Source organism: Anoplolepis gracilipes, chromosome 8 (assembly GCF_047496725.1).
Source record: "Anoplolepis gracilipes chromosome 8, ASM4749672v1, whole genome shotgun sequence".
NCBI lineage: Eukaryota > Metazoa > Arthropoda > Insecta > Hymenoptera > Formicidae > Anoplolepis > Anoplolepis gracilipes.
The window spans coordinates 11021863-11166041 of NC_132977.1; the positions used below are offsets into that span (position 1 = coordinate 11021863).

General features: G+C 36.5%; 1 protein-coding gene and 1 long non-coding RNA gene across 4 annotated transcripts; both read left to right on the forward strand.

The window, feature by feature from the left end:
• The first annotated feature begins 12421 nt into the window (after nucleotides 1-12421).
• On the forward strand, nucleotides 12422-97313 carry LOC140668336 (uncharacterized). Of its 3 annotated transcripts, none has more exons than XR_012047163.1 (4): nucleotides 12422-12533; nucleotides 95409-95563; nucleotides 96061-96219; nucleotides 96355-97313. It is a non-coding gene; the product is annotated as an uncharacterized lncRNA (long non-coding RNA). The 3 variants fall into 3 exon arrangements; XR_012047164.1 differs by having other exon boundaries at nucleotides 96061-96496; nucleotides 96803-97312; XR_012047162.1 differs by having other exon boundaries at nucleotides 96061-97312.
• A 17850-nt stretch (nucleotides 97314-115163) lies between these two features.
• On the forward strand, nucleotides 115164-118332 carry LOC140668329 (uncharacterized). Its single transcript, XM_072897249.1, has 2 exons — nucleotides 115164-115341; nucleotides 115738-118332. Exons 1-2 carry the CDS (start codon nucleotides 115219-115221, stop codon nucleotides 118153-118155), a joined length of 2541 nt encoding a protein of 846 aa, XP_072753350.1. The 5' UTR covers nucleotides 115164-115218; the 3' UTR covers nucleotides 118156-118332.
• The last annotated feature ends 25847 nt before the right edge of the window (nucleotides 118333-144179 follow it).

The following is a 144179-nucleotide window of genomic DNA, read 5'->3' on the forward strand; positions in this document are numbered from 1 at the left end:
CGATCGACGCGTAGCAATTTTTTACTTTCGATTCGATCGTTGCAATTCAGATCAATTCTGAGAATGGCGCGCTCTTTTTGCTAGAACCGCGCGTCCCTACACCGAATTCCGACTGTCTACTTTGCTCGGTCGTACATTCGTCCGATTCAAATCGATTCCTTTCGTGCGATGCAGCTCGTTTGAATTTTCTTTCCCCCGATGAAAACAAATTGCAGAGACTCGGCGCGTATTCCACGCTAATTAAAGCGCGATCTTTGTCGAATTTACGTACGTCGTTCCTCTCCCTCTGGTTGTATGTTAAAAAAAAATTTGACATTTCAAGTTTGCGACAAAACGCTTTTCAAAATTTACAAAGGAAAATGATTATATATTCACCAAATATTCTTTACAAAATCCCATTTTGCATAAAAATAATTGTATAAAACTATAAGTGTAAATTTAAAAAATCATATTAAAATATAAAAATAATAAAATGAATTCAAATATAAATATAAATTTATATTAATATATACATACAATATAAATTTAAAATATTAAAAAAAAAATAAATAAATAAAATAAAATATAATTATAAGTTTATATTACAATAATAAATTTCGATGTCGGAGAAATGCCTGTAAATATACATATATATATATGTACACAATATATTGAATATTTGAACTAATTAAAATAATAGTTTCAATTTTTAATCTCAACAGAACTGAGGAAGAATCTAAAAATAGTATCGATTCTTTCAATATCTTGATATTACAAGATTTAAGAATTGTATGTAAAAGCGGAGGATTTGTGTGTGAGACATGTAGACAGTTTTCTATAGACAGTTTACGGTTAAGAGAGACTGCATTGCGTCTCTTGCTTGAGGAAACTGGTAACGTTCCTTCACCCAATCTCTCTTTAACGATTCGGAGATTGCGCAGCGATGCGCGCTGATCGACGAGAAAAGGCGAACTCTGTCGAAACACAAGCTTATCTTTTCTTTTCTATCTCTCTCTTTTTTTCTCCCTCGCCGCCGCACTCATTCTAGATCGTTAATTTGATGTATAGAGCACGACGACGACGACGACGACGACGCAAGTAGGTACAGACCGACCGCGTGTACGTGGCTCGGTTTCAATGCGCTCCAAGTCTCTTTCAAGCTGCACCGGCAAAACCTGAACGACATTTAACCGGAAACCTGATATCGGTGGACATTCGCTGGTTACGAGCTCTCTTTTCAATTGATCGTACCCGGGCACGACAATAAGGATCAGCGACATCGCGGAGTGTGGCGGAGGATCGGTAAACGCTATATAAACACGAGAAAACGAAGCTCGTCCGCGCTCTTTGTGTACAATCGTGTCATACATTGTGTCGCGCATACACATGTCCGAATATTCCGACCTGACGGTGCGGAAGTCGATAATAAAATCGAAAGCGCCGCACCGTGCCGTGTCGTGTCGCGGATTATGTGAAAAGAAAAGAGGAGAAAAAAAAAAAGGAAGTGCACAGGGTTATAAAGTTCTCCTCTTAATCTATCGTCGAGAAGAAGAGGATGCGGTAAAACCGCCAATTTCACCGATGACTCCGGCTTTTAACTATCGCTACCGCTAGGATTCGCGTGTCAGTCGAACGTGTTCGGCTTGAATATTCAAATCGCTTTTCAATTCTGTTTAACGTTGACTGAACGATGGCTGCGCATCCCGCCTCCCAGCAGGATGTGTGAATCAATGAGCTTCCATTATTATTTACTTGGGAAGATTGATCATCTCCAGTTTTTAACCTTCTTATCGACGTCCACGGGGTGGGCGGCGAATATCGAAAGCTGCCGAATTGAGGCAATTACCTGCGTGATTTATTACGTGTCGCGACCGAGGCATCGTGTGCATACGAAGATATGCTCTCGTGTATAACCAGTACTATAAATATTCAAACGGTTCTATTATGCAGACAGGACTTTAAATATTTCGAATAACATTGTACACGGAATATTTAAAAATAATCTACTAACACATCTCGATACGATAATATAAAATTAATGATTCTGTATTCATACTGATTAATATATATTTCATTAAAATATTTCATTAATATATATTTCATTAAAAATATTTTACAAACTAAAATAATCAATTTATTTTATATTTATATTGCAGGTTTTTTGTCAATTCAATCTTTCTACAAAAAATTTTTTTCACAAATTCTTATGAATCGATGTTTTATAAAAACACGTGAGTTTTTTGTAAAAAAATACAAAAAAATTTACAAAAAAAATTATAGGAATATATATATATATACATACAAAAGAATGAAACGAGAAATCATGAAATATGAATGCTTAAAGGTCAATTTACTTGATGCTGATTTTAAAAATAAACTTTTGCCTTCTATAATATTGAAAAAAGTGGATAATCACGATATTATAATAAATTTGAACATTTTGTGTAAAAATTTTCGCAAATATATAAATCGTGAAATAGAAAGTAAAATATGTGTACACATAACTGACTAAAAACAATTTTCATGCATAAAGTGTAATTCTTTTGCATATACAAAAATTGTCATACCACTTTCATAGAACCACTTTTTACAATCTCCATAAAATTACACTCAATTTCTGTCCATTCACATCGTCATAATAAAAACGTAATAGTTTGATCTGTGTTTTTTTTCATTTCACAACTAAATAAACCATAAAAGTCGAGATCTCTCTTACATGTTGAAAGGTTACATAACGACATAGAAATAATATAAAAGTTAGTTTCAAATTCTAATCATTCGTATATCTATATTTTACAATTAAATTGTAGCAATATCTCAATATTGTAATGCATTATATATTTACAAAAATTAAATTCTGAATCAAGAAAGATATTTCTTTATACATAACATTACTGTGATAATATAAAGCAGTGTCAAATGTATACAACATTTTTAAACAACTGAGATTTCAACTACGCGTGTTGCACGTTGGAGCGATAACGTTACTGACAACTAAACACTTACATGTCAATACTAGTCACTTATAATGAGGTTTACAGGTAGCAGCGTGACTTATCGCGCAACTATTTTAAAATCTTTCGGTATCAACGTTACTCACGAATTTCAAAGTAAAAAAAAAAAAAAAAAAAAAAGTGCTTACCACGCACAAGAGAGTTGTTTCGTCATTTTTTTTTTTTTTTTTTTTTTTTTTTTGCGACGAAAATTTTTTTTGCCAAGATCTACTGAAAATTGCAATTATCGTCGGCGATAAATCGATACTCTTATACACTCGGCGCAAGCACTCGTTTAAATAAAAATAAATACGGACGGTGCGCGCGGCGCACGTAGCGGAGTTTCATTAAGTTTTCGAAAAGCTCGCTTAATGTTTGTCTTTGAAAGAACTACTTGGCGAGACAAACAAACCGTCCCGCCGGGATAAAATGAGCTGCGCGTGCAGCACGATGGAGGCAAGTTTTGAAAATGTAGGAAAGAAGTCTTCTCCGACAGAGCGACAATAGCGCTTAAGGGAAAAAACGAATGGCATTCTCTCGAAAAAGCTCGCGGGGGCATTAAAGGTGGAAAGTAGTTAAACTATACGAGATATACACGACATGTAAATGCGTACGTACCATGTTCACGAAGAAGTACGCGCGTTGCATTTTAAAACACGCTGTTACGTCGTATATTAATTTACGTGATTTGACGCTCGCTATCGCATATTCCCGAGAATTATGTTAAATGCACATTTTCGCGTTGTTAAATACAAGTGTGTTGCGGATACTAAAAAACATAATTACACGCCAGATCCATTTGGCGAAACAGATTTTGCGAGGAGTGAAAAATGCCTTTGTAACGTGACAATGTTAACTAAAGTAATCGAGTAATTCTCGCGTACACAGAACAATACTATAATATTTCCAATGATAAAATCAATATTGTCATTATTTAATCTCTTTTCCTTTAATAACAATCAAACAAATGCTTTCACCATTCTTTTATAAATCACACACACACACACACAAACACAATGGCTATTAAACTTGTCATTAAAAAAGATCATTGTTTTATTTATTCGATAAATTTGTGTAAACATTTCTTTTTTTATGTTATTCCGATCAGATAAAAGCAAGAGATCGAAAAGAAAAAAACATAAGAACTACAATCTCTAGTTATCTCTAGTTCTTATCGTGCATTTATATGATGGCATGTTTTGTTTTCTTCTTCATGAGTTTAACCGCGAATTTCGTGCTGGAAAACCTAACCCATCGAAAAAAAAAAATTCCGTTCGCTGAAATATGTGATTATCGTTTATCAAAATGCCGAAATATCGCGTGATCGTCTGGCTTCGATGAGAAACCACGTCGTTCCCTGATGACCGATGTCCACGGGACCAATGCAGCGTAAAAGTCGGCCGCCACAAATTGTGCGGATTTACAGCGCCGTGACGCGTCAATAGCCGAAAAAAGATATATGGATTTACGGTAGAGATTGTTCCCACAATATTATTATTATTATTATTCTATTACTGGCCTTCTTTCTATTTGCGACTTACATTATCGATTTTAACACAAAAGACTGTAATAAGATAAAAATTATTCTTTAATTGATTTACAGATTTTATCACAAAAAAAAAAAGAATTTTAATTTGTTATATAATTATCCAAATATTTAAAATGAGAAAATAAATATAAGAAAAATGGTATCTCTCTTTGATAAAGTTTTGCAGTAATGAGTAAATTATTTAATAACGAATCACATTAATATATGATAAGACACTGTAAAATGGAATATCCTTATAATGTGTTAAAAATTGAAAATGTCCAGAGATATAAAACAAATATACGATTTAATTTTAATAAGAAGAAATTGATCTCTAAAATCGCAATGAAATTTATAACTAAATACGTAGAAACATTCGAGTTTTCACGCAATCTACATTTTTTGTCCTTCATGATCCTATCGCTAAAATATTACCAAAGCATGAAAAATAATATCTCGATGAAAATAACGCGCGCGCGTACGATTTATTTGCGTCTGTCCTATTTTTCAAAATGATCTCTTTTTTATTTATGAAATGATATAGAGTACCTCGCGAGAGACACGCGTACAAAATTCACAGGGCTCGCAATTAAACCATTCCCAGCAAAACGTGTATTCGTATATACATATAATCGCGGTGTTAATATATACGTACATTTGTACACATCGTATACATACACATACACGGAAGCTCCATCGGCGCCTCGCGTGCATTCCGACGAACCAGTTTTCCGCGACGGATATAATGAACCGCGCGTGCAATAAAAACACGCTCGTCTCCGAAAGTCAACGTTTTCTCCCGACGAGAGCGGAGGTGCGGTGTGAGATTGGCATTACAACGGAATCCAGGGAAAAAGGTAAAGAGAACGCCGCGGTAATGTCAGTGGCGAGTATCAGAGGCAAAGTGAGAGACACGCGAAAAGACAGAGAGAAAAAGAAAGAAGGAAGGAGACAGAGAGAGAGAGAGAGAGAGAAAAAGAGAGCACTTTACATTGCGAGGCGAGCGAGACGAGCCGGGGCCGTGGCTCTTGACTCCGGTGCCGCGACTAAACACCAGTAATTAAAACGTCGAGGTTTCACGCAGCCGTCTCATTTATTTGATATTTGCTCGGTCGCCGGCACCGAAGAAATTCCGTGCGCGCTCCGGCTCGCCGCGACTGCGACTCGCGAGCGTAATAAGGATCACGGGGGAAAAGAAACGAGAACGAAGAGGGACCATTGAAGTGAGATAGAGACGGAGAAAGCGAGAGGAAGCGAGAGATGAGCGCAGGTTCTCTCGTAGTAGCATGGCTCGACGACGAAAAGAACTAAACTCGAAAGAGAGATAGAAAAAGAGAGAAGAACGATGATCCTCGCGCTGGCTGCGAGAAAGGGAAACGTGCCCGAACGCAAATGCGGGGTCGTGGCGAAAGGGGAGAGAAAGAGAGAAGGAAAGAGGGGAAAGAAAGACGAGGAAGAAGGGAGAGAAAACCGCGAGGCCGAGACTACAGCGGGTGCTTCGTGCTTCGTCCCGCAGCTGTCGCCAAGCCGGTGTTACGACTGCACAGTTTGTTCATTCGGCGTGCTGCAGCACGGCGGGGCGGCTCTAATGAAAGGAGTTTATTAGGACGCGCGCCGAAGGACGAGAGAGCGAGAGAGCGAGAGAGAGAGAGAGAGAGAGAGAGAGAGAGAGAAAGGACGGGCTCGCTCGTCTCTCCGGAGGGGAACGGAGAAAAGGGGACCGCCGGGATTTGCATCCTTTATGCGTAATTTCGCTTCGATATTAGATTAGTCGCTCTACCGCGTTATCTGGGCGACACGTCGCTCATTAGTCTGCGCGGCGAAAATACACCGAGGTTCCGCCGACCGCCGATGTTGCTGCTTTCATTCTCTTTTCTTTTTCTCTATCTTTCGACGGAACAAAGCTTCCCCCGATGGGCCATTGTATCGAAATTAGCACAGCCCATACCGTAACATCGACGTTGTCGTCGTTGTCATCGTCGTCGTTGTCATCGTCGTCGTCGTCGTTGTATCGGTAAAATCGATTGCGATCACCGTGGCACAGAGGTCTCCGGCTGCACCGGAAGCTCCGCGGAATCATTTATCGCGTAATTAGAAGCGATCCGCGAGAAATTCGAGCCAATTAGCGCGAATAATATTTAGATGGGAGGGAGTGTGAATTTGTAACTGTATGCTCGTTGCCTGTGAAACTCTATATCGAGGTCGGATTATGGCGAGTGAAAGACGAGTAGGGTTAAGCTTATTAATAAAAAAAAGAGGAGGGGTAGTAATTGCTGAAATAGCGCTCGCGGATCGTTTTATCGAGAAACGTTCATATCTTTATTTTTGAGCAAACTGACAGAATTGGGGTCTTAAATTCAATGCGACAGCGCTGAAAATAATACGGACATATGGACGTTTCAATTTAATGATCCGCTCCGCTTTATCGACGTACGTGCGGAGAAAACTTTTTTTTTTTTTTTTTTTTTTTTACATTTGTACGACACCTCGTTACGTTGCGATTTTTTTATGCAGACATTTCTTGTGTTTTTCTCGTTCTTTAAGAGCGCGCTTCTCTTGTGACGATACGCAACTTTTCGAATTTCAGTTTCGAAGAAAGCTTCCGATAGACATCGACAGCTTTGCATACAATATCTGGAATACGTCTAGACTGCGAGTAAACCGCGCGAAGGTACGAGAGAAACTTCTTCTTTGTGCTCGCTGCTGAATCGTCACCTGCTGACTTCGATTTGTCGCGGTTGCGAAACAGCATTTAGAAAGTAAGAAAAAAAAAGAAGAGAAAATTCTGAAAACGACGAAAGTACAGTTCTGCAAGTTGTCGGGAGTGTCAAAGATTTCTGTGAGATGAAAATACAGAAGAAGCTCGCGGGTAAGTACAAGTTTGCTCGAAGAGCGACGGCGACGACGTGTAATAAAATTCCGTGACGCTAATTGCAATGATAAAAACATAATGATCAAGCACACGAAATTAGAAGGGTCGTTCGCTTCCATGTCGTATGCCTCGCGCAAAAGTCACTTTCCTTCTTCCGCAAGTATCGATCGCTCGAAGAAGGAAAGAATGTTGAGGGAGGAGAGTCGCTTTATAAATTCTAGAGATGAAAATGATGGCAGAACATATTCACGACGAACGTAATTTTCGAGTACCAATCACGGATCACAGTTTTCGCATTTGTTTTTTTAATATAATAAAATATGCGCGTCGCATGTGATTAACGTCAAGAGTACCGTACAAAGTATACGTGCGATCGTCGTATTCTGCTGATTAATATATATATATATAGTGATTGTAATTAACCGAGGTCTCGCGAGTGAATATCATATGCGTGCCATGAAATGACAATAAAAGATGAACAAGAAAAAAAGACTCGGTTAGAACCGTGACTTGAGCAATATATAACTTATTTCATTTATTATTTATTTTTTACCTATTAATTTTCGTTTTTCTTCGCAATAAATATAAATTATTTTGGACATTTTATTTATAATTTGAATATATTTTATAGATTACGACATTGATCTATTGCGCAGCGCGTATCGGTAACTGTTAAAGTATTTTTAAAAATTATTTTTACTTTATCTAGAAATAATAGACGAGAATTGTGCTATATATATAACATAATTCTCGTCCATTATTTTTATATCCAGGTCGGGTTTCTATATATATATATATATCACGTATAAAATGTTTCAAAACAATTAAAATCGATGCGATATGATAAACTTTCTTTTCTAAATACATTATTAAGAAACTACATGATTTATTTCACATCAAGCGTTCTTAACGATCTATAATCCGTGATTGTAAATTTGCATACTGTTTGCTCGTATTACAATCTTCCCAGCACGTTATCGGGATATTTTATTTATAACACGTTATTTAACCGGTTTCTCGAGAGAGAGAGAGAGAGAGAGAGAGAGAGAGAGAGAGAGAGAGAGAGAAAAAGAAAGAAAAAAGAACGAGAGCTCGGGCATACCTGCCGATCTTCAATTTCAATTTGCAAGAACGCACACTTATCAGAGACGTGTCGGCGGGGCGGGTGACGTTTGACGGAATAGAGGTACTTTCGAGATTAATTCCCGCACCTCTCAGCATTTTGATCGGCGAGATACGACGGTGAAATAACTTCCAGCGCCTTCACCTTTCTCCAATCACGGTGAGCCGGAGGTGGTCGGGCAAAAGAAGGGTGAGAAAAGCTGTGTGGAGAAGATGGGGAAAGAGCGTGGGCAGCGTGTCGTTTGTATCAATTTACCCCAGCCATCCCGGCGCGTCCATCGACTTTGCTTCGGATTTAATCTAATGCCACGTCGAGATGGGTAATTCATTAAACAAAGATCCACGGGTTCCGGAGTCTGCATCGCCGCCATTACGGCTTGGCGGCTGAGAGTAAATAATTAAATTCGGTCTGGTCGAATTTCGGCCAGGTTCGATAAGGATTACGATTAATCCGAAATAACGTTACACATCTTATATATACATATATATATGTGTGTGTGTGTGTGTGTGTGTTTATGTGTATCGTGCGGCCATGCAAAATATGTATTTATGCTTGACGATATGAAAGGGACGATCACGTTTGCTACGAAACTCATAAGGATTATACGAGAGCGTGCTTTTTGAGGATTATTCCATTCGACGGCTTCGGGTGTGCAAATTAAGACATATCTCAATTTCGACACCGCCATCCCCGGTCGTAATCACGGGGATATTACTCGTAAAGGCTCGCCGGCGCGATATGAAAACTTAATTTGATACGCGCGCGATAATCCGCGGTGCACGCTGCTAAGGTTACTTAATCATTTCGGTCTCGTATAACATGATATAAGCTTAACGCCCAAGGAAAAATGCCGAGCTGTGAATCACAAATATGTCACTAATGTGAAACGATGCGGGAGAAATGGAACATTCCATCTCTGGGAAAGACGCGAACGTCATTTTCTAAAATCGCGGCACGATTTATTACAGACCGTTTGCTCTTTTCGATTATTTATACGACCGTGACGCCGGTCGCGGATCATTGAGATCAATTTCATTACCCGGCAACAAATTCGAAAGGAGGAGAGGAAGAGAGAGAGAGAGAGAGAGAGAGAGCCAAACGCGGCCGTGCATTACTCCCGTACGAGAACAAAATATTCATTCCGAGTGGCTCGTTAAATTCCGTCGGCGCTTCAGCGCTACGAAAACTCAGCCAATAGATCACGCTAAACTTCCGTGCACGTCCGTGCTAGCAATTCCCTCATCCCGAGCCAAGAGTCATGGATAGCCACAGGAGAGAGAGAACGTGCGCGAATAGGGGAGAGGCTCTTGGTTCCCCACCGCAAAAATGTTTTAGACTTCCAACTGTACCACTAGTTTCTCCGACCGTCGTATTTCATTCGATGTTGCTCGATGGCACACCGCAAGAAACCTGTTATCTTTATTACTTACTACCCGTTTTTTTTGTTTTTTTTTTTTTCCACAAAATCTTCTTAGCTAAGACTCTTACGAAACTAAGATCTAAGGGTATTATGAGTACCTTATTTTTGCAGAAATTCAACGGGTACGATTAACGGGAAGCTTAACTGTGCTATATTATTAATATCGCGTATTGAGCTTTATCGAGACGACGAGGTTGTCACCCTCCCCGTTCTACTACCACTATATACAGTCTGTAAGTTTTAATGTTATACCTATTATATGAATTTTTGTCATAATAAATGTATTAAGGAAACAAAATTATTAGAAACTTTATTGGATATCTATTACGTTTGTATATTTAAAAAATTTTAAAATATTCAATTCAAAATTATCTATTCTCTCTCGATAGAATTAAAAAAAAAAACGTCGGTATCTCAAAGAATATTTTAGGCTTTTATTGTCTCGTTCACACGAAACGCTGTCGTAATGCATCCGCATCGCCGGCATTATGCTCCGACTTATATTTTTGCGATTTAGCCAATCACAATAAAGCGCGCGAGTGCGGGCAGTCGTTATCTCACAATCTTAAATTCGTATTTGCTTTAATTTTAAGCCCTCGGCGGTCCTTTACGTTCGCTACTCTGAAAGCGACCAGAGCCCCGGGCAATTATGATAATATCTTGATCCGATAATGGGACACGCTCTTATTCTTACGAATTGTCGCGGGCTTCTCGATGAGAAACGCGGGCTGGGCGCGACGCGGCGCCGATTTCACGCTCGAGAAGTCCGGGAATGGAGCTGGCAAAGAGGAATTAAGATCTCGCCGAAGGCTCTCGTTCTGACAATGCAAAGAAGCTGCCCAAAAGGGGCGAGAAAGACGGAGACGGAGGCGGAGAAGGAAGAAGAAAGACGGAGAACGCGGAAGGGACGGGAAGGTTGAAAGTACGGGTTGGAGAAAAGCGAAATTCCCGGAGATGGAGGAAGACGATGGTAGCTCGATACGGTGGTGGATCGCGTAGAATAAGAAACGCCGTAAATCGCGAGCAGAAGGAGGGATGGTAGATTGGAGGAGGGACATTGTACTTGCTTCTCTTCAGCTTCTCTCCGCGTAGCCGGCTCTTTGTTTATATTCTGAGAGAACGGTGGGGACAGAGAGATCGCTTGACATGTCGTCGGTTCGCAAAGACGTCGAGGGACAAAAGGGATATGGTCTCTGTGTACCCCATGGATCTCTCTCGTTCCCTCCCTCTGTTCCGCAATCCAGCCGATTCGTGTCTATTGAAAGGGCCATAGAAGCGACGGTCGCAAGCTGCCGTTAGTTGCGTCGCACGCAATGTAAGTACCATATCATTATGCGGCCGGATAATAAACGCTTGCCAAGTGGTGGTGGGTTAAGTAGCTTCCTATATTGCACGAGCCGATTTACGGGGTGTCGGCGCGTTCGTTCGTTCGTTTGTACAGGGACGAGGAAGTGCGTGTCTCGAGAGAAGCAGCGTCTACGATTATCGAGCACGCAAGCGAGATTATCAAGCAGATGTACGATGTGAACACATGTTTCGAAGCAAACGATATATCAAAATCAAGAACCTGCCTTACTAAATTGAATACAACCTTGTCAAGTGCTCTCTACCTCTTTTAATCTTCCAACGTCCCGCATTTTTTATGGCTTGCACGTTAAGCCGTATAATATATATATTGTCGTAGTCGTCGTTTGACCTTCCTCGGTCCTTGCTGAATCGTATTTGGAGAAATATGATACGACGTACGGAGCGGTTCTGCTTATCTTCCTTCTCGTACGAGTGTCTCTGCAAAACTGACGACAAGGTGACCGTGCGTAAACACCAAGCCGAGCGCCGAGCGCCGAGCTCCGACTTACATGACGTATAGCTCTACGTCGTCACTATTGTTTTGACACACTATTAACAAACCGAGATATATATATGTATGTGTATGTGTGTGTGTGTGTGTGTTTTCATCATAAATATTTTAAATATCTCGAAAAATTAAATTTAGAATATTTTATAATATTTTATAATATATTATGTTAATGCGTTGTATTACAAATAATTAAAAATTAATCACTACCTCGAAAATAAGCGCGCAATTAATTTTACAAGTGGAAAATAATAAATGAAATAAGTTATAAATTGCTCAGTCTACGGATGCTCGTTGTCCTCTTTCTGGATCTCTCTTTCTCTATTGTTTATCTTTATGGGTTCATGGCATTCATATTCAACATTCACAATTCCCTCGCGGAAAGATAGTTAATTATGATCGCGTACGCACTAACCAACAGAATACGATGACAGCCGCACGGCACTTTACGCGACAGTCCGATGTTAATAAAAAAATCATTAGAACTCAATATTATAAGCGTACATCGAACCGTAGTATGTCGCGTCAATATTTGTTCGGTTTGTTAATAGTGTGTCAAAACAATAGTGACGTAAAGCTATACGTCATATAAGTCGGAGCTCGGCGCTCGGCTTGGTGTTTACGCACGGTCACCTTGTCGTCATTTTTGCAGAGACACTCGTACGAGAAGGAAGATGAGCAGAACCGCTCCGTACGTCGTATCATATTTCTCCAAATACGATTCAGCAAGGACCGAGGAAGGTCAAACGACGAGTACGACAAGGTAAGTTCACAGACAAAATCCATAATTAAAGCCAACTTGCTATTACGCGGTTTCGCGTATAAGTATAGATCTATGGCGAGAACTAAAACGATATATATATATATATATATATGTACATATGCAATATAACGTTTATTCGGATAATCTATTATCTATTATATCGCGACGGCGACAATTAGAAATATCTCTTGATTCGTGACATTTTGATAGAGCTCCACTTATGAAATAGCCTCGAATAATTTCGTTAAACAATGTCACCTCCCACCTTCTACCCACGTCTTTCCCTTGACACTTCATTACCCTGAAATAATTAATTCCTATTCCGATACGCGCCGTTAAAGTCCGTGACATTCGTAATACGCTCGGTTAATGATATCTATATCGCATGACCCATCCGGCATATTCGTATATGTATTATAAGCTGACGTGAGATGTACAGCTTCTCTCTAAATATTTCATTTTCTGGTTTCACTCCCGCCGCGGTCGGGACTGATGTCCGATTAAAAATGGATTGGCATCGTTCGATATTATTGCGCGCTTGGTATGCAAGAAAAGAGGGTGACGAAGATAGAGGTAAAGAAGAAAAGAGAAAGGAAAGGAGAAAGAAAGATTAATTTAATATTCTGGGGACAAGATAGGTATAAAAACGAAAAGAAAAGAAAAGAAAACACAAATCAAGTGTCAAGTGATTTGTAAGGATAGTAACGTTCATCATAATGTTTGAAAATGTCAGTCTTTTGTATTCATACACGTGACATTCTTAAATTCCAAGATTTACTTTGTGTCAGATTGAAAAAAATTAGACAGGTAACATTATTATTATAGAACATAATATATAATACGTTTCAGAAAATTTCAATGATGTTACAGTATTTGAATTTTTAGACGACATTTCGTCGCTTTTTAATTTTAGATATAATCAAATCTAAGATTTAAGCTGTTAATATAAAATTCACCTGAGAATATGGATTCGTTAATTATATATTAACTAATTTCACACGATCTCTTATTTATAATAAATGATAATGAATGATTTTTTCATTAGTTCCATAAATATTTCATGTAATAACACCGTCGACTGATGTAATAGTGTCTTGTTGTCGAATATCGTAGAATGAAACACCTTGACAGATAACTTGCAACAGATTGCACATAACTATGGGAAATAATAGAAAACATAACTCTGTTCAACTTTAGCTGTCAACTACTCCATGTTGATAAATATACGAAGTTATGTACCGGTACATACGCGCCGGATGCGAAATGAACACAGATGTTGGGTGTTACAATTGTTACAATTCTGCGATTAATTCCACGTGTAATGTCAGAATAAGCACAATAATCAACATGTAATACCGAGCTTGAGCTTAGCCGTTTGCTTTACTATCGTCGTAGAAAGAAAATTGAAATGAAACACAAAACTTGTCTCGTAACGCCGATTGGCCGGCTGTGATTTATCGATCCACCGCGGCGCACGAAATTGCACTCAACCTCGAGAAATTTAACGTACTTACTCTACAATCCTCGTCTGTTCGAATCGCGAGCAACGGGACTATTGGATCCTTTAAGAGGAAACGAATCGCTAACGACCGTTGCAGTCGATGCTGAAATATTTCGTATCGGCCCGATAAAAGTTAAATTATAGGTCCCGCTGTGCGACCTGCTCCCGACTCCCGACTCACGACTCCCGACTCAATCCAGCAGCCCTGCTTACATTTTTCAACAAGACGTTTCATTCTCGCGACGTTCAAATCCCTGTTCATTCTGTCTTCGATGTCGATCGTAAAATGCGTTACGTGATTTCACAATTTTCTTTCTCTCTCTTCCTTTTTCTGCCATACTTTCAGAATTGACGAAATCACAGGTTGATCATTATTATTTAATGCCTAATTGTCACGTTTCTTTTCTCCAATATCGTTGCAATCACATGTTTTATTTTTCAAGGATATGTTTCGGGGACATCTTTTTACAAATTTTTCTTTCTTTGAATTTATTGTAGATGATTATAAATACTTTGTATAACATAGAAATCCCCAGATTTCGTTTTTTTGTTACTTGAAATAAATAGAATAGGTACAAATTTGTTCAAATAATATTTTAATACTTAATCGCGCATATGATAAAAGAAATAATTATCTTAGTTGATTGCAGAAAATCTGTAACAATATTTATAATATAGACATATCGAAAATATCTTTTTTTTTTTTTAATCTTTAATTTAAAATTAGCTAAAAAGACATTGTAAATAGATTTGTATATTAATCAATATACAAATTAATTATTATTTTAAATTAATACAATTCAGTAAGAAAAAAATAGCTCACATAAAAATATTTTTCTTTTTATTTTAATTAATATTTATATGTTCACACTTGACGTATAATATATATATATATATATATAGGTTTATAATAATTGAAAGATTGTCTGCATAAAAAATTAAAATGTTATCGTATTTTTTATAAATATTTACATCTAAAATTTTTTTTCTATAAATTACACAATCTTTTTGTTAAATATATCTTAAGAACAAATAGAAAATTTAATTATGAGAGCAATAATTATTATTTGAAATATTAATATACATTGTGTATATATCACAGATAGCATACATATATGTATACTAATTATATATGTATATTAATACATATATACATATAATTATAATATATATATATATATATATATATATATATATATATATATATATATATATGTGTGTATATTAAGCATAAAAATCATTAATATATTATATATGATCAATGCTTTATGTAAAATGTAGCTAATATTTTTATTGTACAGATAAAATATAAATCAACTCTGTGCTAATTTGTATCGTGCACTGATAAACATCAAATTATTTTTTATTTTATAATCCCGAACTAATTGATGTATATTAGAACATCTAAACATCCTATAATTTGATAATTTTATCTACATAATACTGTATTCACAATATTTATAATATTCCATATGCGATTCCATCTCAATTTTCTTGATAATTATAGAGTTAGGTTTTTAATGAAATGAAACAAATTAAATATATAATGACGAAATATTATTAAAATTTATATTAGTTCAGATACATGCAGGAATAAAAAGTTTAATAAAAAGGTGACGAGTCAGTTGCTATTTTCTTTTTTTATAGCGTTTCGTTCGATTAGAATTTATCCGAGTCGTGCAGGACGGATGCGTCGCTTTGAGGTTCTTTCCTCTTCTGTTCGCGAACGGTAGGTTTCATGGGATCGATTTATCACGCGCCAATGCATCCGGGAGTCTATCACGGCGACGGTGGCGGGAAAACTCGTGGAGCTCGGTTTTTTCGGCGATTCAAAATACCTAATATAAAGTTTTCACGATTTACGCCGATCGACTTGTTTTTCAGTGCTGTTTATCGCGGAAAACTCCCGACTGCCGGCTCCCGGCCGAGTGACGTGCATTTTTCCTCGCGCTCATCCTTTTTCTTTGCCACGCTCGCGGCGGTTGGCGGTTGTTGCATCGACGGCAGTCGACGCCGGCACTTATTTATTCGCTTCGCGGCTCGTTGGCTTTCGTCTATTTTGCCGCGGCAGCAGGTAAATTAATTTTAGACAGCGGGGCCAACAAATTTCTTCCGACAGCCAATGAGACGCGGCGAATTACGAACTGGCGGAAAGAGAGAGAGAGAGAGAAGAGTGAGTAAGAAAGAAAGATAGTGAGAAAGCCCGGCGGGGGTCACCTAAGAGATTATCCTAAGAAAACTTTCACGAGAGTTCCTCGTATCCGGCGTTACCTGGGGTTAAACAATCTACAAAATTGAAATAATATGCAGATGTAATTTCGAGTAACTTTATATTGCCCGTCGTGCTGCCCCGGGTCATATACCCCTTTCGAGAGTGTCCCAGGGCGGCGCAACTTCAGCAACGATACCTCTTTCTCTTTCCCTCTCTCCCTGGCTTCGGGTCGCAATTCGACGAGCAATTGCGACTGCGAATGCACTTGGCGCACCGTCACGACGGAGACAAATATTTTTTCAGCGCTCCAGACTTTGGTTATTATATCCCGTCTTCTAGCAAATTAAACTCCCGGTTCCTCCATCAATTCAAACACCTTTGCGGATAAACAAGTTTACCTTCCAGCCCCCGTCCTCGGGGTGCGGTAGAGAAGGAACAAGCAAGCTATGATATTCGCAAGAGAAATCGAGAAACGTTTTCGCAAAACAACATCAATCCATAATATATCAAGGTAGCACTAATGGGAGTAAAAAGCAAAGACAAATTTTCTCGTGCGCTCAAATATTTGCGGAAACCCGAGACCAAAATAACCGACATCGGAGAGTCATGTTCAACCAGTCGAATGCTCGCGCGGATTCCCCAGCCATAGATCTGCCAATGTCACGAAATGTCCAACGTGGGCGCGGTTCGCCACTATCGACCATCGATCGGCTGACCCGCGTGAATTTCAGATCGCCCTCTTTACTTTAGGGTTCATCGTCACCCATAAATCTCGGTCGTTTCTTCGCGCAGGGTAAAACGGCGACGTCCGCAGCGTGGAGCGGCGCGACGGGAATTATCGCGAGCAACCGTCGCTGACAATTTCTTATCCCGGAGGAATTCCATTGCACGACGACGACGACGACGACGACGACGACGACGACGACGACGATTGTTATCCGCGCAAATCGTACTTGTACGCGCCACGAGTTCGGCTCCCAAAAGTCCTCGACTTGCAGTTTCTCTCTCTCTCTCTCTCTCTCTCTTGCCACGAATTCTCGCTCGATGTCCCGCGCGCGTAGACAAATTCGCGTAATAACGCAATAAGACAAGGGGGACGAGAAAGGAAGAGAAGGGACCGCGCGTGTGCGCATACGCTGCCGAAAATGTCCGGTATGCGGAACCGTATATCGTGCATGGTCTACCGAAATGCCACGAATACTCGAGCACGTGGTTTAGTATCAGACAGATACTCGGACCGCGTAAAGTAGAAGGAAGAGGAAGAGGAAGAAAAAGAAAATGACGATGACGACGAAGAAAGAGTAATATCGATCCAACGTCATTCATCATCGCTCAGTCTATTAAATCGCCCATATACTCTGATCCCCTTTTCGCAATCACTTTACTCGTCTTCCTCGCCTTTCTATTCCCTCTATCTTTTCCCCCTGCGGGCCCAATACGCGGGGAGCACCCCTTGGAGCTCTTTGGCGGTTTTGCTTCTTCTCTGTCGCTTCCACCCGACCTAGACATATCTTTCTTCAGCAGCTGCTGCTGCTGTCGGTCTTTATCCTTCGACCGACATCACGTGCATCTCTCCTTTCTCTCTCTCTCTCTCTCTCTCTCTCTCTCTCTCTCTCTCTCTCTCTCTCTCTCTATCTCTCTGTTTCGCTTTCTCCCTGTTACGAACGTCTCTCGATTTGCTCGGCTCCGAGGTTTTCGTCAGCAACACCCAACCGAGGCAGCTCTGACGGATGCGAGACGAACTGACGCCCTGCCAGAGTTTACACCCGAGCTAATTACGATCCTCTGCCTTGAAGGGTACGAGGAAAGGGCGTCGCGCCTGCCTGGCCTGGCCTGACCTGCCCGCAGTTGCTTCACGACGACGGAGACGAGGCTCCGGATTCGCGGCGCGCCAAGTGGTTGGTTGACTGGCTCGTTCGCTCGCTCGTTCGTTCGTTCGTGTGTTAGACAGAAATAAGGTTTCAGTGTGTAACACGATTTAACGTCGCTCTTCGAGAAGCTTTGCAACGTAAGGCTTTATGTATTTGTCGTGCGTCGTGACCCGCTTCTCTCGCAAACGATATAATATAAAGCGACTGCCGGTTTAAACGCGACATGAGTACATGTATTATACTTTCTCTCTCTCTCTCTCTCTCTCTCTCTCTCTCGGGCTATATTTAGTTAAAGTCAATTTTAAATTTAAAGTAGTTCTAACAATAAGTTTTCCGGGGGTGAAACCGGAACCCTTTAATCACATCGTTCACACGTACCCGCGTCAATTCGGTATATTCAATGACGGTATATACCCGTGCTGGTTCCAAGCGGAATGTCAAATAGCGCGTTAAAAAATCTTTGTCTGATGTGTACGTATAATATGTAAATGTAAAAGCTCTTGTTAATTGTAGTGACAACAGCTTTTTCGTTAATTAAGAGAACAGAATTACATTTTAAAAAAAACTGTTCTTTATTTTCTGTTTAATATGTACTTAAAAATTTTTTATTTAAATTATTATTTAATTTAAAGTGAAACTTTTTCGAAATATTTTATTTAAAAAATAAATAAAAAGCTTTATTTATAATAAATTAAAATCAAAGTTTTATTAAAAAGATTAGCAATATACAACAATGAAATATAAACATAGCTACGTGATAAACGTGAAAATGTTTATACGTGACAGATGTAAAACAAAAAAAAAAAAAGTTTACACATTCAAGAGGAAAATAATAACAAAACACCGAATATGTTACTTCTAGAAGCCTTATATCATGTTAACCGTATTTGGCGACAATAATTACGCACGGTATTGAATGTAATTAGATTATTGCTGCCTTAGTCAGTTGAAGTTACCTGTGTAATAGCAACGGCAGGCGAGAGAGCACCGGACTTTATCTAACTTCCTCTCTCTCTACCTTCTAAATTGACTGCTAAAGATTAACCCTTTAAGTCCGCCTAACTCTATTCATGTCGTGTTAGATGAACTTCGGAAAATCAATAATGCGTCTGCATCTTCCCCCTTTCCGCTCCCTTTTCTCCTGTCAGTTTTGCAAGATTGAGAGCAACGCTCAATGCGACTAATCTATAACGCGATATATTTTCGAGAATTCCATTACATAAAAATCTTCCACTTTTCTTCTATTTTCCCGAACACAAGAGACAAAAAATAAACAGTGCTTATGTCACTGATTAGAAATTCAACATAGTTATTTCCAAGATTATTCAAGCACGTACCGGTACTAAATGATGAGAGCAACACGATCGCTCTAAAGACAAGAAGGGAAAATAGCGATAGCAAAACGCAATCCCGAGTAATCGGCTTCGAGCTTTGTCTTGGGTTCTTTGATCGCAAGAACAAATACGAAGCGTCGTGACTTCGATAAATTCCCGTCAGTACTTTTGTTCAATGAGAAATTGATTAGCTCTCGATAATCCCGACAGAGAAAACGATCATCTCGTTTCTGCTAATTGCATTTACTTGTGGAACTTTTTGACGAGGAAACTTGCAAATATAACACCAGCGTATTTAGAGTTCCAAGAGTCTCAGAAAAATGAGATTTAAATACCCTATGGTAGTCGAGATAATTTTAATTATGAAAATATTTTCCATGCTGCTGCAAATAAAAAGAGCATTTCAATTTAATGTTGTGATATTCTTATTTGCCAAATATAACTTGTTTACTCGAAATTTAAGCGGTTACTGAGAAAATAATCAGATTTTTTGCGAGATTTCAAATTGAAATTTTTATATTATATTTCAATGTTTAATTTAGCATCCACTTTGACATTTTAAGCAGTTAGATCACCTTTTTTTGAAACTATTTCATCTATAATTTTATCGAAATCTTCCTTTGAATCTCTTAATGAAAATCTGTTCGATTATTGTCTATTTGACGTACAAAATAGGAACTTAATCCCTATATAAATTAAACCTATCGAAATCCTCTAGAATCCATAAACGTAAAGAAAATTGAGTTTGTAGGTAGAAGCAAAATTTCGACTCGAGTAAACAATACCGAAATGGCAATCTCGTCCAGTACATATTGCATTAAATCAGGCCAAACTCGATCGTTGCAAATACATCATACGGTATAAAGTATTTCACCGTCTGCGCTGTTCTCCTTCTCGTGCGCGTTCAAAAACAAGAAACCGATTGCCGGTGTTTGTGGAAAATATTTTCCGTAAAAATCATATACATTTACGTACATAAATATATATGTATATATGCCGACTAAAAGAATAAGAAGGAGAAAAAGAGGAGAATAGCTAGACATTTGTAATACCGCGATTTGTCCATAGACGAAAAGTGCGAGCTGGTATCTCGAGTTACGCGATAAATCGATTTCCTATTATCAAGAACTATTCTTCGTTATAAAAGAGTCGAGTAGATGGATTATCCGACATATTATCAGTCCATTTTTTTTTTTTTTTTTTTTTTTTTTTTTTGCGAAATGACCACAATATGGATCAGCGGAGAGCCGATGGCATGCTCCATTCCAGAACTCGCAACAGGATGACTCGGCGCTATCTGCAAAAGCCGAGAATACACGTTTGCGTGTAACGTAGGCGTAAACATGGGAAAGAGAGAGAGAGAGAGAGAGAGAGAGAGAGAGAGAGAGAGAGAGAGAGAGAGAGAGAGAGAGAAGCAAGGGTATACGGAATTATTGATTTCCCTTTGGGGAAAAGGAGCTTCTCTCCTTCGCGAAGAAATGTAATACGAAGCGAGCGAAACGTGAGACCAAGGGGAAAACCCGATTGCGCGAATTCCGATAATATCGACGAATGCAAATAAATCCATCTCGATCCGAGGAAGACGCCTCTCGCCGCTTGCGAGGAAAAACAAAGGACACTTAAAATGGATCCGAATTCGCAAAATGAGAAATTGCCTCTAATGTATAAATATATTTTACAGCATATATGTCCCTTTTTAAATCGCAAACATATTTTTCTTTGCAATCGTACGAGACGTTGGTTCACAAATATATGAACAAAAATATTTACCTATATTCTCTTGCACATATATCTAATTTTCTAGAATTTAGATAAATTTTTTTAAGATAGTTGAGAGAATATTTACAACAAAAAAATGTTGGTTTTGGAAAATTTTACATGTATAATTACAAGCAAAAAGAGTTTCTTTAACGTCATAAAATTTTAATTTTCACGCAACATATTTAATTTTTGTAGCACTGATCGATATAGAATCAATCAATAACCGAGTTTCGAAAAGCTCGTTTTAATTTTTATATTTGTAATATATTTTTTATTTTAAACTATTTTATGACAATTCATTTTAGATCTTAGATTCGCTGATTCCCTGCGAGCATTTTGTGAATTTTTTCCTTGTTCTTTCTTGTGCCGCATTTTGTTCTTTAAAATACGAATTTTTAACACCTTGACAGTGGATTTCCTGTGATTATCCCTTTTCTTAAGTCTGGTTGTAAAAGGCAACGTTCTTGGACGGAATATTTTGAGAGAAGTGAATGAATGGCAGTAAAGAAACCCGCTAAAAGCTTGTTTAGGGATCTGCTAAGAGCTAGAAAAATATATCAATATACATATACATAAATATCTGCTAAAAGCAAAAAAAAAATATATAAAGTTTTTTCACAGACTTATAAGTCGAGTTTAAAAGAATCTGCTAAAAAAGAACTAGAAAGAAATATAAATAGACAATATTTTTGTATACAAATCTGGAACATAAAAAAGGTTCCCTAAGACTTAAGAACTCTTAAGAATCTTAAGCTGTCTCAAAGTTTAATAACATAGAATGATATGCTTATTTTGAAATATGAATATTTCCTATTCGAAATATTATATAAATCTGATGTAGGTACTGATTGTAAGTTGAATAATCATAATCATGCTTTTCTTTCAATAAATTTTTCTGGCTTCATGCTACAAAATATTGTAAATTCTAAAATAAAATTCTATTTTATTATTTAAAAATTTAATCATTCTTTTTGTGTTAGAACATTCTGATATAATTAATCGTACAATTGCCTGTCACTTTGAGCTAAAATATCGTACTTACAATTAGCAAATCTAAAAAGTACCGAAAGGTATCATTCATGCTAGAAGGAACGAAATAAAGTTAAAGTTATACGCGCAGCATCGTGTTGATATTTCACTTGGGCGAATGTTTTACCGCCTGCGAGATCACAGATACGAGAAAAGAGAGAGAGAGAACAATTTTCTGACCTGCTACCCTTTTTATATTTGCAAGGGTCCCGCAAAAAATGCATTCAGGGACATCGCTGTGGCGCTGCTCCAGCGGTTGGAATCTGGATTGTAGGTCTCGTATCTTTTGTCGCTTACAACGCGTTGGCTCTCTACAGAAAAATGACCGAGCAATAAAGGTGTGCGGCAAAAAAAAGTGTCACACCAGCGAGCAATCATCGTGTACATTTCCCATACTGGAATGTTTCGTATGTTATCGAAAATCGATGACAGTCCATAACAGTTTATTATGATATCTCGCTCTAAAATGGTGAGATAAAACAAAAGTCGCGAGATATAATTTATTTATTTTTGTAAAAGTCAGTATTTTAACATAAGACTACGTAATTTATAATTTTCGCAAATTTTGCATTTATGTGCTGTTCATTTTCGGTCGCGTGTTGCTTATTACTTCTGTAGATGCGAAGAGGATTTGGTGCTTTTTACGCACTTGGCGTGTAATGCAAATTTTTGAGAACACGGTATTATTTAGGTCTTTACATCTCGAGCGCGACAGGTGGAAAAAACATGAAAAATCCTAGTATAAAATTTAAAAAGTTGTCAACGTTTCCTCACGCATTGCGCGACTAAAATCTCCTCTTACGCTCTGCAACAATTTATTTTTTAAAATATTTTGTCTCTCTCTGTCTTTAGAGAAAGAGAGAGAGAGAGAGAGAGAGAGAGAGGAGAGAACTATATTTTTATAATATATAAATAAAAATTAACGTTATAGTATATACATATGTATATTTATACTATAGCGTGTAGACGATAAAATGTGCATACAAAATAAAAACCGCAAAGACACACGTGAGTTTTCTAATTATCCCCACTTCTTCCTCTACTTGAATAAGTCAAAGCTGCAAACATTTTTACAATCTAGATCTAAAAATGTTTATACCGCGAAAATTACATAATTGTCGGAGGAATAGATTAACGCGATACTTTATTTCTTTTGTGTAATTTAAATAATAGCTAGTCCCCTATTTTATAGAAAAAAAGACGCGTCTACGTTGTTCGGAAATACGGATGGTGTAATAACGACATGGCGACATTTCTAACGGGCTCACCTTTCGTCGGCGTATTATTTTTAAGAAATGGCAAACTCAGCGCTTTCCACAAAGGAAATTCATTCCTTAATATGACAATCATTCTCGGGGTCAGCTGACGCGGCTGACAAGTTCTCGACGAGAAAAAGAACAGAGAGGAAAGGAAAAAAAGGCATTTTTCTCATAAGCTCACAGCCACAAATCCCTACGGCGACGCTAAACATTATTTCAAACGACGCGAGGGTCGGTGCACCGTTCCTCCGATTCCGGTGCAGCTTGACGTGCAACATAGCGAGCAGTAAGCCTATCTCTTAAAATGCATGGAGAAGAGCGAGCTTCTACGACTTAAATGGTTCTTTCTCCCTCCGCTGAAAGCATCACGCCAGAACTGATTTCGCGAGCCGTCTCGTTCTTCGCACAACAGAAGTTGGAATCCGCCGAGCCCCCGAATTAGTCCTGACCGTCCTCGGGAGCGTGGCGAGAGGGGAAGGTGACGGAAAACGAAGGGAGGAGGGGGCGACAACAAGTGGTTGCGTCTAGTTAACTCGCGGGGTCGTTGTCGAAGACAGTTCGGGGAGACACACCCGGCTGTCAGTGAAGCAACAACATAGGCGAACGGGCGTGTCGAGCAACAACGGCCGGCAACAAACAGCCCGGGATTTAGGAGAGTATCGGCTCCGGTATCTCGAACCCCGACACGATGTAGCCGCGCATCTCCTCTTCTCTCTCTCTCTCTCTCTCTCTCTCTCTCTCTCTCTCTCTCATTTCCGCGAGATGAAACGTGCGCAGCAATATAAATCTCTCTCTTTCTCTGACACAGAGAGAGAGTTTACGAATTGTAATATCAATATCTGTTCACCTGTTGCCGTGCGCGACCCAATTTTGCCAGCTTACCCGCTTGCCCGCCTGGCGTGTATTCGCTTGGCGCATTTATTCTGACTTAATGGAGCGCGAGCTGCGAGCTGCGAGCTGCTGTGCTTCGCGAGCGTGACGACACGCTGGGGAGTAAGAAAGCAGCCGGAATCGTTCGGTCACGAAAGCCCTTCGGTCGTATTAATGCATAATTGAATCTACTAATCGATATTATATTGCGCATTCTCTTTGCAGAATTGTAAATTAAATTACGGTTGAAGGATTTCGACTGGAATCTGTCGAAATATTCAAATATACATTTCGGATAATGGCAATTTCAATGTCTGATTATTCAGATAGTAATATTTTAATTTCATAGAATTTTATAATCTCTTATCTTATTGTTAATTTAAATAATTAAAAAAAAAAAACGAATTTTATATATCAATTTAAACGAATGCGAATTTTATCTGAAATATTATGATTAAAGTAAATTATTTTAACGCATGCGATATATATCTTTCGGATATATTTAATGTTTAAACCATATATGACATATATATTTCGCATTTTTACATATTAAAAAATTTTCATACACATATATACTCGATTCTTTGATCAATAAATGTAACTAATAATAGAAAACATCTCTCTTATATAATATTATACATATAATACACTATTCTAAAGAGCATTGTAGACTGTATGAAGCCAAAGTATAAGAACTCAACGAATAGCAGAAACGGAAATTACTAGCGACTGAGAAGGAAATCAGCTAGGATTTTGAAAAGAAATAAAATAAGGAATGAACGAAATCATAAAAATAAAAATTGATATAATTTATCAAATACATAAAAGAAAAACAACAATTGATATCGTTGATATAGCCACATTAAGAGGATATTTAAGACTCGAATATCGAAACAGACTTTAAAATAAAATATAAAAATCAGAAAATCAGAAAAGTAGACTCAAAACCTTGGATTTCAAGGAAGATTTCGAAAAATTTACGAGATTATATACACATATATATATGTATATATTTTATTAGTTAAAACATGTAGATAATTGTTAACAACTTTTGAAATTTTAACGCTTCACGCCATCTTGACGTCACAAGTTAAATTTTTATTGATATAACGTCTATAGGAGTTAATTGGAGACTATGTTTTCGTCCTTTAAATATTTGCCAAAATTATTTAACAGTCGAAATGTTGAAATAGTTCAATAACAAGCAGAGTGTCAAACTATTATATATAACGACCACAATTTTTTTATTTTACTAGCAACTGCCGTTAGAAAGATATCCTGCGGTTCTGGAATATTGATATTTGCTATTTCAATTTACAGCAACGTAACATATTTACGTTACAACATATGACACGGACATTCGTAAGTTAATACTGAATTTTTGTCCATGTTTGTAACAAATACCCTCATCTCTTTTTTCTAGACAGGAAATAATATATGTAAAAAAAAGTGAGAGTAACAAAAAAGTAAAAAAGATATACACCGTGCAAAAAAAAAAGGGGGAAAAAAGAGTAATAAAGATGATAAGCCAATGTAAAAATATTTATTTTCCCTTCTCTGCCTTCTCCCATCACGTCGCGTTCAGGATCAGAGACTTATGATTTCCTAAAAAGAATGACTTGCTTTTACACATGGAACGCTTTATTACGAAGAAGAAGACGACGGCTTGTTGTGCATATATATGTAGACCATGCCGCTTTATCGATCGAACAATATATATATATCTAATGAAATTACATCTTTTATGATAATGTTTTTATTTGCTTAAATCTCTGAATAACTAGTTTGATTTAAAAAAAAAATTATTTTATGTCAGTGAACTTTTTCTTAAATATTCATCGTGTTTCAAGCATCTTTATATCGATGACTTTCCACATATTATTTTTAATCAAAGATTTTATTCATGGTTTATAGTCTATGTTGACTTTACCTCGGCAATAGTTTCCGAATTCTTTTCCATTTTTTTTTCGATCGCCAGTTATAACACATGTTCTTTTTTCGTCACAAGTTTTCATTTTTTCTTCTAGAATATTTTCTTTAGCACGCGTGAGAAGAGAACTACGTCGCGTTGATCAAACGATTCACCGTCGGCATTTATTAGATGTTTTTCGAGGAAATTAAACTCGGGACAGTTTCTTGTCGGTTGAATTTCATTTTCAAAGGTCTGTACGCAATTTTGCAACGGCAGGTAACACACGCCAATGATTTTATGGCATCGCCATAAAGACCTATCTCTACTAGTTTTAAGGCTTTCCATTTCTAGGACTTATCTCTACTTTTTGCCGGTTGACCACCTCAGAATAGCTGAGCGTTGTTTACGATGGAATCTAGCCTACGAAGTACCGTTAAAAAACTTATACATCGAACATATGTATGTATATATATATATATATATATATCTATATATATCTTCCACTGCCGATTGCCCGCCGGCATTTACTCCCCCTCTTTGCCCTCGACTATGCCAGAGGGTTAACAAAAGTACGATAAGCTGTAATGCGGTGACTATAGGCTGCAGGAAGCGAGAGATCTCGTCTGGATGCGGAGCAAAATGTTCGTCGCGAAACCTTGGTGTAATTTTACGGCGGATCGCGAAGATTGCCTCGTTTTAAGGAAAAATTCCTCTCCTCTTTTTAAAAGAGGAGCGCCTAGGAGAGGCGAGGGAATTTTTCACTCGACCGAAAGGAACAATCGGTCCGCGCGTACTTAATGGAGTCCCGAGCGTCGCGGCATCAACGCGCGAGAAAGAGGGGATCTTGGAAATAATATTCTCTCTAGAATTTAACTCTCCTGACAACGACGGTCGATGCGACGCGTTTCTTTGTGAGATGATGGCCCTCGCTCCAACGAGCACCGAGAAATCGAATATTATTTATTGCGCCGATTAGTTTATTAAACGAGGCAATGAATGCGATTCAGGTCGACAAATTGATTTCTTAGCGCGCCCTGATTAACATTGAAGCCATATAGCGAGAATTGCGCGATATTTATGTATTATATCGGTTTCGTGAGTGAACTTCGAGAAACTTCACACGCGCGCGTTCTTCCACATTTCGTATATCTTTACGATGGCAAAACGATGTCGATGCAATCGGCCGGCACGCTCGTGACAAATGTCTTCGATAATTTTACAACACATTACCGGACGAAATTGCTTGCTCGCCTTGTACGCAATTTTAAATTTGTAATTTCTTAATACGTATAAATCAGCCACCAGCGCGAGCAAAACTGTCTCGTAGATTTTCATTCGCGTAAAATTATCAACTTCCTTCCTGACCTTTTCTCTACCGTCACGAGAGCGAGGACAACTTGTATGCGCCACATTTTGAGAGAATTATGCGTGCTCATGTCCGCGAGTTAATGCGGAATACGCGCCGAGGCGGTAAAGCGAAATATGGAGCGTATTTTTCGCTCCGCCACTTTCAACAGGAAATTATAGTGTTTAATAATTGAAGTCCCTCTCCGTCAAATTTCTCCACATGAATTCTCAAATTTTAATATCCTTTATATTTAAAATAACAATTTCTATAACGTTATATATATATATATATATATATTATGGAAATTGTTATACAAAATGTGACATATATGTATATATGTATATATGTATATATATATATACATTAAACTTCTGAAAATCTACAAAATTGATATTCTTTTATAGAAAACACATTCTATATAAAAAATATTTATATACCTTTAAATAACTATTTGAATATAGAATCTTTTACTTCAAAATTGCAAATATTTTCAGATAATTTAATATCCTGTGTTTACACACTAACATGATCACGTCATGCAATATTCCGAAAACTAAAACATTTCACTATTCTCACACTGCTATTTTTGCTGGCGTTAATATATTTTACAAGAGAAATAAAAAAAAAGAATTTGAGAAAAATATTTATATTCTAGAAAATTGAATATACGAGAGAGTAGGCAAATATTTGTAAGACAACGTCTCATATGATTGCCAGAAAAAGTATTTTACACAGTATAACAATTATGCGTTATTTTGACAGTATTAGTCATAAAATTTTTATACGAAATATTTAAATAAGATTAAATTGAAACCAAATTAACGACGAAAATCTTTAGATTTTCGCCACCTTACGAGCACGTGTCAAAAATACATGTCACTTTTTTCCATACAAGACTTACTGATCATGCTTGTTGTTAATACTTTCTTTCTTATCGATAATGTCTCAACCGTACATGTATATACGCTTGCGATAAAACGACGAGTCGTCGTGTATGTACTAATTGCAATTAATGCCGTGGCGATTGCGTCGGGATATCCGGTAATAAATCAAGAATTGCCTTCGTCTGTTTCGTTCTCCCGATAATAAACGTCGATCGAAACGTGTTCAATATTGGCGATCCTCTCTCGAATCGTCGAGTGTTCATCAGATGCAGACGTATTCACCGTGTATGCACGCTTGTACGAGAGCTACAACAGGCACACGTGAGAGGGTGGGAGAGAGGGAGAGGATGACTACTTTGAGCGCGCGGGCGCGCACGCGATACATCACCAGCTGATATTAGCGGGGGATGGAAAAACTCAGAAGGACCCTCCGCTTCCCAACCCCGGAGGCTATGTTTGATCAGTTAGTCACTACCGGGAGGGCGAAGAAGAGGAAGGGGAGACCTGGGATATTGTTACCGATGGCCCCGGTTAATATTCTCGGATTACTCTCCTAGCGGACGGCGGTGGTGAATCGCTGTCGAAACACGACGGCAAAATTCTCGCGATGCTGATGAGAACTCTGGTGACGGTCGCGTCGATTAAACGCGCTGTAATTGGTGCACTTGGCGGTATTCGTTGCGCGATGGAATTTTACTGGTTAAATTAATTGCACGTCGTCAACGTCCATGGTAAGTTTAAACCGCTAGGATGGATTTTGTCAATCAATTCAATTTTTGTTGAAAAAAAAAAAGGAAAAAAAAAAAAAAAAAAAAAAAAAGACATTGCGCTTCGTCATTTTACACCCGTACTCTATGAATATCTATCCGAGTTTTAGTCGACGAGATACACAGTTTCATTTTCGAGTAGTAACACGCGAAGCGTAGGAGACATCGGAGAAATAATAATATGTATGTATTGCTTTATTTCCCGATATTGATTCGTATGAAATTGGAATACAGAGCTTTTATTATATTAATGTTCTCACAAGCGGGATTTCGTGTATTATAATACAATCGACGCAAAACTGTTATTGGCAATATAGATGTTCTCTGCACTTTACATAATTAAAATCATTTTTAAACGTTCGAGACACTTTCGAATAAGCGCGAACGTATGCGAGAAATATGTAATGGTAATTATATCTCCATCTGTGCATATTATTACTATATTTTTTATTCCAACACAATTCTTTTGGTTTATCAAAAGTGTGCTCCTTACGCGTTTTGCATTTTCCCTCTACAAATTACTCGCGAGCCGAGTACAAAAAGAAATTGGATCCCATCTTCCTCCCCTCCTTTCCCATCCCCCTACACACACACACACATACACACAAACACACACATGTGGCCACTTTAATGAAATGAAGAAATGCTCGTTTCTTACACGGCCTTTTGTCACGTACCGCGCCATGTTCCCGCCCCGGTCCGGGAAATACCGATAAGTGCGTGACCAGAGTTTCGAGCGCGCGAACGCTTCGATAACGAGACGATTCTGCGGCGAAGAGGACGATAAAGCTCCGCTTGCGCTCGACGCCGGTAATTAATTGAACGTTAAGGCCGCCGTTTAACGGGCCGGGCGGATCTTCCGTGTGCGGGAAGGATTTTCGAGACAGAGGCGCGTCTACTAGACCGGGCACCCCTCTCGTCCCGAGTTCTGCTGCTAATTGAACGCGTAATTGATGAGGCTGCAGTCTGTACTTACACAATGCTCCAATTGTGCTCAGCCAAGCGCCGGCACGGTACGCCAATATTAGCGATGCACTCGATGTCCCTATAACGGACCCCCTTTCTCTATCTATCTATCCATCTCTCTCTCTCACTCTCTCTCTCTCTCTCTCTCAACGCACAAATAATGCCCCGAGTACCACAAATACTCGACAGCTTCCGCAATATGCCCGATCGCCTGCGCCGTCGCTGCCTTTTCAAAAACTTGAGGACTCCTCGAAGAAAACGAGGACTCATCCTCGTGCATGTCGCGCAACAAATTGTTTTTTCCTGCCTTTTTGCAAACCTCAATTGCTCCCGTAATATCCCATGAAATTGCCTTGCACGCTCGCTTTCATATTGTTCTCATTTTTTGCGATTATTATTGCAACGAAGTAAAGTATGACAGGATAGAAAGCATAAAGATATTATATGACCTCTTTTAGTCATTGTTATCCAAAGAAATATATTTGAAACTATGGAAAATAAAGTAACGATAAATTGATAATCATCTAAGTCTAATAATATGATGTTTGCAACAAAAGAATTTAAAATTTGCAATAGTATAAATTATAATACTACACAGAGATTAATACAGATGAATAAATTATATAAAAAAAAAAAAAAAAAAATGTTATACTTTTCGTAGTTTCAGAGACAAGACGGTTTAAAGAATACACGCAGTCGCTGTCAAATACTTATATAATTTTATATTGATTGACGAAAGTTAATCAATCTGTAAGTCGAAATCTTTGATTAATAAATTTAGCTTTTGTAAAATAGACTGATTTTGCCATTTTATTTTAATCAAATACACGATTGTGATTTATACAGAGAAAATAATTATTTTACAAAAGGTAATATATGAATCTTCCACGCGTAAGCGAATCCGAACGAACTAAATCTCTGCAACAGGGATCATTATATGGATATGAAATATATTCTTTAATATTTCACGAGAAAATATTATTTTCGTTATACAAAGAGAAAACGGTATTTACGATGAACAGAATAAATACGAAACTCAATCGACGTGAATATAATTTAATCTGCAACGTTTACCGTTAACAAATATTCCTATAATTATGTGTATGTATAATTTCCTTACGTATTCGCCAGCGAATAAATGATTTAAATTTGCGTTAAGCTTCTAACTTACAAAGCTTCTCTTATGGAACAAAACACTCGTAGTTCCAAGAGCGATATTCTCTGGTCGGCAAAATATCCATTCGCTTAAAATTTGTTTAACGACATTTTATTTGTCGAGTTAATAAAAAACAGACGTGCTACGTGCGTGCGTATGTGTGTGTATGTTGTGTGTACAAATACACACGGACGACATCTGTGCGTACATACGCGAGTCTATGGCGCGTGTGTGTATGTACGCGTGTGCGTGTGAGTGTGTGTGTGTGTGTGTGTATATATGAACGCCGGAAATACGGAATTAAACCCTCGCGCAAACAGTCGATATCGCGTGGCGAGCTCCACCTCCATCTCTGGATATTTCCATTCCGCGACCGCCATCGTTCGCCGATATTATTTGTAACTGGATAAATAAGTCTGATTTATATGCCGAGCGCATCCCTTCATCGTTCCTTCATGCGGAAAGAAAAATAATGCCGCGTCCCGTAAAAATATCGCGTGGCCGGCGCATAGTTGTACGTTGTATACAGGGTTGACGTTACCCCAGCTTCTTTCGCGAGAGAATGAAAAAAAGTACTTAAAGGAGATACGAGACGCGAATTCGAAAAGACGTTGCGTACGCGCGCGCACGGAACAAATTGTTTTTACAAAGTTTTAATCATCCCCCTTGAAACTCTCTTCAAAATTCGCCGAGGTCGTCCTTGCGAAGTGACACGTGGCCGTGCATATCTTTACGGCAAAGAGAGCTCATTAATTCAGCGATCATAAACTCTCACATTTTTATTGATTGTCTAAATTTTGATTCGATTATTGTTTATTAAAGTTGCCTGGTGCCTGCGATTTGCAATTTTAATTGGGTGAGGAATTCTAATTGTTTTCTCGAAAGCGGATAATTAAAAAAGTTGTTTCGGAAAATTAAATTAATACAGAAAGATACAAGATGAAAGAAAAAAAAAGTGACGGTTTAATCGATAAAACTACTGTTTTTTTCCTCTCGATTGTGAGAAAGTGCGTTTTATTGCGTGTTCAAAAAAAAAAAAAAAAAAAAAAAAAAGACGTATCCGACGAGAGGGACGTGAATTCTTGAATATACTTGACCCGTGTTTCTCGATCTTCCCCGCCAAAAGTTGCAGTCGCGTATGAATACAAAAAGTCCTGTTCAGTTTTATGTCAGCAGTTATCCTTAAAATAAACATCGGAACAAAAATAACTGCGAGTGAACTCTCGACATTGCTTGTATCGTTTATCGGTTATGGAAAAGGACAAGTTTTAATATAATGAAAAATTTACCAGAGAGCTTTACTTGCGTAGAAAAAACTCGTAACTATATTGTATCGCCGAAAAACGTAAATATTGATCTTGTTACGTACATACAAGCATTACCTAGCCCCAAAGAAATTTAACGATCTGTGTGATGTGAATCGTTGCTCGTTCGAGCTGATGACAGACTAGAAAAAAGACGAATGGCAGCGTACATACATGTATATGTATAGGTACGCGCTACCGTTACCGTCCGGACGCGTAAGGGTCTGGGATTTTTTTTAAATTTCCCAAGAGACACAAGAAAAAGAGAGGAAAGTGCGCGCGGAATCGCGATACATTGAATGCCATAAAAACGGTTCTTCCTTTCGGTATTGCTTCCGCGATTGAAGTATTGCCCCGGCTATTGGATGTAACGTCACTCCGCGTACGCGAAGCGCGCGGAGTGATATCGCTGGCTTTTGAAACTATGAGGAAGAAAACGTAAAACGCGCTGTAAATGCGCGGTAATAAAGCCTGGCCTCTGCTTTATGTTAGCCTTACTTAGAGGCCTTGTAAAAGCGCGTCGAGACTCTCACGTTCGCAAGTGGCTTCCGTTAGCGACCTACTCTGGCCGTTGTAAAAACACACGCTTAGATTTACTTATACGCGACGAGGAAGCGACGAAGAATTCCTGGCATTATTAAGCGTTCGGATATCGAGTGGATTTCAATTCGTCTTTTTATCGCGTAAGAAATATACCTTCAATTGCCATTTTCTATCGCTCGCGTCACATTAAGTATTTTAATATCTAAAAATATTTCCGATAAACACCAACTGTTTTAAAAAGATTATAAAAGGCTGAAGAAACAGACGTATATACGTTTAAACTACTTCAGCTTCGTAAATAGCAAATATAAACCAAGTTATTATTTTTCAATCTTCATATACATATTCTAATGACACAAATCAAGTTTTTCTCAAAGATTAAGAGTTTATTTCAATCAGTCAATCGCAATTCTGTGATTATTATACGAGGATTCTATGTATTCGTGAGCCTTTACATCGTTCCTCGAAAAATCGTTTGATCATACAACAGGACACGCAATCGTAACACGAGTACGACGACGCGACGCCCGCATCTCTTTGCGATCGCACGTTTCCTGGGCACGAGAGCCTCGGATGCCGCTGCATCGCCAAAGTGCATTACGCCGTCGCGTCTGGAATACGCGATATCGCCTCTCGTGACTCTCGTACTACACGTACATAAGCATACAGCCGTGCGTGCGTGCGTGCGTGCGTGCGTGCGTGCATGCAGAGCAAATTCGTGCAGTCCGTAAGTAAACCACGGTCGATCGGCACGATACGCGATACGAGTGCCATAATCGTTATGGGAAAGAACTCAAGCATTCCTGGAGATGCAGATGCGGAAATTTGCAGTTTCGTGCCGTTTAATACACGCGGTAAATGCGTGCGCACGTGGAAATAAACACGAGAGTAGAGGAAACTGCCCTCTCTCGCCTTCCCAACACATTCGCGTTCTATGGTGAAAAGCGCGTGCAAAGATACTCTCGCAAGAGAACGTAAACGCACTTGGCAAACTCTCTTCTTTCATCAACAGCCAGTTTCTCATCTCACCGGAATGTGAATGCGAGCGATTCTTTTATTGCCGTCTTTTACGAGACCCTCACCCTTCCCCGACAGACCCGATCGAACGCGCTTTTTACGTAGAAACGATGGCGAATGCAAAGTACTTTCGTTTCTATCGCGTCTCCATTCCCGATGCCCGTGAAATGCCTAGGCAAGCAATAAAAATATGCTAATTTCTTCAAACGAAAAACAATGCGCGGAATAGCCGAGTATATTGGAATCTAAGGCAATCTAATAATACAAACGTGCAAATATCAATACATATTGCGGTTGAACTCACAACTCCTTATATCATCGATTAATTTAGGCTATTTATCATGTCGAATGTCGAGAAAATATCAAAGTTTTGCTCATCTTTGCAATTTGATATATTAATGGAGCATTGATTTTATTATTTATTTCTTCTTTATTCATAGGGCTTGTTGGGACTTGAACGAAAAGTTCAACTCCCAACAAGCTTCGTTCAATTTCTACGTCAAATTCAGTTTTTTTTTCTTTTTTTTTTTAACTGATTTAAATTCTTAAAACTAATACTACAACACATTTTTACAAGTTTCAATATATTATTACTGTATTAACATGGTTTGATTTCTTCTCTGAATATTTAATCACAAGAGATTAATGATAGATACGTATATTTCCTTTTAGAATCGACTTTTTCAACAGCGAAAATTTTAAGAAGAACATTCTTCTTGCAATTTTTTTAATTTTCAATATAAAGTAACTTGCAATATTAAATTTCCGTTAAATAAAGTTCATTCGCGGGACAATATAAAAACTAAAGTTTTACTATGTAAGTCTGTGTGTACTCTTGAAATTAAATTTACTGAAAGTTTGTAATCTTAAATATTAAATATCTCCCGTAAATATTTCGTTATTTCTTCTAGAGAAAAGATAAATTTGCAGATACAATTCAAGAAATACACAACTCGGATGAATAACCTGTACTTAACAATTTTTTTTTTAAATACAAACAAACTTTGCACTCTATTGAAAGAATTGTGTACTCTAATAAGGATTTATTCTTTGTTTGCGAAAATGCAGTGATTTTTAATCCGAACGAAAATTGTTACCGATTTCAGGATTTTTCCATTTCTAAAAATATATAAAATATACGAAAAGAAAAAAAAAACAAACGTGAATGTTTTAAATATACATTTAGTTATTTTTAAATATATATTTAGTTATTTAGTTTATTTTTGGTACAATTTTTTAAAGCATATATTGCTGAAAGTATCGAATGTGGCAGCATTGCAGTAGTAATATCGATAATATCGTATATTTCGAATATTGTATAGAACTTTGTGACGAATGGGTTAATCACTGAGTGAACGCATTATCGTCGCTATCACAACGGCGCAGGGGAGGAATATAAATTCTACGTTATACGAAGGGGCGCAAAATGCACGTAATAAAATTTCGTTACAGTGCATCACGTCACGGACTAAAATTGTCCGAACGAATATATTAATATTTGACGCAATAAGCGGAGCGTAATGTGTATTTTGAATGTAATGTGAAGCGAATTGTAATCGCGCCATGCCGATTACGTCTCGTATCGAGCGACGAAGTCTCCTTCTCCCCGCTTCGTCAATATATTGAAATAAACTTCTCCGCATCGCGTAAACGATTTTTTTAATATCCCGTGCGTTGACGTGTGCGCCACAGCAATCGATTTTACGACGCGCACCGAATGGATTTTAAAATTGTTTATCAAAGCGACCGAATGCACGAGCGTTATGCAGAAATTAAAATCCACGATTCCAAAAAGCGACGTGGTTAATGACTTTCAGCGTCACTCGCCTGCTTGTATTGCGTTATATGAAATCGGTAAAAAGTACACATTATCATTTCTTCTCACAAGTACAGAAAGAGGCAGAAAGAGGAAGAGACTGATGTATTATGTAGCAAATTTCTAGCAAAGAGCTAACAATAAGATTTCCTGGTATATGTGTTGTTTGCATTGTTCTCCTAATATTTGTAGATTATGTACATCGGATATTGCACTCTCAAAATTAAAGGGGACGATAATCGAGATTGGTTTAGACTTCGAGATCCTCTATTCAATTCCGTGAGAGCGTTAAAAAGCTGAATAAAGCGCTAGATGACATGTTGATCAAACCTTTCTACGAATATGCCGCATTCGAAATTTAGTGGACGCAAGAAATTAGATGGTACGTCGATCGAGGAACCCCCATGTGAAAACCGACCGAACGAACCGAAGAGTAGATAAGTAATTATTTTTAAAATGCGGCGGAAGAGGCGGAGGTAGATGCAAGATAGGTAGTCCGAGGGGGGCCTCGGTCGACAAGGGTGAAAACCGAACCACGCCTATTTTGTTTGTCTATATGTGTGTGTATGCAAGTGTGTACACACACGCGTATATCTATTTACGAGCCAGACAAGAGAACACAGCTGGTCATAAAGGCGAAAGAGTACATGAAAGAAACGTTAAATTATCACGTTACGAGCTAATCAGCCGTAAAATTTATCGTAGCATGCTTTCTAATATATATATACGCAAAATATATACAGTTTTGCGAGCGTGAGAGATATGTATAATACACCCGTTTAATTAAGAATTAAATGTATAAAATAGAATCGGATGATCAAAGAACATTATCTCGTTACTTCTGATATTTCTATGCATTTAAATCTCGATTCTCGACGAAAAGATTATTGCAAATCCTCTCTTTTTTGATATAGGTATCTAGATATTCATAGTATGAAATACACGAGGATATATATACACATATATCGCGTAGCGATAAATAAAAGCGAAATCGAGTCAAAAATAGAGGCAAATAAAGGCAAACATCGATTCAAAATACAGTAAAATATAATAGTATACTAAAATAAAGTCTAGAGTATATAGAATGAGGATATAGGATATTATTCAAATACTTAAATGTTTAGAAGTATATTTAGACATATTTAAATATTTTTTAAATTTAGAAATTTTAAGATATTAAAATATTTAAATAATTGAAATAAATTGAAATTCAATTTGAAATACATATTTATTGAAATTGTAAATTCTATTGAAAATATTTATAGAATTAATTCAAGAAATCTTGTTTCAAAGTTTCTCTAAATGATGCGTTGACTAACATACGATAAGTATGATAAGTGCTACCTTCGTTTAATGACCGTTTTAATCACAATTAATCCGAATGCTGAATTCCAAGCGCGTTAATAATATAGTGAGTTTAAGTTTGCACTCGATTCACAAGTGTCGGACGGATTATCAATTTTGCAATGTAACCCACTGTAAAGTTTGAGAATCGCACAATGACCGTAATAAAGGTAGCTTTAATAATGTCGTGTTTGCGCAATCTCATCGCTACTCGAGGTTTACTTCCAGAGACAAGTAATTCCGGTTGCATCTGTTTGACCAATTATTGACCAAAGTAATAACGTGGAAGAAATGGCAGAAACTTTTTATTTGATGCGAGAAAGACTATAATGCGCCATTGTGATTGTGATACAACAAATCGAAACTGAACGAAATCGATAAGCAGAGATTTATTTCAAACTTTTAATTGTTAAATAAAAGATTAATTGAAAGAAAGAAATTCTTCAGTAAGATGAACGTTTTATTTTCAGTTATTGAAACGATAGTTTTGCAATAACGCAAAAATAAATAACTCCAAACCAAGATATATTTATATAAAAATATAATGGTAACGTTTTTAAACAAAATACAAAAAAAGCTATAAAAAAATAAAATATTTTTACGAGAATTGTTTTTTCTATGACAATAGTCAATCAACAGCTTGATAAGATTTTTTATATAATCTTTTTAAGAAAATATTTTTCTATACCAATATATATATATTGGTATATGTATTTGTTGCTTGCGTTATCTGACGGATCTGTGAAATGCCCGTTGAAAAATCTGCTACTACCAGAGAATGGACTGACCGTAAAGCTATATTAAATTGATATAGTGAATTATTTTTTATTTTCCCGGCGAGAAACTTTGCCGCCGAATTAATTCAAATCTATGGTGCTGCAATATATATATGTATTATAAAAGTTTCGCAGGGCAAACTTCCTTCTCTTCCTATCACCATCGTCGTCGCTGTCTCGTTCTATGTATTATATATGTGCTTGTATATATATATATATATATATATATATATATATATGCAGATATTATACGCTGTGCTTTGACGACGATGAAAAATTTCGAATTCTTTTTATGCTGCGAATATACAGATAATAGCGTTTCAACTACATATCCACCGGTGTTATATTGTATGTTCAATATTAATTACGACTCTCAAAGGCTCAAAAATAGTAATTATCAATCTTCACATATATACATGGTTTTTTGATTTACAGCAGAAGATTACGTTAACAAAATACAGAAAAGGAGCTAACAATAGAGCAATCGGTGATACGTGGGCGTCGTTTTATATACGTTTCTTCGTCGCGGACGCTCGTAAACCGTTCGAAATACAAACTTCCGGTAGACAACAAATGTGCCAGTCGTAAAACTTAAGAGGCGAGACGGCGCTACTGCGGTTTGCGGTAGTAATCGCCGAAAGGACAAAGAGAGAGCGGACATGACATCGTCTCACGCGGGCGAGTGTATGTATATTTTGACAGGCAGTGAGTCAAGACCCCGGGAAGTATGGTGTTAAGCTAAATTCGGTCGCGTCATTACTGACAAATGTTGAGACTGGCGGGATGTAAGACAAAAGAGCGTAAGTGAAAGAAACGTCAGCGGCGATTTTGGGCAAACAGATGCATAGATAAAATCTCAATAATCCATAAACATTATTAAATCTGCCGGATATGCAGCCAGATGTGAACGAGATGTGTGCAATTAAATAGTTCAAATATGTATATGATAGCTTTTCATTTTTTACAGACGCAGGATACAAATACACTTTAACGATCGAGATCCACAGTGCCATTTACATAGTGCAGCGACTCACAATTTATCTAATCTCCCTGATAAGCTTAAATTTTTTTATTAATAATCCTTTTTATTAATTATTAAATTCTATTTTAGGGAAAGAAATATATATTTTACTACGTGCCAAAATGACGTAAATTGGAGTAAATGTTATTAAAGAATGTCTAATGCAAACACATAAAGATTCGCGAAAATAAACGGTTTGGAATAATTATTTCCTACGTCGTTTTAGCGACTGTTGCATTGTACTCGCATTCACGTAGAAATTGATTTATCCATTTCGGTTACCGTAACATATTCAAGTACGCATGTAATCGCGTTTATTTGCGCGATACGGCTACAACGCAAAACCGCTAAACGCCATCGTGTACGTGACATACGGTTGGGAATAACGTTCCTAATGACACAGTACATACGTATGTATATGTATGTGCCAACATAATGTTTGCATTTTTCATGCAATTCTCCCGCTGAATCTCTCGAATACCAACGTCCCTTCAATCTTTCACTCTTTATTGCAAAGAGAAATTTGATCCTCAGAAATGTTTATTATCTCGAATTTTCAATGTCTAATATAAAAATAGCGCTTCAATAATTTGTTAAAGACAACGCTTTGTTTCTACACTTTTATCGCTATTTTTTAATTATTTAATTTGTTGAACTTTCCGCCAACTCAATATAATCTTTCTAGTAGCGCATAATCAAAACGCGTAGACGTGCTTATAAAAATATAGATTGTTAAGAAATAATTAAAAACTTAATTGAAAATGTAAGCTTAAAGATTTAATATCTTCAAAGCTTAAAATTGTATTTAATTATTTTATTATTTACATATTTTCTACCTTTCTAAAATATATTTAATATCACAATTTAATTATCAATTTATGTGATTATAATGCAGTACGTTTAGCATGGAAATTTTTTTTTAAATGTCTTTTGAAATAAATTTTTTCGCTGTGAATTGAATATATATATATACATGCTGTTTCAAACAAAATTATGTTTGATAAAAAATGCTTCATCTAATTGTAAGTCATAATATTAAATTTAATGACATTTGATGGCGTTATCGATTTCATATTTTATACACGACATTTCAAATTACTATACGGAAGAAATTTTCATAATTCCCCCCTCTCTATCTTTCTCTTTCTTTGTCAAAGCGATTTATGCTTCTCGATGCACTTACGAGAATAATGCAAAGTAATTAAATTAAACTCAAGATTAAATTAATTTAAGATTAAATTAAATAGAATAAAATACTGTTTAAATAATTGAATTAACCAAAAACATTGAATTAATGCATAAAATTCAACGTGTATTTTTTGTTTAAATGTTTCTCGTTTTTTCTTTCAAAGTTTTTTTTTTAATCGGTTCGAGGAGCAGTGAAACTTAACTTAATAAAGTGAAGTTAATTTCATAACAAAAGCAGCGCTTTATATTCATATACTAGCCATCGATAACGATAATTAAAATTATATAAATGTTCGTTAATCGCGCTATGCCATCATTACTTTTTGCAAAAGAGACTTTCCAGCGAATTCTTTCCGCACTTATGTTAATCGCGCGAAGCGATAATTGCGTGCGATTGTTAACAGCTGCTACCGTCGTCGTCGTCGTCGAAGAAGAACGTCAGGATAAACGCGTAGGTGGAAGCAACGCGATGTTATTTCCTTCGACCAGTCGTAAAACGAACATTTCGGAGTGCGAAACGATTCGATAAACAACGTACTTTCTCGAGCTACTAAAGCGTAGAGAGTCACGATGCAGCGATGTTATGACAGCCGTAAAGAATCGTTCGTGAAACGTAATGAGTACAAACGCGCCGTGTGTGATCCTCGCTATAGTGAGCGACTTTATCAGGAGTATGTAGATTTGCGCATAACGACCGCTGTGATGAAAATGTACGACGAAAATGTTGCCGATCCGCGGCAGTATTGATATTCACGGGGTCATAATTTTCACGGAAGTATCCGAAGCAACTGAACCCTATCGAAGAATAATAATCATAAATAAGGAGAATTCTCTGCACACGTTATACGTATGATGTCGATAATGATATAACATTGTGGCAATTGACACTCTACTTTTAATAAACTGTAGGTAGTTTTGCAGAAAATCACAAATTTTTTTAACAACAATAATTTCGCTGGTAATAAAAAATTTTTTAAATAGGTTAACATTGTTTGTATTAAAAATTTAATTTATTTTTTTAAAAAGTAAAGAGTTAAATTCAAAAGTGACCAAAGCGAAAGGTTAAAAAATCGATCACGTTCAAAAGCAGCAGAGTGTATACTTAAAAAAAAAAAAAAAAACTATATTTTACCTTTTAAAATTAAAACATAACCAATAAAATAAATAAAGATTGTAAATAAAACTTTTTGAATATAATATGTGATATAAATAATATATTTCATATAGAAACTCATTTTAATAATAAATTTCATATAGAAACTTATTTTAATGGTGGAAATAAAATATCATTATTATTATTATGATTATTATTATGATCTTTTTGTGATGGGATCATTGTTATTTTTATTTTAATTAATTCTAATGAAAGAGTAAACTAAAGAGGAAATTTGAACTCGATTGATTTTGATTATTTATTACTCTGGATTATAGCAATCAAAAGCGAATACTCGTCAAAAAGAATAGCGCGAAGATTGTAATGACACACGTTGTATAAATTATAAATTATTCCAATCGGTTTGCCTCACAAATGATGATAAAAGCACATCGATGTTTATTCCACAATTCATTACTGGAACGCAATGGAATCTCGCGAGATTATTGAACAACAATCATAAATAAATGACGCGGTCAACGGTAAATATCAATGTCAGGTTGTAAAAAAGTACGTATCTCCCCTTCCCACGTACAGGCACAAAGTAAATGCGTATTGTATGCGCCTATCGCAATGAAAAAGTGTGTTAGCGATGCATCCAGCGGAAATACGCGCTATAATGGCCCACATAATAACTTATATAGTGATATAGTGATCGGCGGATGGAAAATCGATAACGTCAAATATATGATAACCATACAACGGCAACGTTTTATGTATAAAAAGTAGCGATAAATGTAGAAAAAGCGCAATAAATAGAATAAACATCATGTGGAGATCCGATCCGTAAATTTCAAAACAGTGACGTCGTGATGAAAATAAATAGTTGTCAAAAAACTTCACGAACAAAATGGAAGATATACAGATTTAAATATTACAACACTCAATAGAAAGTTTTTAGCTTTTTTTTTTTTTTTTTTTGTTAAAGTGCAAAAATGCATCACTCTTGATAATAAGCTTTAGTGCACAATAGTATACAAAAACAACAAGAATTAAAATTGGGCTCTAAAAAATGCGTTCCGTTTCTAAAATATATAAAGTTTTGAAACAAAACAATTCTCAAATAAAAATTTTACGTTATAGATATTACAAAAACTTATATTCCTTTTACGTATATTTTTAGACTTAATTAATTATACTAAAATTTTACTTCACATATTCAGCAGCTATTTTCGTGTAAAAAATGACGAGTATCGAAAAGCTGGATAAATAAGATAAATAATGCGTAGATCCGTAAATTTTTAAACTTTTAAGCAGGAACGTTACACACGACGCGAAGAGAAGTTTCAATGAATAGAATAAAAGAATGTATGTACATAGAAATAGATTTGAATAATTTAAATATCGTGCAATAGAACGCGATAGAAAGTTTGCGAACGATTTTTTTTTTTTTTTTTTTTTTTTTTTTTTGCAGAAACGCATCTCTCCTGATGATAAACTATCGGGATGCACGATATTGAAAATAACATGAGTAAAGATTGAAATTGTTCACGTCTATAGAAATGCATTATATTTCTATGTAAAATATAAGTATAAATTCCCCAGCAAAATAGTACTCACACTTTATGTTGTACACGATGTGAAGGAGATGCTCGTTTCGAGTACGCGATACATAATTGTATAATTGCCACAGTCGCCGGCATCATTTAACTCGACATTTATTTCCCGTGCCCGCTTTCTTTCTCCCGTATTGCTCATGCTTAGAATTCGAAAGAGGATTACTCCAATTACGAAAGTGCCTGACGGTAGAAAATGCCACGAGTAGACGTGCAGGAACGTAGATGAGGATCAGGGCTATCAACTCTTTGTTAATTAAAACGCCCGGGAAACGTTTCGTCGGAGGAAATGTAGCGTACGTCAAATATTTCACGTGAAGGTAGAAAGAGCGTTCGAGTACGAAAGTGTTCATTGCCGCGCGAGTTACTTCTTATATACACATGTCCTCTCTCTCTCTCTCTCTCTCTCTCTCTCTCTCTCTCTCTCTTCTCCTTCTTTCGCCATGGATTTTCCGGCATTCGTTCGGCGAAAGCGCGTCTCCTCTTTTCTCTAGAGAGATATTCGCCGCATGTCGCTGCCGACTCTTATCGTTAGCAAGGGAGAAAGGAGAGGGGAGGGAAGATCGACGAGAGAACATCTCGGCTAATTAAGATCTTGTAAAAAGCCACCCTGCCATCGCGAATCCGTGATAACGATAAACACTCGTTTTTCGGCGGAACTCCGAAAGCCAAGACTACGACACTGTTTATCTTATCTCGAAAAATATCCCCGGCCAGATTTTGGGGGAGCTTTCTTGATTCGCAGTGGAAATTTGTATTTATATAATATTTCACATTGAACGCTACATGAAATGATTAATTTTCTTAGTCTACGATGACAAATGTAGAGATGTAATCATCTATATATGAGAAAAATAACGAGTGCAGACACACAGGGACAATATGTTTAGAATTAAACGTGAATTATAAAGATACGGATCTCTATCACCGGGGCTATAAACTGCTAGTCATCTCTACTATTCCCATAAACGCGCTGCTTCGGGCTCTAATAGGCACCATAAAACTCACTCAAGCATCTAGCATGTTTTTCACTTTAAATTAAAAACCTTTTGCTTATTTAGAAAATTCTTGTGTCTCTTTGTTACGAAGCTCATATCCGTCAACATCAACTTTGAAGATGCAGTAAACAAAGTGAGAGTGAGAAAGAGCAAGAGCAAGAGCAAGAGCAAGAGAGAGAGAGAGAGAGAGAGAGAGAGAGAGAGAGAGAGAAAGAAGGAGAGAGAAATAAATTGATTTCCCTTAATAATTTCTTATCCTTATCTTCAGTCACCAAGCAAGAAACTGAAGCAAAAGACCAAACTGTCTTGAAGGAGTTTACCTTTTGCTCCACTAAACTTCTTTCTCAAAGTAAGTATGAAGTTTAGGGCAAAGATTAACTTGAAGGTAATTTTTAAAATGTCTTCCTCCTTCATCTTCATGCTGGACTTAAAACGCGGAGGTAGAAGATGTTTCCGATTCAGCTATATGTTTTCAACTTAAATTTATAAATCTACTCTCTATCAAGGAAGATATTTAAACAATATTAAGTATGCTTGTCTCAATTAGTTAATATATGCTTTAGATTTATTTGCAAGGAATTTAGCGTTTGTACATTCAAATAAAATATTAGTCGAGAAATTTTAACAATACAATTATTATAAAATATTTTCAGCAATAAAAATCAGAGAAAAAAAACGTATAATCGAATGTTTCAATTCACAAGTAAACAATGTTCGAAAAAAAAAAAATGATCTGTTTCTCTTAATAATTTCCTTATTTTTTTCTGTAAACATAAACTACTAAACATCAATTATAATTTCGTAATGTCTGCAAGGTCTCGAAAAGAAAAGCCGTAAAGTCATGTATTAAGTAATGAATAGAGTTATGCGTCACCGGAAAACGAGCGGCCATTGCCTCTGTCTCCCTATTGTTCTCCACCAAATCGGCGGCCTGAATCTGCGCTGTCTACTCCACGAGAGAGTTCCCCACAGATATTGTTTGTCCCCACATTACTTTCGACGCCGGCCCCCGGGGGACAAAAAAGTTTATTATCTCCGCTAACTCTGGCAAATTCGTTCATTTGGCAGAGATAGGGAACGGCCGGAGTCCACTCCCTAACTTTGCGCGTTAAGGTCGCTGATAGCGGCGCGATGGCCGTTTGGCTTTGACACGAGAATTCTTCGCGAACGATATGACGCTCGCAGAGCCAATGAGATAAAAAAAAAAAAAAAAAAAAAAAAAAGAACAAAAAAGAAAGAAAATTCTCATAGAATTTTTCGATCGAAGGTTTCTCTCTAAAAGAACCGTACATTTCAAGAGAGACCGTGCTCTTATCTGGATTACTATTGTTCTCTTTGTTGCACGGCACATTAACCGCCGCATATCGAGAATATTTTGCAAATAAAATAAATAATAAAAATATTAAAGAATTTAAAGAGAAGAAAATTATGGTATTTTCAGATAACTCAATGTAATGTAGTTACTAGGATCGTGTATATTTATATATGGAGGCGACGTATATAAAGTTTAGTAGTTGCATAATGTGGTAATCGTGATCATTCCACGTGGATGACATTTAGGAGTTAAGAAGTTACGTATCTACAGCCATTCAGAAACGATGACTTAGTTTCCGAGTTTCCGGGTCTTTATGTCGAATACGTAAATCGATATCATGTAAAGCTAAATGGTGAAATTCTAGCGAGAATATGAAAATGTCTAGTTATGCAGCAATTCATAAATGCCATAATAAATAAATCCTTGAATGCTTTATACTTTAGAGCCTGACATAAAGATAGAACCTCCGCAAGGAAATCTCCGCAAGAGAAAAAAGATAGAAATTAAAATCAAATATTTTCGTATTTACATCATCCTTTTATACCGCTTTTTGAACGTGGAACAATCCATCAGCCCTCTTTATAAATGCAATTAATGCTACTGTAAATTTTTTCATTGTTCTTATTGTCAGTTGTAACAGTTGTACTGAACGTGACAATGGTTTCTTGCCAAAAATGTAACTTTGTCGCCCGTAAATGTAATATTTGCAATAACCACCTCGTCATATATCTTTGGCATAACGCGCTATTGTAGTTACATATATTATATACATGCGCATCTCGAATCGAGAACACGAAGTAATACATCGAATAAATAATTCAATTCAATTTAAGTAATAAAAAGTGATGTGTCATTTATATAATAATATCTAATATTGTAAGCACCTAAGACAAAGAAACCAATAAAAGAGAAATTGTAAAAAAATCGAAATTACCGACCGACGACGCGTCAAAACAACATATACGAGATTTGCGGGAAAATAGGTCGATGTAAATAGTGGAGGTCGAAATAAGAAGACGGAAGTTTCGAAAAAGACGAACAGTAGGAGGAGATTGTCGAGCTCTCGAAGAAGAAGGTTGAGAGAGTGATAAAGAAAATATAAAGCTCGTGGAGGAGCGTGCGATTAGTGCGGAGTCAAATCAGTGAAATAGAGACAAAAAAAGAACAGAGTGTGCGAACAATAATTGCGAGGCATTGCATTATATATATACAATTGTAAGCTGAATTCATTTAATTCTTGCCATTTGAAACTTTTCATTAAAATTTCATTTTACGTTAAGAAAAATAAAAAGTTACGTGTTTCGATCATTGTGCGATAATTGCCCGAATATCCTGAATATTCTTACAATATATATAATATCTTTATTTCGCGCGATTTATACATATATATGTATATATATTATCTAATTTTGATTGAATATTTTCGAATAATTTAACGCATCTTAATTAATAATTGATATTACTTCACATTTATATATTGTTAATTATTAAGTAAAATAATTTTTAATTGTATAATGCTGCGTACGTAAATTATATAATTTTCCAATTGTTTTGAAAATATAATAAAGTGCGCGTTGCGTGTAATTAACGTGTCGATAGTGTCGTGCAAAGTGTCGCGCAATTGTCGTATTCTATCGATTAGCGCGATAATTAACTATTTTCGAATGAGTAGATGTGAAGAAAAATAAAAAAGCAATAAAAGAGACAAATAAGAAAAGAAGAAAATACGCAAGAAGACATCAAACCTCAGAGTTATAGTAATTTTATATCATTATGTATAACGTAATATATATAAAATATAATAAATGTATATAAAATATTCCAAAGATTTCATTCTGAAGTATATTTAAAATATTAAACGTGGAAGAAATGGCAGAAACTTTTTATTTCATGCGAGAAAGACTATAATGCTCCATTGTGATTGTGATACAACAAATCGAAACTGAACGAAATCGATAAGCAGAGATTTATTTCAAACTTTTAATTGTTAAATAAAAGATTAATTGAAAGAAAGAAATTCTTCAGTAAGATGAACGTTTTATTTTCAGTTATTGAAACGATAGTTTTGCAATAATGCACAAATAAATAACTCCAAACCAAGATATATTTATATAAAAATATAATGGTAACGTTTTTAAACAAAATACAAAAAAGCTATAAAAAAATAAAATAGAATATTTATTAAACAAATCAAATTACCCGAGATGCCAAACATATAAGTAAGACGCTAGTCATATTTCAATAATTCTGTCGACTTTAAATGATATTTCGAATTATTCTAAAAACACCTTTAATTTCTAGCCAGAGTTTTATACGTAAAAATTTTAGAATATTTATTAAACAAATCAAATTACCCGAGATGCCAAACATATAAGTAAGACGCTAGTCATATTTCAATAATTCTGTCGACTTTAAATGATATTTCGAATTATTCTAAAAACACCTTTAATTTCTAGCCAGAGTTTTATACGTAAAAATTTTAGAATATTTATTAAACAAATCAAATTACCCGAGATGCCAAACATATAAGTAAGACGCTAGTCATATTTCAATAATTCTGTCGACTTTAAATGATATTTCGAATTATTCTAAAAACACTTTTAATTTCTAGCCCGAGTTTTATACGAAAAAATTATTAGAATATTTATTAAACAAATCAAATTACCCGAGACGCCAAACATATAAGTAAGACGCTAGTCATATTTCAATAATTCTGTCGACTTTAAATGATATTTCGAATTATTCTAAAAACACTTTTAATTTCTAGCCAGAGTTTTATACGTAAAAATTATTAGAATATTTATTAAACAAATCAAATTACCCGAGACGCCAAACATATAAGTAAGACGCTAGTCATATTTCAATAATTCTGTCGACTTTAAATGATATTTCGAATTATTCTAAAAACACTTTTAATTTCTAGCCAGAGTTTTATACGTAAAAATTATTAGAATATTTATTAAACAAATCAAATTACCCGAGATCGATAACGCCATCAAATGTCATTAAATTTAATATTATGACTTACAATTAGATGAATGCACAATAGTACAATGCAACAGTCGCTAAAACGACGTAGGAAATAATTATTCCAAACCGTTTATTTTCGCGAATCTTTATGTGTTTCCATTAGACATTCTTTAATAACATTTACTCCAATTTACGTCATTTTGGGACGTAGTAAATTATATATTTCTTTCCCTAAAATATAATTTAATAATTAATAAAAAGAATTATTAATAAAAAAATTTAAGCTTATCAGGGAGATTAGACAAATTGTAAGTCGCTGCACTATGTAAATGGCACTGTGGATCTCGATCGTTAAAGTGTATTTATATCCTGCGTCTGTAAAAAATGAAAGGCTATCATATACACGACATTTCAGATTACTATACGGAAGAAATTTTCATCATCCCCCTCTCTATCTTTCTCTTTCTTTGTCAAGGCGATTTATGCTTCTGGATGCACTTACGAGAATAATGCAAAGTAATTAAATTAAACTCAAGATTAAATTAATTTAAGATTAAATTAAATAGAATAAAATACTGTTTAAATAATTAAATTAACCAAAAACATTGGATTAATGCATAAAATTCAACGTGTATTTTTTGTTTAAATGTTTCGCGTTTTTTCTTTCAAAGTTTTTTTTTAATCGGTTCGAAGAGCAGTGAAACTTAACTTAATAGTTTTAAGTTCTTGATAGATTAAATAAATAATTCTGCCCATTAAATAAAAAAGAAATTGCTAGGGACAAACTGAGATGCCAAAACTTGTAAGATTTTTAAGTACTTCAGAATTTTACAGTTCTACAAAAAGTTTTATGCGGAAAAATTATTAAAATATTAATTAAATTGCCAAATTAAATAATCATATTTTGATAGTTCTATCAATTTTAAATGAGATTTTATATTACTCCGCAATCACATACATGTTTTAGCGAGAGTTTTATACGTAAAAATATTAGAATATTTATTAAACAAATCAAGTGAGACGCTGATTATATTTTTATAGTTCAATCGACTTTAAATGAAATTTCGTATTATTCTAAAATTATTTTTAATTTCTAACGAAAATTTTATGCGTAAAATTATTAGAACATTTATTAAAAATGAGACGCTGATTACATTTTTGATCTACCTACTTTAAATGAAATATCATATTATTGCAAAATCACTTTTAATTTCTAGCGAGAATTTTATGCGTAAAAATTATTAGAATATTTATTAAAGGAATTCAATCGCCTGAGACGCCAAATATATAAGTAACGAAGTGTGACGCTGATTATATTTTGATCTACCAACTTTAAGTGAAATTTTGTATTATTGCAAAATCACTTTTAATTTTTGGCGAGAGTTTTATGTGTAAAAATTATTATAATATTTATTAAATAAATCAGGCCGCTCGCGACAAACGTATAAATATCGAGATGAAAAACAGGATCATATTTTGATAGTTTTATGAACTTTAATGAGAATACGTGTTATTTTGCAATCACTTTTAATTTTCAGAGAGAGAGAGTGTTTTATATGTAAAAATTATTTATTTAAATATTTATATTATTAAAATATTTATTAAACAAATTAGATCACCCGAGATGTCGAACGTATAGAAATACGATTTCTTATTTAAAGTCGATAGAACTATCGAAATACGCCTAGTGCTCACCTCGATGCTTACACATAAATCTTGAATGGTCTTGTTTCAAAAATATTTTAACAATTTTTATGCGTAGAACTGTGACAGAACTTATGTAAAACTCTCAAGCGCTTAAAATTTAACAAAAAATGCTAAAAAAATCGTAGAATAAGATGAACAATAACGCAGCGTAAATTTGGCGTCTCAGTCCCGAGCTATTTGTTTTATTTAATAACTTGGTAAAACTATTTATTTAATCTATCTAGAACTATTAAATTTAATATTAATAATTAATTAATAAGAGTTTTCACAAAATAAAATCCAGCTTCATACACCCAAATGGAATTGCGTGAAATATGCTATGCTATTATCGCGACAAAAAAAATTAATTCCACAAAAACGTAGTAAATTACCTCATTATTAAAGCCTGATGTAATCCCAATTTTTATCCTAATCCTTTGTCGGTGTATCTTCGAAAGCACAAAACACTCACAAAACACTTGCACTAAATGACCATGAGTACACTAATTAATCACTTATGACGATCGCGCGATATTTTGCACGACACTCCCGATAATAATCGCACTCTTCGACGTGCATTTTGTTTTAATTACAACGTAGAATAACACGAAAAAACATTAATATTCATTGTGTGAGCAATCGGTAAATATATAACATATTGTCTATTACATATTATACGGATATCTCAAACCGCGATATTTTCCATGCATGGATTAATAGATAGTACACTGAAACGATCGTTCGTCTTTCAACTCGGCACTCCCGACACTTGTCCGAAACCCGCCATTTGCAATAACGCGGTAAATAATCTCAATGTCGACTTACTGAGATACAGAATCGTTCGTGATTCAATTCGACACTCCCGACACTTGTTCGCTCGCGAAATTCCTGGCTTTCGATAAAAAGACGCGAGAGACAGAGGATCAACATCTCTACCGGCAATGATCCCAGAAATTGACCTCTGTAACGCTGCTGCTGCAGGCACGCAGCACCTTCTCCGCAGACCACCAGGCCCGACTGCGCGGTATCACTGCGCGGTAGCCGCGACGGCGCGACTGTCTTGTGTATAGCGTGCGTCGGCTAATTCCGGGAATCAGCCGCAAGGTTTTTTTCCACGTAATACGCTTCGCGCTGCAAGTGTTACTTCTCTGTATTCTGTGTTCCGCGACGAAATAATAGTATAAGAGTATAATATAATTTCTCTCTACACGCAGAAAATATTGTAGGAAAAATTTCAATACGTAATATTTGAATAATTACAATATTCCTTTGTAAAACAATAGTCGTATATATATTATTGAGTAAAGATATCGCGCGTGATATCTTATATATGTATGATGTATATATCATACATATATATAATATATTATACGCAATATCTTTATTCAATAATATTATATATATAACGTCGTCGATATATACATGTATCTTATGCGTAATATCTTCATTCAATAATATTATATATACGAATATTATGTACGAGTATTATGTTTTACGAAGGAATATTGTAATTATTCAAATATTTAGATGCACAAATAATTACATAATCGTAAGACAAATAATAAAACAAATACATAAATTATCATTTTTATCATATGCATAATTAATTTATTATAGACGAATGGAGATACGTGTCTCACTTTGATACGTCTGCCATCTCGAGTGGTCTAATTTGTTTAATTATAATATTCTAATAAATTTTACGTAGAATTTTTTGTAAAATTATTGTAAATCTCTCGTGCTTAAAATCTGGTAAGTAATGCTAAAAAATCGTCAGCGAACAAAGTAAGCAGCGTAAACTTGTGTCTCGGTTTGTTACGAGCTATTTATTTTTTTTTTTTGGTTTAATAGCCAGAACTATTTGTTTAGTCCATCAAAAATTTAGAATTATTAAAAATAGGACCAAAACTCTCTCAACAATTAATGAGTTTCTACAAATTGAGACACCAGTTACACACGCCTTCGCGCACAATTATAATCGTTAATTGTATAATAAAATAATAACTTTCCAAAGTATAATGTGATAAATCAAAGTGACGGAAGATTATATTGTTGATATCTTCTGGCGATAATTATTTCTTTAAATATGTTTAAAGAGTGAGATTCAAATATATTCAAATATTTCGTTTTTCGAGTTTGTAATATATATGATTAAAAACGCATAATAATACACAAAATTGAGCGATTAAAAGAACAAATAGTCAGCATGACATATACATTAACAGTGATATATCAATCGTTAATTAATAATTAATATATTAAAAGAATAGAATATTTTGCATAAATCTATTTTGTAGGGCGTTAAATATTTTCTCGTGGTAAGAAATTAATTGTCACACAGTATTTAACCTTCGCTTTTCGTGGCGTACAAAGCGCTGTTGTTGACATGTTTTGTCCTTGTCATTTGTATCATGAGACTCGAGCGAAGAGATAGTAACGTGAGCCTCCTCGCATGTTCAAGGATTATTTTTCGAAATGTGAGATATTATAACTTTTGCAATTAACACACGATTAAATAATTAATGGCTCATAATCGTATTGGTAGGGATGTAAATATAGTATTTTATTGCGATATTTGTTAATAATTATCTTTTTATATGCTTCGAGTATATCTTGCATCATGCTTTAAACTTTTCATCATTTTAAATATAGTTTGTACTCATGATTATCAACAGATTATCATACGAAATAATATGCATATCACCTAATAGTTTAAATAACAAAAAGCAGGTATATTTACATATCATTGTATTCTGTTAAAATATGTATTTCGCAGAATTTATTTGATCGAAGCCTGTTGTGTGAACGATCAGAAAATCCAATTGTATTTTTGAATCCTGAATACAGTTCGTACAAATATTTTTATTTTAAATTTTAACTTATATATTTATTCATTTATATATGTATATTATGATACGAGATAATAAAATTGTTCCAAAATGCAAACATATGCTTTCTATCAAAAAGAGGTAATATTTCCGTGATATGTATGTCGTATATATACGTGAATTAGATCGTACAATTTTAAACAATCATCGTATTTCTTCCGTCATAATAAGTACGCGTTTTATAATCAAAAGTTGTACAAAGTATCGCGTGAATTGACTGTGTTTTCGTGAGTAAATGTTGAGTGCCATAACAATAAAAACTAATAAGAGAGAAGAAAGATGCCCGGGAGAGGCATCAACGAAAACCCGTGCAATAACCAAATATAATAATTTACTTAATTTAATTGTTATTTATAAAGTTAATTACTTTGCAAGTATAATTAGTTTGCTGTTATAATAAATATACTCTTCTAATAAATACAAAATATGTTAGATTTTATATTTTGAGATATTTAAGTAATTGTTAAATGTAAGAATTAGCTCATGTAGTTTTTTTTAAATATATATATATATATATATATAAACGAATTATAAACCATATAACAATAACAAAACCGTACGTGTAAATTCGCGTTTTTATATGTGTTGCACACGTGTTTTGTCTAATCTAAACTATGACACATTTGCGCAATGTAACAAGCAAAATACATGCGAAATAATCGCGTGACTAAGTTTAGCGGCCTGTCTAATTCATTACTGCCGATTGAATTCTCGCCGAAAGTCGGACAAGTAATTCAATTAACATACTGAACCGGGGCCCGAGGCCAAGAATGCGAAACAATTCATTAGCACGACTTTCTCGGTTGACAGCAAAATAAAACTTTTCGTTTTAATAATGTCTTCTCTAATTGCGAAGTATAGTGACTTGTATCACTGGCAAATGACAACGGACAGCACGTGGATGGCAATGTGGCTAGCAAGAAGTCTACAAAATGAACCCGCCTGAAAAATAATGCGTTGCATTCATTGCAGCCATATTGCTCGCGATACGGACCGACAAATGCTTCTAATATAACCATGTGACGGTTTAATTATGATTATTGCACGATGGTAAACTATTAGACGTAAAGTATTGTTACATCGCTCGTGTGCAAGAAAAATTTATATTCGAATATTACTACACGTTTGAAATGTTTGTCTTGTTGTATTATTAGCAATATTGCTACTAATAATTCTGTAATAGCTCGGTAACTTGAATAAATGTTGCACGAATATAAATTTTGAAATAGAGATTTCTGATATAAGACACATACATATATAATTTTAGTTACTGATTATATTTTCTATATTTAGTATTTAGTTACTGATAATACTTTCTTTTCTTATTTATAAATATATCTCCATGAAGGAATTATAATATTTTTTAAACATGTTAACAAATTCAATTAGAGTGATAGAAAATTTCGATTCAACAAACGGAGTGTAGAAACTATACAGGAAATGTATTTATTATAGTAATTCAAAAGAGACTTGCTATTATTAATTAATTATCAAGTTTGAGACAAAATACATAAAGATAATAGTAGTATTATATGGCAAATAACAAGTACGGTAGATTAAATACAAACGTGCTCTCCTCTTTTCTCGATGACGTCTTTGACGAGATTCATTGATGAAGTTAAATATATAATAATTACTTCTCTAATGGTACATAGTTAAGTAACTTCTTATTAAACCTACATACTCAAACAGCGTCCTGTGACAGAAATATGTTTTATATATTTCAAATCAAGTATAGATATATATTTATATCTTTTTGTCTAAAAAAAGTTTCATGTATACATATATCCTATTTATTCATGAAACTTTTTTGCACGTAAAGTAACGCATAAATAAATTTTCTAAATTTTTTTATACCTCCGCCAGAGTCTCATATTAAATATTTAAAATTTATACAAGTTCTTAGACACACGTTTCAATACTTACAAAATTCGTTCTATAATAATAATAAATTTGACGTTCGCTCAATATCAATTCAAACGAATAGCAGAGGAAGAAGAAGAATGTTCGTCGTCGTACGCCAAGGAATATCAAGATAAATCTACTCTTTTAAAGTCGTTGAAAAATTGTCACGCATTCTTACCTCCAGCTATTCTCGTTTATGAAACAGATAAAACAATAATAATAATAATCAAACCATTATTTCGTATATCGATTATTAAATATTCGTATACGACAAATTTCCCTCTTTCTCTTCCGTGGTATTTAATTAACTTCCTGGTATTCCGAGCGCGTGTCTACCTTTTCGCCGACGTCGTCTTCTCGACGAATATAAGAAAATTTTTTGCACACGCGCGCCTAAATTGGGAAAAAATCCAATTGGAGACGAGACGCGCGCTGAAAAGAGCTCGTCGGGTTCCGTAGGGTCGTATTTCGCAAGGACCGTATAAATATTTGCCTTTCCGTATTTGCCGCTATCGCCTGGCCGAGGATCTAACGTAACGCTGTAAAGTATTATCGCTTTATCGTCTCGTCGAAAAATTTATCGCGGTCTTCACATGGCGCGAAAGAAAGAGCGTATACGCAGCTCGCGCAGAATCGATATCATCCCACGATCTCGGTTACTTCCGGATACTACCGTACCAAAGTAACCGGCGGCGCCATATCATTTCTCGCTGGTGTGCCATCCGGAGCGAAGGGAGCTTCCGAATGTATTCGGGAGCGACGGAATTGTTTTCTTAGCACAGGTCAGGGTCCTCGGTACCGGACGGGGAGGATGGGCGGACGATTTCATCGAATCCTTTTTGGATTTTTCTCTGGCCCCCGAGCGAGCGCGAGCGAGCGACGAAAGCCGGGAAAGCGAACCAATAAGGAAAATGCCTGGTCGATACCGTCGCCATCCTTTAGTAAGGGTGCTACGTTGTACTATATAAGTGTCTGTCCCAAGAGTAGAGGGGCGATCAGGGTACATCAGATAAGAAAACCTGGTCTTGGAATAGAGCTCTATTATATTCTTTACAAGTGGCCAACCTCGAGGAGTGCGACCAGTGCGCGTTAGCACATACATATACATAAATAATTTCTAGATAGACGGCGGAATTATAAAAACATTTATGTATACAAAAAATGTCAGGTTTACAAGAGACTTGAAAATTTTTTTTTTTATTTAACACACCTATAAGTTGCAATTTTGTAGTTAACGACAGTAAGGAAAAAATAGATTTACATCGGATTTTGGAAAAAAAAAAAAAAAAAAAGAAAGAAGAGAGAAAGTACAGCAGTGCACAACTGTTTCTAAAAAATTCGCATACAAATCGATCTCTGACAGATGCATTGGGGAAACCGCGCGCATCGACCAACAGGGCTGTTAAAACAGCGTCGGGGGACAGATCCGTAGCGATACGGGCGGATTTCGACCGTTGTCGATCGGCAGGAACAATAGGACGAACGAGAATGACACGTAGCGTGGTGGCCCCGGGATCCGGGATTCCCATATTGAATCGATTTCATCCATCGCCGTAGGCACGTGGGACCGACGCGACGCGACGTGGTGCGCGACATAGACACGAGATAAGTTAACCGGACGGTCGCGAACGCGCAACGCGCTCTTTTGTGTTTGCTCCTAAGGTCGGCTGACTCTATTGGCAAAGGACAGCAAGGGACGATCCGACAAACGGCTTCTGGTCTCTTTGTTGGATGCCCCGCGCGCGCACGCGGATCGCGAAAGGGTGTTCCCCAGCAGCCCTTTTTCTCCCTTTGTCGGCGATACAGCGTTTAATTACTACGCACGCCTCGGGAAGCAGAACGACGGGGGGAGGGGGAAGAGGCCGAAGGGGGCGGGCGTTATAAAAATGGATAGCGTACTGCTGAATTAGCAAGTTGCCCTGTAAAACATCAAAAGTCGTGCAACCGTGCACACCAACACACACCAACACACACATATACGTTCTCTTTCTTTGTTGTATTTTATTCTTTTTTTTTTAACATCGCGGTGATGCACGAGATAACGTGAGAGACAAAAAGCATGCGAACGAGTTAGCATGTAGATGGTTGTAACGAGGAAAAGTGTGCGCTATAAAAGATCGCTCAGTATCAAAGACAGAGGTGATTGCGTGATACATGACAAAGCGACATTCTCACACGCTGGGTAATAGCGAAGTCGAGCTCGAAATTAAGTAGCTTTATGCGCGATGGCTTTTTCTTATATTACTCGTTAAAACGAACTTGTCAAAGAATAAGCGAATTTGCATAATACTTGATATGTGTGTGTGTATAGGATGAAAACGTATTGATTAATTATCTTGGATGAATTTTTTATTACACGAACGAGTTGTGTAATTTAACAATAGATATTGTCGTGTGGTACGGTTTAGAACAAGTAACATCGTTAATTAACGTAGGATGTACTCGATTAATGGAATAATGAATAATGATATTATAATATATATGGACTTTATGGATGATAATAATTGCATAATTTCCCGACTTGATGATTGAAATTATTAGACCACTCATTAGTGCAAGCCTTTTCATAATTAATGACATGGTGCGGTAAATAACTATTGAATTGAATTTCAGTACTACTAAATACGAGTTTATTGGAGATATTCCTTTTTCCATTACAGAAAATGGATCGGCCATAATCTCACTATAAGACACACGGGATATATATAGTCTTATATTGAACGATGGCTTCAGAGATGCGCTGCAAGATCACGATGATGGTCCAATTATAAGTTATTACTTTCTAGAACGTATGTGCTTTTAGAGGTGCATCAAATTGCATCCCTTTATGCACTGCAGAAAGAAAATTAGTTTTACGTCGATATAAATAAAAGTTCTCCTCATTAAACTATCTGCATTTCATTTTTATCATATTTTATATATCGATTTTTATGTCTGCTTTACGAGTAACGTATACACAAATTCATATCGAAACCGTAAAATGTAATTGTAATCTAGCAGGCAAAGAAAATGAAACATAATAATCCATTTCTACATACATATATAAATAATATATTTATATATATATATATATATATATATATATATATATATATATATTTATTAATTCCAAATTTTTAAAAAATTTAAAAAATAAATTTAAAATATTTGATTATTCATATATTGCTACGTAGCTTTGTATAGTTATCTATAATAATATACAACATAAAAAAATATGCTGAAAATATGAGGCTACTGAACAAGACGAATATCCCTTCAAAGGACTCTAAGCGGATTAGTGCGAATCGGTCCACTTGTAAATTTCGATGAAGGACCGATACACGTCCATCTACGATAGGCGAACAATACACCGAGCCTTCTGATATTCCCGATATTTTTGCAGGTGCTCTTCGCGGCAAGGTAAACACCCCGGCACGGTTCTTAAGAGTACTTAGATCCCGCTTCTCGCAAGAGTTCCCTACCATCCACAGAACGCTATCTCCAGAGCCAATGTGGATCCTGTTTAACTTTCTTAAGTCTGAAATTATATATTGTGGAGGATTTTGTAACTATCTACGGCCGGAGTTTCTCGGCTTTGGCGAACTCTTTCGGATATTTCTTAACTTTTCGTCTTGCGCGCGAGGTGGCAAATAAGTAACCGGCGGAGGAAAAGTGTTTGCCGAGTTGCGGGAAAATTGCAAGCGGAAATGGCGATTTTCGCGAAAACTCGCGTCGAGGTGTACATCGCGCGCCGTAATTTCAAACATATTTGCATTAATTTAACAGCCTTCTCGCTATATGACCGAGTAGTTTATACAGTTACATGACGCGAGAGAGGCATGATTAAATAAAGAGTTTAGAATTTTACAGGTGACTATGCAACAACAGTTTTTCGTTAGCATTCACGACGCGTGCGACGGCATAATATAACTATAAATTCGAAAATTGAGAAACCGGGATAGAAAAAAAAAAAAAAAAAAAAAAAAAAAAAAACATTGTCGTCGTCCGCGAATAACAATGCAGTTAGTTTACATTGTACTGTAATGTATTTTCAACATTCAGCGTGGCATCTACGTGGCTCCGCGATTCGCGACGCGCCCGTTCCGTGCAAACTTCCCCTAACAAAGCGTCGAGAATGAAAATGTCCTGTTATAACTCGCGACAATTATCGACGCAATTTGGTAACGAAAAAAAAAAAAAAATAACTGCGACAACAGCTGGCGCGAACGAAAGCGTCCCACCGTGCGCCTCGTATGCATCCGGAATCTGGAAATATGTGTGATAATCAAAGCGGCGCGAGAGCGCATTTCGCCGACGATGAAAAATCGAAAAAGCGATGATCGGCTCCGATCTCGACCGCCGTTCCGATCGCACATTATTGCCGATCGAAGTGTCGGGCTAACTGGCCAGCCGGGAGGCCCCACGTGTTCCTGAGTACCTCATTTGAACTTGTCGACGTACTCGCGCGCGCGCGATCGCACGTACGTGCGGAGCTTGGATATTCCTAGACCTTAGAAAATCAAATGACTCCATAGAACGTATATGGAATTTCCTGAGGAATTTACCCCCGTGTCGAAATTTTAGAAATATCTCTTACGACATTTATTAATTATTTAATTCCTGATTTTTTTTTATTTCTAATAGCCATAAATATAGATTTAAAATTCCTATAAAACTTGTAAAAACAAATCCGCATATACATTTCAGAATCTTAAAACTCATGAATAGATGGTAGTTCTTATTAAAATATCTTGCTTTTCTCTCTTCGATGTACCTGTACTCTTCGACGCACCATGATTTTCCTTTCAATCCCCTTTGTAGTTACTTCCTCACCCTTCATTCCATTTTAATTAAAAAAGACATTGCCCCCTTGAGAGCCCTTTATTGCTGATCCTGGCTCTCAGTTCGAAGCTTACGTCACTAGTCAGTTACGTAATTCCCCGTAGCCAATTAATCGCGCAATCAACGAATTATCTAAATGGCAGAACAAACATATTTATGTATTTGCGTTTCACATTCCGCGAATGAAGTATCGAATTTCGCTTCGCGGGAAAGCGAATCTTATCTGATATTTTCTACACAACTCTTTGCTTCTTTTTTTTTCAAAAATTTGATATAAAAAATGAAATTATTTTATCGCGAGATACACTGGCGCAGGTAGCTGTTGTTTGTATAAAGCGCATCACCAAAGCAAATCCTCATGCGGCGCGACCAAAAGTGTGTTGGAGTTTAGCCATTTAATATACTCCCTCGTGATAAATTTCGTCGTTTAGCAAAAAGTCCGCGGCGGATACATATATATCCCCTTTGCTCCCTCCGTGCATTAAGTAACGCGAGTTTCTGCTGCGAGTGGGAAGGAGAAATGATAAGCGCGAGCGTTTATCCGTCGCAACTTTGTCCTAACATATGGACGATGCTCGCGGGCACTTTCGTCGCTCGTCCACCGAGAATTACCTCTAGTTTATCCCTCTAATCGCCGGTTATCGGTGGATTCACCGGGCAATGAAATACTTTCATTAATAGCCCATGTGACATAACCGCCTACTGTGCATGTCATGATAAATGTACCTATCCCATTGAGCCCGCTTTGAGTAAGACTGGCCCCAGGGTGGTCCTCGTGGCAGTAAAATCTGTATACTGAATCGTGTACCGAAATGTTATATGCAGGAAATGTACCCACATAAACACGAATATTACGATAAGTATGAGCGTATAAATTTGTAATTTTGAGTCTGATGGATGTAAGTCCATAATAAGGGCAGTCGAGATAACCGATGAAATATGTTACAAATTTGAAGTGTGTACGTAAAAGCAACATAAGCTTGCATAATAGTGCACGAAAGAGTGCGCATATTTCTCGAGGCAATCTTCCCTTTACTCGACCTCGGCGTTAAATCTGACTTGAAGATAATGTTGGTGAGATAAGTGAGTAAGCGGTTACAGAGTGGAATATTTATTGCTGTCTACGACGCACCATCTATGTTTTAATGAACAAACGTTTAATCAGCAGTTCCGCAAACAGTCGTAGGCTGGTCAATCTCTCTCGGCCCTTTGACCAAACTGCACTATCTTCTATCACTTCGCTTAATCGATTTCCCGATGTGTCGCAAATCGCACGTTTACTTACTCACATAGAGATTACATTCGGCAATATTTGATAACATTTTTATGTTGAAATGATTCATTTACATAGTATTATTCAGAGATAGGTAAAATAATTGAAATAGAAAATAAAAATATATATTTTAATTATAATAATTTAATTTTAATTTAAATGAAATGATCTATATTTGCGATTTTTATGGCCTGTAATTCTTTATAAAATTACATTTCTTTACAAAAAGGAGCAATCAAATTATAATTTATTTGTGTCTAAACAGATAAAAAATAAATAAATATGATTTCCAAGAAAAAAAAAGATAAATAAAAAAAACATAATTTTACACAAGTGCATTTCAAAGATTTTAGAGCATTAAATATTTAACATATTTTTGTAGTAGTTGAACATACAGCACTTAAAATTATTTTACATAATTTAAAATGTATTTAGGAAATTATCTACTTTCTTCTTAAAAGTTAAAAAAAATTTTGATATTTTAGTCATTTTCAAGTTCACCCCCGTCTCCTTAAACTAGTACAGCCACTATTTTAACCAAATCGATTGGAGCAACAAACTTCTACGATAGTTCGGTGATCGCGCTCGTAAAAAAAATGGTAGTCTAGCAACCTACGGAGTGGATAAAAAAGTTTTCGTCGAGCCGGCCAAAAGTTTAGAGCCGCCGCCGACGATATATACATATATGTCCGCAATGAGAAAAGAGAAAGAGAGAGACTGCGGGTGGAGCATTACTTTTATTCGATCGCGTCTCTCCTTGGAGAAACCAACTTTATTCGCCCACGCGTTAGAACCGATCGCCGAGAGAAAGTTTGCCACGATTGTTAGGACACGATGGTATCTGGATCAGGAGCTGATGCGCCTTGAAAACAAAAATATATACATATTTTTTCTTTCCTTTTTTTTCTACAAACATATTTTTCATGAAAAACACGAATATTTTTGGAATGTAATATTTTTTTTACGCGACGCTACGCGCTTTTCGAGCAAAAGTTTGCGCAGAATTGCAACCAACATTTTGGAAGCATCATAAATCTGGAATTGTTAAAGATACACGCACTGTTGGCAAAAAATAGCGGAATGTACGGTCAATGCTCTCGTCAGTGTGTGTGTTTTGTGATGCGTATAACTTAATGCCTCCAAAAATTAAACTGATACTTTGCATTTAACATGGAGTTTATTTGTATTCTCAACCTATAATAATATACATTTTTCGTTCATCCAGATGTTTTTAAAGCTCTAAATTCTTTACTGAATATAAAATGTAGATCAGGAATAAAATAATACACGTATGTAATACGCGTATGAAAGAATTCGAATCGCAATTTAAACGAAAAAAAAGGCAGATGAGAAATATAAATTAACAAAGTAATTTGTGAAACGCGAGGAGATAATTAAAAAAAAAATTCGGTGAATCGCAGACAAATGATTTCTGAACAAAAATTATTATTTTTCCAGAAAAGAAATTGGTGAAGTATAACGATCTTTCCAAAAGTAGGAAATATTTTTACAACCCTTATTACTGCAATAATTCCGTCTAGAAAACGAAGCCATTTATTTAGATTCGAGATCTGATTCGTAAAGTTACGTTGTGTCTTTAAAGCGCAATTTTATGTGCGATACGTGACAAAGTTACACATCGCGATTACACTGGAAATTCCACTTTACTTCAATATAGCCCTTTTTCTTGTAAAAGTAATAAAATCATAAGAGATTTTCTTTTTATACCCATCAATAATACTTCGAGTTCTTGAAACTTGATACAGAATATTACTATATACAAGTGCGGTTAACCGCGTAAACAGGGGGGGGGGGGGAAGGGAGCACACTGTTAGATTTGCATTTTTATTTCTCATAACTTTTGCAGGAGCAAAAGAATCCCTTAACATTAAAGAAGTAAGGAAATCTTATCAAATATATGCAATAAAAAGTTGTACTTAACCAATTTTGCCTGCCTTTGAAAATATACAACTTTTGTTTAAAACATTTAAAACAAAAGTTTAGATTAATAATTAACTTGAAGAAAAATGCTCTAAAGAAGGGTCTACTAATGCAAAACTCGTAAAAGTCACCGTACAAGAGAGATAAGAAAATCTGTGACTTGCTCAACGAGAAACTATCAATTCCTTTAAGCTATCCTCCTCTTACAAATTCCGCAGTGGGACGCGGTCGCGTGATCTCATATCCCATCGACGTTTCCCCGTCGCCCAAGAGTACAACTCTATTAAACTTTCAAAACTCCACGCCGGTGTCGCGCACAATGGTGCGAAAGAACGCGTCAGCTGTATCAGCAGGCCACGAAGAATCGGGCTTTCCCTCCTTCTTTCCATTCCTCCATTCTACCGCCCTCGATGCCACATCGTTCCAACCAAACTGTCACGTACTTTCCGCGTATGGGATAAGCTTGAAAAAATAGCAAGAAACTAACGCGCAGAAGCAAAATTGGGGAAGCCCGGCGATGAAACGAATGAGAGTGGGAGGGTGGGAATGGGAAGGAGAGAAAGGGTAACGAGAAATGGGAACGACAAGCAGGAAGAGAAAAGGCTCCAGAATACTGTCCCGGATACCGGGGGACTCGTTGCATGTGAGCGTGTATTTTATTGGTACTGACGTGTCTTGGTGTGTCGAGGCTGCCCTTGGTTTTCGGTCGTTATGGCAGCGCGGATGGAACACGCGAGGGCTCCGCGCCAGCCCTTTTAGCGAAGGGTTGCGCGCCGGTGCAGGGGTTGCGCGATTTTATCTCCGACATTCTTCTGCCAAAAAGGGGTCGGCCGCGACGAAGATCTACCTACGTGGTTTTTTGTGGTGTTTTCCTCGGCGCCGTGCACGCACGCGTACGCGTACGTGTGTAAGTGCACGCACACGTGTGTCGCGCACAATGGCGATTCAACGTCGTCCCATGGCCTTTTAAACAAGCCGAGGAAATCTTGAGACGTATCCCCCGCGCGACACGACAACGTTCCGGCGAGTTAAGCCCTAATCCCACCCCAAGCCCTACCATTCTATCCTTTTCTTCTCTCGCGCGTTTCTTTCTATTTTTTCTTTACTCTTCTTTCCCCCTCGCCGCGCCCTCTCGTCCTGTATCGTCGTCGTCGTCGTCGTCTATTAACCACCCCTTTTCAATTCTGCCGGCGACATTCTCCTTACAGGGCAAATATCGCCCGAGCGGATCAACGATTAGATCTCATCTGATTAGTCCTACATTGAGAGCTTAAGGGATGTGCATACGCGCGTTTCGTTTCCGTGAATTCTCGTCGGTCGAGTCGATGAAGATAGCTTGCCAGGTAGCGTGTGTTTATTGTCGGGGAGCAGTAAACGACAAAAGGGAATGCACCGATGCCTAGGACTGCGCCTTTAATCGCTCAGACGATTGTAAGCGCGAGTATACGTAGTGACAAGATGCTTCAGAGAAACCCTTTAACCTCAACGCGACCCCTTTCTTGTAAAAGAAGGAGACATGGATTTCTATTCTCAAGAGGTATTCCGGAGAAATAAGCCTGTTTTACTCCTTACATTTATTTTCTCTATATTATGAGTAGAAATTAAATTAATTAAATTATTAGAATCGAATAATTAAAGTCAATCAATAATTGACAATGTAGGAAAATAAAGTATTAATTAATTTCATCAACTTAACGTCGTAATAATAACCTTTTCCTGTTTTATAATATATAATATATATTAGAGATTGATTATTATATTAATTAGATATTTATTTGTTATAAAGATGTACTTTAAATTATAATGCAAACTCTATATAAATAAAATGCTATACATTTTCTCTCTAACAAAATATATTTTATAATAATTTTTAAAATATGCAGTCTATATTTTTAGTAGATATATTTTTATACGAAGATATAAAAGAGTAGATAGTATAAAATGTAGAATTATTAATTTTTATCGAATGTTATTAATACACCAACAGACGTTTGGCGCAACTCTAATTTTGCATTCCGCTACCCGAAAAGTTAATATATATTTATTAAAAGATATTTTCACATACGTAAATATGAATATATGTGTGTAATAACATAAAATAAAATAAAATAAAATAAAATAATATAAAAGAGTTCTTTATGTCATTTTACTGTAACTAAATTCTCATACTGTATAAAAAAATTAATTATCGTTAAAATGTTTATCTTTAATATTAAATTATACAGCTCGCGTGCTTTTATTATTAAGTACAAATTGTAATTTAAAAATGTTCGTCTTTTGACATTAAGTATATATTTAAAGAACGTGACATCGGAATATCAACGCCGTTCACGGATAGCCTGTAAAAAAAAAATGAACTTCAACGGCAGATGTTTCTCGCTGCTATCTTTCGGTGACTAAATTTCGGAGGGTGAAATGGGGAAAAGGGTGATAAGAGATAGCTAACACACCGGTGTATCCGAAATGTCCCAAAAGCCAATAGCCGCGGTCATGCATCATCATTTTTGCGATACGTATTTGTCGGGCACGTGCGCGAGAACGAAAACACGATACGACCTTCGTTCGTAAACGATGGAGAGTACACGGCGTTCAATTTGAGCCCGAAACGATGTATTCCAATCTCTCTACTTCCGCGTGCCGTGCATTAACACCAACGGCGGACTAACTAGATTCGCGTATCTCAAAACGCATTGCTTGCATGTGTTGTAATTCGATGTGATTAACAGCGCCATGTGTTGGTAACTGTATGAACAAGTCGGCAATATTATCCACCTGGCCGTTTTAACCCCATTTCGCTCTCTCCGCCCTTCTTCCGTTCGCCGCATCTACCCTCTCCGACGTAGATATCGTAGATACCGCGATAGCATGCATACGAAAATTTAATAACAGTCAGGCTGATTTCCGGAGAGCCTGGCGTTTAAGGCTACACCTCCGGTATTTGCTGGATAATTCGCGCGAATAGAATGTAGTCCAGGAGAGACCGTACCATTCTAAATCGTGTTACCCGCAAGTTTTAGTGTAGCTTGCGAGTAGAAGATAATTACCGTGCGACTACGGACATTTATATAGTAGCAGATCACAGAGAAACAGAAAACCTAAATACAAGCCTCTATTAAACTAGCCTTTTTAACCATCGTCAAATAAAATCGCACTTGTCGAAAAATTTAATGCTACTTATAATCTCTAATTTGTTAATTGTTTAACAAATTTGCATTTAAAGTAAAGGCTAGCTTGGCATTAAGCTGTCCCTTTTTTCCCACATAATCAACGAAATGTACATAATTCTCAATAAATAAAAAAAATTAAGTATATCAAAATGCGTCGTTCGTTACCTTATTGTCTTAAATAGCGTAAAAACATTTCCGAAATATTATGTTATGTTCAAAAAATACCATTACTCATTAAGTATTACATAACATCTTTTATTTGCGCAAGATAAAGTAAAATGATACATTGCTAGCAACTTTTTGTCAACTTTAATGTCAGTTGCTTGCAAAGTCATTGCATTAACGGCTTAAAAAAAACTGCGTAATTAAATGTTTATTTTTAATATCAAATTAATTCGCACATAATTTATTATCAAATAATATAAACTATCAAAGTTGTTTGTTTTAAATTATTAAAAACAATATCTCGTCACGGACTTACGACACAAATTAATAGCGTGTAATGTCAATTAAAAAAATAAATAAATCGTTGCTTTAATTGTTATCAAAATTCTTACAATGTAATTTCAGTTTAATGAAAGACACTCTTGTACGACTCACGTCCTTCGAGAATGGAAAGGCCTCCAAAAGCCGTATTTGGAGTAAAATATATAACGTCAAACAATGACAAGGAAAAAATGAGGGATCCACGGGAACGTTTTAGGTAACGAATTGTCGGAAATTGTCGGAAATTCTAATCTCATTTCGGAGGAATCGCGGCCATTTCACTCGCCGCGACGTACATTCCTGAGCGACAGGTATATCGAGCACGAAACTCTCCTCTCTCTCTACTCCTTTATTAAGCTAATAATCACCGGGACAGATCTGGGCCCGGTGACGGAGTTAACGTCCCGCGGAGCGGGTCCCGCATCCCGCGCTGCTCTACGAGATCTTTATCCGTGAACCATAGAGTAGACTGACAATGAGTCGAGTTCGGAGAGGGCCGTGAGTCCTCTGAGGTCACGGGCGGGGACCGACGGGCGTGGATAATGAGGAAAATCGTAGTACTCGCCGGCGTTAAATCAAGGCGTTTACTCGTCAAGCCCTGGGCTTTAACCAGGTATACGAGTCCGCTACGCTGCAATCTGAGTGCGGCGCGAGCGAGGCCGCGCAAGAGAGGACGTAAAATATTTTATAGCTCGGTAAAACATCGCCGGGGTCGCTGGTTGAACTGTAACTCTTACGATCGACAGTTTAGCGATGGAACGTGTCGACTGAAGATCCATCGTTTCTTACTTCCGTACAGTTGAGAAAATATACGGGTAATCGCTGGGACCGTCCGTTGAATTTATAGACAGGGTGTGTGGGCCGAATTTACTTTATGCCCTAAATGGGGAAGGCTATGTTGAATTTACGCCGCCCTGTCCCGAATAGGTGTTCGCTGTAAATTCATTCCAGACGGGTTATTTTCTACAGTCCATTAGATACGACGAGAGGCGGCCGTGAGTTATATATGCCGCGCATATTCAGGAGATATTTAAAGTACTAATTTACGATAAAATTATTCTTCGGACGTACAGGCAAAGAGATGAAGAGAGAAAAACAGAAAGAGAGAAAATATGCTTCATCGTCAGAGACTTTAATTAGATATCACGATTTTTTTAGAGGCCATTAGATGCGTGGTCGGAAAATACGGTACATTTTAGAATCCATAATAGCTAGAAATCGAAAAAAATGATGCCCTTAAAATAGACCGCAGAGAGCATATATATATATATATATATATATATTTCAGATCAATAAGCGTAAATAAGGATTTAAAATTTATTATTAAAATTTACATAAAGCAACGTAAAGCAATTTCTATTATGCTAATATACGTCATAATTCGTCTATTAAACGAAGCGAAGCGGATAATTATCCGAGTGAGCATTACACAAATTTCACCGCGCGTATCCTTCATTTCTCTCTCCGGAAGAGATACATTTCGTCTCTTACATGTTCATGTTTATACCGCGTATACTTCCCTAGTCCATGTATCCTTCTAGTTGCCTCTCAAGTTATATGTGTAGTGTCTGGGAAATGATGAAGTGTCGCACTACGAATACTACGAAAGTTGCATACAAAGTGCATTATAGGACGCACCTCGTGCCCGACGCGGCTTAGTAAATTCCAGCGCAACAGAATACATCTGGGAGTAAAAGAAGTACTGATTGCGTCGCGACGCAGGCAAACGCAATTATTCTCACGGACGTGAAAATAAAAATGCGATTTGTCGTATAAAGTAAGTATTAAATATCCATCAAGAATCACCTCAATCCGAATAAAAAAAAGGAAAGATTATTTCTCTATTTTGTAAATGCGCATTTAGACTAATTTTTTATTTAACTAAATAGAAAAAATATTTTTATTTATAAAATTCTCTAAAAATAACTCACATCAAAAGATTTTGATCTTTGTTATATAATAATAAACAGAGAAATAACATTTAACCAGAAACTATAACAATAATTCCATGTATTATCAAAGAAACTAATATGCATATTTAAATATAATATAATACAATAAATTATAATATATATATATATATATATATATATATATATTAATAAACAATTATTAATAACATTATTAATAAATATATATTAATAAATTACGTGCAAGGTTAATGAAAAATTAAGGTAAAATTTTGACCGAGACAGTTGGAAAATTAAAGATCCCGATGACGTAAGAGAGATTCGCCGTAAATGTGTCGTGCAGTCACGGTGCTACAGATTACGCTTACAAGATATCCATTATTCAGCACGGATTCTACAAGAAAAGGGGTTTCGCGAATGTAAATAATTTCTGACTGCGAGAAGCGTGCGCGGAGGACAAATCAGTGAAAACCAATCGCATCCTGCACTTTCATCATCACTACTCTTCCACCCTGACCGTATTATTCGTGAATACGAGACATGGCGGTAGCCATGAAAGAGGTAGGAAAGAGGAAAGAGAGGAGCAGAAGGAGCGGCTGGTAAGAGGGTCTGAATAATGCATGAAGTGCGTTTCATTTTTCTATATACCGCGCTCGGCCGATACAAAGTTCTCGTCCCCGAGGACCCAAAACAAGCTGCAATCTCCGGCAGTCGATGCTTTGTAATCCCTGTGATTTATGGCGCGAGATCTCGGCCGGCGTAAAAGAGTAACGTGGGCGAGAGCGCGAGAAGCGGGACGATATCGCGGACGATAAGGATCGAAGGCCCGCGTCGTCGCCGTAATCGCGCCCTGCTATCTGAGAAGAGTCTGCTCTCTTATTCTCTCTCCATCTCTCTCCTCGTCGGCGATTAGTATCAAAAGTATTCGTGCGCAACGGCATACTCGTGCAGCTGCAGCAGGGACGAAGGACCGGAAAGAGACACCGGCTTCGGACCGACACTCGCGACTCCAACAATCCCGGGACGAGTAAATCCTCTTTGGAGAAACAGCGAAACGAATTACAGCGCCGGCCGTAATAATACGGTTACAGATAAACGCTTTCAAGTTAAGCGCATTTAGAATTACGTGACTACTCGGCCCGGTTAGGGTAGGCGCATATATATACGTATATGCACCACCGAAGAGCGTATATATGTACGTAAGGTAACACACACACACACACACACACACACACACACACACACACACACACACATATATACGCGCGCTTCGTGAAATATTGCACGCGGGGGGATGCGAGCATAATTTCGCGCCGTGTTAACAGACGCTCTCGTGTTTTCCTAGAGATCCTCCCCCCGTGCCACCCCTCGTATCCCCTTGTCACGGTTTAATGTTTCGTTAGTCGATGGGTGGCGAACGTGACGCGAATACACGTCGCGCGGCTTCGCGATGAAGCCTATATTTCAAGATTAACCATGTAAATGAGAGGGAAGACGTGTTTTTCTCACGATTCGATTCACGCGACGGCCGCGGCCCCGTGTGCGATTGCGACGATCCCGTTAGATAAACGGGAGGAAGGAGTACACGTTTCCGCAATTTACTTTAAGGAATGTGATAAATTTAGCGCATGCGCGAAATAAAACAACCCCACGTGGATCGCGAGCGCGAGGTGTAACGGTTTACGCAATTTTTATGGAAATTTCAGCCAATTGTGCGTCACCGTCGACGATAAAAGCGAGCAGTAAAATAAATCCGCGTATACATTGATCGATAAATATATGTTGCCGAAAGATTTTTCTATATAAACGCGACAAACGTGCGGGACATTTGGAGGAGAAGGTCGGTGACGCAGTCGGCGACGGCGGCACCAAGGAAACGGCCGGTCATCGACTAATTGTAAGTCGTAATAATTCGAAATTGCAATAACGTGCGCGCGTGCACTCCCAATTACACGGTTCTCCCATCTGGCGCGCCGCACGCGAGTGCAGCGAATTGAAATTACGGGGCGATGACGTTAATTCGGCGTTTAATAAAAGGAAAGTTTCGCTTTAATCCATCCGTGATGAAGGCCACTTTGTACAGAGTAAAGTAAAGCCGATGGTAATAAACGGATTAGAGAGTATTCGTATAATAGCGGTGGGATAAATGGCGGCAATTAAGTGCATGCCGGTGTGGAAGCCATTAAAAACGTATTATTAGAAAAGTGATATAAATGCGCGTGACGTCGCCGCCGAACCAAAGGGAAAAACATTCGCGATTTGTACTTTCATCACAGGCGTTTCGGTTAAATGAGAACGAATGCTGTTCGCTGTTGCTTGGATTTTCATAATAATCGCGGTTATTATCGTGAGATATTATTGCGTCCATAGAGGGACGTTGATAACGTCACTGAGGACGTTAATATACATACAATACAATAACGGTGACTGTGCAATAAATACGATAACGAAATTTGACAAGATAATTATGTTATAACAATTGAGGAAACTTGAAATTGAAGTAAAATCAATTTCAGATTAACATTGCAAAATTAGCGAGGACATCAAAGATTTAACGAATAATGATGCTGCGCAGATGCAACGCATTCCGCGCGCTTTGGCAATAAAACTTGAATCTTCCATCAAAACGCTTTCGACGGTGAGAGATTATTTCGCGCGAACGCGCGTCCTACACCACGTACATATCACGTATATAATGAAGAAATGAAGACGTTGTAATAAGAGGATCGCCGGACGATACGTCATTCCGCGCAGCTCTTTTTCGTCGCTCGATCTTTACTTTTTTATCTTCCCGAGTCGAGTAATAAATTTGGCAACAAATTGCGAGAACACAGCTTGGCCTCTCTCGGAGGGTCTTCCCGACGACCTGCGGTGGGATGAGACGAGGCAATGTTGCCGCGCTTCAACTGGCTCGTATAACCGGGACTTCAGCTTTACCACGATTAATGGCCAAACCCGCACAGGTGACGGCATTAATGGCGGTAAGTGTTCCGTACTTGCTCGATTTTTGTAATTAAATCCGAGACGAGGGAGAGAGACGCGAGATACGTAGCGAAATAAACGGAACGTTCGATGCATTAATTTCGGCGAGCACTGCCAGCGACACACGACGGACCGTGAAATTTCCCCGACGCACATTCGCGCTTGATTTCGCTCGTTCTTTAATCGCACGCTCGTAACAAGCGGCGATATTAATCATATGTAACGCATATATGTATATTTCGCGTCGAGAAAATACCAAACGATACCAAGCGTCCGGGAAGGATGAAGACTGCGAAAAAATATCAATCGACAGCGGATTTTGATTTTCAATTCCGAGCGGATCAAGAAAGATCTAATTCAACATATGCTACAATATTGTACGGGATACTGTAGTTAACATATGAAAATATATGGACTGTGTGTGTGTGTGTGTTTGTGTGTGTGCATCTAAAATAGACGGAGACAAATTTACAGGAGGATTCTATGATCGATTCACGATCCATTTTTCTTTGCTACAAAGAAAAATTAGCCTTAGCCTTAGAAAATACTTGATCATATCGTGTACATTGTATACTTTGAGAAAGTTGAGATTCAAATAATAAACAGAGAGATACTTTTTTTTTTTAAATCAAACGTACAGCATGTATATAAAAGTTTCATTTCGTTCACAAAACCGTTAAATATATATATATATATATTAATCTATATTTACATACAATATTATATATTAATATGTACGATATTGTTAATATATATAATATTGTAAAACTAATATTATACTTATTACATGTACGTTATACAATATAGATAATATTAATAGATGATATTATCACATTCGATTTTTTCAAAAGTAATTTGTGGTAAAAAGCTTTAGGTTAATAAAATACTTTTGTGATAACATTAAATCTGTTACACCGCAAAAAAGTTGTAATTAATTGTCTACTTATAGCCTTTTCGTGGATCTGTCACATCATACTCATCAATTTTAATCGTCAAATTCAATTGAAATTTAATTATTAGAGAAATTCTGTGTACCAATGTGAATAATTTTTGCAAAAAATCCGCAAATTTTATTCGAAGTTGCGTACATTGACTTGCACTTTAAAGGCGCTCGATATTAAATTAAATTAAATGCATTTACCCGGACTTCTCGGCGACGCGCGTACATACACAGTTGGCAGACATTAATCATCAGCACTGTCAAAGTAAACAATGAAACGTACAGTCGCGTCGCTAATTACAACGATACCTAAAAGAACAGAGAGGCGAGAGATACAACGGATAGAGTTTATCGTAATACGACGCGATTTCGGTCTGTAATTTTATGCATCCGAAAGTACGAGGGCATCGGGGAGTTGTGACGGCGAATCTTGACTCTTTAATGCTATTTACGATAAATTGATTGCCGATAATTTAATAAACTCCACGTCAATTAGACAGCGATTCGAATCGCGACAATAAGGGGCTTAATTTCAAAATAGCCGTAAAAGCGTTACCGGTATATATACCGTCGAATGCACGGTTTTAATCCGCGCCGCGGTCAAACGGGAAAAATGAATAGCAGACGCGGCGAGTTGCGTGCGCGACCGCGAATCAGGATCGCGATGTCGAGGATCGGCGCGCGCAATCGCGTTTACGTAATTTGACTCTAAATCCCCGGGGCGGATTAATTGGCGAACGTAATTAATTTCTCCGCCGCCGCCGCCGCCGCCGCCTAAACGCAACTTCGCTCCGCCGCGCCGCTCTTCACCAATCGGTATTACCGATCTACCTGTCACGCACGCCGCATTATTATTTATTGCCAATTAGGTGTAACGTTTGCGCGGCGCTCTCGCTTTCTTGTCTTACGTAATGACCGAAACGCAATATCCATGAAGATTGGATTCCGGAGCGCCACAAAAGAAACGTACGAACGAGATCGATGGTAACACGAGACAGTTCGACAAAATGGAGTATCCTAATATAATCAGCGGCGAGTCATTTAATCACTTAATCCTTAATCAATAAAATCGCCCCTCGCCTTTTATTCTAGACTTGTTTGTGAGTCTTTTTACTAAATAAATCCCATTTGAGATTGACTAGATGTTTTTTTGAATTTATTATTGACGTTTGATCAAAATTAGATAGTAATATCGAAGATTTCTCGGAATTCTCTCTACATTCGTGTGGATAAATTGATTTCATTCATTAAGCAATTATTTTATGATTTATATTTCGTAAAAGCTCTTGCATCGTACAAATCGACGTGTCGTATTTTATCCCTTCGATATTAGAAATTTTGCGCGGTTGCGTCGATATTTAAATTCCTTACCTGTGAAATCGATCGCGCAAAAGTATTAATCATCCACAAAAGTTATCTGCAACAAACACACACAGACACACACACATACGGACATTAATAAATTACGTTCGTAAACAATTATTTAAGATTTCGTATATTACGAAGGAAGAAATTATATAAAGTTAAAAGGTATGTATGATGTCAAGAGAGAGCAAAGAACTTTTATCTTTTGTTTTCTCTCTCTCTCTCTCTCTCTCTCTCTCTCTCTCTCTCTCTCCCTCTCTTTCTCTCGATCTCTCGTCAAGAACTTCGAAAGTCTATAAAATAAACGTAATACGGACGGGATTTACTGTGCGAGATACGCCAGCGTATAATACCTACGCGCGAGATAATGCAACCGAGTGCAAATAAAGCAAACGGGGAATCGAGCGAGTCCTCGGAGGCGTTCTAATTTCACTTCTGATTGGCAGTAACAACGTTTCCTCTCTTGTGAGAGTAAATAGAATGGAGAAGATTGGAAGAAGTTGCGTGATAAGAAAAGTCGCGTGAAATGATGTATCAAGATGTGCCGCGATGTAACGAGACACCCGCACAATCGCGATGTACACGTCACGGGTTACTTTAATCGAACGGATATGAGGTTTTAAGAACCACAAGCGAAAAAAAAACACACACAATTAAAAAAAGGTAAATACAATTTAAATAATTAATTAAAGTAAGTTTTTTTTTCGTGATAAATATAAAAATAATTTCAAAGCGACTTTCAAACACATGTCTTTATTTACGTACCTGTGTTTATATCAATTTTCATAAATTTTTAACTCTTATTTGACTTTTAATCAAATTCCCCGACTTTATCTAATAAAGGAAAAAGTGGGATTAAAGTGAAATTAATTATGAGAATATTTTCCATGTTGTTACTGCATGTAATTCGCGTGGGTTTTCACTTTTTTTAGCACAGCGATAAAAAAAAACATAATTAACATATTCCTGAAAACTTTTCGGCTTACAGATTTTTTTTAACACAGACACTCCACGTTCTTCAATCTCTCCATTTTTGCCAGTTTTATTACTCAACGTTTCAGGCCGCGCCTCGTTGGCAATTAGCAAGCATAATTAATAAATCGGGGAGCGAGACAAGAAAGGCAGGGAGAAAGGAGGAGCGCGGAGTCGTCACCCGCGCAATTTTCTCGTTAGCCGCCAGAGGAGAAGGAACGAGAAGTTACGGCCGAAGGGCAGATCGATCGGCGATTACGATCGCGATCCGCAGACGATAGCTCGTCGGCGTAACGGCGGCATTATGGGCGCGCGTTTCGCAGCTTTACGAGCCCGGGCACTTTGTCATCGGCCGCGCGGCATTGACGTTTCGCGAAACAAGCTCGTAATAATTTATAAGGAAGCACGATGCGCGCGCCGCAATCATCTATGAGAGAAGAGAGAGAGAGAGAGAGAGAGAGAAGGAAGCAGAAACGTTTACCAATGGCATGTTTCACGAGACGGTAATGACACCATGAATATGTATACATATACGCATTGAGTTGAACGAGAGGGAAGGAGAGAGAGAGAGAGAGAGAGAGAGAGAGAGAGAGAGAGAGAGAGAGAGAGAGAGAGAGAGAGAGAGAGAGAGAACAGCTGGCCGTATACGGGGTGTCGAGTTCGCGCGAAGAAAGGCAAATGAAAGAAAAGAACAAGGTGAAAGATGAAAATGTCATGTCACCAAAATACATACATATATTTCGTTGAAAATTCACGACGTGGAAACAGGGCGCAGATATCGTACGAAATCTGTGCTTTAATGAGCGCGTCATTAATCTCATTACGTCATACGAATAATGTAGTATATGGTTGGCGATAACGTCGATTAATCACGATTTCCGTACGCAGCTGCCGTAGAGACGAGAGCGACTTTGTGCTTTCTTTCGTTTTACCATCGATTAACACACGTCGGACGAAACGGGACACCGCTTGTGTGAGGGATCGTCGGCGACGGCGACGGCGACGGCGGCGGCGGCGGCGGCGGCGGCGCGGATCAAGAGATGGGCAGGGGCCGCTCACAGACCTTGGCTCCGAAGGACTTAAGCGGGATGACGAGGAAATGGGCGTGTCCTTTCTACACTGTAAAACAAACAAGACCCGTTAATGATGCGAGCCGCTAGTTAGGGATCAACGTGGTCCCCTCTCCATTTCCCACCCGTCCCCCTCTCCACTAATACCTTCTCTCGTTTTGCATAGGAATTCCTTTCACGTCATTCACGTTGCATTCTTAATACAACGCCGCGGGCGCGGGATGGATTCTCGCCGCCGTCGCCGCATCTCCGTCGCATCGTGGCCATCTTCCTTTTGACGGGGAAGAGGGGAAAAGTCATTTATTACAAGAAGGTATCCGCATTGATCTCCAATATGCTCTTCATCGTATATAGATTGCAGAATGTTGTATTTATTCTTATGTCTTGTCCATTTTTTTTTTCTCTCTCTCTCTCTCTCTCTCTCTCTCTCTCATAATGAAATGTAATACGGCGGCTAGAGTAACTAGCTATATAAATGAACAAATAAACTCCCTGGTTGCACGAGAGATGGAACATCCCGACGAGGATGAGACTCGCATCTCTTGAACGCTCTTCGCTTCTACCTTACCTTATTACGAGAAATCACTCGGCGTCGTAACATCGATACAAACGGGATGCGGCCAAGTCCTTGAAGAAGACGATCGCGATTCTCGGTACCGAGGGTATAAAATGCGTTGTGTATCGCTATTAAATCACGTTTACGGCACCATTGCGCCGCGTCCTTTGCCCTCGGAGCTCATCTCGTGTTACGTTCCGAGGGAAGGCAACGAGGCACCTTACTTTGCTTTTTAGCGGCGTACGTGCCGATTTTAATCTCCATACAAACCGAGACGAAGTAATTCCGCGGCCTCGAAAATCCGCCTGTGGGGACGCCGACGTCGCGTCGCGTCGTCGCGACGAAAAGCCCGGGTTGGTTCGCCTTGGAAATTTGAAATTAGAATACCGAAACGCGTAATAAAAGTAGCAGCGCTCGCTTATACCGGATTCCAGTTTGCGGCGAGGAACGGCAAAGTTTCAGTTTCCGCTTTAGCAGGATTCAAGACGCGACGCGCGTTAACTCGCCTCCTTTTTTCGCCCTCTTCCCGCGGAAACTCGTGCGATAAAAGAGAATCTATTGTGTCATTGATTGCGACGAAGGCTACGCGACGTACGCCGTAGAATGTGCGCCATAAATCAACTGAAATGCACGCGCAGTGACTTTTTATTACTAAGCGTTCCGCTCTTGTTTCTCCCGAGCGTATTTATAGCCTTGCTCGAGTAATTTTACGTAAAGATTTATGTAACGTTCACTCCTAGAGAACGCGACTTTGATTCTTAAAATGTATCTCGAAACTATCGAATATTTTATCGAGTGAAATCTTTTTCAAAAAAAAAAAAAAAAAAAAAAATAAAAATGTGCATCCCGATTTTTTTCCAACGTTAAAAAATTATTATAAATATCAGAGCGGAGATTGTGAAAAATGCCAGCTTATTAATATTTTGTCTGACAACAATAAGACGAAACTTGTGGCGTGCAAACAAACGAAACGAAATATAAAATTCTATCGTTTATTTGTCTTTCTGAAATTTGATTTATCCAGATTATAATTTCAATTATACCGAGATGTAAGTAGGAGTGGGAAAGCTTAACGGAGCTCCTCCTCTATTTAATTAACAGTCAGCGTTACATACAATTGATTCTCAATCGGATACGATTGAGGAACGTTTCGTCGAGAATGGGAATCGGGTTAGCGCGACGATCAAGATTCACGATCGATCAAATTGCAGCGCGTTTCGTGTCGCTGCTCCTCGAGTAACGCTCTCCGGTGCATACAACACATGCACACACACGCACACACACATATATATATATATATATATATATACAACACGTTCATCGATTGCCAGTCGTCTCTCGCGATCCCTCGAGAAACCGATCCGCAAAACGTACGCCCCGCGTACGGAATGCCTCGCTGCCGAGTATCGAGGTGATTTTTTTTTTTTTCCCGCCCTCCCACCTACCTGACACCGAGGGTGAGAGACGCGAAATGCACTCGTGCGGCAACGTGAGCTGCCACTCATGTCGCATGTCGCGTGACAACAAACTTAGCGGCTTATGTATCGGTAGAAAGCAGAGAAGGGGCGGTCTTTCATATGCAAAATACTCGGTGCGCACCGTAAGTCTCGCGGGCTTCCCCAACCAAGACTCGTCCTCGTCCTCCCCCGCCCCCGCCCCCGCCCCACCGCTGATCGTTTCGAATGAAAAATGATCTCGCTGACAATCGACGCGGCGGCGGTTTGCCATTAAGACTGCAGGCAGAGCAGCATCGCGCCCTGCCATTTGCGCCCTTTCCTTGATCGATCGCTTTGTCTTGATCGATCGATAGCTTTGTGTCTGGCGAGTCGGCCTTGTGAGCGAGTGCCGAGGCGAGTCAGGGTAGTGCGAGTGCGTTTAGCAGGTTTAACATCACGTCGGACCGTAAAAAAGAAACTTTGAAAGCGTCTTTTGCGGCATTTAAGGAAGTAATCAACGTGGACTTTATGAAATGCTGAAATCAAAGCTCGCTAATTAAAGCTCTTCTCAGAACAATAATGAAAAAAACTGTTTTATTTTAGTTTTTTGTATCATTAATTATAGGAAAGATATTAATGTAAAAAAAAAAAAAAAAAAATAATAATTATATATAATATTACATATTATTAATATATTGTAGAATAATTATTAAAGCATTCGAGAAACATTTCTTTTATAAATGCTTTAAGATATTAATTTTATACGTCAAGTTTAAAATTATAATAAATATAGCTTGGTGATTAAAAGTTCTTTTGCGAATATATGATATGATTTTAAGGTAGGTGATACCGACGCGACAGCATATCGATCGTGAATCGTGCTGAAAGCGCAAGAACGTAATTTTCGCCAAAACTTTCGCTACTACTTGCTTGTCGCACTTTTGATCGAGAAATAAGGATCCTAACGAAGATAGCTTTATGCTGTGTAATTAACAAGCAGAAACTACCTGGCAGTAATTAATGGACATAGAGCTTGTATTATGGGTAAAGCGAGGATAGGTTGTGGCTTAACGTTGCGAAAGACTTTCCTTTTCGCTATCTCGAGCCGTAATGGTGAGTCGTTATCATCAATCAGTTTCCACATTGTACCAATTCACAGCCCATTAGTAATAGCAAATCAATTTCGATAATAGATTCGTTAATAAATCAGCGCTGCTGCAACCGTGCTCGAAATATTACAATCGTCTATCGTGCTCGAGATGTATAGACTCTACAACGGATTGTTATAAAAAAAAAAAAAAAAAAAAAAAAACAATTTTTTTGGATTAAGCATATATACATAATAAAATTTCCAAGACGATGCTGACAGCACGATCGATTTGATGATATATTGATGTTATATATATATTTATAGTTGCGTAATTAGAAAATTCTCTCGACGTGCACAGAGATTCTCGTGTATACAGAGATCAACGAAGAGATGGAAAAAATCACTAAAATCACGAGCGACGTGATTCATTGTCCCAAAGTGAACACGGGCGAAGCATATTAATCTATTGTAGACCAAATCGCTTCGGAATTTCACGGAAACACGCAGCGCACGCTCGTAGCCTGATTATAATTCTGGAGGCAAATACGTCTGTGGCTTATTAATGGGAGGCAATCTTTCTTAAGGTGCTTCGTTCATCGGCAGGAAATTTCTATAATTATTTTCGTCCTGGAGCCGGAGAGCTCATTAGGTCGGCTGAGCGGCACTTCCTCTCTCTCTCTCTCTCTCTCTCTCTCTCTCTCTCTCCCCCCCCCCTCTACTCGTTTCTCCTTCGATCGCCCCCTTGCTCCATCGATCTTTTTTTTCTCCTTCTTCTTTCCCCTTTACTTGCACCATCATCTCGCCTTTCTAACCACGCACGGCTCTTCGTCCTCCCGTCCTCCATTTCTTTCCGACCCTTTTTTTTTCATCTGACTTCTCTCTCCTTCCCTCTTCTCTCTCCTTTCATTCCCCTTGCATCAGTTTCTCTGTCTCTCGCGCTATTGTTTCGAGAACGGCGTCGCGCTCCCGCGAGAGTCCACGCACGCAGAGTATCAAAACATCTGGGTTGTATATCTCCCGCGCTCATCTCCCTCGTCCGACACTACGGTAATTATCGTTCGGCACCTGTTAGAAGTCGTTCCGTCCTGCGACTGGCGAATCTCTGCATCTCTGCATCTCTGCATCTCCGATGCGACGCTACCTCGTCGAATAAAGCCCGGGGATCGGATCTCGCATTCCGCGACGCACCAGGCCATTTAGCGGTTCATTACGGATATCCCGGGGCACGAAAAGAATAACGTATGGCGAGACACTTCGCCTCGTTACAAGAGTTGCGAAGATTATAAAACGTTGGCGGACGTACAAGTGACGTGGAATTATTAACAATCTCGAATCAGGCAACTCGAGAGAGAAAGAGAATTTAAACTTTAATCGCTTTTTATATGGAGAATAATTAAGTAATATTGAATTTTTTTCTTACTTTAATATTAAATATTTTAAATTTTACCGAGCATCCACTCTACAGGAAGATTGGCAGACAAAGTATTGGTAGGAAAATTTAAGTCTCATATATTGGTAAACAAAATTATTAGATTTTTTTTTATCTATTATCTGTGTTGCGTTTTACTTTACATAGAAAAATAATTTATTTTCAGTGAGAATAAGATTGCGAATCATCACGCGAGATATAAATTTCTGTTTGTTTTAACACTAAAAACAACTTATTATTGCTCGTTCCGTCAATTGTTGTTTTTGCTAAAATTTTGCTTTTGAAATTAAAGAAAAATAATTTTTTTAAACTATATACATATATAATGAATCTGAAAACGATAAACTCTTAATTAATGACTAATTAATTAGTTTTTTACACGTAGCAATTAATTCAACTGTATTCGATTTGCTCCGTTGATTGCGAATTTCGTTAAATATATACCGCGCTCTACAGAAACACGCACGCGGACTCACGTGTTTTATCATGCCATGAAATAATAATCAGCACGCCGCGCGGAAAATCATTATGCGAACAGTGACACGAGGGAACATTGAAAAATTGGCGCTTTAATTAATTAACTCTTTTTAACGTGGATAACTATCGGCCTATATCGGACCGATGAGGCTTTCGCCAGCTGATCACGGATTCCGATATCTATAATTCGACGTATCGATAAAATTCCGATTAAAAGGGAGTAACGCATTTATCACTCATTCTATCTGTATACCCAGAGTTACTTCTTTATTCGCGGAATTTCTACCACGCGCTGTCAAGAGAGCCCGGCTCTCGAAATGAATGCGAGATGGTTACGCGACGGGACGCTTATTACGGAATAGCTCTATTATCCTAATGTCTTTCAAATGAGTGGATTTTCGGTGTCGGATCGTCGGAACCGAGGTACCGTACAGCCAGGCGTTATAACGCCTCGCGCTCTCTCTCTCTCTCTCTCTCTCTCTCTGTCCGACCGAATGCAAAGCGGTGAGTTAATTTCGCAGAATCCGCGGTACGGGAGATAAGAGATAATGCCATCTAAATAATCAGGTGTCGCGCGCTCGCCTAACTTTGGCCTACATATGCGACGGCAATCCCGGTAGCTCACAGCCTCCCAGGAGAATTCGAATCAACGGCGGCGTATGAGGCTCCCGGTTCCCGGCTCCTGGCTCCCGACGTTCGCGGCACGCGTTTGATTACACATTCGAGTCATCCTTCGTCCTTTCAATCAACGCCAGGCGTTTCGACGTCTTCAAACCTCGACCTCGACGGTCGCGTCATTATAGCCTGGCATGAATTATACGCGCAGTGTGTCGTTCTCCTATTCATGTGTTCGCTTAGTGTGCGTCTTCTATATACGAAGCTCGGGTTCGTACAGCCTATTCTATCGTCGCGGACGAATACGAATATGAACGCAATCTAGCGCGTTTCGTGACTTGAAATGATATCGCGGAAAAATATTGTAATATGTTCAAATACATTATCAAAATGTCATTAATCGCTACCATTTTTACGTGCTATTTTTACACTATATTATTTTTAATATTATTTTTATTGTATATTATTCATTTATTATTTTCATTATAGGATTTTACATATATATATATATATATAATACATGTGCTAAATTCTCAAAACATTACAATATATTTTAACATTCTCGCGAATTCTCAATCCTACGAAATACAATTTAAAAAAAAAAAAAAAACAAAAAAAAACAGATGGAATTACAATACAACTGAGAACAAAATATGCCTTCTGCATGATTAAACCGCAGCAGGGTGTGAATGAAAGATTCACAATGAAGAGGAATGATATTGCGCTCCCAGTTCGGTGCGAAACTTCTGCCTAGCCATTTGTAAGCGTGATTCAAACCGATGTGTGCATATAACGCTACGAGGGAATGTCTCGTATTCGATGATCCTTTAAACATAATCAATGATCCGCTCGCAGCGGAACATTTCCTCGTTACATACATGGGATACGTACTTGCACACATCGATATCGATTCTCAAGCTATGCGTTGGAGCGATACTCCGGATACGTAACAAGGAAAAATCGGTTCACTGATTATACACCAGTTTATTAATCGAAGAATGGAAAGCTCGCATTAGCAAACAGAAATTTCTTTTCGCATACGCGTCGATACATTTTAAAAAGGAAAAGTGAAGATATTTAACTCTTACTCCGTATTGTTATTTTTGGCACTTTCCAACCTGTACAGGTGGGTTAGCGTATTTTCGATAAGTTTATTAATATGTTCAAGTGTTTTAAAAAATCTGAAAAAATGTATATACCTTCTTTGAACATTCTAAATAAAGACTAAAATAATAAATTGGAAAAATAATTTACTTGAATATATTATTTTATGATTATTTATTTTCGAGAAATTGACGTTGTTAGAAAAATCACAGACAAAAATGATCCATCAGTACGGAATAAGGGTTAAAAAAACCTACGAAAGGATTAAAAAAGTATTATATAATATATTCAATTTTTATAAGACTTTTTTACATCGAAAATATATAATTTTTTTACATGTTCAATAATATAAATATAAATGTTATCATATATTTTAAAGAAAATAATTTATCCTATCGAGATGTTTCCTGTCCGGCAGTTCCTCTAATGGTCAAAATACATCACGGAAAGCAGGAAATTCAAAAACTTGTGCGGGGACGTCGAGCATACAAATTCCGACAACGTTCGCTTTGGACACTCGGCAGACGGACATTCGAAATTCGACGTGCATCGAATGCGCTTCTTCGCGGCGCGTATCTCACGGATATCGCTTCTGAGAACACGAGTCCGGGCAATTTGTCAGCGTTGACGCGGGTTCTCATAATAATAAAAGAGGCCACGTATAGCGGAGTCAAGACGCAGAGAGGAGGAAAAAAAAATAGGGTGAAAACGGGGGTCGGGAGGGGGAAGGGGGAGAAGGGTGGCGTTCCCTAATCTCGACCTACAGCAGGCCTCATTAAATGAGCCCTAGGTTCTAATCACGAAACGTCGCGGCGACCGAGAGCCTCTGGACCGTACGATAAATTTACAAGACGAGCGGCGGGATTTTTTTTTACGAGCTGGACCACGTGAATTCGTCGATCTGTCGCAGCGTGAGTTTTGCTCGTCAGTTTTTATTTTCGCTGTCGAAAAAAAAATCCGACTAACCTCTGGACGAGATCTCTGGCCGATTAGTCCGCTTGACTCTCCCTGGCCTGCAGCAAACGAGTCTGCATGAATTTGCGAGAAAAGGGAGACTTACAACGCTGATACTGCATTTCAAATATTAACGTCTAGTCTGTACATGCTACTTTCTCAACAACTTTAACGCCTGTTTTATTTACTTGCTCGAAATACCAGCAGCTCCTTCGCCACCGTAACATCTCTGCAGCCAGTTGAATTATAGATAGATCGGACGCAGATTTTCGCGTTGTGAAAAATTGTATAAATACCGAGAAATAGGAAGAATAACCTTGAAAATATAAATTAACTCTAATATAAGATATTATTTTATCAAAGTATTATAACTATAATTTATATATTTAATATTTTGTTTTTGTATTTACAATTAAAAATTCTTTTTCGAAAAAAAAAAAAAAAAAAAAAAATAGAAATTATTATACCAACAATTCTGTTGAATTCTTGTCCTTATTTATTGCTACTAATGTAATTAAAAAGCAGCTTTGCTTAAATCTATATAATCAGTTTTATTGAAAAAAAAAAAAAAAAAAAAACAGCATTTGTTTTCATAAGGAAGAAATGATAATTAACAAAAGATTAAATATAATTTGTAATCTGATTCTATAGGCGTTAGGTTTATTAAAAAAAAATCAAGTCTAGAATTAATTTGAGGCAAAATATTACGGCCTGAGAGAGCATGTGGAAATATTTTTTCGTGCTTTTCCTCTTATCTACTTACACGGAGTCTATTACTACGGTCTGCGTGCGAGTTCGTTCCCGTAATTAGGACCGACGCGAAACGGTGAATTTACAAGACAGGGGCCAATGAAACGCATAGTTTAGATTATTACGATCGCCTCTACGGCCTTTGTTCTGTAAATTTACCAGGAAGGTCAAACCCCAACGTAACACACTTAGGTGCACACGTATACACACCGCATAGGCAATGGAGCGGTGGAACCGGAGATTTCTGCCAAGACAATTAGTCTGCTAATCTAGTTTCGCGAATCTGTAACTAACGAGTTCTGATTCGAGTCATACTCTCCCGTTATATTCCCGTTATAACTCTCGCGCCGCGAGTGCAAAATATCGCAGCCTGGAGAGGGGAGGTTTCACGGTTGCGATAATAATAATTATTACCGCGCGTTCGGCGACCGCGTCTCTTTCGATATTAAAATTTCACACGTGCGAGAATGATGAAAGAATGCCGGCGCTGTAACACTTATCGTTTATCACGTTCGCCAGAAGCAGGTTAATTTGTGCGTCTAATTTTCTATATTTCGTTTACCACACAGCAATCGTTCCACCGCACCGGTATACTCCTTTAGAACGTATCGAACCAAGTGCTAATTACTAATGCGGAACATGGCAGTTTCGCCGCCAGATGTGTAATTACTGAGGAGGATCTAATGGAATAATCGCGTTTGCAAATTAATGCGGCAAATTCGACCGTAGCTCGGACACAAGATGGCTCCTGGAGGCCCAGGGCCGGTCCGATCGAAGGATTTAACCGGACGACGGGGCCATTTCTGACGTAACGATTAATTTGCAAGTTCTATCTCTGTCTCTCTCTCTTGCGTAACAAACAAATAATCCTGATTCGCGCTCGCCGCGTTGATAATTGCGTTTCTACGCCACGGAAGTCTTGATGGACTATACACCACGGGACGTCGACAAATCGGAAAATTGTGCGACCCGTTTAACGAAGATTTTACAGGGAAACTATAGTCTACTATCGGCGCTTGGTAGCATGATAGCTAGCTTGTGCGTCCGAATGTTACAAATAAGATGATTAGTCCGCCGTATTGCGCTTCAATGTAACAGACGAAGCGTGTAATATGCGAATTGTCGTTACTCCGGTTTCCGTTAGTTCGGTATTACCCCAGTTTCCATTATTTCGAAATTGTTAGCCGCTTCCATTAGCTCTCATCGATCTACTTTATCGTTTTTTGTGCGATGTTGCGCGTCGCTGGTTTAATAAGCGTCGAAATGAACGTATCAAACTCGGTAAAAAAAAAAAAAAGCGAAAAAGCAAAAGTATTAGTGGATGAAAAAATTATTAATAAAATCAAAGTCGTCTATTTGAATCGGAATAGCTTGCAAAAAATCATTAAATAATAATCATTAAAAATCGCTCTTCATATTCAATGCAATCATCGAAGATTTTTGTTTTCGATAGAATAAAGTTTTCTCTTAAAGAATAAAACTGTCGCGACTGATTTTAATCAATTCCGGAAAGAAATTTTCCGCGAGAAAAACGAAAGAGAGAGAGAGAGAGAGAGAGAGAGATGAGAGAAAAAGAATCATTCTCGGTAATTTTATTTCCCGGCAGCAATTATCGAAATTTTTACTGCCCGACAGCGATTGCCGGGAATTTTACACTCCTCGGATCTTTTCGAATCTCGAATAAGACTCTGTATATCATGTGCATGTTAATTCATTCTAATTTATGCGGAATATTACTATGTGCGCTCGGTGGCTCGTGGCGTTTGCGGCAATCTCTATAATTCACAACAGACAGTCGTGCACAAACGTCCTAATCGGCGCTATCAGAATTTCAATCATCACGCGGCAGCGCTCCGGGCTTTCGGCACGGTTCTCCGAGGATTGCGGCCTGATAACAACGGCGTACGCGACAGACAGCTATTTCTGGCGAGACGATTAGTTTGCTAGTCTAGTTTCGAAATTCTATACGCGTATAGAGCTAGTGGTAGACATATTATTTATAATTTAAATTTAATTATTTAGAATTTAATAAAAAAAAAAAAGGATTTTATTTTCTGTTTCAGGTCAAATGCCATTTCTTGCTTTGCTCTCTCTCTCTCTCTCTTTTTAGAATTTCAATTTAAAAAAACTTTTATATGATAAAAATTAAAATTACTAAATTCTTTTCTTACATCTAAGATTTGTAACAATTATGCATGTATAAGATCCAATGTGTCATTTTAGATGAGCGAAGTAAATCATCTACATAGAATCAAACCTGGCGGTTTAGCCTGCTTTGTTCGTACATGATGCTTTAGCTGTAGCTAATGCGGTATTCACGCCAAATTTCGCGCATTGAAACTCCTTTGTCCAATCCAATGGCCGACTTCTCACGTGTCCGCTCTTAAATCGCGTTCTAACGGGAACGTCGTCCTCGCGAGACGTTCAACGACCGACGATAAAAAGGACAAAAACTTTAATGAAGACATGAGAATGTAGGAAATCGAGTCGGGAGGAATGGAAATTAAATTTGTTAAATTTTCACTCAATCTACGAATAACAATGTGCGATAAAAAGTATCGCTTGCATTTCGGTTTAGTAAAAAAATTATAACACGTGAACGTTGATACGTGAGTATAAAAAATAAATAAAAGGATCAATATTTGTACATTCTGTCATTCTCGCGCGCACGAGATGACAATTTTTAATCTTCAGTCGCTTCGTCATTTCGCTCGACACGAATCGATAATCGAGTGTCGATATATTTCAAGTCGAGATTTTATGCGTCTATATTATATTAAGCGCAATTAGCCCATTACGTGATACGTTGATACATTAATACGGCACGACCGCGTACACATTATCAATATTTTATTAATCAACGGTCAGTAAAATTTCGCCAATTTTAAGGTAATGCGCATTTCGTGTCCCTAATGGATTTTATAAATTCATAATTCACACTTCGAACGGCTACCGGCGTTGTTATTGACCCGTAATAAAGTTGCAGTTCGTAAAAGTGGCAAGCCCGCGGGCTGTCAGCCGCATGAAATTCCTGCATTATCAAGGTCAAAGCAGTGCGAGCGTGACGTTTCAGCGGGGCTGTTACCCCGTGTCACGCACGAGTGATCGTGATAACCGACGACAATGAACGCTTCTCGGAAGCATCAGTCTCGGTCTGGTCGGCGACTCCCGCTTCCTCCTCCGAATCGGCAAAAAATTATTAAGAATACCTATCGGCATTCCCCGGGACTCGCAAGATGAATGTACGCGGCAGATAATCATTCGATATCGTCAAATAAATTAAACTTGAAAGATATCGACAATATTGGCTTTAGTTCTCTTTCTCTCTCTCTCTCTCTGGTTGGTCGAATCTTTGACACAAGATGTAGACTTTGCTTCGCGTATCGAGCGTAAGAACCGTTTAATTATTTTTTTTTTCGTAATTAAATTTTAACAATAATCTTATTTCGCGCGCAAGTGTATGTATTAAAAATGTAAAATTCAATTTAAACCGTCAAACGTCGTGATACATCCATTTTTGTAGTTATAAATGTATCACGGCTCGCGAAAGAGTTAATTTATTCACACGTGACGTAATATATATTGTATATACACATGTACATGTATGCGTCGCGCGATTACACAATGATTAACTTGCACGCTAGGAAATTGATACTACATAAAGCAACATCTACGTTTTAAATAAAGCGTGAACAATTGGATTGTCGGTGGAGATAAACGACGCGAGACTCCGCTACGAAGCACTATTTCCTGTTTCAAATGAATAGCGCGGAATGGGAGCATATGGTGCGGGGACGGCAGAGATGGAGACATTGTACAAATACGCGTGCGCGACAACAACAAAAAGTCGAGAAACCGAGCAATCGGTATTTATTTATAATCGGTGGTCAGGAAATTGTGAGGGGGAAAAAAAAAGAGCGGTAAACGTGTGGCCGATTTACTCGATACACGCGAAATATACACGGCTTTGGGAAAAGCTCGGTCGTCCAAGAAAGTATATACACGTACCTACGTATATATTGCAAGCGCATGCGCTTTCAGCGGAAATGTATTACGTAATAAAATATGCATTGCGTGCGGTCGCGCGAGTGAGCGCCGGAATTCTGAACGCACGGCCCACGGGAATAAAGTAGATATTGCGCGTAGGTGAGGCAAATTAAAGCCGTAAATCGAAGTCCGGGGGACGCGCCAGGAGAGATAAGTTACCCGCGTTCCCTGGGTTACCGCAGCGAAATCCAAGTTGCGTTTTATTACGTTCATCGCGTCCTTCTGTCGTCCGTCATGTCAGCCGCGCAAAAGCACGTTAAACGCGTATCAATCCTGTTTAGAGCGTACCAGATACGCTTCATCATTCGAATATCGAATTTCGAATCTCGCCCGATAGATAATTATATGAACGTGTTCTGCGAGACACACGAGTGATTATATTCCCGCGCAAACAACATTAGATCTCTGCATTGCGCTTTTTTTTTTTTTTTTTTACGCCGCTAATCAATTATTCCGCGGGTATTCAAGATTAAACAATAGCGGTTTCTGTAGCCCGAAAGCCAAGTGATCTGATAATAATAGATAGTTTGTTTTGTACGTAATCGTTATATAGAGTGAACGTCATATTTGATAGATTATTCTAAATAAAGTGGAATATGAGTAACGTTTGTCTCGATTTTCATTAAACTGGTAATGATATTTTAAAATTATATATTCAGAGTCATAAACTGCAATATTCTCAAGCGTTACGAGTTATGATAACAAAAAAGCTATATATATATATATATATATATATATATGTATGTATAAAGCAATATCATATTTAATAGGACAAAACGTTCACAGATATTTGATCCTACCAGTAATTGAAATTCTGAAACATATGAATGGTACACATAAATATGTATTTATACGAACACGAGGTGACTTAAGAGATTCTTATGTACATGATAAAGAGACCGTAGAATGTTTCGGTGAGGAGAGCGCGAACAAATTACACTACCGTGTAAGAAACGCGAGAAGTGCGTGAGAAATTGCTAGATGCGCTTGCACGCCCCGTAAGACGTATCATAATTCCGCTATTTTCGCGGCTGTTAGCGCGATTATTATTTTTTTTTTTTTTTTCTTTCTTTCTTTTTCTCACTTCTCTTCTCTACCTTCTCGAAATTCTCGCGGATCGTTACGGTCTCCCAGCCGACGGTGATCCGCGCTCGGATCCCTCACAAATATGAATTATTAAATTTGGACAAAGGTTCACGCCTCGGCGATGTACTCGCGCGAGTGCCTACGTGCCCTGCAATAAGACGACCGAATGCAGGCGGACTCCCTGTAATCAAGTGCAATCTCGGCGACTGCTTATTTACACCTCGGGACTCGTGAAAGCCGTGCAATGAGAGGGGGCACCGGCAATGAGGCCCGTCTGCAAAAATCATAAACACCGTGTACGATCCTGCTCATAAGTTCTCGCGCGGCCCTGGAGCTGGCGAGAAATTACCTTGGTCCGATTTATATACCTTGTATATGTCATTGCAAACACGACTCCTGAAATAAACGAACATATCTATCGCGATGTCAAACGTCTTACGAACGATGAGCGCATCCGTCGCATTCGTTATCATTGTCACGAATATACGAATCTGTTTAATCGCACGGAAATATTATTTGTTGATAAGTATAATTGGATTAATAATTTGGAGAAGACAAGTAATTTAATAATGTCATATTAAATTATTTAGAAACAGCCGTGATAAATGTTGTATGTCCCGACTGTACACGGGGATTTTCTTCGCCGTTTATATCTTGAGAACAAAGGAACGATGTTACAACGTGTAAGAATGCAAACTGCAAGCTCGTTATTACTGTAACAATATGCTCATAATACATAATGTCGTCCTATACGAAGAGTTTAAAATAAAACCGAGAAGTACATATTAATCGCTATTTATCATGATGGCGATATTACAATCTCAATTGTGTATGAATTATATATGTGTATCGCAAATATATAAATACATATATTATATGTACATTACAATAATATACGCAAAAGAGAGATAACGGATCGTCAAATACGAAAAGTTTTCCAGTAATTACGCAAAATTAGCATTAATTAATTTTTATCAATTAATTTCTATTGTTTATATATAACGTAATTTAATGAAACAAGCTGCATAGCAAAGCTTCACATGCAAAGCAAGAGATAAATAATGATTTTATAAATACCAATTTGTCATTTCGATCGTTTTCCATTATTAACAATGTGTCGTCAAAATGTGATTTCCGGTATATTTAAAAATTAAGCGAGTTGGAAAAGCGAAACAAGGCAATTGTATCTGTAAACTTTTAAATTATCGGACCGAAACGACATACAATTCGAACTTGTAATCTACTCGGTCTATTGGAAATTGGCTAGTTAGTTGTTGAATGAGAAAGAAAAAAAAATTTGGAAAAAGTTCCTCGATATGTTGAGACCTTTCAAACGAAGTACTCGTATAATTTCATTTAAATGCGTCTTGCATATTTTAATTAAATACTTTTATGGTAATTGATACAAATTTTTATTTATTAAGCTTTATTTATTAATTTACATATTAAAATAGAGAGAGAGAGAGAGAGAGAGAGAGAGAGAGAGAGAGAGAGAGAGAAATAGTTGATGCTTTTCACTTATATTAAATACAAATGATAATATATGAAACAAATTTATTTATAAAAGAAAAATTTGTATGATTTCAATGTTATATGGCTGCAATGACAGGTACGTACACAGAAAAAACGTTTCTTTACATTTAGTATATGTGTATGTTTGATTTATATTTCACTAAAATAACATTATTTTATACAAATCATTATTTTATTGAATAAAAATTTTATTGTTTTGTTGCATTAAATCATATTGTTTGATGGAAAAATAACTATTATTTGAAATAGTGCTTTAAATAAGTTTGATTCAAATAAGAGCGTTGTTTGTTTCAATTAACTTATTGCTTGTTTATTTGAATTCTTTGAAAGAATAATATAATTATTTAAGTAAAAAAAAAAAAAAAAAGTAACGTTCTTTCAAAAAATATTTTATTTAAAGTAAACACATATTTTTTAAACGTCAAGCAATCAATATTTGTTAGTTTAAACATTGGTTTGGTTGGACTATTCCAATGATTAAATTTCTTTGAGTTCAACAAAATTTATTAAATAAATAAAAAAAGAAACATTTTTCTCTGTGTACAAAGCATAAAAAAGATGCATCGGATAAGCAAATATATACAAAAGTACATGAAAAAAAAGTAAGATACTTTATCGAATATTATCACGACCCGAATAAAAAGCTTTTAGCTGGGATGCAAAAGAAATATCGGCGCGCTGCGGAAAAGAGCGGGAGCGCGAAATGTGTCAATTGCGAAGTCATTCTTGAGAAAACTTGATTCTTCCTAGCATGTGGATAGATAGATGAGCGCAATGAACGGTTCCCCGAATGGCGAATTGGAGCCGAGGCCGAGAACCGGATACGACAAGAAGCGACGAGATGCTCCGACATCGTCGCCGTTCCGTTCTGCGCGGAATCGATTTTCAACGCGCAAAGGAACGACGACGAACGTGTTTTGACGATGTGACGCCGACCATTATCCCTCCTACGCGATGGCCGGATCGCTCGGCGGCGAAATCGCGAAAAAACGCGCCGCTTCGTTAATTTCTTCGATACGCCAAGCGTCCGACAAGCGCGCCTTCAAAGTCGCTTCCCCGATTTCACGTTCGAGGACACGCGTTGACACGCAGGTGTGCTCCGAAGAATACTCTTTTACGTAAGAGCTTCTTGTCTGAATACACCTGAATACAGCGATCCTTGGATTATCATGATAAAAGAAGCGAATTACGAATAAATGTACGCGATAATGATAAAGTTATGTCAACGTATACGGAAGTATATTTCCTATGTATATGGAAACAGTTAAAATAAATATATGTATAAATATATGGTTTCGAGACTTATACGCAGCGATTGTCTCATGTATAAATAATATTACAGATTTCATATATAACCGTATATATATATATATATATAAATTTTATTCAGAATTATAATTTCCTTCGTGTGTATAAAGTATTTCGTTTCATGGAAAATCATTAATTATTTAGAGTTCTATCTTTTTTATAATTCTAGAGTTCCTGATAGATTAAACAAATAGTTCTGCTCATTAAATAAAAAAAATTATTCGGGACAAAAAAATTGCTCGAGACAAAAAGATTGCTGAGACGCCAAGCTCACGTCGTGCCTCACTTTGTCCGCCAACATTTTTTTAACATTTCTTGCGAAATTTTAAACGCTCGAGACTTTCATAGCAGTTCTACAAAAAGTTCTATATTAATATTCTAAAAATTATTAGAATATTAATTAAATTAAATTAAACGATAGGCATATGTATTTCGATAGTTTCATCGATTTTAAAAGAGATTTCGTATTATTGTAAAATCAAATTTAATTTTTAGCAAGAATTTTATGTGTGAAAATTATTAAAATATTTGTTAAATGAATTAGATATCGTCTGAGAAGGGACGTATTATTATCAAAGTAAGACGTTGGTCGTATTTCGATAGTTTTATCGACTTTAAATGAGATTTTATGTTATTCCGCAATCACTTTTAACTTCTAGCGAGAGTTCTATGCGCAAAAATAATTAGAATATTTATTAAAAAAAATTGCATCGCCCAAGAAGACGCCGAATATATAATATAAAATCTCATTTAAAGTCGATAGAAATACGATCAGTGTCTCATCTCATTACTTATATGTTTGATGTCGCGGATGATCCAACTTGTTTCATAAATATTCTAATAACTTTTACGCATACAACTGTTTATAGAACTATTGTAGAATATTCAAATCCTTAAAATCTGGCAAGAAAAATGCTAAAAAAATTATCGGAGAATAAAATGAGCAGTAACGCAGCGTGAATTTGGCGACTCAATCCCGAGCCATTTATTAAATTTAATGACCAGAATTATTTGTTTAATCTATATAGGACTATTTAAAATAAAGTCAGTATCAATAATTAATGTGTTTCCACTAATGAGATGCCACCTTCATACACACTGAAATGGAATTACGTGAAATATGTTATATACGATCACCGCAACAAAAAAGAAATTAATTCCGTATAAAATATAATAAATTATCTCATTATTGCTCCGACAAAGCCCGATGCCATCCCAAGCCTGCTCATCCTCTCCTAATCGTTTGTCGATGCATCTGGAAAATACAAAATACTTGCACTTAATTATGATCGTGAATCTACTGATTAATCAAAAAATAACGATCGCGCAACATTTTACACGACACTCCTGATAATAATCGCACTCTTCGGCGCGCACTTTTTTTTAATTGCAACGTAGAATAATGCAAAAAAATATTAGTATTCATTGTGTGAGTAATCGGCAAATGTATAATATTGTTGGATATGACATTACATATACATACATGTCGAACAATGATATTTTCCCGCTTGATCGTCATCGTACGAATAATAAAATTACGCATACAGTGCGTTATATATATATATATACAAAAACTCTATGTGCTTTTGCGTGGATTAATAGATAGTAGCGATCGTTCGTCTTTCAACTCGGCACTCCCGACACTCGCTCAAAAACCGTCATTTGCAATAACGCGATAAATTATTTCAATGTCACCTATGAATATCGAAAGATGTAAATCGCGATCGCATAAATTAATAGACGTACTGACAATGAGATAATCGCCCGTTATTCAATTCGGCACTCCCGACACTTGTTCGCTCGCGAAATTCCTGCTTTCGATCGATAAAAAGACGCGAGAGACAGAGGATCAACCTCTCCGCCGGTAGTCATCCCAGAAACTGACCTCTGTAACGCTGTAGCTGCGGGCATCTCCTTCACGGGATATCGAAGTTGGTTTCTGCGCGAAATCACTGCCCGGTAGGCCCGATAACACGGCTGTGTTTGTGTACAGCGCACGTCGAGCAACTCGAGAATGTCCGCAATGTTTTTTCCCCATAAAAACGCGCTGCACGAATTACTTCTCTATATTCTTTGTTTCTCGCGACGGAATAATATAATAATAATTTCTCTCTACACGGAGAAAATATAATAATCAAAATTAGAATATATAATTTGTAGTCGTGATATATGCTAACATATATATGTATACACACGTGTGATATTTTTATTCAAGGATATACAAATATTGTAAAGTATTCTGTTTTACGAAGCAATATTACAATTATTCAAATATGTTGAGGCACAAATAAAAGCATAATTGTTAATAAACAATACAATAAATATATAATTTATCATCTTTGTAATTATGTATATATATATATATATATATATATATATATATATATATATATATATATATATACAATTAATTTATTATAGACAAGCAGAGTGTCTCATATAAGTACTTATAATTTTATTAAAATATATATTTAGTTTTAATATATTATTTATTTTAAATGTTTCTCGCGCATACTTTTAATGAAAACAAATCTTATAACATATACGTTAAATTCAAAATTATTTATTAATTTTCGTAGCAAAGGCATTACGCGTTTTACGGATTTACCTTAGCAAATCCGACTGGTACCATGCAAAAAAGAACTCATTTATTTCATTCTATATTATAAAAAGAATAAATGTAATTTTTTCCATTTTATAATCCGTTTTAAAGTCAGGCTTGGTAGCCATTTACTTCTTTTGCTTTCTTAATACTTACGACTGCATAATCGACTATACGTTAGAAGTAATTGCTGAAAAAAAAAAAAATAGATTTTTGAAAGAATAATTTTTATTTCTCTTTTGGAAATAATTACAGCTTTTGATGTCTCTTGCATTTTTCATTTCCTCAAGAAATCCATCTGTTGATGGATAAAATTTAAAATAACCGTGATTCTCTCTCCCTCTCTCTCTCTCTCTCTCTCTCTCTTTATTTCGTCGGTAAACAAGTAATAAAAGAGAAATGCAAATAACTCTCGGCAGTTTATTAAAGCGATTGCGAATAACGCAAGTCATGACATGGTCGCGTGCGATTGCAAGTAAATGTCGACGAGTAGATATGACGGTAAAAATAATCTTCTCTTCCTTATTCGATGAGTCGTCGAAACTTGAAATCTGTGCTATTAGATATACGAGAGTACGTCGGATTCCCTCTTATCGCGTTGGTATTTGCAGAGAAATGGATCAACTATACGCCCAGTACCGCGCGTAAACGTCTTCTGCAAATACGCTACCAGGTGGGGAGCAGGCTCCCTGGTTTACTCAGGCACGAACGTCACTTGATAGAGAACTTCGAAAAGCCGGAGATATACAACTTTCTTGGCCTCACGGTGAGACGCGAGACACGACTCTTCCTCGGAGACTCAACTGTTCGACTATCTGAATTATAAACTTGATGTGGATACAAATTTCCGCGCCAAGTAATTACAATATAGAGAAAACAAACGGGTCTCGATGCAAAATACGATGATTCGATCATATAATAAAGCATCGAACAATAAATAACTTATAGATAATTTTCATATTTTTAATATATTATTTATCAATATATTTTTAATATATTATTTTAATTATATTTATTATATTTATTACATTATATTATTATATTATAATTATATTATAATTACATTTATGTTTTGAGTATATTATATTATATTTTAGACTTCATTATTTATTATTATTAATTTATTAATATTTTAAAATTTAGTCTGCTTTGTTATTATCTAATGAGTGAAATAAATCGCACAAAATATAAAAGATTTAATAACTGTTAAAATTGAAAACTGTTAAAATTGAAAAAAATGAATTTTTTTTCTATTATTTTTAGAGACACTTATTGTTAGTAGGAACGATCGATCCGAAATTTTAACGGAAAAACAACGGATTGAAGAGAGAAAAATGGGCTGATTTCTCAATAGACAGACTGACCAACTAAAAACATTTAAATCAAATTATATTGAAGCAACGTATTAGAGAAATGCACCAAGTACGCCAACTTTTATCGAAATTCTAAATTTGTTATGTCGTTACGAATGAATTATATTTGGAGTGCCCCCTCGGGGTGCACTTAATATCGCGTGCAACGTCGAGGTAGAATTTTTCACATAGTCTGCACTTTTAGACAATTACTTGCGTAATGTGAAAACAAGTGGTGCGAGAAAACCATTAGCATTCTTTGTAATATTCTGGTTGCGTTCTAACAACTAACAACATTCATGCGATCTTGAATGCTTCGAGCTGTATAAAACTGCGCATGGATTAAGGTATGCCAAAAGTATATGTGATGAAATGTGATCAAATATATAACATTCGATAAAATAATATTGACATATTCCCTATTAAAATGATTATGTATCATTAACAATTTTTAATTATATATTTAACGTTATTAATCATTAATTAATTTTGTATTTCCACAGTTCAAATATTCTTTATCCAAATATCAGATAGCGTTTCATTACAAAAAAAATCTCATTAAAATCTTAAATTGCGGAATAACATATAATACGATACAAAATGTAAAATTTTGAGTTGAACTTTGCAAAATAATACAGAGCGTTTTATCATAGATGGATAATCAAGATTTTCTCTCCTTAATTATCAGGATCCTTTTAAACATATATTATATTTAAGTAAAAGATTTAGTAAAATTTAATCCGTAAAAAAGCGTCACAAAAACCTGGCCGCGTATGAGCAAAATGCTTTCATAATGCTTTTGCAAACCAAGTTTTGGCAAACAAAAGATGCGAGCACCTGGCAAGATGACAGGTAAATCTGGCAACGTGAAACAGAGAATATCTTGAAGGAATCAAGATTACAATGAAAGAGAATATATAAGATTATATATGAGCAAAATGTATATATAATAAAATATGAAATATATAAAAAATGTAAGAAAGAAATGTAAAAGCTCTAGTGAACAATGTATCGTACAGTTGGTGTATTAAAAATAAATATTTACTGATTTTCCTTACATTTTAGAAGGAATTACAATGATATATAAGCGCTTCTTCATGTGTTGTATATATGTATTGTGAATTTTAAACATGTAGAAAGAGAGATTCAATTACCTATTCTTAATATTTCAATCGCAATTATTTTTGAATACATGAATATTTTATCTAGATGTAAATGTGATTTTAAAATTAAAAAAATTAAATTTTTTTCCGAGTATATGTATTATCTCATTTTATTACAGTAATATCTTTTCATTTCTCATTTTCCTGAGTATATATCTTATTTTTATATTTAATTATATCTTAGCTCTACTTTGTGAGAAGTTATCAAAAACTTGCGTACCGATTTGTAATTAGAAAATATTAATTTTAAATGTATACATAAATCATGTAAAATGCACTCATTGCGCCGTATCGAGTGATCTATCTCCGCAAACTTTCCGTTTGCTCACGATGCAAGAAAAGCAAAGGAAAGGAGAACGGAGAGAACTTGAGCAACAACATCAATCCGAGATCGATTTCACGAAAGTTTAACGAAAAAGTTGGATGACGCTTCGTGAAATGATTTCAAGAGAATAACGTAGGCGTAACGCATTCTCGTTTGAGAGAAGCGATCGAGAATGTAAGCGCGAAGGTACAGGGTATGTACCCTTTCATCCGAAGAACCGTGGTTGGTTTGAAAGGAAATGACGACGACGACGACGACGACGACGACGACGACGACGACGATGAGGGAGAAAGCGACGCAGTAGGGTGGAATGGCGGAGATTCGCAATCATGCGAACGGAATAATTACGCCTAGGAAATTAACGTGCGTTGTCGGGGCCATAGAGAACAAGTCGGCGTAATTGTTGGCGCTAATTAATTAATAGCTTCGAGTCCGGATGATTAAACACACGAGAGGTACCCGAGAGAGAAAGATCGGAAGCGGACAGAAGACCACTCTCGGCGCCGCATTTTTCTTCTTTCGCTTTCAGGTCGAATCATGTGAAATAAGATACGACTAAAAAATTTGTACGCGTCGACAAATTACGACCATAAAATTGTTAACAGAGAATTATTTTCATACACTGTACTTTCCATGAAATACGCTTGATTTCACGCATTTCTAGCGTCGAAAGATTATTATTATTCTTTTTGTCGATAAACAAATTTTCTCATCCCTCAGAAAATGAAAACTTTAAAGTCACTGAAAAACTAACGTACATGAATGCGCGCGATAACAGCAACCCGTTAATTTATATCCGCGAATTCTAAAGTGCACATCGATACTTTATCGCAAATTGCTTTTCACCTCGGCTGTAGAAAAAAAAACCTGTAGCTCGCGAGAAAGAGATTTAATTTGATAAATTCGCACCGATCGACCGATCGAGTACGAATTTATTTTCGCGACCAAAGCGGCAGCGCACGAATCCGAGATGCAGATATTAAATTATAGACGGATATTAGTTAACACTAGAAAGAGAGAGAAAGAGAACCTTTTATTCTTTATCTTCCTGTCGTCGTTTGTTGGGCCGTCATTCTTACGAAAGCGGGCCTTCGCAGTAACAGGCAGGTTCTAGCTTGGCAAATTATTAACAATCAGGCAGGTGTTTGCGCGGTTCACGAGATTTGCTAACAAGGCGGCATTTTCGTCCGAGGTGCGGACTTGAAGCATATAATTATATCCCTGCCTCCTCCTATGCGTATGCATGCTTCGGTACCAGCCTCCTCTATATAGGGTGTGTCAATCGCACTGGATTATCAAAACGCGTTTTTTCAATCTTTATATGTTTGTAGGATATTTTATATGAAACATAGAATATTAAAAAATATATATAAATTTTTTTTTATACATTTTAAACATTTAATAAAATAACAAGCATATATATATATATATATATATATATGAATGCTTGTTATATTATTAAATATAATATATACGCATGCAGAAAACCGAACATTCTATCAATATCTTTAATATACAAGAAAATTGTCATATAATTTTGGTCGAATCATTTTTTACAACATTTTTTACGACATTCTTTACAACATTGTGCTGAATTTTGTCCATTTACATACCTACGATAGTTATTAAAATTTTTGATCCTATTTGTTTTTAATGTTGTCAAATTATAAAAGTATCGAAGTCTTCGATATGTCAAAGTGATCTGAAGCTATTCTAACATGTAATCTATATCTACAGTTGTTCTAATGGACAGAATAATTGACGTGAAGCACATTTACCATTTTCTACGGCATCGAAGATCGGAGATCAATCGAGAGATTATGCCGACTTCAGTTCTGCATTTACAAAGAATCGATCTGGCCGCGGCATATGAAACCGTTGGTTCTCGATTGCAAGGAACAGGGCAAGGAAATGCCTACCACGGCACGGACAAATGGAAGAGAAGGTCCTCGGTGCCTAGGGCGATTCCGCAAATCAATTTGCGATACGTGGAACAGACACGCTCGGTGGCTAGGCGGAGGCTGCGCGGTCCAGGAACATTCATCCCGGCTTCATAAATCGTTACTCGTTACGCCATCGTTACAGTTGTCGTTACGCCTCTGCCCGGCAGAGATTCTATGCTATTGCACGATCGTTCTGGTTTAGCTAAAGTCGTGGCTCGCGCGTATCGAGTTCCGTTAATATCTTGTCAGCGAAACGAGAAACGTGGGATTCCTGAGCGTAGAAGCAAACTACGATCAAAAAAGAACTTGTGAGACGACTTATTTTTGCGCGAAACGCGGAAAGATATGTACATATATATATATATATATATAGAGAGAGAGAGAGAGAAAGAGAGACACGTCCAATTTGGCCACCCCATATATATCGCTTCGTAGCAGCGCCCGGTTGGCTGCGGCGTGAAACCGGTGGGTATGATTACCCACTTTAGTTAACGATCTTCGTAGCCCCATGGCGGTTCCGAAAGGTCAGAAAGAAAAACGCAAGACGAACGGAGCGAAAATGAGAAAGAGAGAGAGAGAGAGAGAAAGAAAAAGAGAGCGACGAGTCGTCGACTCGTCACTGCTTTTATATCCGCCTTTGCTTTTGTCCCGTATAGGTTTTTGCGCGCCTCTCTCTACGACGCGATTAACAATAAGAGCGGAAGTATTCGCTACGAAATCGTCGGCGAAATTGTTTCGCGCGACTGTTATCACGTGCTTTCATAATAATAGAGTTTGCAGTTATAAAGTAGAAAACGGGCGATAAAAGCACTCTAGATGCAGCGGTATTAACTTTGCAAAAAACAAATTACAATTAGAAAATAAATTTTGAAAAATTAACCAAGGCGTAACGTTGCACTCGCAATGTTCGTATTTTTTGATATAAAATATCAATAAATATAAATACTTTCTCACATATCATATTTAAAAAAATAGCAATAAATAATGAAAAGGCTGGTTTAATCTATATCCTTGATAAGAGTCTTATTTTCTTTATAGGAAAAGACTTATTATGTAGAAAAATATAGAGTTATTTAGATGTAATACGAGCAAATATCTCGATCGTTAGCTGCGAAAATATATAAATAATATATTCTCATGTACCGTTAATTCGCTCAACAAGTAAGCCTATCAACATACCGACTCTTCACATTTAACACCCTCGAGACCGTTAGTTTTTACAGTTTACCCTTTCGTTACGACACGTTAAATTGCTTCTTTGAGGTTTGCTTGGTAGCAAGATATATGTAAGTGCGTTGCAATTGCAACGTGAAGTACTTTTCATATTTTTATCCAAGTATGAAGCGTATACGTACCTATATGTGAGATGACAGTATATATTACATATAAAACCGCGAGAGAGAAATCTAGATTCAAGCGTGTTTGAAAATTTTCCTTTGGAAGAAATTAGCAAAACTTACATTTACATTCACATTCACATTCACATTCACATTTTTGCGCCAAAAGTCGCGGAGGATAAATGCACGCAAATGCGTGCAAAGAAATCGCTTTAATGTTGAAAAGAAGGCTCTTTGCTGCATAAATCCCGGCAGGTGGGGCCGGCAACATGATCGCTAGGCAAAACGTAATATTTTACAACGATCCCACGATGACGTATAGCGGACGACGGCGACGCGTAAACATGGAAGTTGATACAATTCGCCCCTCGGTGCGCCACGCACACGCATATATGACATAACTACGGCGTGATCTCGGCCGTATTTCACCGGATGGTGGCGGTGCCGTGTGACAGGCAGTATGCAAAACGCGTGCGTGTTCGCGAGCGTGAAATTACACGCCGTATACATGCAAGTATGACCTAGGTTGTACGACGGGTGTATACGGTAGGTATAACTGCGGGCGATCAACGCGCTCACGGGGGCGAAAACCCTTACCTCGGAATTTCGTAAATGGGACCGCGCCGCGCGCAATTAGTGTAATAAAGTGCTGGATGCGCACCTGCCGGCGCCGCGCCACGCCGCGCCGGTTGGAATTGCGTATTCACGCGCGCTAATTCACGACAACTCTGATGCCGCTACCGTTGACGTTGCAGCCAATACTCATTCGATAAAACGGAGATTCTGAATAACAAATGGAACGTGTCGACGCGCGTTCAATTAGACAAGTTGCGCAACCTGTGACAAAAAACCGATTAATTATATAAATGTAAGATATAATTCCTATCCTAGGGATAGACAAATGGATTTTATGATCAAGCTTCCGTATTATGACGATTGAACGAATGATCGATACTGACGAATGCGTTATTGTGATCGCAAGTATTCCATTAATTCATTTAATTCATTGTCAGGATAAAAGCGCGGACGCGGCATTAATTCCTTCAATGTGCAACGATCATGTTTGCGGCATCTTGCACGTAACGAATTCGCGTTTAAACGAAGGATAATGAGATCGTTTTGTCTCCCTCGCGAGTGTACAATAGAAAGGTCGTACGCGCTGTTTGCACGATCATAATTAACCGGTGCGTGAGTACTCTCTCTCTCTCTCTAACATTCTTTTTCCTTTCGTTCACGCTCTTCTCTACCGGTCAGTAATTAATCGCATGGCGAGTGACGTTTTATTTAATTTCATCATTATATCTGGGATAGGGAGGAGGCCGACGAGAGAATAATAATTAAAATCTTTCGGTTCGACAACTCGTGCATTGAACCGTGCGTCGAGATGGGAACGTATTGTACAAGAGCGCAAAAATCCAACGTGACGGAGGTTTGATTTCATTAATATTTTCCGATCGACCAGAAAGTCACCCGACACTTTTACGCGTCTCCGCGAGAGTAATTGTTAACGGGCAACAGTTTTCGTCGGGGCAACGCCAGTTGTCATATCTGCTGTTATAATTGTTTCTCGAATCATTCAATCGTTTCGCGAAACGTGAAATTAAGTTTAATTCGCGAACTTGATGATATAAATTCCTGTTATATTGCCAACGGCTTCGCGGTATACATATATTTTCGTGCGTAAAGCTGCCGTGTATGACGTAGGCAGTATACGTAGTATACGTAAAATAAGTAGACAGAAAGCTACGAATATTTTTCTCGTGCGTACGCGTCTGTACATTACATCAGGTATATTAGGCGGCATGCGAATAACGCAATTTAATTAAAAACGTAATAATCCGGTAGCTCGTCAACAGAGGCGAGATTAAACAACTGCTATTTTTTAAATTTTTTACAAGATTTTCACGATTGATGTGAATCTGGACATCTACTTTTATAAGAATTATAAAAATTTTAGAAAAATTTAAAAAATTTAATGAACATTTTTAGGATTGTAGAATTTACGAATATAGAATTATGAATTTAGTGTAGACTGTATCTCTCTTTTTTCCTCTCTGCTTCTTAGCACATGTTTATTTAAAAATTCGTTTACAAAGAAATATTAGCGTATGTATGTATAATCGATGCCAAACATATTTATTTTAATGTTTTCGAGAAAAGTCTTTTTTACTAATACTTTTACTAATATTTTTCTCTTTCATTATTTTATAAAAATAGTCTTTAAGCAATAATAAGAATGAACTAACTACGATATATGTAATTAATTATTATTTCAGTATAATTAATTCAAGTCTTACAAAATCTATGATATTTAAAAATTTATAGTCTTTAATTACTGGTTATCTGATCAATTCGGGAAACCTGATAAGTGATATTTAATGAAGCATTAATTATTTGACTGATACGATTCAAATTACGCCACGAGATTTTTTATTTTAATTGCTATTTCATTATAATCTTCATATAATCATGAATATATCATTTATTCGTAAAATAGATTACATCACATAAAATATAATAAATAATTTTAGATCTTTCGCGATTCTGGCCATTGAGAACAATTTTGAGAAGACAAGTTGCAACGCGTCATTAGCTCGTTCAGTAACTAAGTCATGAAATAGCCAATTAAATCAAATGTAAATTAAAATTTAAATTAAATAACTCATTAATTTTACGAATAAGAAAATAAACTCATTATCTACTGATAAATAATAAAGAAACTATACTCTATTCTAATACGACGAAATATCTGGGAATAACACTGGCACAAAATTGCGTTGGAAGGAACACATAAAAGTAAGTACAAGAGCTAAATTTCAATACAAAAGATATAAAAAAGTATACTGGCTGATTGGAAGAAATTTTGAATTATCATTGCATAATAAATTGTTATTGTATAAACAAACGTTAAGAAACTGTGAAACCTAGTTTGAGAAAATTTATGCCAACATATTGATCATACTTTGTAGCGGTATAAATTTATACATATATAAAGTCAATTTGTTTTTATACTATAAGTATAGCTCTTTGTTATAAAGTGATATTGAATTTAAATAATGGTTCTTTTCTTAAATGATTTCTAAACTAATTTTTATAGCTATTTAGACGTAGAGAAATAATATACATATATTACAATTAGTATAATTATATCGTATAATACAGTTTTTATTTTAAACCCTATAATATTGATGATTTATTTTTTTTAGAATTAATTTTGATTCGTAGAATAGTAAAAGAAATAATTTATGTTTATATTTTCTACTTCAAATAACATTTTTTTTTTTTTATAGATCACCTCTAATTAATTAATCCGTTTAATACAAGATTGAAAATAATAATTATTTTTTATGATAGATATTATCCTAAATATGTGTTTTATTAAAAAAAATAAATTATTATAAATCACAAAAAAATTCCTTTCACAAAGTCCTTGTATCTTCATATTACTTTTTAATAATGCCTCTAATATATGTTTATCTTATATCTGTTCGAAAGTCTGTGTACCGTGCATATATATGCAAAAGAAAGATAAGTCAATGATACCCATTCCATTAATTCGTCCTCTTGTTCTCGCTGATGAGATGTCGAGATACGACGTCATTACTTGGGAATAAGGTAAAAAAGATACGGAGAGGGCGATATCTCTCTGAGAGAGGTAGTTCTCGTTCGTGTAACGTGTCTGCAGATACCCGCGCGTCCAGACTGGATATCATCAGATCAGAGATAAACCCGCTTCCGCCGTATAGAAGAATTACAGACCGCGTTGCGTCGGGCGTGAAAAAGATGAATCAAGCCGCGCGCAACACGCCTTCTGTTTGACATACAGTACATCTCAAGTACATCGTTTGTGGAAATAATGCCCACCGTGCGGCATCGGAAATAGAAGTATCACGCCAGGAATATTAATGCTATGAAAAATTGCTTATATATATGTACAATACGTACGATCCAAGAGCGCGTTATACGGTAGACTTAACGTGAGAACAAGTAATAGATACGAATAATGGTACAAAGATGCCGTGAATGTAATGATATTGTTATATCAGATTCGCATATAGAGCTATTGTTTGATATACATGCTGCAAATTTAATATAACAATCAGTGAGAAACTACGTATATATTTATATACTCTCTCTCTCTCTCTCTCTCTCTCTCTCTGCCCGGATAAATCTAGAAAAATCCAACCATCTTGCGAATCTTGTTTACTACCTAATGATTAATGATCGGTTTTTTTTTTGCCCTCGGAGATAAAGAAAGATGTTTAATTTATCGAGAACATCTCCGTCTCTCAACACAAAATCGATACATATTTGATGCGCATCGAAAATCTCTGAATTAATCGCATAATCTTATCCCGTTGCTGTGAGCTTCTCTAATTAGTGCGGCATTAAGCCCGGAGATTCACACCCTTATCTTCGAGTACGTACTAATACGCAACGCATAGTGTACATGTGTGCGTGAACGTTGAGATGTCACGTGTGTGCCTGTATATGTGCGTTTACGCGCACCTGTTTCGATACGCTTGGAGTTTAGGGACGATTATCAGGTGTGTATTTGGAGTAATATACGCAGTCCGGACGCTTGGTCGGTAAACTCTCCAAGCCGTCTCAGATACACTCGCTTCGTTATGACGCACAATGCCAGGTTCTGCAGGTATATGAGTTGCAATCACACCGCTACTTAAGCTTATTACGACGCTTTGTTTAAGGACACGAAGCGTTCGAATACTCTGCTTAGATTATCTGACTCAATTTTTTTTTTTTTTTACCTCTATTCAATTCTTAATATAGCTAATGAATTAACAAAACACCTCAATAAAATATATTGACTACAATAAAAATTGTTTTACATTTTTGTACAAAATGTAACTATCTGTGTTTTCAGGTTTTCATTTATTAATTAAGAAGTATAATTTTGACAAAATATTCAAGCCTGTTACATATCTTGCGCTAAATCAAAGCATAAATTATCTTCTTCTAAATCGTATATAGAAATGTGATGAAATGATTAAGTTGCTTTCTTGTATCGTAACGATCTGATTTTTGTGATATACAGATACATAGGCCAATATTCATAATCGTTCCTTCTTATCTCAAAATTATTTTAAATCTGGTTTTATATCATGTTAAGATTTCATTTAGCCAACGAGATGACCGAACGGTGTCTTAAGATCTTACTGAAAACAATCTTAAATATAAGAACGGGCCACGAATACTGGCTATAGAAAGTTTTTACCGCACGTAAGGTACAAGGATGGAGCTATTCGAGCGACGTTAATTTTTTGAAAACGCGTCAAACACGCCGCCGACGTACACCACCTATCGCAATCGAAGCCATCAAAATTCCGCGGCGCTTCTGCACTCGATACCTTGGTCTGATATCCCAGGCACAACCATCCATACAAATCGGATCTTACTAAATTGGAGTACAATTTTCACGAGCGGAGTTCCACGAGCTCCTCAAACGCCGCGAAGACGGGGTAAGAAAAAAAAGGAAGGAGGGAAGAGAGGTAAGATAAAAGTCTCTATCCCTCTCTAAGCCGGCCGGTGGAAGATGAAGCGAATCAAGTAACAGCGTTGGCTTACGTGCGATGCACCCCTAAACCGTCGCCGAGGGAGCATCACGTGGAAACACGTTACCCGCGGAAAAGGTTTGTGCTTAGAATTCTCAAACCCAGCAAATTATGTTTCATGTGTGTCACGAAGCCGATGATTCCTGAAATACATAAGTCGCGATGATAATCTCGTTTCGTTGAGCAATACTACACGATACATCCTTCACGCCTCCGGAGATCTAAGATAGCATGGAGGGGTGTGAGAATGGATGATACGTGTTTATACGGGTCTTATAAAGGTCTTATCCAGATATTGTTCAAACGAGAAATTACGATGTATTCCTCGTCACAGAAGATCAAGATTATATATATCAACTGAGCGCGCGACCTTGACGTTGCGTGTAGCTAAATTCGATAATTGTAATGTAATTAGCGCTTGGAATATTTAAGAGCTTCTCGCGTCTTACTCGAAATGCGATTTTTAAAGATTTTTATAAGATTTTTTTCCATTGATCGCGCTCGCCGATAACACACGGGTCCTCAACAATGGCGCCTTCTAATGAAATGCAGAATATTTTCGAATTTTCAGATTTATGTACATTAAGAAAAGCGTATTTCAGCTAATTCAGTCTTCGCCATACGTGTTTTGAAACCAACGGAATTGCGTAAGGGCATCGCGATTGCTTATTTCCGGCTTTAAGCACCAATTGGAAATGAAGATGGAAAGAGCACATGTGACATAACGTCTGCTTAGACGGGCACGTTGTTTTTGCAAAAATTGAGTTCCACGATCGTCTTCGTAAGATATTAAGAGTAATCTTTTCTATGTAAAAAGATTGGAAACACATGTAGCTAATGCAGGAAGGTGACAAAAGAGTTCATTGCTCTGATATTTTTGAGTTTTCTAAGAAAATTTCACTATTTTGCGCTCTTATTCTTAGAAAATAATGTTTTAAAATGATTATGTAACTAAAAGCTTCATTTTTTTCAAATATACTTTGCTTTAGTATATTTGTAATACATTAAAAACATAATTTTCGAATATTAAAGAATTTTTAAAAACTTTAGATTATTTTGTTAAACTATTCAATTTATTTTGTATTCTTAAATTATATATAACTTATATATATATATATATATATATATATATATATATATATATACTTTTTTTGTTTAAATATTAGTGCTTAAAAAACTGTTAAAAACTGATTTTTAATAATTGATACAGATAGAATTGAGTATATACATTTACGATTGGGTAGCGCAGCTGCAGTTTTTCAGTTCGCTTCGTTATGTCTCACTGAAAAATATTTCTATCCGATAAAATTGCATTGTTATTGATTACACTTTGGATGTTTTTTTTTTTGCCTAGCATATTTGAAAAGATATCGGCATATTATTTTTTACCATCGACAGATTAAATCATGGTAAACAGCTGAGTTATTTACGGAAAAATTTCTGCTTCCGAAGATTAATATTGATTTCACGCAAAATGTAGAATCCAAATAAAATTTTGCTTTCCCATTTTTATTATTTCATTGTATTGAAGCTGAAATTATCTCCAATCCGCGAAGAATTATATTATAACAATATTGAAATTGTTATGTCAACGGAATGAAACAATAATAATAGAATGCGTTTTTAGCGAGAAAAGAGGTGGAGAGATTTCCGAGTATCGACGTATTATTTCGTCGCCAGTGTGGCGATGGTCAATTGGAATTTCTCGACGAAACTATTGCGTTGCTACGCGTAGATATATTAAGCTTAAGAGTTTCCAAATAACGCCGAGATACTTTCGCATAAAGCCCATAGAAAGGAATTGCATAGCAGACGGACCTCTGATATCAAAGGCGAGGAGATAAAGGTCCGTCCTTCCTTCTTGTCAGAGTGAAGATTGGCACTTGCGATTGATACACGCGTGCTTGATTTTCGCTGTTCTTTGAGGAAGCTATGCCTCGTCCCTTTCGTTGCGAACGAATCATACCCGAGGCTGTCGGGAAATTGCCTTTCGAAATTTTCGGGCCGACACGATACGTCGAGCGTGAGATTTCATCGCGAAAGAATTGACAAGAGCAAGGACGGTACCTCGGAACATTTTCCGAGGAGTCTCCCGGTCGTTGTATTATAATTCACAAAAATATTTGGCCTGGATTATATCTCGCGATAAAATCCTTTTTGTCTCTACGTGTATCGGAAGAAAAGCTTCAACCCAACATTCGCATGCGCATCCGATAATGTGCAATCATCCGTTATTCGATCGCATCCGCATATGACCACGAATGATCGATCTCACTATCTTGCATCTCGACAACGTCGCATAAGCAACGCTCGAAGTCACACCGGGACGAAATGACGTGAATCACCTGGCAAATAAGAATAAAATAAAGCCGACAGATCGCTTACTCTAATGGTCTCATTAATGCCATTTGACAAACGTTCGAACGATAATATTGCAAGACAGTCATCTATTAAAATTATTTTTAGATAAATATTATCTAAAAATAATAATTGAATTGACATAATAATTTCACAATGTGATACCCTTCGTAGTTTTTTCCCCATACTATTTATAGCGATTTATAATCGCTATAGTAATATCGATTCCGCACGTGAACCGATAATTTGTTTCCATTTACATTAAAATTTACAGATTGTTTAATTTTGTATATTATTGTACTACTTTCATATTCTTTTACACAGCGATATTTCAATATTATAATAATAAAATATTAAATGTAGATTGTGGTCTACGAAATTGGATATCACACCACAGTGAAATATACAATTTATTGATATAAAATTTATGTAAATAATTGTGTGTTAAAATATATATATATATATATATATATATATATATATATATATATATATATATCATCGGAATTGTGTATCAATAGATATAATGCAATAATATAAACATTGATATGATAAATATCTTGAAAATACTTTTTAGACTTCATTCTTTATGATCTTTCAAAATTATAAATAAAATATTTAATTTTTAAAAACAAAATCTACACATATAATGCGTTGATAACAAAAAAATTTATATTTATGTCTCCATACATATAACACATATGAATATATGCACAGGCATGTTTGAATTGTTAGAATTATCAAAGAACAGATCTAGCCAAGCAGCGTGCAGTCACATGGACCAGATAGTTCACGAATCATTGATCACAAAATCATTGAACAAGAAACGCTGATACATAATCTATGGTAGTACTCTAACTCGCATGTGTCAATTACAGACAATGAACTACTTTAAAGAAGGAGTGCAATAATGTGCAGATTGTGTTTCTTATTGCAATAATTCAAACGCGAGATCGGGAAAATATGCAATTTAATTTGTATGCCTTGATTATATAAGATTGAAAGACATAATCAAAGTGCTAAAGAAGCATGAAATGGATGACAGACTAATTCATGTTATATGAGAAATAAACATGGAGAATGACACCCAGATTAAAAGCACAGATTGTTTGAGAAGATTAAAATATCAACGGAAATAAGGCGATAGCGGAATAAGGAGATAGCTCGAATCCAACATTATTAAATGTAATAATGGATAAAATTACAAAAGAAATAACCAACAAGAAAATGTTATCGGATGGATAATGGCAATGCAAAGATTGTGTGCTATGCAAATGACGCAGTGTTAATAGTTGAAACGAAAGATGATTTACAAAGGATGCTTTATACTTTCGACGAGGTTCTATAGTAAGAAGAAAACAGTCGGCTTGTTTGTAATTTACAATTACTTATATCCACATTTCCACCGCGTCATGTTGTCAAAAAGGCATATCTTTAAAATTCTTAAAGTAATTTAATAAATGTTAGCATACGTACTAGCTACTAATATACTGAATATTAATATATTTACACATATTTAGGAAATATTTTTGTTTACGGTACGTATTTTGCATCTGCTTATATGTGTATTCTTCAAATCATTTCCTTTAAAAAGCTTCACATGTCAATATTAATCAGAATCCATTAGAATCGTAAATATGCATTTAAAAGAAATTATGCCTCGGAAAATATAATTTCGCGATGATATCTAGCAACCTACCTCTCAAAATTTCATTTAATTATATTTTGTGTTAGTCATTAATGAAGCAATTATAAAATTCAGAGAAAAAAGAAAAAAGTAGCACTGAAGTGTGCTACATATTAGTATTTCTCTTAATTTATTATTTTAATGAGATATATATATATATATATATATATATATATATATGTAATTTTATGCAAGAAAACGCAATTCTCTCGCGACAAATTTTCACAAGATCAGACCGTATTTTACTTCGCACTAAAATGTTGAAATGTCATTTTCTGAGCGATGTTATGTGGAGCGCGAAGCATGATATCTACAATGGTCATTTTATTTTCGTGGAAATCAGGTCACGTAATCCTTCATCATAAGTCGGAAAGTTTTAATTACAATACAGATAATGATGACAAACGATGCGTGATATCAGTGTCACCGCAAGAAGGGAATGTATTCACAGTTGGCCATTTTCAACTTTATTCGGGACAAGAAGTATTGATGGTGATTGATATCTCAGCTAGTTCAATATTTATCGAATTGGTGCCATTGATATCGAGCTTTGGAAATTTACAGTGTAAGGCGGATAAAATAAAATTCTTTATATTTTACTTATTCTTTATTTTTTATCAAGTTTTTACGCGTAGATAAAAAATAGACCCGAGATAATGTCAGTGTGTGTATGTGTGTGTGATAAAATTTATTTTAGTTATGATCAATCGGAAATATTTCCGTAATTCTTGTGGTTCGTAAATCGTCATATTAGAAATATCGAAATGTTTTTAAGGTATTAACAAATAACACTCGTGTAAAACAAAATCAATTGTACAAGATAAGAATAATGAAAGTTATAATCTTTATACTTAAATTTCTAAGTATAAAGATTAAGATATTAATATTATAAGAAGACAGAGAGAATTGTGAAATATTTAAAAACTTGGCTCATTATCTCTCATTGAGGTTTGATTATAACTTACAAAAGTTATTTATTGAATTTTGATTTATATTCTGGAATCCCGAAATCTAGAGACTGAAGGCAAAAATAACGTCTTAGATCGAGAATAAATACGAGAAATCACATGGATGGGATTTGAGCCCGATGGGAATCGTAGAAATACGTACACACACACACACACACACACACACATATATATATATATACGCGACGTGTAAATGGGAACGGTTTCTTTTCACGACGTGTTCGTGATCGCTTGTACTCGCGGGCAGTGATTAGGAGCGATGCGTGAAACGTTCGTAACGTTAATGAAAGAAGAGATCGCCCGCGGTACGTGACGTGCCATTTCCACTCGCGGTCAGATCAAGCGGAGAATTTTATCCTCTGTAGCGCGCGATTGTTCTCGCCCGATCCGGCGCGGCGACGTGACGGCGTTTATTGGATCGATACACCGGTTCTTTTCTCTTCTCTCGACGCTAATAAAAAGCATCGACTCGATATTATCCACTGTATGTGGCGCGGCGGGTTACTGACGGCACTGGTGTTCTGCCATCTCTTGATGATATAAAAAATGGCGTGCGCGAAGCTAGCAACACGGCAACGTGACGTGGAGTAATTATCAACAGCCGAACACGTACATAACGCATCGAGATACGGTGGTGCATTGCGTCTACATTTTCGTGCGTAAAATGTTTCTCAAGACATTCGTTAAGCCTCTATATATACCTTCCCGCTTCTATATTTTCTCTCACTTTTCCCAAGACGCATCTAAAGTTCGAAAATGCGACAATCGTTATGTAAAATTGCGTTTTCAATTTTAGAGAAGAGTTTAAAATCTATTTTTTCAAACACAACCACAAGCTGCTGCAATAGCAGATTATCTAAGATGAGATTAGTTTGGTAATTTAAATTTATATGAAAAATTGAAAATTCTCTAAAAAGAAATTAATTTCGAAAAATTGTCTCGTTTCTGTATTTCGAAACATTTTTATGAATCACTTGATTACGTAATAAGATATGACGCACAGATTTCTATCAGTACATTTGCCATAAGAAGACATTTACAATGTGATTTGATTGTAATTTATTTACATCAAACATGTCAAATGAAATGCAGAAAACACGTATAATTCAGTAGCTATGTTTTTTTTTCGCAAATGTCACGACCTTCATATATAAATTCTGATTCATATCCCGGTTAATTTTAAATCGTTAATCGAACAGAATAATGAATATATTATAACATTCATAAGATTTCAAGGAGATACGATTTTATTGATTCGATGTAGTTTATATGTTGAATCTAATTTGCTATATTCATATTTCTCAAGGTTCCGCGCAGGATATAATCCATTTAAGGAAATTTTAAATTAATAATGGTTTAAACTCGTTCTATATACATATATTGTATGTCATCAATTGAACAGAGATTCCAGATATTTTTAGATACAATTAACAATTTAAATTTATATGAAAAATTATAAATTATCATGTACAATTGTAAGACTATTCGTCAAATTATTTATTTGATAGCAGTTAATTTTGAATTTACTTGTACATTCAGAATAAGCCCCTCGTTAATATCTCATTTTTCAAAATATTTAAATCAAGTACACTCGCTCGTGTATGTGATAACGCACACACTTTTCTCATAAAACAATACCTTTCTAGAAACATGGGTTGCAGTGATTCATAATCGGAAATTAATAAAATTAAACATTTCATATCTCTCTATTTGCGGATGAATTCGTATCCATTCGTGTGCTTTTTTAATGGGAATTAGTGTGTAACAAACTCCAATGAATCGAATTTAAATCCATTGTTGTAATTTTATTACGCGATGTATTAACAAACAAACGTTTTCGATAGGTCCTATCTAAATGTATCTAACTGATATTTATCAACGCATTTATTACTTCATTACTTTCATATTTTATAAATCCGTTACTTCAAATATTAAAGTTATAATCAACGAATTAGATTTTACGCAACGTATCACGTAGTAACTTAAGCGATTATTTAGCGTATATAATATAACCGAAGCACAAGAGCCACTCTTAAATTACATAAGTGTTACAAGGTTAAAATGATCTTTCATCAAATTCTCCTCACTTTTCAAACAGACAGGTCGTAGCGAATACAAATTTCAAATTCGGTATTAGACTAGAATTTTAAAAAAATTTACATATATATATATATATATATTTTTTTTTTAAATGACTCTCGAAAATTATGAGGAGACGAGTAGACCGGAAGCGCTTATCTGACGACAACGTATTTTTTTTTTCTTCCTATTCAACTATTAAACGATCATCGTCGTCTCCGAAATATTTATACATTAGTCAATTTCGTACGATCGATTTGTTCATTTCGGCCGAGTCTTCACTGGCTGGTTCTGCATCCGTAAAAGCCGCGAAGCTACTACCCGTAGCTGCTCACTTAACTAATTCTTACGGTCTCACGTACCATAAGCTGACGCGGCTGAAAATGATGAGCCTGAGATTCGAGATTACACACGTACCGAGGAACACGTTTCGAGTTATGGCACAGAATATGAAACGTTCTCTCGCGTTGAATTTATGAAAAGGAATTAATTTGCGCGATATGGCCGCGCGCGACGGAAAGCGTTTCTCGCGAAAAAGCCGCGACGACATTATCGATGCGAGCGAAAATAAAATGTAAAAATAACGTCGACAGAAATAAACGAAATGTAAGAAACATCGTAATGCGATTAAATGGGCCTTGCAATGGTTATACGCAAAGATATTTTAAAAACGATACTCGTCGTTAAGAGATTTGATAAAAACCATTAATGTTATAATATGCAAGATGTTAAATTATTGTAGTATAAAGGATATATTTTTGGCTTTGGTATCTCTTTTACTTGATACATCTTAGAATGCAACGTAGAACGTGTCTCGGAAGAGATAAAGCCGTTGAAATATTCCATTGTTTAGCAGAAATCACACGCTAACTATATATTGTTTTCCATCTTGTATTATTCGATAACAATTAATCGCACAAAAGCCTGGCACTACTTAATTAATCATAGATGCGGCACGTATTGACGGTATCAACATTAGACCCTCCAACAAACAGTCAATGTTCTCAACAATGACGCAAACTACAGGTGTGTCAACTCTACCGATTAGATAATATTAAGTAAACGCCACGTGAAACAAAAGTGATGTTTTTATTGATTGTCAAATAAAAAAAGTATATTGCTGTGTCATAAGAGTATATATAAAGCCTATTTTGTATAATGAAAACAGAAAATAGACAAGTTTTATATATAAGTAAATTTATAAGTTTTATAAATAATTGTATATTATAATTTGTACACATAGCCAGATTAATTTATAAAAAAATTAGATGCAATAATTTAATAATTAATTAATATAAAATATAAGAAAAAAAAATAGCAAATTAAAAATTATAAAATATGTTTCAAAGAAAATGTATGGGAATATTTAACGTGACCTTCTGTTATTGTTAAATAGGATAAGATAAATGCAACCAAGATATGACAAGTTCCGACAATCGGCAGCAAATGTGTAGAAAAAAATAAGACAATCTTACGTACGTAAGTTATGTCAACCGGTAGAAATCCATGAGTTCATACGATTCTGTGTGGAATTAAGCACGAAAATTGATAACGCGAAGATATAAATTCGTTCGTTTATCATCAGCCGCGCAGTTTGATTTGAATTAACACGCGGGTTCACAGTTAGTCTCGCACGATGCGCATCTTACTTTTCACGATTCTGTGCCTCTTCACGACAGCTACAGTAGCAAAGACTGATTTCGTTAAAGGTCTACGTCAGGAAGGTGATCACGTGATCAAGAATAAAGACATTTTCATAGTAAGTTGTTTTAGAAGTATCGTATTAAATATAAAGGAGAGAAAATTTGTTTTTTTATCTTAAAATGTTCTATTATCTAAAAATGTTTTATTATTTCATATAGAAAATCAATTTATTTATCCGATTTTAAGGAATCTTTTAATTTAGAAATTATGTGTTTTTAATTTATGTAAATGAATTTCATATTACATTTTTGTAGATATTAAGAAAACCTCGTCTCATGTTATTTATCGTAATAACTTTTAATATATATTCAATATATAAAAATTAATAAATTTTAGTGATAATTTATTAACACTTACTTATATTTGTATATTCTTTCTAAAATCAAGTAGTTTAATTTTAATATGACTGTTTTATGATTATTACTACTAATATATTATTTATATATTACAGCCTGCAATTCCCTGGAACTTTATGATAGCAACAATCCGTTTTTCAACTCAATCATTAGATGAAGTTATCAACTATGTTAAAATCAGTAGTGTACAAGGCAAAGAAGTCACATACGTAGTGAAAAAGGGTGACATTGGCAGACCGTATCTAGTATTAAAGGCTATTGGAAAATTCTGGCAGGGATTAAACTTACACGTAGAAGGTTTCGCTATACGTATTCCCACAACATTCAATTACAAAAATAGTAACACATCCAATGATAGTAGCAGCAATATATTCAAAGATAAAAGTAGTAATACATTCAACGATGGAAGCAGCAGCGCATCCGATGATAACAACAATAGCTCATCCGACGATGAAAGCAGTAACACATCTGAAGATAAAAACAGCAACGAATCCGATGATGAAAACAGCAGCACATCTAATGATAAAAGCAGCAGCACATCCGATGATGAAAACAGCAGCACATCTAATGATAAAAGCAGCAACACATCCGATGATGAAAGCAGCAGTACATCTGATAATGACAGCAGTAGCAGCACATCCGATAATGGAAATGGCAGTATATCTAATGATGGAAGCAACACTACTCCCGATAGAGAAAGCAATACTAGTTCAGATAGTGGAAACAACAGCACACCCGGTAATGGAAGCAGCAGCGCATCTGATGGAAGCAACACTACTCCCAATAGAGAAAGCAATACTACTCCAGATAATAGAAGCAGCAGCACACCTGGTAGCAGCAACTCCTCTGATGATGAAAACAACAATATACCTGATAATGGAAGCAGCACCACTCCCGATAGTGGAAGCAACAGCACACCCAATAATACAAGCAGCACGTCATCCGGTGACGGAAACAACAATAGTAAAAGTAGCACTACTCCCGTTAGCGGAAGTAACACCACTCCCGATAGTGAAACGAACACTACTCCTGACAGTGGAAGCAACAACACGCCCAACGATGAAAACAGCAGCACACCTGGTAGTGGAAGTAGCAATCCATCCGATGATGGAAATAACAATAGTGAAAGCAGCACTACTCTCGATAGCGGAAGCAACAGTACTCCTGATGGCGGAAGCAACACTACTCCCGACAGCGGAAGCAACAACACGCCCAACAATGAAAATAGCAGCACACCTGGTAGTGAAAGTAGCAGTCCATCCGATGACGGAAACAACAATAGTAAAAGTAGCACTACTCCCGTTAGCGGAAGTAACACCACTCCCGATAGTGAAACGAACACTACTACTGACAGTGGAAGCAACAACACGCCCAACGATGAAAACAGCAGTACACCTGGTAGTGGAAGTAGCAATCCATCCGATGATGGAAATAACAATAGTGAAAGCAGCACTACTCTCGATAGCGGAAGCAACAGTACTCTTGATGGCGGAAGCAACACTACTCCCGACAGCGGAAGCAACACTACTCCCGACAGCGGAAGCAACAACACGCCCAACGATGAAAACAGCAGCACACCTGGTAGTGAAAGTAGCAGTCCATCCGATGATGGAAACAACAATAGTGAAAGCAGCACTACTCCCGTTAGCGGAAGGAACAGTACTCCTGATGGCGAAAGCAACACTACTCCCGACAGCGGAAGCAACAACACGCCCAACGATGAAAACAGCAGCACACCTGGTAGTGGAAGTAGCAGTCCATCCGATGATGGAAACAACAATAGTGAAAGCAGCACTACTCCCGTTAGCGGAAGGAACAGTACTCCTGATGGCGGAAGCAACACTACTCCCGACAGCGGAAGCAACAACACGCCCAACGATGAAAACAGCAGCACACCTGGTAGTGGAAGTAGCAGTCCATCCGATGATGGAAACAACAATAGTGAAAGCAGCACTACTCTCGATAGCGGAAGGAACAGTACTCCTGATGGCGGAAGCAACACTACTCCCGACAGCGGAAGCAACAACACGCCCAACGATGAAAACAGCAGCACACCTGGTAGTGGAAGTAGCAGTCCATCCGATGATGGAAACAACAATAGTGAAAGCAGCACTACTCTCGATAGCGGAAGCAACAGTACTCCTGATGGCGGAAGCAACACTACTCCCGACAGCGGAAGCAACAACACGCCCAACGATGAAAACAGCAGCACACCTGATAGTGGAAGCAGCAGTCTATCTGATGATGGAAATAACAATAGTGAAAGCAGCACTACTCTCGATAGCGGAAGCAACATCACTTCCAACAGTGAAAGCAATACCACTCTTGACAGTGGACCCAATAATACTTCCAACAGTGCAAGCAGCAGCACACCCGCCGATGAAAGTAGTAACACATCTGACAGTACAAGCAGCAGTACGCCCAACGATAAAAACAGTAGCACATCCAATAATGGAAGCAATACCACTTCCGACAGTGGAAGTAGCAGCACGTTAAACGATACAAACGTCTGAATATATAACAATTAACACATAATTATATTATTGCATGTACATAAAATATATGTATAAAGATCGCGATTATATTATGCAATTATTTAATTGCATTATTTAATTAGTATATAATAATACATATGTATGGACAAATGTGTAATTATATATAAGTAAGAATATATGTTTTAATTTATTTAATACGTTTCATCAATTTTATATACTGTGCATTTTTTTATATTCAGTATACGCCGGTGCGTACCTTGTAATTTTACGACTCTCGTGGGCTACGTAACATCGGGTTTGTATTTTCCCCATAAAGCGCTCTTTCGGACTCTCTTTCTTTCTTTCTCTCATAACACAGTTCGACTAAGGTAAACCTCCAGTCCGTTCGCAGGTAAACGATTATCTTCTCCCATGGCCCCCATCGTCTCTCGCAAAGGAACTTGGTATCTCTCGTTGCAAATCTCAGCAAGACTGCGTCGGTGCTTATTATACCACGTGACGAAATGATAGTGTTCACGACCAAACACAAAGAGACATTCGTCCCGATCGCGTGAATCGTGTAATCGCGTGCAAACTGTTCCACGCCCAGGGAACGCAGAAAATTTTACGCATATATATAGCGAGATGGTTTTTGTAAATTCACATATGCACATATGTTATGTACGTTATTCGAGAATAGAACGGGAGTCGTAATCGCTTATAAACAGTGTATTCCACGCATATCGTTACATTAAATAGGAAGCGCGTTTAACTTATTTTCCGTATAACGAAACGTGCAAAATATCGTAATGGAAAAGAAGCTTATTATGCTTTGTAAGATTAAATCAATTATGCATTTCTCTATTTCTTATTTTCATTTAATATATTATTCCAGTCAAAGTGCGTTTCAAAATTATTGCGAAATAAAAGAACTTTCAAGCTCACTCTTCCATTTCTTTTTTACGCTGAATTCTAATATTTGTTAAATTATCGTGTAACACTAGACTGTAATATTTCTCTCTCTACGGATAAATATAATATTCATTAACTTTTTCTCTCTCTCTCTCTCTCTCTCTTCTTTAGTAATACTTTATTTTATTTTTTTTTTGCTGGTAAAAGAGAAAGGCCTTTCCTTTATGTACGCTGTAAAACTTCAAGCTGCATAAAATTATCGGCATTGCAGCATGCGATGAGTGTACGACCCTTTTTATATTTCTATTTTTTTTTTACGTTGACTGATCAAGCACAAAAGCGTTTTTATTTTTAAACGATAACCACGGCCGGGGCGCGCTTTACCTTTCCTTTATATATGTAAGAAAAAACCCACTGAAAAACTTTTACTCATCTCGCGCACAGTATTACGCGCATAGCACACGCGCGCACACACACACACATGCACAAAAAATATACATACATCCACACAAGATATTGCGCCCTGACGATTAAGAGAACGTTAAGAGGTCGAGCAAGCAGGCTACGAAACTCGTGCACCGATATTTCGGATGATGGATCGATACGGTGCCAACTGCGGTAATTTCTCTCTGACGAGAAGCTAAACGAGATATGAACGACACGATTAATTCCCCCGAACGATCTTTTTCGGCGCTGTTAACGGTTATCTGATTGGCTCACGCAGCACCCGACGTTACAGTGCAACGTAACGAGCTGTAGTGCAATCGCCTTTTTTTACTGGCACGATGGTGGCGGCGGCGGCGTGTATTCTTTTTGCGCGACCGATGCGAGAATCCGGCTGGCAAGACCGGGCCGGCTGGTTATTACCGCGAAAGAAGCGTGTTGAGCGCGAAATAATGTTTGCACGGATCTGCAACACGTACGTTTAATTAATAAACAGCACTCACTCAATATGCGTATGCCAGTGGCCGCCACGTTTTTTAAATAAGCACTACTGAAAATAACCGTTTGAATAGTTTCGTTTAAAAATATAATGTTTTCATTATTAATATATTTTTCTCCAAATACAATGGATACAGCAATAATCACAACTATTAATTATTAAAATATTATAATAATTTTGATAGAAATTATCAAAAATTTCTTATTTAAAATTCTTTTCCAAATTGCATTAACTATTGTATTAACTTGGCTAAAGAATATTATTATTTTTCAATTTTCCAAATATTTCTTCAAATATATATTATTTTGAAAATAACTATTAAGTTTATTTTTAATAATATAAATTGCGAAAAGAAATAATATTATAATAAAGAGATATAAGTAATAAAATATAAACAAAAGCAGATCTAAACACGTAAGTCATAAGAGAGAATACAAGTAAAATAAATTCTTTAAAAAATAACAATGAAATATTTTTCTGCTTATCAAATAAAAAAAATATCAATTATCATTATTTCATATTAATCAGTTATGATCTAACTAGAGAAATAGTTTTCAGATTAATATTTTTATTTTCTATATATACTCAAATATTATTTTTATTCACTTTTGCACGTATATCGATAATATTTCTATAATATTGTCAAATTTAAAGTTTTAAACAAAACTGCCACGCGTAATCTGAACTTTTTACATACGACAAACTTACAGCTCATTGTAATATTATCTTTTTGCAACTCTGGTCATTCACGAATATTTAATAAATAGCGTCAGCTTCGGGCAGATATGCACCTTGTTTGCATTGCAAGCGCACGTGACGTTTGCAGGTTGGGAATGAAATATGTATCACGCGAGCGGTTTTAGCACGTATGTCGCGTTCAAACATTTTACGCATTCATAACGACGTAGGCAATTATCCCCAAGTCGCCAGTGCGATAAGTACCGAGCTAAAAACTATAAATCTCGCAAGTTTCGTGACACGCGCCGCGGCCTTCCAGCGTCACGACTGTGACGCACGTCATGTGGGTACCCATGTAATATCAAAGCGTACGCGCGACCATGACAAATTCCAGATTACCTTTTGGGGATAACAATACGGGCGACAATACGGTATGTAGAAAGCGGAACCGTGATGTTAATTTCCTGTTGCCGGGCCAAACAAGCCAAACAGGGAGAAACAAAGGCTCATGGGGGATCTTTGCTACGCCTGTCTGCTTCCATGTCCCCCTCTTCCCGGATCGTGCCTTCCGTCGTCAAAGATGAAATAGATATTTGCACGAAAAGCAATTGTAGCCGTAGCCTGAAATGTTGTAGCTTATCATAATAACGCGTTAAATTAAATAAAATTTAAACAGAGAGAGAGAAGTGTATGTAACAACATATATTCAGAGGCACCAAAAATTGAATTAGACAGAGAAAAAAATGCGAGCAATGTGAAGCAAAATTGCAGAATGCATGCACGAAAGCTCATTTTAATTAATGAAACATCAACCTTTTCGATTTACAATATCCAATATGTCTTGAAACAGAAATTTGCATTTTACAAAACACGTGTTACAAAAATGACCTACTGTTGCAAATGAATCAATGAATATCGAAGGGAATTGGAAAATTCAAATGTAATGCGAGATACACATAAGCGGAACGATTTGTTTTTCGAAATATAAACATTAGAAAGAAATATAATAAGTTAAATAATAATCTTGGATAAAAAACAGTATTTATAATTCGGTTAATGTTTAAATTTAAGAGAGAGAATCGTAGACCAGATCTTTAATTAAAAAAATGCAACAAACCACTAAAACGGAGACCAATCTCAATGAGATTATGATGCCATTATGTATTTATTTCTAGAAAAGCAGACAATGTGTATATATAGTTGCACTCTTTGTCTTGTTTTCCATAGCCTCAAAGTTTAATTAACCCGTGAGAATTTGCGTAAAGAAAAATTACACCATTGTATAAACAAGATGCTGTTATTCTCTCGAAATATAGTTGAATTTGTAACGTAGCGCGATGCAGCTAAATTTTAGTGCAACTGGAATGTATAGAATTTATATAAACTTTCGACTGCTTCTGGTCCGCATTCTTAATTCATTAACTTCAAACTTCCTTTAAAATTGTTGAAGCATCAATCTCTTTCTCTCTCCTTCTCTGTTTTTATGTCAATTCTGAATTATAAATAATACTTTACTACTTGTTTAAATCAAAATACGCTTTACCTTCTTCTAACTAAAAAAAGAAAAGAAAATAAATGTAAAGATATTTGGCGCGATACATTGCGGTAAAAAAATGTTGTCATAAATAACTGTAACTCCCCTATATACATGTACACTTTTCCTTTGTATTTTGTCTGCGGTAGTGGTACAAGGGTGAGATCCCGGTATTTTCATTTAATACACCAAGAACTTGTTCAAGACAAAACAGAATAGTTTTCATGCGTATTATTATATACTTCTGCGCGGCGCAGAAAGCTATTTCCACAAGCTATAAGCGAAGAAACAAGTTCCCTATTCAAATAAATCGGCTTTATAGAGTCGTAAAAGAGCTCGCGCTTCTACTTCCGCGTAATTTTGGATGCCCCTGTTGTAGGATTAAGAAAACCGCGCTCGGATTTTATTCTTAAAAAACACGATTACCAGACGTATCAAACATTAAATAAATAATTTAAGAATACGTCTATAGACACATATAATAAAAATAATTCTGGATTAACTAATATTTCAATGTATAAATTGAAATAGATACCTTTCATTATATATATGTATAGAAAAATGGAGCTCATAAACATTTAAGAATCTTAATGATAAATATTCGCGAAAAAACTCAAACATTTTGCGTAATGCTAGAATAATATAACATTTTGAAAATACAACTCTTTAAATGAAATAAAAATATAATAAATAAATAGATAGAGATACTTTTAAAAATTATCATATAATTTTCATAAAATCACTTTCAACATTTTTTATGCACCCGATACACTGCTCATTCACATTCGTTATTAGAGTTGCATTCACATTCGGTATTAGAAGTCGCAACAGTTATTAGTATGAGGTTTCAGTTGTTACGCAATACTGCTACAGTATAAAAGTATTGAGATTCTGCATACGTTGAAATATTTTTAAATTACTTACTAGAGAGAAACTAATATTCCTAAATTGCTTAGAGAGAATTTGCTAGAGTAAAATGATAAGACACGTCGACCAGTAAACTGCATAGTGTAGTGTAACACAACAAGAGCATATCTAAACCAGTGCAATACGAAACAAATGCAATTGCAAGAATTGTAAGGATATAAGCACGACGACCACGTTCACGCCGTAAAACCACGTCTAAAGTTGCTATTATTGTTCACGTTGCCACATGGCATAGCCAATATTAATCGAGAGAATAGAGGACATTTCGCACCCTCTTCTCCTTCTTCACGCTTTAATGCCTGGGAAAGTATCAGGAAAGAACGCGAACCGAAAAGTGGAACAGATTTGTACAATGCCAAGAAAGCCAAGAAAGGAAAAATACGGAATGAATTTATATCAGGACACCACAAAGACTGTTCCGCGAAAACAAGGTTTAAAGAGGATAATCACGACACTATACGACCACGAGACAGTCTCTCGTTGCCGGTACTGCTCTCACAACATAGCGAAATGAACATGTACTGTGATTTGAATGGTCGAAATATTTTCCTTTTTCGTAATCCATATGAGACTTTGAGTTTGTGCGAGTATGAGAGATATATAGATATATGTCGTTTGTGTTCTAAAACGAGAAGACGGGAATATTATCTATAAATATTGGTTTGCGTGATATATATACAAACATTGTGATATTTATGCAATAAAACTGTAAGATTCGCTTCTGCAACGCATAAAAAAAAAAAGATAAAAAGTTACTTTGCACTCTACGATCTTTAAGTGTATTTGAACTACAACTTTTTATGTATTATATATATTTCTTTTTATTTTTATTTTAGAGATATCTAGATTATTAAAAAAAGTTCAAAAGACTAAGTACTATAAATAACTATATTAAATATTTAATATAATTAAATTACAATAAAATATTTTCTTTTACTTATTATGCATATTCTACTAATTTTACTCTGCTAAGTTTTTGGTGCCTTTTGAACTTTTAATAATTTAAATATCCCTAAAATAAGAGTAAAAATTTAGCTTCAAAGCCATTGTAAAGATCCCCTTGTCTGCCTTTTGACACGAATTTTACTTCATAATTACATTAAATCCATTAATTTGCTAACAAATATTTAAAAATATTAACCAAATAAGTGTATTAATATTCCTCACAATATAACACATGATATCCAAAACGCTAACTCGATGAGAAACATTGATTTTCCAAAATCTACTCGAAATATACTTAATTAAATGTAACCATATGTAGTCATCCATTGAGCTCTATCTCTCGAGAGAACATAATCTCGGAAAGGGCTACCGATGGACCGATATTCTTCCGTGCCAAGAAAATTCCGGAAGCAGTCGATGTAACAGTCTGAATAATCGAACGTCTAATATCGGTACGTCCGATATCCGTTATCCAGGTTTCTATACGAATCGATATGTAGCGATATTAAAAGTGCAATTTCGCAATTGGGTCTTTATTCCCGGGGAACACGATATCGGTTACTGCAGGGCAGCTATATACGTACTACATATATACATACGACAGATTATTTCGTTGCGCGTATGAGAAAAGTCGATTAAAATTGGAAACAAAAGTTCTGTAGAAAACGCTCGATATAATCGCTTTGCAAGCGCACAGAATGCAGACTAAAGTAAGGTCGTTAGAGATGCAAAAATATCCTTTGAAGGAATTAAAGAACCGAGGAGCGGTATATGCGAAGATAGACGAATTTTAAAAGGATGAAACATCCATAAATCTCCCTTCTTAATCGTAGTAGTTTGTCAAAAAGAAGAGAAAATAAAAAGAAATTATCCAAAATATTACATATATGAATCATCGCACGTATTTCGATCCGTTGTATGTTTGTAAAGGATTGGATAAACAATTTTAGATAAATTTATATTATATATTTTAGATAAATAAAATTTAAGGTGTGTGCTTTAAAAATAACGGATATCTAGTGCCAATCAGAAGATTGACAGATATTTACGTCGTTTTATCAGCGAAAAATGGTAGCCTACGTTTGTATATGTATCAAATCGCGTACGTTGCACGGACGCATGATACAGATCGCAATCGGAAGAAACAAAGTTAACATCTATCACCCATCACTAACTATTAAATTTCATTACGCTTTGTAAGACCATTAATCGTCGGAAACTCCTTTATCGAGTCCTTTGCGCACGAGTGAGTTGTCGCGCGTTCGGAAATCGCCGAAGAAATCCCTTACCCAACTTCTGTCACCGACAAGGGAGAAACGCGCACACGTATACACACATATATACGTCGCACTCTGGCTATTTGTCCACACGCGATGAGAGCAATATTGTCGCGAGGAATCTCCGCGAGAAAAACTTTTTAATCTCTCGGACGGGCAAACGCTTCGCTGAGCGTTGACGAATCTCGACTTGACACGCCGCATTAAAGCACGGAGAGAAAAGCCCTAAAATTTTTGCTATAAAATTCTTTATCAGATCTCGGCGCGGTATTCGCCCACGTGCTCGCGGCTCGCGCGGAGCTGTCACTCGAAACGTCAAATAACAGCGCGCTTCTAACTCGTTTTGCTTACAAAGTCCATATCGCCGTGGAAGAATCACGGCGATTAGTATGACATAAAAATGACGTAAGAAGAGTAACGAGAGATGCAATTGCACTGCACGTTTATCGACCGATCTCCACCAATCTCCAATGTCACATTCGATAAAGACGGACAGGAAATGCGCGCGCATTTTGGTTACGAAGGTCTAAACGAAGGGAGCTTAAAACGCGCTTTGAAAAACGCGGGAATATCGTCCCCCCCCTCCCTCTCTCTCTCTCTCTCTCTCTCTCTCTCTCTCTCGTTCTACGTTGATGCGGCTTTTACTTATCTTTCTCGCGCGCTTCAACGTTTCACGGCTCAACGTTGAAACGATAGGGAACTTTTTTAATCTACAGAGCGCGAACGAGCAGATGCTTTCACCGACGACGGTTTCCCGACTTGACACGCTGTGTTAAGAGCGCGTCGAGGGGATGAGAGAAACGCTCTTTCGTCTCTCGTAAGTTCTCTCGCCCTTGGCGCCGCTTCCCCTTAGGATTCCGGCGGCCCGTGGACGTCGGAATGACGTGTCGGTAAAGATTTCGTTCCGGATGCCGCAGCAGCAGCCCGAGAAGAGAAGGTTGAATAACGGGTGAGGAAGAGGAAAGGGATTTCACGAGGCGCGCATTAGGCGTTCACCAAGTATATAACCCGCAAGATCGTAACTAGGTGTAGGATATTCCGGAGAGCCGCACGTCGAGCGTGAAGATATCACTTTTAATACTCGCGAAGACACGTTTACAACCTTGACGTTAATTTTTCTCTCTTCTCTCTCTCTTTCTTTCTCTTTTCTCAATATTTATTTCTGCTTGGTTGTCAATAATTTAAATTAGCGACATTTGATAATAATATTTAATGAACCGATACTAAAAGCGAACAAAAAGTTGATGCAACTCTATAATAATTGTTTGATAAGAATCGTAAAAATATCTCTGCGAGCTTCGTCATCTATCTTTTTATATAAAATTTCCAAATATAATCAATAAAGTCAAATTAAAACCTCTAATTAAATTGCATCTGATATTTTCTCCTCACAGTATCGAAATAATTTGATCAAAATTATTTTTATCCGAGAATCCGAGAAAAAGATTCAGGTTGATATCAAAATCTTCATTTTTTTTATAAATATGTGTGTGTGTGTGTGTGTGTGTGTGTGTATTTCATAAAAATAAAGATTTTGAATTAAGCTTTGATGCTCTTTTATATATATTTTATATATTTATATACATATGATGTGATACGTTCGCTGTGTCTGCTTAATAGAAACGTAATGTATATTAAAATATATCAAATGAATACAAACCACATGAGATCAAATACGATGTCGTTATTGTATATGTGTACGTATAATTTCTTACATAAATGTAAAATTAATTTAATATATATTAAATTAATTTTGACATATACATATATAATTTGCATCCAGAAACCTTCTTGTTCCTCAGAAACTATGTGTATGTTCTCTTAATGAAATTCATTAAGCGATGGGTACGCGATATTGCGTTACCTAAGCGTAACCTTAAGCGGACGATGAGGCAAAACCGCCTCTTGGTGGTAACGAGAGAAATAATATTAACGACGCAAAATGGCGGCGGTTGCAGGGGATCGCTTTACACAGTTACATCTCAGTGGCGACCTTCCCATGCGGAGATCGCGACCGTCGACGCATAGTAATTCGAGATCATGCGCGACGACGGTACGGTTTTATCGCGTTAACGCGTCCTTTCGTCGGCCTTGTCGCGCGATAATGCATTATATACGAGCGCGAGAAGCTCATCTCCGAGGAAAGCCAGGCTAAACTATAGGCATGGATATGACAGGGATCCAGGGATGACAGGGCGATCGTTACGATTTCGTTCCGGATGCCGCTCTAGTTTCTCGCGTGAGTCCACCTGCATCTCATCGCACGAGATGCGGCCTCACCAGATAATTCGTCATGGTAGAATCAGCTTTAACGGTTCTCTCTCCCTCTCTCTCTCTCTCTCTCTCTCTCTCTCTCTCTCTCTGTCTGTCCCTTTCTTTCTCTTTCTCTCCTCGTCTTTCGTTACCCTTGCACCCTATAACTGTGTTGAATTCTCTTTCTCTCTGTAATTTCTCCTCTCTCTCTCTCTCTCTCTCTCTCTCTGCCTCTTCCTCCTGATGTCAGCCCAAACTTTCAGAGAAATACCGGCAAGCCTATCCGACCGCAGGATAGAGAGAACGGCGCACGGTCAGCCTGTTACCGTGGTAACGCGATACAGGAACTAAATTCCGTATGTACTCGGAGGCTAAGTGCACTTCTAACCGAAATTTCACGGCCTAAGCAAACGTTACACCGACACTTAAACGAGATTTCATATTAATATTTAAAACGATATTCCGACCCTGTCGTTGAGCAGATTGCAATTAGTGAGGGACAACTAGTGAACGTAAACATCTAACTATATATAGAGTGCATTGTGTTTGAAATGTTCGAGTGCTCGTGGACGCTTAACCAGATTTTGCTAAATTTACTATTATGCATTTACGATATACGGCAAATAAATGATATCTAAAGCAGTAAAGTTTGTGAAAGAGAAATTTCCGCGTTTCTTTTCGTATAATATTTTACATTATTCGAAATAACAATATGTATTCATACAATGTTAATGTGTCGAAAATAAAGATAAATTATCATCTCATTCACAAATCAATCTTTCCATTCAACGATCATCAAATACACTTGTATTTTCTCGTACAAAATTTATATCTTTAATTAAATTACAAATTGATAAACAGAAAATAAATAAATAAATATATATATATATATGATAAATAGAAGGTAGAAGGTAGAATAATTTCACATTTATTAATTTCACTCTTCCACCAGCACCAAAAAAATTCACATCATCAAACAATTTAATACTATTCGTGTACTAAGTTACTCTATTTCTGATCTTTGTTGCTAAAACCATTTAGCAGAAATTTACGTTCAAAGTTGGTTGGCCCAGCCTGACATTAAACTTAATCCTTTTACCACTTTGAATTCCTGCTAAACCATTTGAACAAAATCGAGAATAGAGCAATAGATTAGCACATAAAATAAATAGTACTAAAACTTATTTGACAATGATAAGCCAGTTTAATAATTGCAAAGATTGAAAATTAATAAATTTGTGTTTGTGCATAAAAAGGATTAAATGCAGAATCTTTTTAATATAAATTAAATATATATATACATATATATAATGTCTCTCTCAACAAGTGAAAATTTTGGTTTAAACTCTTTTAACAACATATATTTTTTTACCTATACATATTTATGTGTTTTTAATATTTTTAAACTCTATAATATTACAAAAAATAATATATTTTTAAATCTGCCAATAATATATATAAATTTTATATATATATATATATATATATATATATATATATATATATATATATAAGGTAATTTTTAATATTCTGAAGAAGGTTGCTAAAATAAAATTGTAGCAATATTATCACGAAAATCGTACAAGTAAAAAAATAGCTGTGAAAACGGCGTGTAAGGACTAGAAGATGTGCTTTACAATCGAGAAAGCTTTTTCCCTCCCCAAAGCAGCACAATGTCAGGTCACAGAGCACTGTTGTCATCCCTCATTGAATGCCCAGCATCCGTATAAAGACTATTCTCTTCTGCTGGCTGCTCCTGACATCTCGAGGATCTATATTTCCAGCAGAACCATCCATCTTTGGACCGTTCAGGTGACTAACGTGGAATATATTGTGCTTTGCGCTACATTTGGGAGGTAACGTTTAACCTTTGATACATTGCCGTGTCTCTCTTACATATCCCAACGGTAAAAATTTCGAAACCATATAATTATAATCTCGCGTAAGATATTTCATAAATCTCTGTGGGTGTGTATGCATGTAAAGTTTATATAAGAACGCACGTGTATGATACCAACGGATATTGAATTGTAAATATACGCATCGAAATAATTCATGCAATAATGCATGGATATGCATTTTCACCGTTGTCACAATCCTCTCTTTTTTATATCAAAGTTTAAAAATAATTATAAAATATTTTACGCAAAATTTAAATTTTACATAGAACGCGATAGCAATTCGATAAATATCTGTTGTGGTAGTATTCGCATATATTGTACATAGGCCACAAAAAAAATAAATATTTATAAGTTATATACGCAATTGCATCGCATTTTCTCTTACGTGCAGAGTTTTTTGCCAATTTAAAGTCGGTCATTATTTTTCATTCGTCTTCAAATTTTCTATACTTAGAATATGAAATATATACATGTACAAATATATCTTTTTCAAATAAATACTGTGTTAATAAAGAAAAATATATGAAGATGACTATTTGATATATGCAAAGCATAATTTATAAAAATTAATTACGTATTCATTAGCCAAAGTTGTATAAGAGTTTGCGTTCGCTGTACGTATCTTTATAAAATAATTAGCCATGCATGAGAAATTGGCAGATCCTATTCTTGCGCGAAATATTGTTGCTCAATGAATTTTTGTTTCATAATTGCACAACTATTACATATTTGCCGATAATATATTATGATATATATATATACTAGCGTTTTCTTTCTCTCTCACTCATAATCTTCACTATCATCGTCACAAAAAGACAAATGGCTCACAAATTATCATTGTTCCGCTAACACGGATCAAAGTCGAGGAATTGGCTTAATATCTCAAAAGTATGCGAAGTAAAATAAAATTGAAAATTCATATACATGCAAAACAGAAAAAAATGTAAGAGAAAATGTAAGATCAGCGTATGTAAGAGCAAGGCATATGTAATAGTAAACATAGTCTGGTACCTTTGTTAAGCGAGCATTCATTACAAAAAATTGAAATAAAATATGTCAAAATTATGTGCTATTTATTTGTTTAATGTCTCATATATAATAAATAGAAAACTTCATGTCTAAATGAAGAGAAAACGAGTAATAATTGATAAATTATCCTCCGGTTGCAAGATGTGCAATCAATCTTTTCAACAATCATATATACATAAGCTTTCATTTTCTTGCGCGAAACTTGTGCTTTTAATTAAATCACGAATTTACGAGCGGAAAATAAAGGATGAATAGCATGCATCAGATCGAATTTAAATAAACATAACAATATGTTTTTATAATTATACAAATTATCGTAAATGAATTCCGGGTGAAAATAAATTTTCGAATATATTAGTGTAAATAATATTATGAGAAAAACGTAACGAAGCATCCATGTAAAATCACTAATTATATCACGCTGAAACACGCGTAACATCTGTTAAAAGAGTTATCGGAACATATCGCGATATCGACTCGTATATGCAAATCATTATTTCATTTTTTTTTGTACGAAATAGCGTCTGAAATAATTTCTGCATCTTGATGCGACAGTATCTCGTAGCTTACTGATCCACCAAATTCTCCGGACAGCTGACAAATTATATAGCGACAGGTATTTTCTATAATCTTAAAAATCCATGAATGTCTCATGTCGAATATTATTTGATCCATGTATACATATATATGTATATATATATATATATATATATATATATATATACGTACATTATGTCCGCATTTATATCATATATAAAATCTTGAAAGTCATATCTGATTTTACGTTATACGTATCCATTCGATGAATTTGGCATATGACAATTTTTCTATAACAATGCAAATGCCGATAATAAGATTCGAGATGATGAGATTATTTCACGAATACAGATTATGAGAGACTAAATTTCCTTTAGTCGAAATATACATCGTTTAAAGCACCGAGAATCTTATCATTGAAACATCGTCGTAATATCTAGCTTTCGGTTAATATAACTGGATAATATATCAAAGTTATATCCTACATATATATATATATATATATATATGAATTTTCGATTTCTATGTAATGGTTTCTCGTGATCTTTTCGTTAATGAAACTGCGCTTTGGCCACAGTTATGCGCTCAAATATCGTACGGTCAATTAGATTAAGCTGGATGTTTAAATTTAAATAGGTAAATCATTACACGAGAATATCTACTATGTTGAGAGAAGAGTTATAATTTTCAGGTGGCTTACTCTTCCTAACCGAGGAGAAAGCGAGAATGTGTGTGAGAGAGAGAGAGAGAGAGAGAGAGAAAGACTGAGAGAGATGAGAGATAGATAGACAGATAGAGAAAGCGCGATGTCTTTTCATAACGTTATAAAAAAAAGAGAGAGAAATACGAGGCAACGAAACTTCAGCAGTTTGTCGCTCGTCTTCGTAGTAAGTGGTACTTTAAACATTAACCGAGAATATTATATAGTTTTTTTTTATACAACAGCGGCATATCTTGGTCGCGTACTACATTTTATACTTCATGAACCAGCGAGCAAAAAGCTTTCGTCCATCTTGCGTGCACGTATATGTGCATGAAAATTTCTGCTAAAAAATGTGGCAACACGTGTATGTAAATAATAATATAATTATTATACTCGCTGACAAAAAATCGAAAACCAATTCCGAAAAACTTGGTATACAAGTACCTCTTGACAAGACATTCAAACAATTAATTGTGTCATCACCGGTGATCGTCAAGGTTGTATGCAAGAGCGTATTTGAATCACACAAATTGTCGTTTACACACGGGCTGTGCAATGCGCGCTATCTACTGTGGCCTCTGGAACTGTTCCTTTTAATCCAGTTACCTGTTGGAATACCTTGACGATGCATCAGACGCCAATACAATCAGCTCAGCGTGTTTGAGAGTGGTCGCATCATTGGGCTACAGGTTGATCAATCCAAAGAATTGCTCGGCATTTGTTATACTGATGTTGGATATAGTTGAGTATGTCAAAGCACGTATGAACACTGCGAAAACTCTGGTTGGTTCAGCAACAATTGATAGAAAATTGATAGAGAAAATTATCTGATTAAATTAGCCCGACATCGTCCCTACAATTTAGAGAACAATAGCGTTTGATAAAAGACAGATAATGTACGCGAAATTCTGCTATTATTTTGCTGTTTTTTGACAAGTGCAGAAACATTTATCAGCAAGGTCTCTCTGTACACAACACGCATCAAAAGTATCTTCGGGATGTTGACACCCTTTCTTGGCCAGCCAGGTGCCTAGATCTATCCTCTATCGACACATGTAGAACATGATGGGACGTCAGTTGCAATCGTCGTGAAATGTCACTGATTTGGAGAAGTAACTTTACCGCATTTGACACAATCTGTCACAAGCATCGGAATTTTGTTCGAATTCATGCCATGTCGTGCATTAGCCCGTGTTGCCAGAGGTGATTTTACGATATACTAATGGATGCTTGATTATATTTAACTATACTGCAATAAACTTGTATATTGCTTTATCATTGTTACTGTCAATCAATCTTTTATTTCAACAGGTCAATAATAAATCCCAAGTTTAAATCAGATCCGACAGATTCTTTCATTTTTTGTCAAACAGTATATTTTGTTAATTAAGAAAAAAATAATCGGTCCTTAAATAATATTATTCGTGTTAATTGTAGAAAATATAGAAATTTGAAATATATTTTTCTAATTCGAACTCTACGTTCTATTGTAATATTGATAATATATCGTACCGTGCGTGACGCTTATGATTCGCACTAATATAATGTTTACTGTATTTACTTTCGAAAATACACTCTCCGTTCCGAGCTACAAATTATCCTTTGTAAATCATAACATTAATCTTATTTTACACACATACTTATAATTCATATGATGCTATAATTTTTCTTAATATATACAATTTATTTTTCATATGTACATACACAGTTACAGATAAACTAAAAATAAAAATGTTAAATAATAATTAAATTCTCGACTTTGTTTCAAATGGATATTCAAAAAAAGTATATATTAATTACATTAACAAATGTAAAGGGTATATATTAATTACATGAATAAATAAAAAGAGCAGAAGTATAAATGTTCGACGTCAAACAAATCTACATTTACACGTGCGTCTCTCTCTCTCTCTCTCTCTCTCTCTCTCTCTCTCTATTTATTAAAGGCTACTATTTACCCCACATTACTGGAACGCTACCAAAAAACGTATCCTTTAATCAGAACGTGTATCGCAATGCTGCAAATGTTTCCGAGATAATGAGTTACGGTACCAGCGCCGGGTGTTTTTATGCAAATTTGACGCAGTACAAATTACACGTTATTTATATCTATGTATTTAAATTTCACACCGGCGTAGTCCGTAAACACTCGTCTGCGTCTTTCGCGGGCATAACCCGCGTTTTTATGAAATTGCACGGGATAACCACGCGGAAGAGTATTTCGAAGCTCTCGCAGGCAGACTGTTTTATATTAATGCTGACGAAAGCTTCAAAAAGGGAGGTAAAATTTTCTTTTTCCCTCTTTGACTTCGCTCGCGCTAGACGGTTAATTTGTTTCGAAGTATCGGACTCGCGGATTCTCTTTCTCTCTCTCTCTCTCTCTCTCTCTCTTTCTTTCTCGCGCACGATTCAATGTGGTAGAAACACGCAGCGAAATTATTCCGCGGCCACTATAATCGAAGGTAAAGAACGGCCAACCATCTAATGAAATATTATATTTCCAGAAGAGATAACTCCACCAGAAATGCTTGCACGGTTAAACTTAGCCAACGTGAATTTCTGACCGCGCAAGTTGCGACCGAATTGTATTGCGACGCTTAATTAAAGCGAAATAATTTGATAAATGATGTCAGAATTTACATATAACCATTTAATATCTAATAATATACTATAATATACTTTTATCTATGTAAATAATATACATATGTAATCATAAAACGTACTGAAGTATATAATCATATTTATTAACATTTATATGTAATAAAAATAATTTGATCGACATCCATAATTTTTGTAGATGACTTTTCAACTTACATGATTTAGAAAAAATCAAGATATCTTGTTTCTCTGAAACTTTATTAAAATAAATTAATATTCTGAGAAAATCATTCGATTTAAACTTCTTTGACAACAATTCATTAATTATAAGTTTTTTATCCTAAGGCAATATTAATTTAATTTTTAAAAGACACAAGTTGCTTATAGCAATCATTACTTAAAAATAAGCCTAAAAACTTTTTAAAGCAGAGTTTAAGTATACGCATTATGTCTTAAATTGTATAACGATTTTGTCACAAATTTAACAAATTAAGATATAAAGATTAATCATTAAGAATTAATTTATATGTATGTGTATCGCGCATATATATTTTCGTGCATAAATATCCTAGCGTTATCTCGTCTTTGCGTGTAAGAACTTCTCCTTATGAATTCGAGAATACGTACATTCATCCTTTCAATGAGGCCTAGATATCTATAGTGACAGGGTACTAAGCTCGCGAGAGACTACGACATCCGGCGCATTACAAACTTCCGCGAGTCAACTTCCACTAGGTCGGAACAACAGCACATAATTCCTCGGCAGCGAGTAATTACTTCGGCGGGAAATTTCCGTCTTTAACGATAAATTGATGATACCCGCACAATCTAATTAGAATTATTTCTTTCCCTCGGGTTTTCGTGGCGGACTTAACGCGTTAACTTTTACATTTAAAAAATTATACGCATCGCTACAAAGGCAGACAATAATCTGTTAAAATATTGCACTGAGAGTTCAATTAGATGTATATCGCAATTCAAAATATAAAAAAATAAAAAAACTAGATACGAGAAACGATGAGAGAAATTATTTTCTCGTATACATGAATCAACAAGATATATCGTGCATGAATAAATTTTTAAAATATTAAGAAAATATTCGCTCTTATATTTAACTTTTTGAAAGTAATTGTCCGCTATATGAAAGTTTTAAAGTAGCAATAACAAAACATGCAAATGAAAAGCATAGCTACGAAAATAATGTTTGTATATTTTTTGTTACTCTATGTACGTTACGTTTGATTTTTCTCCAAGCGTATTCTTTTCAAACAGCAAATCGTTACTCGAGCAGAGTAATTAAACAGTAAACGAATCGATATATCCACATAGGCAATGCCACGCTCAGAACTTTACATGACAGTATCTAATTCGGTAGCCATTAACCTGTCTGCCGCACAGGGAACAAAGTAAACTTCGGTCTGTGATTGCGTCCCGTTTAGTGTGCTCGTGCACCTTAACGTTAGGCTGCGCAAACTCGGGGTGTTTAGTGCGAGAGCTAATTTGGCATCGACCAGATTACGCTTTGGCGCCGGCGGACTTACCAATGTTTATGTTGCCGTCGGTTCCGGGTTGCTTACTGACAATACTGCACCGAGTGCAGCGGTGACATTAGTTGTCCCTGAAATACCTCGCGTGCATGTAACTTCCGTAATCTAACCTGACCTGTTTCGCTCGTACGTAAACTGGATGAAAGCTGATAGTACCTGAGGAACTGTTGAGATAGAGAAAATTATCGCGGGCGATGAACATCGAGAGATAATTTTTACTTAAAGGGCACTAATCAAAATGTTAAGTTGTTTAACTGAAAAAAAAAAATGGTCAAAATTTCTCCCAAAGTAATTGCAATTTTTCGTTACGTGGAATTAAAAGTAGATTATTTACGTAAAATTAGGGTTACGAGTAATTCAAATAATTTGATTACTAATCGTGGGCCCCGAAGTGGGTTGTAACCGTGTTACTTTTTTTTTCCCAGAGAACATCGGGAAACGCGCGATGACTTTTCGTGGTCTTTCAGCAACCTGTATTTGGTATTTTAAAATAATGTGGTGTTACAGAGCGATCAGATAAACGTATATATGGCGGACGCAGGAGACCAAAAATCGGCATCTCTCGATCTCCGGTAGGGCCACGAAGCCGCTTAAGACCGGCTAAGCTGCTTATAACGGACCGCGTAGTGCGACTCGACGTATGTATATGAAGAGCATTCGGAATACTAAAGCAGGCGATCCCGTCGACCGGTCCTCAACTCCTACCTGAGCATCGTTAACACCGTGGCTTACTCCGAAAGCCACTTTACGCTCGCGTGCGCGTTAACCTACCGCACCGGAGTCCGCAAATTCGCGGCCTTGAGACGGTGGATACTCCGTCGAACACTGCCGGCGAATTTATTCGAGATTATGCGGCATTGAAAGGACCATTAAAGCACGTTACGCTTTAGTATTTCTCCAAGCTAACGTATCTCCTTTGATTCCGTGTGACGCGACAAAGAGGGAATTTATATGAATGAACTTTTAATCTCGCACGAAATATGTACGGTAGATATCAGAAATATTGAGCGAATTCATTTTTGTATAACTAGATTATATTACTTCCAAAATTAAAAGACAGATATTAAAATTTTAAAAAATTAAAAATAATCACGCGATAAGTTTCCGCAAAAAAAAAAAAAAAAAAAAAAAAAACAGATTGAGAATAATAAAGAGCACATTTCTTAAATTATGTCTGGCCTTAATATCTCACTATTATTAATATCCCAATATTATGTTCTATTTATTACAATTATTCTATACGATTAAAAAAATATTTGTCATTTAATAGAAAGCAGTAATCCCTACGTCATGGCGTCATTTATCGCACGGTGGATCAACCACAGTGAGGTTCATAAAAGCCGACATTTCCGCTTGCTCTCTTCGCTCACGGACGATCTGGAGATGTCGACTTTTTCCACCGTGGTTGCCTGAAAGATATGAAAGGAGCAGGGCATCAGTCATCTTCTCCTCCCCGAGTCGCGCCGGGCCAAATTGTCGCGTCTTTGGTTTTTCTGAGGGAAGCGCGCGCGGCATAATGGAACGGAGATGGGAGGGGGGGGGGGGACTTGAGTGGCCACGGAAAAAGGGCTCTCGCGGTTGTATCCCTTTAGTCTGGCCAACCCCTCGACTGTCACTCAGAGTCAAAGTCAGAGCGCTTTCCTCCATCTCGCGCGGAGTTCCCTCCACAGATCTCTCTCTCCGGGACTGTCGCGATATCGATCTAGCACGAAAAGAACACGCTGGACCACGCTAACACACAATAACAGTCTCTTAATCTCCGCGAAGTAGAACGGTTTAGTCATACTCGAGAATGCAGGTTCACGGAAAAGGGATGACTATGATTCATCGAGGCATCCAACATACCAATGCGGATTGATCTTGATCCCGGGCCGGGATCCGTCACGACTGATCGAAGGAGACGCCTTCGACGTCGGCTAACGCGATCACGTCATTACTCGCTTTTATACAACGTCCGCTCACCCGCCCTTAAAGCCACTCCTTACGATCGATATCGGAGCATCGATATAACATTACAACGACCACAGTGAATCATGGGAGTCGAAACTTCAGAATCAATCATTGGCTTATCTTAAAGAGAAAGTAAATGCATTTTTAAGAACGCGGGACAATCTACTTAGCATCATATTAATAGGATTGAATTTGAAATATACAATAGATAGATGATGTTTAAAAAATTACATTTGCAAGTCAAATAAACGAAGAGAAGTTTTTAAATCGTGTCAACCTATTATTTAAAAAAGAAGATATACATACATGTATACATGTATGTATGTATAGGATAAATATGTGTAAATACATCTATAAATGTTTATAATCAAGCATAACTTGGAATAAAATAAAGAAATTGGCATAAATCGTTAACTAAAGTAATAAACGAATTAAAAATAAATTTCTTAATCATTTAATTGAAAGAAAAAACGTGGATATAATATAGTTAGCTAAAAGAAAGAAGCTGTAGAAAAATTGTTCATGTAAATATACTTAATTCTTTGATATACAAATCTTAAATATAATTTTTCGTGTATATTTTTTTTCGTCATTTATGTTGTATTGTTATCTTTACAAAATATATTTTATTCATAAATAATTTAATAGAGTATTAAAGAAAAAAAGTATTTTCTGATCTTTCAAAGATGAGAATTTCTCCAAAATAGAACGTAATTTTTTAGAAATAAGACACAATCCATGCAGCATATAAATCAATTTACTATGCAATTGCAAGCTCTTTGCGAGTAGATTAAATTACGATAAAGAGAGCTCGAAGCCTAAAGATCGTCCGGCTTCACGTTTCGCTCGCCAATTCGGTCGGAAGAAATTGCGCTACGGCAGAGACGATCAAAATTCCCGCGAAGGAGCGAATCGGAAATGGGAGTGACGTATAAAGGAGCCAGAGCACGTAGGGTCAGTTTGCCAGGCGCGGCATATCCTGTACCGTGAAGAATCTCCGACAAATCTTATGTACGTCCAGCTCGTCACATGACCCGGCAATGCCCCGCCTGAATACTGATCGTCGTCCTTCGGAGACTCGAGGAACACTTTGCGTCCCTTTGTAAAATCAGTAGCGAGCCTTTTTCAGACTCCTTTTACTCCAGGATGCAAGCTCGTTCCCGGAGATCCTTTATAGTCACATACCTTTCTGTCGTCTTGCCATCCGCCGTTATATCCCCGAGTACAGACGTTACGTCTTGCCGTTTCCACGTCTGTCAACGCGGAAGAGAAATAAGAAACATGCTTTTTGAATTAGAGCCTTATGCGCGCACCGCGAGCTTCTTGCGCGTAGACGCAAGTAATAATAACGTCACATGTTCCTTCATCTTGCGCGCGCCAGCGCTTACGTAAGCGGCAAAGAAGGCGAGACCATGAATTGTGAAGAAGATTCGGTTATATTATTAAAAAAGAGATATTAAACATGCATCTCTATGCAATTTTACTACCATATAAATAGAGGAGAGAAACTAGAAATTTTGCAATTTATATTTTAATAGCTTTTGTAATTTATATTTTAGTATATTCTATATTTTAATATATTCTTCTATTAGAGTCTTTCATGTTGTATAATTTTTTTAGAAAAATATAAATGCTTGATGTATGTATGATATTTATGAATGAAAAACATACAAGATTTAATTTTGCAGATGACTCTCTTTTAAAATCGCGACTCAATTTACAGATAATGTCGTATCCGTGTGATATATAATATCGCCGCATTTAAAAGTAGATCAAGAGTCATCTTCGGAGTCTGCAACAGTTTTATGGTAGCTCGTAATACACCGACCAATCGTTACACTTAAGAATTAAATCTAGTGGCGTCGTTAAACCCGAGGAGGATCCGGGCTGGTCTCCGGCGATATAGCCGGCTTAATATCCTTGACGTAAATAGATTACCGCAGTGGAGCGCGGGTCGGGTTAGACGCAAGCTCTTTGCTCGCGGGAAGACACGGAAGCGCGAGAGAGCGAGAATCTCTCTCGTGGGAGAATCTCTATATGCGAGAAAAGAGAAAAAGCGAGAGAAAAGGAGAAAAGCAACGTAAAAGAGAGAGAGAGAGAGAGAGAGAGAGAGAGCGATTTTCTTTCGGAAGAAAATGCAGAAAATTCGTCGGGCAGACGATGGCGAAGGGTCGGCTAAGAGGGTAGCGCCATAGAGGAGAAAGGGGAAGAGGAAAAAGAAGGGTGAGCCACTGATAAGAGAGCATCGTAGGAACTGGCACGCTTTGACAGCCAGTAAATTAAAGTATATTTCCACGACGCGCCGGGAGGCAGATGCACTGTACGCGGTAATCCGAGAGAGATTCTTCCGAGCAGAGATGAAAGGTAGATACGACGAGAGGGAATTTTTTATGAACGGGGAATCGGCATACCGTTGAAGCGCCGGTACAGCCGAAGGGGAGCCTGAAAATCATGTCCACCTGGATGGCGTAGGAGCCATCAGCCGGGAGAAATGGCAGAGTAAAAGGAGTTGTCAGAATCAGATGAGAAGGAAAGAGAGCAAGAGAGAAAGGGAGAGATTGTGTCTCGGAAAAGGGTACGTGGAGATAATACGTCCGACGTGGATCCGAGGTAGAAAAATCGATGAAGGCGATGAAACATCCTCGAGAATATGGAATCTCGGTAGTCAAACGAACGAGGATTATCAGAGAATCGGATGAAGAGAAAGTTTTCGAGTCGATTGGATAATTAGATCGTAAAGAACATATCGTGTAAACATTATATCGTTACACTAAAACTCTCACTATTTTCCATATAGAGCGACATAATAATTTTAGCAATCGCGAAATGTTAATAAAATTTTATCTGATAGAGCGAATTTTGCGATATCTAGCTGTATAATGATTATAAATTAATATTATATTTTATACGATATAATATAGATTATACGAGATATATACGCGATACGAAGCGGGCAGCGGCTAATAAATCATTTCTGCTTGCAGTTATCGCTGCAGCATTCTCTTCTCTTCACCCCCGAGGGGGAGCAAACGGGCCTTGTTCGATTCTCTCGTCGAGAAATAATGTTAAAAGTTCATTCATTACCATCAAGCCAGATAAGAACAACGAATTATAGACTTTTGATAGTATACCCTGGAGGAGACTCGAGTAGTCCTGGGCTCATTTCCATTCGGTATAAATCCCGGAATCGTAATTAGGTCGATAAAGTACCACTTACATCTGGATTTTCGCAATGAATCCATCGTTTTAAACAGCATTGATGCCATTTATTATCAGATAATTTAACCGCGAATTATTCGAATTAATTGTGGATTATGTAAACTGTTTGAAAAAAGACTTGTGTATGATATTATTTATAACATGTACGAATCACTTTTAATGTAATAATATATTTGTTTTTCCATATTGTTTACTTATGGCATATCAAGTAATTATTTATTCATTTATTTATGAATTTCTACTTATTAATGTTATATTAAAAAAAAAAAAAAAAAAAAAAAAACATACGCAGAGGTATACGCAGGGATATAATTATACAAATATCTAGGGAAATGAAACATATATATAATAGGAAAGGATAATTAACGTGAGGTTTGATATATAATTACTTTATATTACATCCATACATATATCTTATTCCCTTTTCTATCATCGAAAGAATAGACGGAACGCAGAACTGTCAACCGCGTACGATATGCACAATTCCCTAGTCCCTCACAAGTTTCTCTCACAATAGTTTGATACTTTCTTTTTCCTCAAGTTTCGCTCTTATTGCTGGAACGAGTCAGTACTACGACGACGACGATGGTTCGAGCCTCCGGCAATTCCTGAATTCCGGATCTAGGATGTTCTTCTGGATATGCGCGTGCAAAATGAAGTAGTTTGTCTTATCTGTCTCTCTACATTTCTCATCTCTCCACTTTACCTCCTTCTTACATTGCTTTGTACCTTTTACTCTCATTCTCTCTCTCTCTCTCTTTTTTGTAGGCTTTCAGTAGGTCCTCTCTTTTCCTTTCTGGTTCTCTCAGAGATTCTCCTCTCTCTATCCTAGTCGTTGCGGCGAGTAAAACACTCGTTATAAAACCCTATTCACGGCTATGCTCGGGAACTCACGGTGAAAAGAAAAGCACCGTTGATGACAGGACCGTGAGATTATCTCCGCGGTGAGAGATTTCGTCGAAACGAGCTGTCGCGCTGATATACTTAGATTAGAACACGCGTAGGACTGTGCATGTTCACGCGGCACGATAAAAGCACGTTTGCGATTGCGACATGCATAAGACATATTATATTGCTTGCTTCTATATGCAACAATGATTCTTAGAAGAACGTAAATTAAGATCGACGACCGTGTATTTTTATCGTACGTTGAATCCGAGACAACTTACAGTCCCGATAATTGGAATCGATGGTAAATCGTTTCAAGAGATATATTATGAATCCTAGTGTTTATTTTATTATCGTTATATTTATTGAGCTCACTAAACTTTAGATGAAAATATAATTTTTTAATTAAAAATAAAATAAAAGATATTTTTTTAATAAATATAATTTTAATGAAATAATATTTTGCTACTATTGTGTACACATATATATTATTTTTAGCAATGTATTTAATACACACACACACACACGCGCGCGCGCGCGCAAATATTCTGCAAGAAGAAAATATCTACAATTTGCTCTATGTATTAACAACATTAAACACGAGATTTTGTTTCGTGTATCTCTGTAAGAACTGACCGTAATCCTGATATTTTACGGCTCATTCATTCTGCAGCCCAACGACTTCTTCGCGGATAAAACTGCCACGGTTCACTTCTCATGTAACTAATGTAATGTTGAGACTTACGTTCAGCTTAACGTCCAACGCGGGCTGAACTTAGCTATCGTAAATTCTTTGTCTTTTTATTAACTCTTGCACCTGTTCGCTAATGTAAAAAGTCTGTTTGTACTTATTGTTTCTTTTATAAAAAAAAAAAAAAAAAAAAAAAACATAATAATGAGCAAAATAATGTAAACTCAGAAAGCACATAAAGTTATGTATGTATATGTTATGTATATATAACAAACTCTGCTAATAAGATTGTAAAAATTAAATATTTATTTATATTCCGTGTAACGTAATTATGTTTTGATACTATAATTATATATCAAACATCACGTAATTATCCTTTCCTATAAATATAAACTTTTGATACACGGTTCGGAGAGAAAAAAGGATAGAACTTAAGCGACTTTTCTCTCTCTCTCTCTCTCTCTCTCTCTCTCTCTCTTTCTCTCAAATATGACGACTATTCGGTAATTTTTACAACTGAATTGAATTTAAAAACAAATGCGTAAAAAGTTTGCATTCACCAAATTTATCGCATTCACAATTTTTTCAATGCACGCCAGAGTACTTATATATCAATAATAAATCCACGTATTTGTAACGCGAAGGACTGAAATGTTGGGGAAATATGGACTGGCCTCTCCTCGAATCGTCAATTAATTTTTAACGGAAAGTAGGGACGTGGTATAATATTACAGTAAGTAAATTACCCTTATTATTTGCGCAGGAAAAAGTTGCGGAAGTTGTGTGTGCCGGAAGGTAGATAAACAGAAAGCGATATCGCGTATCGGAGAAATAATCGCCCGAACTTTATCCAAGTCAACCGCTTCAGGAGTTAAGAGCGTCACGAATATTTAATCGTGGATCGTGATCTCGATGCACAAATTGTCGTAATTATGAGGAAAAAAAAAAGGGCTGATTTTATCTCACATCAAGTGTGATTATTGTGTCAACATTTGTATTTATCTACAAAAATTGTCGGCAACGAAACGGAAATGTCGAATTATTCAAACCTGGTTGACTTCACGACGCTCCCCCTTTCATTATGTAAAAAAATACATTAAATTTTTTAGAGTTAAAAGGATAATAGGGTAAAAAGATAATTCTACAGATCTAAGTAGATAATCCCAATAATTCTGAAAATACCTTTGGAAAGAGAAATCTCTCTTCTTTATAATCGTCGCAATAACTGTTGTGCCATTTAGTTGTTTTTTGATCTTTCATTGCCGTAATTTATCAACTAGCCTTGTAATTATTCGTCTGCGGGATAACGCGCGTGCAACGTGCCACTCGCATGGCTGCACTTGCGAACGAACCAGGCGGCCACTGGACCAGGGTGTTAAAGCATTAGGGGATTCCCCCGATGTGTCTGATGATCATTTTATATTAGCCAAGGGGAATCTGCATGACAATGGGTGGCTCCATTGTGTGATAAGCGCTTCACGCCGCGCAACCCCATCCATATGTTAATATCCTACCGTGCTTACAGCGACGG

Excerpts from the sequence above, each read along its gene's own strand:
- LOC140668329 (XM_072897249.1), top strand. The coding sequence starts at position 115,219 with ATGCGCATCTTACTTTTCACGATTCTGTGCCTCTTCACGACAGCTACA. Across the intron at positions 115,342-115,737 it reads AGAATAAAGACATTTTCATA|CCTGCAATTCCCTGGAACTT; the intron begins GTAAGTTGTTTT and ends TATATATTACAG.